The sequence below is a fragment of the Erythrolamprus reginae genome, chromosome 3 (assembly GCF_031021105.1).
Source record: "Erythrolamprus reginae isolate rEryReg1 chromosome 3, rEryReg1.hap1, whole genome shotgun sequence".
NCBI classification, from domain to species: domain Eukaryota; kingdom Metazoa; phylum Chordata; class Lepidosauria; order Squamata; family Dipsadidae; genus Erythrolamprus; species Erythrolamprus reginae.
Window position 1 is genome coordinate 3,168,536 of NC_091952.1, and position 136,500 is coordinate 3,305,035.

Genomic DNA, 136,500 nt, shown 5'->3' on the forward strand with positions numbered 1-136,500 from the left:
CTCTCCGAGGGGGTCAATAATTCCCCCCCCAGGGTGATGGACGGACAGATGGGATTGTCCTTGGGAGGCAGAACCCACAGCCACTCCGTCTTATCCGGGTTGAGCTTGAGTCTGTTGACACCCATCCAGGCCCCAACAGCCTCCAGGCACCGGCACATCACTTCCACCGCTTCGTTGACTGGGCATGGGGTGGAGATGTAAAGCTGGGTATCATCCGCATATTGATGATACCTCACCCCATGTCCTTGGATGATCTCGCCCAGCGGTTTCATGTAGATGTTGAATAGCAGGGGGGAGAGGACCGACCCCTGAGGTACCCCACAAGGGAGAAACCTAGGAGTCGACCTCTGGCCCCCCACTAACACCGACTGCGACCGGCCAGAGAGGTAGGAAGAGAACCACTGAAGGACAGTGCCTCCCACTCCCAACCCCTCCAGCCGGTGCAGAAGGATACCATGGTCGATGGTATCGAAAGCCGCTGAGAGGTCAAGGAGCACCAGGACAGAGGATAAACCCCTGTCCCGGGCCCGCCAGAGATCATCCATCAACGCGACCAAAGCGGTTTCCGTGCTGTAACCGGCCCTGAAACCCGACTGCTGGGGACCTAGATAATCGGCTTCTTCCAAGGACCGCTGGAGCTGGAGTGCCACCACCTTCTCAACAACCTTCCCCATAAAGGGAAGGTTGGAGACTGGACGATAGTTGTTAAGTACGGCTGGGTCCAGGGAGGGCTTCTTGAGGAGGGGGCGCACAAGCGCTTCTTTATAGAGTGATGGAAAAACTCCCCTCCCCAAGGAAGCGTTGGTAATCTCCTGGGCCCAGCTCCGTGTCACCTCCCTGCTGGCCGAAACCAACCAGGAGGGACACGGATCCAGTAAACAGGTGGCGGAACTCACAGCTCCAATGGCCTTGTCCACTTCATCAGGTGTCACCAGATCAAACTCTTCCCAGACAGGTGGACAAGTACGTGCCCCAGTCACCTCGACTGACTCGTTGTCAGTCGACTCTGTTTTACAATTGGAGTCGAGGTCGGCCCGGATCTGAGCGACTTTATCAGCGAAAAACGTGTTAAACTCCTCGGCACTACTCTGCAAGGGCTCCCCAACTCCCCCCTGGTTAAGAAGGGAGCGGGTCACCCTAAACAGAGCGGCCGGGCGGGATTCCGCTGATGCAATCAAGGCGGCATGGTACGCGCATCTTGCCGCCTTGAGCGCCACTTTGTAAGTCTTAATAAAAGCTCTTACAAGTGTTCGATCGGATTCAGACCTACTCTTCCTCCATCGCTTCTCTAGACGTCTCTTTTGGCGTTTCAACTCCCGGAGCTCCTCGTTGAACCATGGGGCTCTACGGGGTCTAGCGCCATGGAGAGGTCGCAAAGGCGCAATCCGGTCAAGAGCCCCCGCTGCAGCCCTGTTCCAGGCCTCCGCGAGAGACTCCGCCGAACTGTGGACGAGTGCCTCTGGAATAACCCCAAGCGCCGTCTGAAAGCCCTCTGGGTCCATCAGGCGCCTGGGGCGGAACATCTTCATTGGTTCCGCCTCCCTGCGGGGGAGGATTGGAGCCAGGAAGTCAAGCCGTAGTAGGAAATGGTCTGACCATGACAAAGGCAACACTTCTAAGCCCCTTAGTCTCAGACCATTACTCAATTGCTCGGAAAGGAATACCATGTCAGGTGCGTGCCCTCCCTCGTGAGTCGGACCCTGAACTACTTGAGTCAGGTCCACGGCTGTCATGGTGGCCATGAACTCCTGTGCCAACCCAGAGGTTTCGCCGAGTGACGGCAGATTGAAGTCCCCCAAGACAATAAGTCTGGGGAACTCTACCGCCAACCCGGCTACCTCCTCGAGTAGCACAGGCAGGGCTTTTGACACGCAGCTGGGAGGCAGGTACGTGAGGAATAAGCCCACCTGAACTCCTAAGTCCAACTTCATCAAGAGAGACTCGCAACCCGCTATTTCCGGAGCAATGAGTCTACGCAGGCAAAGGCTCTCCCTGGCTACAATAGCCACTCCTCCCCCCCTCCCCTGGGGTCGCGGTTGATGCCATATCTGAAACCCGGCTGGGCAAATTTCAGAGAGAGGAACACCTCCCTCCGGGCCCAGCCAGGTTTCAGTAATACATGCCAGGTCGGCCTCCTCATCCAGGATCAAATCCCGGATGAGGAGAGCTTTATTAACCACCGACCTGGCATTCAACAGCAGCAACCTGAGCCCAGGGCCAGAGTTACACTCATCACCAGTACCCAAGGTTGGGCTCACAGAGCCAGAACAGGGGACCGTTATTAAGCAACGGTCCCTCGTTCCCCTGGAACGGCTAACTCTGTGGCCCCCGCCATATCTGCCTCTCCCCAGCAACACTGGAATATTCCGACCCTCTGCCACCCCAGAGATCGGTGCCCCTCCCTCTCCCGTCTCCCGGGCGTCAGGTGGGCCAAATCTATCATTCACACTACTATCAATCAACTCATCCATACTATAACCCCCCCCACCCCCACCCACCCAGTCATACCAGTCATTCCATTCATACCCATAAGTATACGTACCCCAGTCACTCATTATATAAAACCCCAATTATGTTAAAAACAATTAAATTGATAGCAATATAAAAATAGCAATTAAAAACAATATTAATATTAAAACACTATTAAAAAACTGAATAAAAATAACAATAAAAATACAGAGAATACAAACATAGGTAATAATGAATAGTTCAATTCGCTTAGGAAATCCGGTCAGCAGCAACTAATAAAGTGCTAAAGTTCTCAAAGTGCCAAGTTTCCCAAAGTGTCAAGTTTTTCAAGTGCCAAGTTTTTCAAAGTGCCAAGTTCCTCAAAAGTGCCAATTTTCTCAAAGTGCCAAGTTCTCAGGGGCAGAGGTTATTCAAAAATCAGGGATCATTCATCATCTCTCTCTCTCCCCCCCTTCCAGGATAGGGAGGGGGGCGTCCATGTCTGTAAAACTCTCCCACCACCAGACCTTGATCTACCAGTCCTCCTCCCTTGGTCTCCTTTCAATCTCCTCTCTCCTATTGCAATGGTCGGTCCTCCGTCCGCCAGGTCTTCTCCAGCGCCGAGCGCACCCACCTCACAGCTGCTCGGCGTCTCGGTCTGCCTGGCTGTCAAGTTCGCTCGCTCCACAGCGGCCGCCATCTTCCGAGCCCCAGCTGATCGAGGCTCCCAGTTCTCAACTCTCCCACAGCAAAACCAAGGAGGGGACGCCACACAGGAACCGGACACCGAGACAAGGAACTTCCAACTCACTAAACATGCACACAGGCATTCAAACCAATTCAAAATCACCTATATTATTGTTGTTATCACCGTAGTCCAGCGGAGCAGCGGCATCCCTCCTTCATTCCCACTGCTCCGCCGGAACCGGAAAAGGAAAAGAAAAAACCGCCAGCAGCCCCCTCCGGTCCTCAGCTGAGCAGGAGTCCTTGGGAGACGCCCAGGTCGCAGCGGCTCTCACCCGCCCCCACGCTGAGCGTTTTTAGATGGTCCTCGGCGTTTCTGGCGTCTTGGGAGGTTTTAAATAGCCGCCAGCAGCCCCCTCCGGTCCTCAGCTGGGCAGGAGTCCTTGGGAGACGCCCAGGTCGCAGCGGCTCTCACCCGCCCCCACGCTGAGCGTTTTTAGATGGTCCTCGGCGTTTCTGGCGTCTTGGGAGGTTTTAAATAGCCGCCAGCAGCCCCCTCCGGTCCTCAGCTGGGCAGGAGTCCTTGGGAGACGCCCAGGTCGCAGCGGCTCTCACCCGCCCCCACGCTGAGCGTTTTTAGATGGTCCTCGGCGTTTCTGGCGTCTTGGGAGGTTTTAAATAGCCGCCAGCAGCCCCCTCCGGTCCTCAGCTGGGCAGGAGTCCTTGGGAGACGCCCAGGTCGCAGCGGCTCTCACCCGCCCCCACGCTGAGCGTTTTTAGATGGTCCTTTGGGTGCGTGGGAAATGACTCGCATTTACCTTTGGGTGCGTGGGAAATGACTCGCATTTACGACGCTTGCTTTGCGACCTTAATTTGGGAAGCCAGATTCCTTAACGCCCATGTTACTAATTTAACAACTGGAGTGAATCGCTTAACAAAAGTGCCCAGAAGAGTTGTAAAATGGGGCGAGACTCCCCTAGCAAATTTTTCTCACCAGGCAATATAAACTTGGGGCTCAATTGTGGTCATAAATTGAGGACTAACTGAAATGTCTGAGGAGCATATTTTACAAATTGTGGCTGTTCTCGCAAAGTATAGCACAGTGTTTCCCAACCGTGGCAACTTGAAGATATTTGGACTTCAACTCCCAGAATTCCCCAGCCAGAATTCTGGGAATTGAAGTCCAGATATTTTCAAGTTGCCATGGTTGGGAAACACTGGTATAACAGTTGCGACTGTATTCGGAACACAGAAGAGGCCATTTTACTATTTACGTAAATTTACGACCCCAACATTCTAGCCACTGTACCACCGCAGTTCATAAAGTTCATAAAATTAATTTTAACAACCGGGTTACTTGAGCTGCAGTTGTGGAATAATTAGAGTGTAGTACTGCAGGTTACTTTTGCTGACTGCCAGCTGCCTGCAATTTGGCAGTTCAAATCTCACTAGGCTCAAGGTTGACTCAGCCTTCTGTTGTTCCTAGGTTGGTAAAATGAGGACCCAGATTGTTGGGGGCAAGAGACTGACTCTGAAAACAGCTTAGAGAGGGCTGTAAAAGCACTGTGAAGTGGGATAGAAGTCTTAAGTACGAGGGTTATGTGGAAAGTAAGGTTGCGGAGCACGTAGCTCTCATGGGGAATGTTTGCAGGAGAAGTTGGTGTCATTATCGTGTAGCGGGAAGCCAGCGGAAGAGAACAAGCAGTGCCAGGGGTCAGTAGATCATCGACAGGCGTTGTGGGGAAGGTTAGAGATGAGTGTCCCCATTCCGTTTCCCTCCAAGGGCGAAGTGCACGCTGTCATACGCTACCTGAATGCTAAGGTTGTATGACTGTTTTTAATAGGGGTCTTTTAAAACTTTTTTTAACATTGGATTTGTATTGATTGATTGATGTTTTATTTGTTGTGAGCCGCTCCGAGTCCTCGGAGAGGGGCAGCATACAAATCTAAATAATAATAATAATAATAATAATAATAATAATAATAATAATAATAATAATAATGGCAGGAACGCTTCTACGATGGGGGCCCAAGATGCTTCCCGAAGTGCACAAAATCCACAGAGTCAATGCCACCCGAGAAACTTCAATCAAGGCAGTGGTGCAGTCCAAAAAAATTCAAAACTCAGCAATCGGCAAGAAAAATCTTGGGCCCCCATCGCAGCAGCGTTCCTGCCCTTCGCATTCAGGTAGCGCATTACAACGTGCACTTCACCCTTGGAGGGAAACGGAATGAGGGCGCTCATCTCTAACCTTCCGCACAAGGTCAGTCCATGATCTACTGACCTCTGGCACTGCTCCTTCTCTTCTGCTGGCTTCCCGCTACACGGTAGTAATAACCCACCCCGAGTCCTTGGAGAGGGGCGGCATACAAATCTAAATAATGAATAAATAACAGCTTCCCCCGTGAACATTCCCTGCGAGAGCTATGACGTGCCTTATAACCTTACTTTCCGGATAAACCTTGTACTCTTGCTATTAGCAACATTATTATTATTATTATTATTATTATTATTATTATTATTATTATTGTATTATTATTATTAATTGGATTTGTAACTTTAGTAACAACTATAGTAAGAAAGCTCATAAAATGTGCCAAGACTCTTTAACGCTGAGTGTGTATGATTGTGTAGCAGATAAATTTTTTTATAACAATGTATTTTAAATTAGTTTTTTAAATTTTTTAACATTAGATTTGTATTTATATTGTATTGCTGTTATGTTGTGAGCCGCCCCGAGTCTTCGGAGAGGGGCAGCATACAAATCTAATAAATTATTATTATTATTACTACTACTACTACTACTACTACTACTATTACTTATTAAATTTGTTTATTTATTTATTTATTTATTAAATTTGTATGCCGCCCCTCCTTAGACTCGGAGCGGCTCACAACAGTAATAGAAAAAACAATGTACAATACAAATCTAATAATTAAAACTAAAAACCCATAATTTAAAAAAACATGCACACAACATACCATACATAAACAATATAGGCCTGGGGAAGTTATATCAGTTCCCCTATGCCTGACGGCAGAGGTGGGTTTTAAGGAGTTTACGAAAAGCAAGGAGGGTGAGGGCAGTTCTAATCTCAGGGGGGAGCTGGTTCCAGAGGGTCGGGGCCGCCACAGAGAAGGCTCTTCCCCCAGGACCCGCCAAACGACATTGTTTAGTTGATGGGACCCAGAGAAGGCCAACTCTGTGGGACTTAATCGGTCGCTGGGATTCATGCTGGGATTATTATTATTATTATTATTATTATTATTATTATTATTAGTAACAACCAAATTGCTCAGCAATGGAAATGTTTGGGCTCATGGTGATGAGTCAAGGACCGCCTGCATGAGACTGGTGACCCCTGTGTAGATTGTACATCATTATTTTTCTCCCCCTTTGCTCCTGCCAGGATCTCGACTGAGGGTTTGTGGGTTTTTTTGCAAAGACTTGGTGGATGCAACTGGACCAGTGAGATGCCCGCGGGCAGCCATTCTCCTCGGTGCGGCCCTCCTCGGATGCCAGGCCTGCCATGACAGCGTTCTTTACCAGTGTTCCCAATTGGATTCAAGATGCCAAGCAGGAAGAGGAGGAGGAGGAGGTGGGCTGGAAACTAGTGGCCAGACCCAAAGCCCAAAGAGAGAGCGAGTGCCCAGGGAGGTGCCAGTATGAGCTGACCGAAGCAGCCTTCCCTGGTGTGGAGAAGCTGAGAGCCAGCCCGGAAGTGAGGCCCTACTGCTGCCCTCAGCTCCACTGTGGCAAGGCCTTCGCCTCCAAGTACAAGCTCTACAGGTAAGGCTTTTATTTATTGATTAGATTAGATTAGATTAGTATGCCGCCCCTCTCTGTAGACTCGGGGCAGCTCACAACAGCAATAGAACAATTCATAACAATGGGTGCAGTACTGCAAGCGACTTCTGCTGCTCACCGGCTGCCTGCAGTTTGGTAGATCAAATCTCACCAGGCTCAAGGTTGACTCAGCCTTCCATCCTTCCGAGGTGGGTCAGATGAAGACCCAGATTGTTGGGGGCAAGAGGCTGACTCTCTGTAAACCGCTTAGAGAGGGCTGTCAAAACACCATGAAACGGTATATAAGTCTAAATGCTAATGCTAAATACTATTGACTTTTCGCAATTGGTGTGTTTCGCAGCAGGGTGGCAGCTAATTCCTGAAGCTCATCTTGGCCTGGTTTTATAGTCACTTGGTTGAGTTCGGCAGCTATATGAATGAATGAATGAATGAATGAATGAATGAACTATGTGTATGGTTAGGAGCAGAACAAACAGTTGCAATCTTTGTTGCTTTTTGTGGGCTCCTTAGTGCTCTCTGAGCTTGGTTGCTTTCTTGAACACACGTCATTACCTAATTGGATAACAAGATCAGCTCTAGATGTGAGAGATCAAACCCTCCTCCCTTCTGGAACTGATGAGGTTAACCTACTTGGGTCATGAACCATCTGCAAGAAAAGCACCAACATCAAAAAGGATGAAGGAGTTCATAAGCTTTCTTTCTTTCTTTCTTTCTTTTTTTTTCTTTCTTTTTTCTTTCTTTTTTCTTTCTTTTCTTTCTATCTCTCTCTCTCCCTTCTTTTCATTTCTTTCTCTCTCTCTTTATCTCCCTTCCTTCCTTCTCTTTCTTTCTTTCTTTTCTTTTTCTCTCTCTCTCCCTTCCTTCTCTTTCTCTCTCTCTCTCTCTCTTTATCTCCCTTTCTTTCTTTCTTTCTTTCTTTCTTTCTTTTGTAAAACAATATATGTCTAAGTGCTATTGCTATTCCTTCCTTCCTTCCTTCCTTCCTTTTCCTTCTTTTCTTTCTCCCCCCCCCTCTCTCTCCTTCTTTTCAAACCCCACTCCCTTCTAGCATTGATGATGCTCTCTAGCCGGGTCATGAAGTGTCTGCAATTTAATTTAATTTAATTTATTCAACCATAATACAGTAGTACAATAATAAAAAGTCGGACATCAACAGTAGATTAAAAACCCCTTATAACCCTAATGAAGCCATTATAAAAACCCCCAAAATCAATCTAACAAACATACATAGCATGCAAACATAATTTGGGCATCTCTCATGTTAGAGTTCACAGCCCCCAGGCCTGTTGACAAAGCCAGCCCTTAATAGCTTTTTGAAAAGCCAGTAGAGGGGAGGAGTGCCAGCATCCGGGGGGCGGGGGGAGTTGGTTCCATAGAGCTGGGGTCCCGCCAACCTACATTGCTTAATCAAGGGGACCTGGAGGAGGCCGATCCTGTTGCGATCTAATAGGCCTCTGGGAAGCATGTGGTCCCGTAAAAAAAAAGGCAGCCAAGCTCATACACCCTGAAGGACCCCTTCCTCCTTCCTCTTTCCCTCCCCCCCTCCTCCTCCCCCTCTTCTTCATTTAGAATAGAATAGAACTGGGAAGGACCTTGGAGCTCTCTCCTGGAGGTCTTCCAGCCCAGCTCAGGCAGGAGACCCTTGTCCCTGTATCAGCCAGGATTCCTCAGACCCTCCTCTTCCTCCTCCTCTTCCTCTTTCCTTTTCCTCCTCCTTCCCCCCTCCCCCCTTTTTATTCTGCTCCACTCCACAGAGTTACAAACGTTCTCTTTGTTTCTCTCCCCCCCCCCCCCCCGCTTGAAAAGGCACCTAGCCACCCACTCGGCCCAGAAGCCCCACCAATGCATGTACTGTGAGAAGATGTTCCACCGGAAGGACCACCTGCGCAACCACCTCCAGACCCACGACCCCAACAAGGAGGCCCTCCACTGCCCCGAGTGCGGCAAGAACTACAACACCAAGCTGGGCTACCGCCGCCACCTGGCCATGCACGCGGCCGCCAGCGGGGACCTGAGCTGCAAGGTCTGCTTGCAGGCCTTCGAGAGCACCCAGGCCCTGCTGGAGCACCTGAAGGCCCACTCCCGCCGGCCCTCGGGCGGGGGCGCCAAGGAGAAGAAGCACCCCTGCGACCACTGCGACCGGCGCTTCTACACCCGCAAGGACGTCCGGCGCCACTTGGTGGTCCACACGGGGCGGAAGGACTTCCTCTGCCAGTACTGCGCCCAGCGCTTCGGCCGCAAGGACCACTTGACCCGCCACGTGAAGAAGAGCCACTCGCAGGAGCTGCTGAAGATCAAGGCGGAGCCAGCGGACATGCTGGGCCTGCTCAGCTGCGGCTCGGCTGTCTCCGTGAAGGAGGAGCTCAGCCCCGTCCTCTGCATGGCCTCCCGGGAGGTGATGGGCGGCAAGGGCTTCCCGGGCATGCTGCCCATGGGCATGTACGGGGCCCACGTCCCGGCCGTGCCCGGCTCAGGGATGCCCCCTTCCTTGGTCCCCCACCCTCTCCCCATGGGGATGAGCTACCCGCTGGAGCCCTCCTCCCCTCCGCAGCCTCCCCCGAAGTACCAGCTCGGATCTACCTCATACTTCCCGGACAAAATCCCCAAAGTCGAGATGGACAGCTGTCTGGCCGAGCTGCCCGGGGGCCTCTCCCTCATGGCCGGCGAAGCTTCCTCCTGCGCTTCCCCTCCTCAGCCCACCAGCCTGGAGGAGACCCTCCTCTCCAAGAGCCCGGCTCTGCTCTCGGAAGCCCTCTGTGCTGCTAACATGGACTTCTCCCACCTCCTGGGCTTCCTGCCCTTGAACCTGCCCTCCTGCAACCCCCCCGTCTCCTCGGGGGGCCTAGTGATGGGTTATTCCCAGGGAGAAGCCCAGTCCCTGCTGGCTACTCTGCCGCCCCAGGAGCCTTCCTCCGGAGCCGGGGCCTCGCTCGGCTTCGGGGCGCTGCACCCGTTGCCCTCGGTCTTCTCCCCGGGCTTGGGGGCCACCACTTTGCCACGTTTCCACCAAGCATTCCAGTGAGGAGAGAGACGGAAAGCAGAGCTTCTTCTCGGGGCTTTTGGAGGTGGATGCGAGGGACCTTCGACGCGCTTCGTTGTCTTTCCAGTTTTTAAAAAAAGAGCTCGAGGGAGGATTGGAACTGCGTGCGTCCCAGTCCTGGACAGGGAAAGTAGGTTGCAGTGAATAGAATTTCAGGTATTCTCTCTCTCTCTCTCTCTCTGTTTCTATTTTATTTTTATTTTTTCCCTTTCTACGTTGTTTGGTCACCGGGAACCTCGCGGGAGTTTTCTCAGCCTCCCTCCACCGACCGCTGAAGTCGAGGCCAGGTCCAGATCCAACGCGCCTCCTGCAGTTTTTGTCTCTTCCCTCGGTCCCTGCGGCAGGAAATTCCCTTTCCCCTCCCCTCTCCCCCATTCACGACTTCTTCCGGCGCCAGCGATTCTCCTGCCTGTACAAACCCGAGACTCTTCCTCCTCCGGAGCCGTTTCCCAACCAACGAATTCCTGCAGGATCACGTTTTCCTTCCCACCGACCCCCACTATGACGAATCAGGTGGTGTCCCAGACGCCGTTCGGGCTCTCGGGCACAGCGAAGGCACTGTTTACACTGCGAAATCGGCTCGCTCCGGTTTCACCTCACTACTACTACTACTATTACTACTAGGAGTAACTTCTTCTTCCATATCTTCCCCTGTGGGGAAATCCAACTGACTGGGAAGAGTTTCCGCTTCTGCCAATTTAGTTTAGCGCCCTGGAGGGTTTTGGGGGTTTGTTTCTCTCTCTCTCTCTCTCTCCCAGATCTCTCAGCAGGTCCGAAGGGTCCTCCTGTCCGAACAAGGGCAGGCTCACTGTGATTTTCTCGCCCGTGGGGGTGGCTTTGAGAGGTTTCCCCAAGAGATGTGAGGGTCGAGCAATAGTAGCCACCCCTCCGTGGTCTCCTCCTTAAAGACTTACTGATCAGGAGCAAGGCCCATCGTCCTGTCCCCGCCCTTTCTGGATAGACAGTGAGTGTGCAAATCACCTTTTCACCAGCAGCGCCCATTCCCCCTGAGCCCCACCCACAACACGAGCGCGCCAACCTTGCAGGGAGGAATTGTGGGGAGGACCCAGCAGAGGTGAGGAGGCAGGGGAGAGGCCCATAACCTTTTTTGGGGGGTGGCTGAGCGGGGAGTGTAACAAACAGCCCCTTATTTTCCTGCCCTGCAAGGTCGGTTTGCCTCCACAGCCCCGATGCTCCCTTCTGTCTCCCCGCAAGGCGCCTCACAGAGCCTCCTCAGTGTGAACTCTACACACTAGTCCGGGGATGGCAATGGTGGCTCTTCTATGACAGTGTGTGTTTCCCAACCTTGGCAACTTGAAAATATTTGGACTTCAACTCCCAGAATTCCCCAGCCAGCGAATGCTGGCTGGGGACTTCTGGGAGTTGAAGTCCATATATCAAGTTGCCAAGGTTGGTAAACACTGTTCTATGACATGCAGACTTCAACTCCCAGAATTCCTGCACTAGCAGGATGGGCTCTGGAATTCTGGGAGTTGAAGTCCACCAGTCATAGAAGAGCCCACTTGGCCTCTCCCTGCACTAGCCAAACGAAAGCCGTGGCCCACAACCTTTGCTTCCGTCAAGGCTGCAGAGAGGCCCGCTTGGCTGACCAGGGTTGCCAGTGACGGGAGAGTTGGACACGTGGTTGAAACAGGCCGAGATCAAAATCGCCTAGTGCTCTCCCCATATTGCAGAGTTCCCTGAACTTTCTGGCTTTGTGGGCCCGGCGGGGAGGGGAGGAATAGAGAGGATTGGTTCCACACCCGAGTAGCTGGCATGTGTGCACCGCAGGTCCATTTGCACGGGTAGCAGTCAGGCGTGCCCGCTGCTTGCAAAAAATGAAGCCTGCACACAAACACGCGTCCGCCCACTGCTTACAGGAGCAGGTGTATTCACATGCGCTCAACCCGCTGGTTCTCAATGGCTCACGGGCCTGATAGCGGGGACCTGTGCCGTAGCGTTTGCCTTCCGTCTGTTCCTCCCCGGTTCCTTTTGTAGACTGCTTGGCACTTCCTGTTGGTCTTAATTCCAAGACGGGTCGTGTTTGAAAGGCCGAGGTTCTGCGGTCCGGCCTCTCTCGTCTTCCCAAGGGCTGCAGAACGGCCCTCGGAAGGGGCGGCGGGATTTGCCCCATGTTTTAGGTAGGAAAGTGAGTCTGCTCCGAATGTAACCTGTCGTTGAGTTTAACCCTGGGCAGTGGTGGGCTCCTGTGGCACAGCTAATCGCGCACCGCTTTGCAGCTCGGGATCAAGCACAATTTTGCTTCTTGTACCTGTGCAGGTAGCAAAATCTCCCATGGGGAAGTGAAAAACCTTGCCGAGTACGATTTTGCTACCTGCACAGGTATAAGAAGCGAAACTGCGCTCGATCCCCCCACTCGGAAGCTGCGCACAATTAGCCGTACCGGCAGGAGACCATCACTGACCCTGACGGCAATAACAGTGACTTCCAAAGGTGTGCGGGGTCCCCGTTCTCACCCTTAACTCTTCCCTGGCCAGCTTGCGGGGGGGGGGGGGGGGGGGCTCTTGTGCAAGTTGCAAGTTAGCTATCTCTGTCTTACTACTCTGTAGTCCAGTGTTTCCCAACCTTGGCAACTTGAAGATACCTGGACTTCAACTCCCAAAATTCCAGATATCTTCAAGTGGTCAAGGTTGGGAAACACTGCTGTAGTCTCCTGCGTGAACTGTCTTAGATTTATTACCGTGAATACCTCATGATACCCGGTCTCTGCTCTTCACCTCCTCCCGCCTCTCCTCAGGGCTGCCTGAGGCCTCATTCGGGGCGGCTCCACCTCCGTGCATTTCGGGGTATCCCCACAGCCCCCCTCCTTTTTACCTCACGCAGGCAGCGGAGAGCAACAGGGTCTCCCCTGGCCTCTCCCACCTGCCTTAGACACGTTAAGGTGATCTCTGCAATAATGCCCCCCTCCCTCCCCGATTGCATTTGCTGCTCTTTCTCACGCCTTTCTCTGTGTATAGCAGACGCTTAAAAAAACAAAACCCGTTGGTTTCTTCCTTGTAATTCCAGATTGCTTTGAAAGCCTAGCTCCCCCCGCCCCCCCCCGGCTTCGGGTCTTCACTGCTTGCTAGGGGAGACCCCCCCTCCTGCCCTGGGCGTAGTAGGCCTTCTACGTTAAGGCTTAGGCCGCCTGCCTTTCTCGGAGAGCGTGTTCTTCCATGATGCCGTTTTAATGTTTTGTATAAGACTTACCTCAGCAATTGCATGTGGCACGGAGTTCCACAGGCCCTGCTTCCCGGTCTTCGTTGTAAGACGTTGCCTTGCCTGAGTTTTTTCAGCGTGTGCCTTGCACTGGGAGGGTGCCTGGGCGTCTCCTGATGGTTTTCAGTATTTTTAAATACCTCGGTTGCATTTCCTGTTACTCTCTTTTTTTTCAGATAATAGTTGCACATTTTCCTCTTATGCAAACCTCATATCCCTACCTCAAAACTTCACGAGGAGAAAAATAAATATATAAAGCATATTCCACATTTCAGTTTCTTCAGGATGGCATTGGACTTTGACGTAAAGCTCCATTTGAGTTATCTTCTTTGCTGGCTTAAGTTCGCAACTTCGGTCCCTCTCCTGTCTCTTCTCTGGCCTTCGGCTCGATCGTTTTTAGCAAGCGTTCACGTGCTTTCCCGATGCTAAACCCTCCTCTGCTAGGATTGCTTGTCCCTTCGTTTCACTACCCAACCAAAGACAGAATATATTAAACACAAAAACACAACTCTTTGAAAGAGTTTATTTCTGCCCTCGATTTTCAACACCGGTCCTTCAGCCACAGCAGCAGTGGTTTGGGTTTTATTCAGCGTGATTTTCTGCCAGCCAAATATCTGTTTCTGTTGCTTACTCAGCTTGTATAACAGTAAAAATGATACTGTGGGGAAAAATAATATCATATAAGAAAAGGTGGGGAAGATCTAAGCGTCAATCATCTTTCTCACAGAAGAGCTGTGAGATCAAATATTTACACGTACTACTGATCTACTCTCTCCGATTCCAGGCAGTAGTTTTCCAAAGATAGAGTGGCCCACAGATATTTTTGGGGTGGTTTTTTTGGTTTTTGTGTGGCATGAAAAAGGAAGCTTGTTTAGTCTTTTGATGAGGTAAAGGGCCCAAAAGGGTCTTTATCTATGTAGCTACAGGTGTAGCCTTTTAAAAAATAGATGGTATAAAAATTGTGCCTCGCCAATCCAAGGAATGTGTTGTGGCTTGTATTTTGCTTAGAACAGAACCTCTGCGAGGAATGAACTTCTGTTATCGTAAATAAAGTGGGTTTTCCCCCCCCAATCACAGTGTTTTGGGAGGGGGGGAAATGGGAATGAGGGAAAAATAGAATATTATTTCTCCATTGTTGGGGGGGAAAGACCGTTGCTGACCTACCAAGGCGGCTCTCAACTTTGAACCAAAGTGCTCCCGGTTTGGGGGAGAAAAGGAGGGAGGATTTTACAAAATTTTCACCCTGGAGTAAAATTAACCAGACTTTTAAAATCAATGTCCTAGTTTCATTTCACTGCTGGCTAATGAGCACTTAAAAGGAGAATTGCCAGGGTTAGTTCTGCCCTAGAAGGGAGGGAAACTCTGATTTTCGGAGAATTCATTTGTACGTTTGGGTCGCAGCAAAAAATAACAAAAAAACCGGAGTGCTCTTGCCATTTGGGAATGTTTCTTTTTGGCGACAGGATTTATGTGCTAATCTACAGACGCTCTAAACCATAAAGTCTGCGGATTGGGGCGGCATACAAATCAAATAAATAAAATAAAAATAAATAAAGTGGGAAAAATTCTGTTTAAAATGTGTGTGAGTTGGCAACCAACTGGCCTTTGTGCTTTCCAAATAGCCAAATAACAAAATTCCAAATAACCAAAAAATAATTATTATTCAGCTATATCCTTGGCATTTGCTCCTACTGTTCGTTTGGGAAAGCATCTCTCATTCCTATAAAAAATATTTTAATTACCGGCCCATCTTTTATTACCCTTGTGCTATTATGGCTGTTTTCTTCTCCTCTTCGGGAAGACGAAGATAATAACCAATTTCATATTTCCCAAGCTTTTTCGGATTTACAACAGATAAACTCACCACTTATGTCCTGGAAAGTTGGGATCCGGTCTCTGGGCTGGCAGATGCCAACTGCACAAAAGCTGATAACAAAAAGGCCATCTTAAGGCATGGACAGAAGGACGGCAGTGGTCAACCATGGCAACCTTTACAACCTGTGGACTTCAACTCCCAGAGTTCCTGAGCATTTTCAAAGAGAAGTGGTGACTGGGTAGAGTAGCCCACAAAAAAACCCCCTATTTTGTGTTGTTGTTTCTTTCTCTGGCATGATGGGCAGTGGCAAGGAAGCTTGTTCAAAAGTGTCTTCCGGTAGCTGCAGGTGTGGCCTTTCCAAGTATAGAGAGTGTGAAGTTGTGACTTGCCAATCCAAGGAAGTGTTGGAACTGTCTTCTGCAAGGGAAGAACTGGCCGGCTCAGGAATTCTGGGAGTTGAAATCTACAGGTCGTAAAGTTGTCCTAGCTCCGTGGTGGTGCACCTATGGCGCTATGTTAGCTCCAGTGCACACACAGCTGATTTTTGGCTTTGGAAAAGGCCCTTTCGCCCTCTGGATGCTTCAGGGAACCCACCTGAGTGCAAAAAACAGCACAACGGGCAAAACTGAAAGTCCGTTTTTCCGAATGTTCCCGTTTGGCCATTTTTTTCACCGTCCCAGGCTGTTTGGTTGTCCTTTTCCTACTTGGTAATCTCATCTCATTGGCTGTCTGCCTTTTTAAACATTTTTTATTAAGGAGAGTTGCTACTGTGGTGGCCCAGTGGTCAGCATGCAGCGTTGCAGGTTAACTCTGCCCCCTGCCAGCAGTTCGATTCTCACCAGGCTCAAGCCGACTCAGCCTTCCGTCCTTCCGAGGAGGGTCAAATGAGGACCCAGATGGTTGGGGGTGATAGGCTGACTCTGTAAACTGATTAGTGAGGGCCGTAAACGCACCAGGAAGCGGTGAGAAGTATAAGGGCAAGTGCTCTTTTGCACTCTAGGTTTAGCTCGTGTTCTCTGGTGTGATTTTTTTTGCCCCCAAAATTTTGTTTTTGTTGGCTTTTGCTGTACTTCCTTTTGTGAAACTAAATCACAAGACCTTAGCAGTAAGCAGAAGTGACCGAGTTGGCTGTTTGGTGACTTCTGTTAAGGTTTCTTTCCAGTGTATATATATACTGTATATATATAAAATTCTAACCGATTGTTTGTAATATTTTTTTCGGCTGGCTAAAATTTTGCAAACTTGGTTGTTAATTTTCCCCCTTCTTAAGAGAGGAAACTATTCAGGATTGTAGAGAAAACCCTTCCTGGGGGCTTCTCTCCCCCCCCTCGTATTTCACCCTTCTGTAATTCAGAATAAATATGCCTTGGATTCAGGGGGTTCCTTCCTTCACCGCCAGTGGGATTAATTTGAATCCCCCTTCCCCAAATAAGAAAGAGGCCCTGTGTAGCCCTAATGCTTTTCAACTGATGTATGGGAATCGGTAACTTAAATGGAAAATACCCCCACCAAGGGGAAAGTGTTTTAAGAGAACTCTGTAATAAGAGACCAACTTTCTCTCGTTATTTGTTCTCAGCGAGACTTTCATTTGACACACGCAGAAACACACACTCACCGGTCATTCTGCTTTGTTTGAAGACTTTCTGCATTTTGATAGTGTGGGGAATGTGAATTTATTTCTGATGTCCCCCTTATGGCAGATAAGAATCGTGAACAAATTATCAAGTTTTCTTCCTCTGTGATAGGCTCACAGCTGGTTTATGCACCGATTCCAAACCGTTGACACATCCCGTGAACGAATCCAGCTTTCCCCGCCATTATTTATGTTATTTCCTATTTTGGAACCTCAGCCCAAGTTACCAAGTCAAAAAAAAATGTGTCGGAATGGGGCAATTCAGTGCAGCCAATTCACCATGGGATAAATAACTCATTGCGGGACAATTCAACCGTTTTTAAGTATAATGTGAAAAAATACACTGCTCAAAAAAAAATAAAGGGAACCCTCCAAGAACACATCCTAGATCTGAATGAAATATTCCCGTTGAATCCTTTATTCTGTACAAAGCTGAGTGTGCACAACAGCAGGTGAAATTGATGGTCAATCGGCGTTGCTTCCTAAGTGGGCAATTTGATTTCACAGAAGTTGGATTCATTTGGAGCTCCATTGTGTTGGTTTTTTTTTTTTTTGAGCAACTTCGAGATTTAATTTTTGTTGTTCGCGTTTCGCTTCGTCCCTCCTTCGCATCCTCCCTGTCATGATTCTATTCCGCTGTGTAACTCACGGCCCACGGTACATTGGCTGCCCCCAAGTTGCCCTCGATCCAAATCTCCCAGCTTTGCAGTCATCCCCCCAAAATAAGGTGTATATTCTTCTCCCCTTTTAAAAACGATGAAATTTCTGCCTCGATTTTTGGTTCTCAGATTCCTTCATGTAAATTTTCTGAGAGTTGTGGTTTGGGTTAAAAGGTGGGGTGTTCAATGAGAATTATTTTTATTATTAATTTTTTGGCAAGTAGAAGCAGAGGTTGTTTGCAGCAGGTGAACTGTGTGTTTGTGTGTTTCTCGCACGAGTATTACAAAACAGAGAAGACCATGATGGTAATGGGGGGGGGGGAGTGATCTCCTCACCCATCACCCACCCTGCAAATAAGTCTCCGAATCTCAAAAGTTAATGAACCTTCCCTCTGTCAATCTATCTTGAGGATGGAATAGTTGGTATTCTTGATGTGATGATGATCCCGTATCATAGGCCCTATCTGTTCTCGCCTTGGAAATTCAGTCCTTTGGGTCATTCTTGGCAATATTTGGCCACTTGGAGATGGGTGGACTCCAAGTAGCCCAGGTTGAGAAACAGTGGCTTACACAGCTAGCTTTATTGTATAGAGGAATTTTGTGTGTCCGTCCCTCCGCCCTCCATCCTTCCTGCCTGACATGGAACTCCTCACCCAACCGAGCACTTTTTTCCTCTTAAAACACAGCAAAATGACCTCTTTTTATTGGAGTATTGTAGGACTTTTCTTTTTCTCAAGTCCCGGTTTTAGGGAGAAAAAAAAATTAAAAAGATTTTGAAGTGCCATTAGGAAACATAAGAGCTCATCACTGTTCAGTTTGGGTTTTTTTTCCTTTTGTCTTACAGAATTAAGTTTTAAAATGAAAGAGGGTGTCTTTGTTTTTTTGTTTTTTAAATGAAATTACTTATTAAAACGTTTGAAGTATGGACGCCTTGTGTGTGTTTTTCTCTCTAGGGTCAAGTAATTAGTCTTCCGTTTGGCCAGATCAATTATTAGAAAGCAAGCCCACACACGCTCGAAACATTGATGGAAACAAAAGTATGATTATTTACACAAAGTCCAGCAAGAAATAAGTAAATTCTAAAGCATTTTAGGCTGACAGCGTTCCCGTCTAAGGAGCATAGATTACACTCCAGGATGCAAGCCAGCTAGCAGCATAAATTTTTCCCTTTACCCACTGTTCAGGGCTTAACCAGCTTCTGTAAAAACGGGAATTAAAATCCATGGAATCCGAAGCCATCCCTCTAGGCACCGTCTTCATGATGAACATTGCTTGTCACTCCTCTTTTCCCATCAACTGGTGCTATATATACTCACAAGGTGTGGCTAAATGTCCCATAGAGACATTCAACGCCTAGACCCCTGGTCTGTAGAGATATTCATGCCTGGCTCTCATTCTTCTGACTCGTATCTAAGAGAGGGTCCTCAAAGTCCCCATTGTCCTCTAACTCAGACACTACCCTAACTTGGGGTTCTACAGTCTCTGGTGGTTCCCCGGTCTCCAATTTCCCTTCAGACCCAGATGGCAAGAACACCGGCCTGCGATGCCAGTACTGTCCTGGTCCTCAAAATCCATGGGCGGCTGAGCCAGACGTGGACCGCTTACAGCAATTACTATTTATTTACTTATTTGGTTGGGTTTCTAGGCTGGCTTTCTCCGCAGACACAAGGCAGCTTAGAAAAATGGGAATAAAATACATAGTACAAAACAGACTAGCTGCCTTAAGTTGCATCCACTGTTGCAGCAACTGGAACGGGCGGTTGCAAGATTCTACCTGCAGGCAAGAAAAACCCAAACGCAGGGGTATAGAATAGATCAGTGATGGCAAACCTTTTTTTTCCTCGGGTGTCGAAAGAGCCGATAGCCACATTTGGCTATCGTGCATGCACGAGTGCCCATACCCATAATTCAATGCCTTGGGAGGGCGAAAACAGCTTCCTCCCCCCAGGAGGCCCTCTGGACGGCAGGAACAGAACCAGAAGGTTTCCCAACTTCTGGTGGGCCCATTAGGCTCGTATTTCGCACTCCCCAGGCTCCAAAGGCTTCCCTGGAGCCATGGGAGGGTAAAAACGCCTTCCCCCATCCCCATGGAGGCTCTCTGGAAGTCAAAAACGCCCCTCCCAGAGCCTCTGTGAGGCAAAAATCAGCTGGCCAGCACACACATGCATGTTGGAGCTAAGCTAGGGCAACGGCTTGTGTGCCAGCAGATACGGCTCCGCGTGCCACCTGTGACACCTATGCCATAGGTTCGCCATCACTGGAATAGATGGTGCCTGGTTCAATAATTGTAACACAGAAAATCTTGGGAGTTCTGGTGGACAATCTTTTAAATGTGAGCTAGCTGTGTAGGGCAGCTGGCAAAAACACCAGTGCAATCCTAGGTTGCATTGAGGATGTTTATACCTTTTTATAAGGCCTTAGTAAGGCCACGTGTGGATATTGAATCCAGTTTTGTTCCCACGATGTAAAAAAAAAAGATGTTGGGACTCTGGGAAAAAGTGCAGAGAAGAGCCACAAAGAGGATTAGGGGACTGGAGGCTAAAACACATGAAGAACGGTTGCAGGAACTGGGCCTGGCTAGTTTAATGAAGAGAAGGACCAGGGGAGACATGATAGCAGCCTTCCAATATTCTCAGGGGTTACCCCACAGAAGAGGGAGTCAAGCAATTCTTCAAAGCACCGGAGAGTAGTACAAGAAGCAATGGGTGGGAACTAAACAAGGAGAGAAGCAACTTAGAACTAAGGAGGAATTTCCTGACAGTCAGAACAACTGATCAGTGGAACAGCTTGCCACCAGAAGTTGCGAATGCTCCAGCACTGGAAGTTTGTAAGAAGAGACTGGACAGCATTTGTCTGAAGTGGTATAGTATGCTTTTTTTTTTTTTGCCAGAGCAGGGGTTGGACTAGAAGGCCTTTAAAGGTCCCTTCCAGCTATATTCTCAGTTACATGAATTGGGTATGTCTAGTTTAGAAGTGTAGAGTGTGAGTAGAGTGTTAGGAGCGTGAATGGCTTTTGCACAGAAAGGAAGGACTTAGTTCTTACACACATAGTAAAGATAGTCCTTGGCTTACAAGCACAATTGGGGCCAGAATTTTCATTGCTTCCCTGATTCCCCCAACTTTTCCCCAGTTGTCCAGCAAACCCCATGGTCGTTAAGCGAATCACACGGTTGCTAATTGAATCCACCTTCCCTCGTTGGTTTCGCTTATTGGAAGCCAACTGAGAGCCTCACAAAAGGCGATTGTACGATTCTGTTGTCAATACATGCCAATTGCTGAGTGCCCGTGATGCCATAATGATGGTCGTAAAAGCGAGGACCAGTCGTAAGCCCCCTGCCTCCTTTGTAACTTCAGGCGCTGAACAAACAGTTGCAGGTTGAGAACCGACCGTTGTAGTTTGCACAATGGGAAGTGGGTTTTAAAATTACATTAAATTAAATTAATGTAATTTAACAAATTAAATTACATTAAATTCTTACATTATTTAAATAACATAAAAAAGCTTTGCTTGGCTGAATAGAATTTTTGGTCTTCGTGTCGGTCACACACACACACCCCCAAATGCAACACCTATCAGAAATCGGTGGCACACTAATAAAAACTTGATTTTTCAATACAACCACTTATGCAGGTCAAAATAACAGGAAGCATCAAAGCTGGTGTGAATCAATTGAAACAAACACCAGGCTTTTGCACAAACAGAACCAGGAACGGAATTGCTGCTTCAGTTGCGTCAGACACACGCACACTTTCCTCTTGGAAGTTGTACAGATGAGAGTTGCTAACAGGCTACACAATCACACCAGGTGTAAGGTGGTGGTTCTCTTTGCAAGGGGAATAACAGGCTTTGCAGCCCTTTTACTTGGAACCAAAGGATTTACCCACTGTGGAAGAAAGTCAAAAATGCAGGTAAGTCCTTGAGTTATGACCACCGTTGAGCCTATATGTTGCATAATGAGAGATTCATTAAGTGAGTTTTGCCTCATTTTATGACTTGCCTGGCCACATTTGTTAAGGCAAGAGATCTTCAAACGTGGCAAACTTTGAAGACTTGTGGACTTCAACTCCCAGAGTTCCTCAGCTAACAAAGCTGGGTGAGGCATTCTGGGAGTTGACGTTCACAAGTCTTAAAGTTGCCAAGGTTGGAAACCTCCGAATTAGACCACCTGGTAGTTATCCCTAGGGAAAGCATCATCTCCAAGGTTGTGAAAATATTTACTGGCCCCTCAGATCCTGGACACAATCTGTTTCAACTCCGACCCTCAAAATGTCACTACAGAGCCCTGCACACCAAGACAACTAGACACAAGAACAGTTTTTTCCCTAATGCCATCACTCTGCTAAGGAAATAATTCCCTCAACACTGTCAAACTATTTACTAAGTCTGCACAAGTCATAAAATGAGGCAAAACTCACTTAGTTTTTCCTCATTATTCCTATCACTCATCCCCCACTGTATGACTGTAACTTGTTGCTTGTATCCTTACGATTTTTATTAATACCGATTTTTTTCCTGACTGCTTAGTTGACCCCTATGACAATCATTAAGTGTTGTGCCACATGACTCTTGACAAATGTATATTTTATGTACACTGAGCGCATCTGCACCAAAGACAAATTCCTTCTGTGTCCAATCACACTTGGTCAATAAAGAATTCTGTTCTATTCTTTATTCCTTATTCCCTATTCTATTCCATTCCACACTACTCCAAAATGGAAACAACATTTATCCATTAATTCAGTGTTTCCCACCCTTGGCAACTTGAAAATATTTGGACTTCAACTCCCAGCATTCCCCAGCCGGTATCCGCTGGCTGGGGAATTCTGGGAGTTGAAGTCCAAATATCTTCAAGTTGCCAAGGTTGGGAAACACTGTATTAATTTACCAAAAATTAGCATTCCCTGATTAAGCAAAACCTCCAATTTTACAAAAACCGGACTGTGCTCCCATACATCATTTTTGCATTCCTTAATAAGACTTAACTTCCCAACGGCAAACTGAACTGTGTTTCGAAAGACGGATCGTGGAAGGAGGGTTTAAAAAGTATCTACAAAGGTGCATCGGACAATGGGAGGATTTATTTACATTTGGGCTCATACAGTACAGTAAAAATACAGCGTGGCTGGAGCAGGTCCAGTGGGGCTGGGGAAAATGACCCACTCAGATTAAACCAAAGTTTTCACACACCCCACATACATACATTAAAAAAATCCCTCGGCCCAACCTCGGCTCTGGTGACTTCGGTGTGGTCAACGAGGGGATGGACACCACCAAGAAAGCCCGTTTGGATTTCCTTGCTTGGTCCTGGTGGAGAAATTAGTGACAGACCCTTCATCCATGGAGGCAAAAGTTGGGAGAGGGGCAGAGGAAGGGAAGGGAGGTGAAAAGAGGTCACAATTGGTGAGAAGTTTAATTTTTTTAAACTTCTTTTTACTCATATTGGCTTAAAAAAAAATCCTCGGATGAAGATACAGCGTGTGAACTGCTCTGGGTCTCGAGGATTTGGGGGGGGGGAATCTTACTGCAACTTGCTTCCCCCCCCCCCAGCAATGTTAAAAAACAAAAAAATAGTGTTAAACCCACATTCTTGTCCACACAGGTGAAAAAAACAGTCCAAAGAGTGTCTTTAGTTGGGGGGGGGGGGTTTCCCCAGCAATTCCCAGCGATTTGGGGTGGTTTTTTTAAAAAATTTATTTTGCAAACAAAAACTCCAGCACAAGCAAAAAAAATTCAGTTTCTCAGATTGATTTTTTTTCCCCTGTCACCATTCAAGCGTCGGGTATAAGATCGGTGAGTGGGTGGTTGAATTCATCCCCAGGTTGCTACCTTCCGAATAACGTTGCTTTGCACAACAACCGATTTTTAAAAAGAGACAGGACTGAAATCTCGGGGGGGGGGGGGGGTGTTTAAGGACAGGGTTGGACCGGGAAAGACCGTGGCTCTTGCCAGGGGGGGGCTGGAGAAAAGGATGCAAAAGAGGCTTTAGGGGCAGGGGAGTGGAGCATGGTTTCAAGAATACCTGGAGAATCGAGGGCAGCGATGAAGGGCTGCGCCAAGTCCTTCCCTCGCTCCCACCGCGGGTTTGCTCTCCAGCCACGGATTCCTTGGCACATGAACGCGGCAATGTCGCTCGTCTGGTTTTATTTTGGCTCAGGGTCTCCCATTTTGTCATCCAGACATTTGGGGGTCTCAACAAAACCCAAATCTCCCCAGAGCTGTGTCCTCTGATGGGCTGACGTGTCCACCATCCCTTATCGCTCCTCCCGTTTCCAAATTTGCCGTTTCCACCGAATTTTTTTCGGCAGGCAAACACACAAACGCAGGCGAGAAGATTTGTACAGTTTGAAAGCCTCTTCTGGACAATTGCACTTGACCTCGCTCGGAAATCGCACATCTGCAGCTCCGGAGAGAGAGAAAAACACCAGCAAACAAAGTTTTTCGGCATCCTCCTGTTGGAGCGAAAGGCGACGGGGGAGAATCCGTCGTCCTGAATCCCAGAACGACCGTCGTGATTGTTGAGTGACAGCCGAAAAGTAGACAAGAGGGATATTCATTGTAAGAGATAGACTGGCGGGGTTTTGTTGTTGTTTTAAAAAAATCCCTTCGATCTGGAATAGCGTCGAATTAAAAGGTAAAAGAATCTATACACCCTTTCCCTCCAGGAGATTCCCCGATTCCGTGGATATTGTGCTAAAAATTACATTCCAAGTGTTGAACTTTTTGTTTTTTTTTTCCGTTTTAATTTCCTGCGTCCTGCTCCCGAAGGTTGGTTTTTTTATTTTTTATTTTTTTTCATTTTTTGGCCCTTGGGAGAAACAGGAAAGAAAAGTGTCCCAGATTCCTTCCTAGGAGGAAACACCAAATCCCGGCGGTGGATCTGTGCCATCGGATACGCTGGCAGCCTTTAGTCTATTTTGACCGCGGCGTAAATTTTACGGACAAACATGTAGGCTGCATAGAAGCCGATGGTCCCTGTCAGGAGCCAGAAGGAAAGCACCATTAACGTGGTGTAGCCGAAGTACAGCAAGGAGGGGATGAATTCCACAATGTCCAGCTGGAAGAGAAGGAAAAATAGAGCTTAAACGAGCCCTAACAATCTTAGTAGATGCTTGGAACAAACTTCCACAAGACGTAGTAGGTAAATCCACAGGAAATGAATTGAAACATGCCTGGGATAAACATAGATCCATCCTAAGATAAAATACAGGAAATAGTATAAGGGCAGACTAGATGGACCAGGAGGTCTTTTTCTGCTATGTCTTCTATGTTTCTATGAGGTACAATGCTTAAGGATTGCCATAGGGGTCAAATAAGTAAAAAAAAGAAAGAAACATAGAAGACTGATGGCAGAAAAAGACCTCCTGGTCCATCTAGTTTGCCCTTATACTATTTCCTGTATTTTATCTTAGGATGGATCTATGTTTATCCCAGGCATGTTTAAATTCAGTTACTGTGGATTTATCTACCATGTTTGCTGGACGTTTGTTCCAAGCATCTACGACTCTTTCAGTCAAATTATATTTTATCACGTTGCTTCTGATCTTTCCCCCAACTAACCTCAGATTGTGCCCTCTTGTCCTTGGATTCACTTTCCTATTAAAAACATTTCCCTCCGGAACCTTATTTAACCCTGTTTCAATCATGTCCCCCCTTTTCCTTCAGACGATACAGACTGAGTTCATGAAGTCTTTCCTGATACGTTTTATGCTTAAGACCTCCCACCTCATGATTCTTGACAAATGGATCTTTTCTTTTATGTACATTGAGAGCATCTGCACCAAAGACAAATTCCTTGTGTCACCAATCATACTTGGCCAATAAAGAATTCTATTCTATTCTATTCCATGCTAATGCTATGCTATTCTGTTTTCTTCTATTCTGTCCTGTCACATAAAATAACATGAGATAATGGTAACCTAACAGAAGAATGTAATGCCGCAGAACCAAAGATACCTTATTCACGAAGTAGAAGATTGCGTAGATGAGCACATAGAAGGCAGACCCTCCGGACACCAGGAAGGTTCTCCACCACCACCGGTAATCCTGCCAAAATAACCAAAACCACCTTGGATTACAGGTAGTTCTCGAGTTACAACCATTTACGTAAGTGACCGAATTTACGAAGGTTATTGAAAAAGGACTTGCAAACTGTCCTCGTGGTTACGACCACTGCAGCGAGCCCATGGATCACATGACCCCAATTCAGGCACGTGGCAACTGGTATGTCTTTATCGAGGGTTGCAGCGTCCCAGATTCATGCCATCACCGTCTGGGACCCACCTAAGATGGCTTCCGACAACCAAAGTCAATAGATAAAGTGGCACAGTGGTTAGAGTGCAGTACTGCAAGCTAATTCTGCTGCCTGCCAGCTGCCTGCAATTTGGCAGTTCAAATCTCACCAGGCTCAAGGTTGACTCAGCCTTCCGTCCTTCGGAGGTGGGTCAAATGAGGACCCAGAATGTTGGGGGCAAGAGGCTGATTCTGTAAACTGCTTGGAGAGGGCTGTAAAAGGACCAGGAAGCAGTATAGAAGTCTAAATATTATTGCCCTTCCTTCCCTCCCCTCCCTTCCTTCCCTCCTTCCCGGGTCAAATGAGGACTCAGATTGTTGAGGGCAAAAGGCTGGTTCTGTAAATCGCTTAGCAAGGGCCAGAAAAGCACTACGAAGTGGTATATAAGTCTAAGGGCTATTGCTATTGTTATTCCTTCCTTCCTTTGCAGTATTGCAGGCTAACTCTGCCTACTGCCAACAGTTCGATCCTGACCGGCTTAATGCTTGACTCAGCCTTCTGTTGTTCTGAGGTGGATAAAAGAAGGACCCAGATTGTTGGTTGACTTTGCAAACCGCTTAGTGAGGGCTCTAAAGCACTTCCTTCCTTCCTTCTTTCCTTCCTTCCTTCCTCCCTCCCTCATAAAATGATGACCCAGATTGTTGGGGGCTATATGCTTACATTTTGCAAACCGTTTAGAGAGGGCTGTAAAGCAATACATGTTCACGTGCTATTGCTATTCCGTCCCTCCCTCCCTCCCTCCAAGTAGAAATCACTCAAGAAAAGAATGAGAGGGAGGAAGTAGTAGTGTTTCGGAGAAGGTTAAAAGGGGGAGAGGTGAGAGGAGGAAGGAAGGTTGGAGAGAGGGAAAGGAAGAGAGATGGGAGAGATGGAGAGCCATCAGGGAAGGGAGAAAATGAGATTTAAATGCAGACCATTGATCCATTAATAAGAAAAAGGTGTAAATATGGATAAAGAAATGGGGAATATGGATTACGATATTGTTTGTAAGGTATATATGCATTGATATTTGTTTGGATATGTGTAAAATAAAAATAAAAAACATTTTTCTACCCCCCCCCCCCAAAAAAAACCCACAAGCCATGACATGGTGTGTATGACATGGTATGACTTCATTCATGTGGTATTAAATTGGTTTTTTATACTATTTGATTACTGTAAGCAGCCCAGAGTTCTTTGGGAGTGGGCGGCATACAAATTTAATTAATAAATGATAATAAATGAATAAATACATTAAATCAGCATACATTAAAATGAAACTTTACACAGACATACCCCCCTCTGCAAAATACAGAACCATCACTGCATCTCAGAGGTCCGGGATTCTGGGTCTGGCTCGACCCGGGTTCCCCAGTCCTGCCCCCCCCCCCCCCCCATTTTGCCCCTTCTCCCCCTTACCTCGGCGCAGAGCTGGAAGTATACCATGACGATGCTGATCTGGGAACATGAGACTACCAGGATGATAAATACCAGGAATAAGAAGCCAAAGAGGTAGTAGAATTGATTCTCCCAGATGGCCTGGATTCGAAGAAAGACACACAAGACCTTCAAAGTCTTGTTTATCACCTTGAAAGCCCTACGTGGCATGGAACTGGGCTACCTGAGGAACCATCTCTCTCTCTCTCTCTCTCTCTCTCTCACACACACACACACACACAACTCCAATAGGACTGGCTTGCCCCACTCTGGGAAGAGGAGGAGCCTGCTGAGGTCCCAGCTGGCCAAGGTCTTTTCTGCTCTGGCCCCTGCCCTGTGGAACAGGATAGGAGAGTTGGGAGGGACCTTGGAGGTCTTCTAATTCAACCCCCTGCTTAGGCAGGAAGCCCAATCCTATTTCTGACAAGTGGCTCTCCTGTCTCTTCTTAAAAGCTTCCAGTGTTGATGTACCGATACTTCTGGTGGCAAGCTGTTCCCCTGCTTAATCATTCTAACTGTCACAATATTTCTCCTTATTTCTAGGGTGGATCTCTCCTTGCTTAGTTTCTGTTCTGTTTAGACGAGACACCAACAGGAATTAAAATAGACACCCAACAGGCAGTACAGTATTGAGATATATTGCTTAAAAACATCAAGGTATAAAATGGTTAATAGTCAAAGAAATATTTTAGTCCATTCTGACAGTGTCCCCAGACTAAGGACTCTCAGATAAGAACAGTCTCGGGCCAGAATCCAAAAGCCCATTAGAAAAATCTCCTTGAAGTGATTCTGCCAATCAACCAAACTCATACATTCCCGTAGCCTCTCCAAAGAAGCAGACGGCATGATTTAAAAGCTGTCTTGAGGCAAAAGTTTATTTATTTATTTATTTTATTTATTACTTAGATTTGTATGCCGCCCCTCTCCGAAGACGGAGTTTAAAGTGCTCTTTAAACTCCGGAGCTCACACTCGGCCATTGTTGGAACATTGTCCGTCACACTGATTTCTCATGAGACTCTCCTTTATATAGTGACAAGCCATGGCCAAGTGTTTCATAGGGCTATTCACACCCAAGCCTCTTCCTTCTCAAATAATCCTGTCTGGACATAATTCTGCGCACTCTTGTGTCTATAAATGGTTCGTCCTCATCCCCTCGATAACACCTCTGGGGGTATCTCAGTCTCTGGTTGGCTTTCCCTCTCTAATTTCTCATCCTCTTCACTCTCAGGCTCAGGGGCCAAGAACACTGGTCTAGGGCAGTGATTTTCAACCTTTCTTGAGCTGCAGCACATTTTTTACATTTACGAAACCCTGGGGCACATTGAACGGGGGGGGGGGGGCTGCTAAAAAAAGTGCACAAAAAATTCTCTCTCTTCCTCCCTTTCGCTCTATTTCTCTCTCTCTCCCTCTTTCTCTCCCTTCATCTTTCTTTCTCTCCATCTCTCTTTCTTTCTCTTCCTTCCTTCCTTTTTTGCTCTTTCTCCCTCCCTACCTCTGTCTTTCTCTCTCTCTCCTTTCCTCCCTCTCTCTTTCTCTCTCTTGCTCTCTCTTTCTTTCTTTTTCTTGTTCTCTTTCTCTCTCGCTCGCTCTTTCTCTTTCTTTCTTTCTTTCTTTCTCTCTCTCTTTCTTTCTTTCTCTCTGAGCTTCGCGGCACACCTGACCAGGTCTCACGGCACACTGGTTGAAAAACACTGGTCTAGGGTAGCAATACGCATCCGTCTCTCGATCTTTGAAATCCGTGATCAGCTGAGCAGGATGGGGACCAGACACAACAGGCAGGAAGGCCAATGTCATTTCAGGCAAATGTCTGTCCTGTCTCTTCTTAAAAGCCCCCAGTGTTGGGAGCATCCACAACATTTGGTGGCAAACTGTTCCACTGATTAATTGTTCTCACTGTCAGGAAATTTCTCCTTTATTTCTAGGATGGCTCTCCCCTGGTTTAGTTTCCACCCATTGCTTCTTGTTCTACCCTCAGTCCCCTAATCCTCTTGGTTGCTCTTCTCTGCACTTTTTCTAGAGTCTCAACATCCTTTTTGCATCATGGTGACCCAAACTGAATGCAGGATTCCAAGTGTGGCCTTTTAAACTGGGATTAACACTTCATCTTGATTCTCTCCCTCTGTTAATGCAGCCTAGAATTGTGTTGGCTTTTTTGGCAGCTGCTGCACACAACTGGCTCATATTTAAGTGATTGAGAAACACCACAAGTCTAGTTCGGATGTATCCATGTATATGACAACAGCAAAGAGTTTGAGAACTCTTGAGTTTGAGAGCCACCCCGAGTCTGTGGAGAGGGGCGGCATACAAATCTAATAAATAATAAAATAATAATCTTCTTTGTGGCAGCTCCTCATATTGGAGCGATCAGGTCACCCCTAGTCTTTAGACTAGACCAGGGGTCTCCAACCTTGGCAACTTTAAGACTTGTGCATTTCTAACTCTCCCAGCTATGCTGGCTGGAGATTTCTGGGAGCTGAAGTCCACAAGTCTTAAAGTTTCCAAGTGTGAAGACCTTCAATTAATGTTTTGTATTTAATGGTGCAAAGCAGCTGAGGGAACTGGAAGGGAGTAGATTGGAGGCCCTCCGGACTTACGCTGAAAATGAAGAAAAGTTCAATGAACATAGCTCCGAAAGGCAGAATTCCAGCCATAAGGATCCTGTGAGAAAAGGAGGAGAAAGAGTCATTATGGAAGCAGGGGATCTTGTTCAAACAGATCCCTCAACGGGGTAAACCGTTATTTTATTTATCCTATAATTTTTTTTAAATGCAGGCCGCTTTCTTGAACTCAGCACCCAGCTGGGTAGAATCAAGACATAAAAGCAATCCTTTCCACTCTGCTGAATTCTTTGCTATTGTTATAATTCTTAAGATTTTTATTCTGCTTTTTCACGTATAAGTCAAGGCGGCAACCATATCTTATATGCCTCCTCTTCTTGTTTTCCCCACAACCCTGTGAGGTGGGCTGGGCTGAGAGAGAGAGATTGAATCAAAGTCACTCAGACAGCTTTCAAGACGACAGCAGGACTAGAACTCCCTATCTCCTGGTAACTGGCCCAATCATCCAGCCGGCTTTTATTGCTAAAGTAGAACTAGAACTCACTGCCTCCTGGTGATTGGCACAAAGTCACCCAACCATTTTTCATGCCTAAGCTGGAAACATAGAAACATAGAAGTCTGACGGCAGAAAAAGACCTCCTGGTCCATCTAGTCTGCCCTTATACTATTTCCTGTATTTTATCTTAGGATGGATCTATGTTTATCCCAGGCAGGTTTAAATTCAGTTACTGTGGATTTATCTACCACGTCTGCTGGAAGTTTGTTCCAAGGATCTACTACTCTTTCAGTCAAATAATATTTTCTCACGTTGCTTTTGATCTTTCCCCCAACTAACTTCAGATTGTGTCCCCTTGTTCTTGTGTTCACTTTCCTATTAAAAACACTTCCCTCCTGGACCTTATTTAACCCTTTGACATATTTAAATGTTTTGATCACGTCCCCCCTTTTCCTTCTGTCCTCCAGACTATACAGGTTGAGTTCATTAAGTCTTTCCTGATACGTTTTACGCTTAAGACCTTCCACCATTCTTGTAGCCCGTCTTTGGACCTGTTCAATTTTGTCAATATCTTTTTTAGGTGAGGTCTCCAGAACTGAACACAGTCTTCCAAATGTGGTGTCATCAGCGCTCTATATAGCGGGATCATAATCTCCCTCTTCCTGCTTGTTATACCTCTAGCTATGCAGCCAAGCATCCTACTTGTTTTCCCTAACGGAACTAGAACCCTGGTGATTGGCTCAAAGTCACCTGGCGCACACAGCTTCCTGGCTCTTAGGCCGTCCTCTGCACCCCTATCCCAAGTTGGCTCTGTCATGACAGCAATTCTAGTCCCTGTCCCGAAAACTGCAAGGAAGCCAGCCCGGAAGACTCACCCAACGAAGCGGTTCATGTACCACCGCTGTTCCGGGATCTGCCTTGGGATCTGATTGGTCCGGACGGGATTGTCGTAGGGCTGCTTGCGAAAGCCGAAGTAGTAGCCCAGGTAGACCAACGGCAGGGAGATGCCGAACCACATGCAGAGCAGCGCCAGCATGGTGGGAAACGGGACCTGGGAAACGAGACGCCGAGCCTCAAGACAGCAGCCACGCAAGGTGAGCGCCGTGGCCTAGAAGGGGAGGAGCTCTTGCCTCACAATCAGGAGGTGGCGAGTTCGGTCCTAGGTAGAGTTTCTACAACACTCCGTGGCTTGCATTGGCTGCTGATCGGTTTCCGGTCACAATTCAAAGTGTTGGTAATGACCTTTAAAGCCCTACATGGCATTGGGCCAGAATACATCCGGAACCGCCTTCTACCGCACAAATCCCAGCGGCCGATAAGGTCCCACAGAGTTGGCCTTCTCCGGGTCCCGTCGACCAAACAATGTTGTTTGGCGGGCCCCAGGGGAAGAGCCTTCTCTGTGGCAGCCCCGGCCCTCTGGAATCAACCCCCCCCAGAGATTAGAACGGCCCCCACCCTCCTTGTCTTTTGCAAATTACTCAAGACCCACCTTTAGCGCAAGGCATGGGGGAGTTAGGATATTCCTTCCCCCTAGGCCATTACAAGTTATGCATGGTATGTTTGTGTGTATGTTTGGTTTCACTATAAGGGTTTTTAGTTGTTTTATTAATTGGATTGTTACATGTTGTTTTTAAATCATTGTTGTTAGCCGCCCCGAGTCTGCGGAGAGGGGCGGCATACAAATCCAATAAATAATAATAATAATAATAATAATAATAATAATAATAATAATAATAATAATAAGAGGCAGATGTGGGTCTGCCTGCTTGGGCGGGGGGGTTGTTAACCTGTTAAAAATCTGTTAAAGTCTCCCCAGCAAGCTACAGGGAGCAAACCCCTCCCTCATTGTACCTCCCCCTCCCAACACTGCTAGTGTTGTGAGTGGCCCATGTCCGACTCAACTGCTCATGGATTTTGAGGAGACGGAGGAGTACTGGCATCACAGGCCAGTGGTCTTGTCACTCGAGTCTGAGAGTGAGAGTGAAGGGGTTGGAGACTGGGGAACCACCCGAGACTGTAGAACTTCCAATTATGGTATTGTCTGACCCAGAGGATTATGGGGAATCAGAAGAGGAGGACCCCGTGTTAGACACAAGGGTAAGGAGGATGAGATCGAGAAATGAGTATCTCACAAGAAGAGGTTCTTGGCGTTAATACAGCTATGGGACATTTGGCCACACCTTGTGAGTATATAAGGACAGGCTGATGAGAGAAGAGGTGTGGCAAACAATATCCCTAGTCATAGACGATGGTGCCTTGAAGCTGAGAGATTTTTCTGTTTCCATAGACTTTTATTCCTGCCTGTTTCATGAGCAGCGGAGTTCCTTGGGACTGTAAGTTTGTTAAACTCTAAGAAACATGTCAGGAGCAGAGATTTATAGAAACATAAAAGATTGACGGCAGAAAAAGACCTCATGGTCCATCTAGTCTGCCCTTATACTATTTCCTGTATTTTATCCTAGGATGTATATTATTATTATTATTATTATTATTATTATTATTATTATTATTATTATTATTATTATTATTATTATTATTATGTCAGTACAACACAGATCACTATGCTGGATTTCGTATTTCATCACCAGTCAGGCGCTTCCCAAGCACCTAGGACTGCGTGATGTAGCAGCAAATTATGTTTGCGGATCCCAGTAAAGCGGCCTTTTGCAATTGACAGATGGAGATTTTGTCAATTCCAATGGTTTTCAAATGTCCGCTGAGATCCTTTGGCCCTGCGCCCAGCGTGCCAAGTACCACTGGGACCACTTTATTATTATTATTATTATTATTATTATTATTATTATTATTATTATTATTATTATCATCATCATCACCAATACAACACAGCAAATGAGATCACTATGCTGGATTTTGTATTTCATCATCAGTCGAGCGCTTCCCAAACACCTAAGACTGTGTGATGTACCGACAAATTATGTGTGCCGATCTCAGTAAAGCGGCCTTTTGCAATTAACAGATGGAGATTTTGTCAATTCCAATGGTTTTCAAATGTCCGCTGAGATCCTTTGGCACTGCACCCACCATGACAAGGACCACTGGGATCACTTTCACTGGCTTATGCCAGAGTCGTTGCAGCTCAATTTTTGCCCTCCCAGGCATTAAATTATAGGTGTGGGCATTTGCACAGGTGCGATAATTCTCATGCACGCTCTTTCAGCACCCGAGGGAAAAAAGGTTCACCATCACTGCCCAAGACTGTCCCTTATATAGTGACGAGGCGTGACCAAATGTTCCCTAGAGCTACTAACGCCAAGACCTCATTCTTTTCAGATATTCTTGTCTGGACATAGTTCTCCTCACTCTGGCATCTAACATGGGCTTGTGCAAATGACCCGATGGCCGCAAAGAAATACGATCCATCCTGTCAGAACTGATGAAGCTTCTTGGATGAGAAGCGAAATGTTCTCAAGGAAAAACAAAGTCCAGTTGCCTTTTGATGAAGCCCTCTTGAGATTTCTCTGTCAGACCCAAACCCTTCAGAGGAGTAAACCCCACAGGGGGTAGCTGCGAGAGACCTACCGCTCCCGAGGAGTGTTTGCCCCAGATGAAACAATTCAGGACAAAGCAGATCCCAAAGACGACCCCAGGATACAGCATGGCCGTCTGCAAGGGAAAAGAATAAACTAGGTTAGGTGGGCTCCATCTGCCGACACCCTCTGGGGCTACCCCCGTTTCTGAACCAGGCAGCTATAAAGGGCTCCGGTTCTTCTTCCTCCAAATACAGGGAGTCCTCGGCTTGCAACCTCAACTGAACCCCAGATTTCTGTTGTTAAGCAAGACGTTTGTTACAATCTTTCTTGCCACAGAGTTTTTAAGCAAATCACCACAGTTGTTAAATGGGTCACAAAGAGTGTTAAGGGAATCTGGAGAAGACCCCACAAGGCCTCCTCCATCTCCATCACCACATCATTCTCTTCCAGCACTGATGGTGGTTTCCTAGTTGGGTCATGAAACATCTGCAAGAAAACAACGCAGCTCAGAGAGCACACTTGAAGCCCTAAAATACTCTTTTCTACTGGAATAGAGTAGAGTGGAGTGGAATAGAATATAATAATATAGAACAGAATATAGAATAGAATATATAGAATAGGAAATAATTAGAATAGAAGAATTTGAATAGAACAGATTAGAATAGAATAGAAATTAAATAGAACATATAGAATATAGAATAGAATACAGTGATACCTCGTCTTACAAACGCCTCATCATACAAACTTTTCGAGATACAAACCCGGGGTTTAAGACTTTTTTGCCTCTTCTTACAAACTATTTTCACCTTACAAACCCACCGCCGCCGCTGGGATGCCCCGCCTACAGACTTCCATTGCCAGCAAAGCACCCGTTTTTGCGCTGCTGGGATTCCCTTGAGGCTCCCTTCCATGGGAAACCCCACCTCCGGACTTCCGTGTTTTGTGATGCTGCAGGAAAATCCCAGCAGGGGAATCCAGCAGTGCAAAAACGGGTGCTTCACTGGCAACGGAAGAGCGGAGGTGGGGTTTCCCAGCAAGGGGAGCCTCAGCGAAATCATAGCATCACAAAAACACAGAGGTCCGGAGGTGGGGTTTCGAGGACTTTGGTGTTTTTGTGATGCTACGATTTCACTGAGGCTCCCTTCGCTGGGAAACACCACCTCCGGACTTCCATTGCCAATGAAGCACTCGTTTTTGCGATGCTGGGATTCCTCTGCTGGGATTCCCCTGCAGCATCACAAAAACACAGAAGTCTGGAAGTGGGGTTTCCCATGGAGGGGAGCCTCAGGGGAATCCCAGCAGTGCAAAAACGGGCGCGTCGGCTGGCAAAAGGGGTGAATTTTGGGCTTGCACACATTAATCGCTTTTCCATTGATTCCTATGGGAAACATTGTTTCGTCTTACACACTTTTCACCTTAAGAACCTCGTCCCGGAACCAATTAAGTTTGTAAGACAAGGTATCACTGTATATAGACAGAATAAACAGAATAAATAGACTATAGAATGGAGTAGGAAATAATTAGAATAGAATGCAGAATAAAAGAGACGAATAGAATAGATTAGAACAGAATAGAAATAGAATACCAGAGAATATTGAATATAGAATAGAATATATAGAATATAGAATAGAATATAGAATGCAGAAGAATAGAAGAATATAGAATAGAATGTATAGAATATTGAAGAATAGAATAGAATATAGAATAGAATGTATAGAATATAGAAAAATAAAATAGAAGAATAGAGAAAATAATATATCAAATAGAATATAGAATAGAATAAGGAATAGAATAGAATAGAATTCTTTATTGGCCAAGTGTGATTGGACACCCAAGGAATTTGTCCTTGGTGCAGACGCTCTCCGTGTGTATAAAAAATACATTCATTACGGATGAAGTGGTCAAATCATATTAGGAAATTATTCCTGTTTCAGTTGAAATAACCTTAACCTGCCATCACTTGCCACCAGCTTTCCCCCAAAGCGATTTCCTCTCCCTGTCCAAACCCAGTTAGAGCCACCACCTTGTTGTCCCACCCCCTGTCCACCCAGAGGCAGCAGCTCCACTTACACAGAAAGCGCCTTTCTTCCACCGATGGCCTTTGAGTGTGCGGTACAGGCGGCCGGCCGAGAAGCCCCCAAAGACCCTGGTGCACCGGGCGGGGGGGGAAAAAGATAGCAGGTTTACCTCCCGCCCCTTTCCAGAAATCCCACCCCCACCACCATCCCAAAAGAAAGAGGTGCCAGGCAACGACCCACTCACCCCATGAACATGAAGAGGAAACAGGCGGTGGTCATCAGAGAACCCCGGCTGGAGGGAGACAGCATGCCCAGCATGGCCACAACTGCAAAGCAAAAGGGACGGCGGTCCTTGGGGTTGCCTGAAGCCACTGGCAGGCCAGAATCTGTTCCAGTGATTTTGATCCTGCCCACAAACTATAGCAATAGCACTTATATACCGCTTCATGGTCCTTTTACAGCCCTTTCTAAGGGTTTTACAGAATCAGCCTCTTGCCCCCAAAAACCTGGGTCCTCATTTGAGAGAGGGAGGGAGGGAGGGAGGGAGGGAGGAAGAGCAGTAGCATTTAGACTTATATACCGCTTCATAGCGCTTTTACAGCCCTCTCTAAGTAGTTTACAGAATCAGCCTCTGGCCCCCCAACAATCTGGGCCCTCCTTTTACACAGGAAGGAAGGAAGAGAGGGAGAGAGGGAGGAAGTTAGGAAGGAAGTAAGGTAGGAAGTAAGGAAGGAAGAAAGAAGGTGGGAAGGAGGGAGGGAGGGAGGGAGGAAGGAAGAAGGTGGGAAGGAGGGAGGGAGGAAGAAAAGAAAGAAAGAAAGCATTTAGCCTTTAGACTTATATACCGCTTCACAGTACTTTTACAGCCCTCTCTAAGTGGTTTACACAAACAGTATATTTGCCCCCAACAATCAAGGAGGAGGAGGAGGAGGAAAAGGAAGAGGAGGAGGGGGAGTCGGGCAGGGCATTTTGTGCCACCGGGAGAGAGGCTGTGAATGAAGCCCTGACCTGCCCAGGGGTTCTGAATCCCCGTCTTGGCTTCCCACATGGGCAAACGCAGGCGCCCGCCAGGCCGTACTCACAAATGACGATCAGGATCATGCAAAAGAGCTGGATGCCGGAGCCCAGGAGGGAGCTGAGGATCATGGGATACTGCGGCGGCCGGAAGACGTCCCCGTGGACCAGTTTCCACCCTGACTCCTCCATGGTGTCCTCCTGCGGGGGTGGGGGAAAAGTGCCACACAATGAGACAGCAGCCCGCCACAAATCTTCCCCTTTTGACACATACACATACACACCCACACACAAATACACACACACTTGTGGCAGTTAAGCCTGTCTGCCACCTTTCTTGCAAGAAACAGGGATGTTTTGTAGACACTCCCGAAAACTGGATTCGAAACTCGGGTGGTGGATGGACTAGATGACCTTACTGAGTACCTTCCGACTCTGTTCATCTGTAGAAACCTAAGGCATGCAGTCCTTGACTTACAACCACTTGTATAGTGACCACGGAAAGTCCAACAGACACCCCCCCCACCCCTGAAGTACTCAGTGACAGTTCAAAGTTAGAAACAGTACTGAAAAAAGAGGGTCTTACGACCATTTTTCACACTTGTGGTAACTGACTAGTATTTACAACCGTCAGTGCCATAAATCTATCTATCTATCTCCATCCATCATCTATTACCTCTCTATTTCTGTCTGTCTGTCTGTCTGTCTATCTAATCTATCTAATCTATCTAAATGTATAGGCCCCCTTCTCCTGACAGACTCAGGGCAGCTTACAAGACTAAAACCACTTCCTTTCTCTTTCCCACTTTCTCTATTCTTTTCTCTTTTTTCTTTCTCTCTCTTTCTTACTGTTTTTCTCTTTTATCGTTCTCTTTCTCTTCTCTTCCTCCCTCCCTCCCGTATTCCATAATGTAGTCATTAACCTAAGGAACTCGCTGCTACAAGATAGAAACTCTTTCTATCTTTAGCTGGCTGGAAAAACCAAAGCCAGGAAGCAGGAAAATCCTTCTACCGCTGCCTCCGGGAGATGGTCTTGAATTCGAGAGACGCCAGTTCTCCGGAGTTCCACTCCACCCCCAGCACCCTGCAAAGCACTTTCAGAACCCCAGGAAGGACCCCCATTCTTGCCGGAGCACCAACGTACAATGTCGTCTTCCTTGTTGTAGTTGGCGATGTCTTTTCGGAGAGTCCGGATGATGATCATGCTGAGAATGCCTGAGAAAAAAGAGAAACCGAGGTCAGAGGCCGGACTGGTCCACATCCGTATCGGGTCTCGGGTAGGCTCAGAGGCATGCGCGCGGCAGGAAAAGACCATGGCTGCCCACCTGCCTGCCATAGACTGCACAAGTAGGGGTGGGCGAAAATGGAGCTCCATCCCAGAACACCCAATTTATTTATTCGATTTTTATTTATTCGATTTTTATTTATTTTTATTTATTTTTATTTATTCGATTTTTATTTATTTTTATTTATTTGATTTTTATTTATTTTTATTTATTCGATTTTTATTTATTTTTATTTATTCGATTTTTATTTATTTTTATTTATTCGATTTTTATTTATTCGATTTTTATTTATTTTTATTTATTCGATTTTTATTTATTCGATTTTTATTTATTTTTATTTATTCGATTTTTATTTATTTTTATTTATTCGATTTTTATGCTGCCCTTCTCCTTAGACTCAGTCAATTCAGCTTACAACATATTAGCAATAGCCCTTTTGAACAGAGCCAGCCTATTGCCCCCACAATCCGGGTCCTCATTTTACCCACCTCGGAAGGATGGAAGGCTGAGTGATGAGATTTGAACCACTGACCTACAGATCTACAGTCAGCTTCAGTGGCCTGCAGTACAGGACTCTACCTGCTGTGCCACCCCAGCTCAATTTGCATAAGCCACAACCCCAGTGTGGTAGTAAAAATTTTGGTATCCCTTCACTGTGCACAAGTCAAAAAGAGGGCTGTGGAAATACTGACTGACCCCTCGCATCCTGGACACAAACTGTTTCAACTCCTACCTTCAAAACGTCACTACAGAGCCCTGCACACCAAGACAACTAGACACAAGGACAGTTTTTCCCTGAATGCCATCACTCTGCTAAACAAATAATCCCCTCAAGACTGTCAGACATTTTACTAAATCTGCACTACTATTACTACTAGGTTTTTCTCACCATTCCGATCACCCTTTTCCTCCCACTTATGACTGTAACTTGTTGCTTGTATCCTCAAGATTTTTATTAATATTGTTTCCTCAATGCTTATTTGACCCCTATGACAATCATTGTGTTGTACCTCAACTCAGTTATTGTTCTTTGCTCTAAATTGTTAATTGGTTTAATTGTAAATTGTATCAGTTCATACCTTGTCATATCTTGTCAATTCGCCTGGGGAGTTTTAGAGGTTTAAATAAATTTAACAAACAAATAAACAAAGAGAAGTGTCAAAATACAAAAATATGTTCTTATTTTTAAAAAAAGGCTAGGGGGATTCAGAAATTTGGCCGGCGTCTTCCAGCCGCATTGCCCATATGCAAGGAGTTTTATTACCCTTTTAATCCACCCTTTATTGGTATTATGATTTATCACCTGGTAAGCCAAAATGTTTGTAGTGGATTTGGCTGACCAGGAGGAAGGGAGCTTGTATCTTGTAGCAGTGAGTTCCTTAGGTTAATGACTACCACCATGATGACACAGGAATACCTAACGAGTCCTTCCTGAGGACCTGGGAGAGACAAATGTGGACATTTGATGGCGTTAAAAGGTCTCGTCTGTCAGCAGTTCTGAGTAAAGCTGCCTTCTGAAATTGACTGATGTCGAATTCATCAATGCCCTTAGTTTATGATTTAAATAATATGATTCCCTCGGCTGTTCTGCAAGTTTATGGCGTGCTTCTTTTACCAGAGACAAATTATGTGAGTGTGGTTATAGTTTTACGACTTGGGTTTTTAGAACAGTTTTATAATTGGGCTTTAGAATGGTTTGTTGTGTTGTTTTTATATGCTGTGAGTCTTCGGAGAAGGGCGCATGTAAGTCCAATTAATAAATAAATAATAAACAAATCCCCTTGGCCAAATAAAAGTCACCCAGTTCAAATCAAAGTGCTTCTCCTCACCTGAAAGGAAGAAAACCACCACCACGGAGTTCACAATGGAAAACCAATGGATCTGCACATCACTCATGGTGAGGTAGGTATCCCACCGGGAAGCCCACTTGATGTCACTCTCCTGCGGAAGGAAGAAGGAGGGGAAGGAAGGAAGGAAGAGATGGATGGGAAGCGGCTCGGCTAATGGCTGGGCTAGCAGCCTTTCCCGATTCAGGGACGTCTGCCTTAACAATTGCCCTCAAAGCTCTTTGGCAGCATCCAGCCAGCCCTTAAACTGCATGGGATTCAGGCAAGTTTGTTTTCTTATTTGTCCACATTTCTGAATCAGAACGGACCTGGAAGGGACACTCGAGGTCATCTAGTCCAACCCCATGTTCAAGCAGCAGAACCTAGACCAGTGATGGTGAACCTTTTTTTCCTTGGGTGCTGAAAGAGCGGGCATGCGTGAGTGCCCACACCCATAATTTAATGCCTGGGGAGGGCAAAAACAGCTTCCCTTACTCCCCAGAGGCCTTCTGAAGGCCGGAAACGGCCTGTTTCCCAACTTCTGGTGGGCCAAGTAGGCTCGTGTTTTGCCAGACAATGTTAATAACAATAACGACAACAACAACAGAGTTGGAAGGGATCTTGAAGGTCTTCTAGTCCAACCCCCTGCTTAGGCAGAAAACCCTACACTACTTCAGACAGAAGGTTATCCAACATCTTAAAAACTTCCAGTGTTGGAGCATTCACAACTTCTGGAAGCAAGTTGTTCCACTGATTAATTGTTCTCACTGTCAGGGAATTTCTCCTTAGTTCTAAATTACTTCTCTCCTTGTTTAGCTTCCACCCATTGTTTCTTGACCTGTCCTCAGGTGCTTTGGAGAATAGCTCAACCCCCTCTTCTTTGGGGCCACCCCTGAGATACTGGAAGGCTGCTATCGTGTCTCCCTTAGTCCTTCTTTTCATTAAACTAGACGGGCCCAGTTCCTGCAACCGTTCTTCCTATGTTTTAGCCTCCATGCCTTTAATCCTCATAGTTGCTCTTGTCTGCACTTTTTCCAATATTCCAACATTTTTTTTGTCATGTGATGACCAAAACTGGATGCAGTATTCTGCGTGTGGCCTTACTAAGGTTTTACAAAACGGTACTAATACCTATACTGAACCTGTCACCTCCCTCACAGAGGGACTCTGGATGGTGTAAACAAAATATAGGTAACGGTTGACCTTTTAAACATGAATTTTAATCACCCGTGCCTCATTTTAAATGGTATACTATATACTGTTTTTATGTTCTAGAATTCATCCAGAGCTGCTCTGAGAAGGACACGAGCCATTTTAAAATTTGATCAATAAATAGATCTAACCACGTCTCCCTTTGAACAATGGAGTGACCCAGGGCAAAATTAAGAGTAGGATGCCTTAGCCTGGGAAGGGGGGGGGGGGCATTTTTAGAGACCAGCTTAAGAGAAAACATTTCAAGCAGACAACCAGTGTGGGGTTGGCTGGGAAATCAGGAGATTCTAATCCCACTTTGGGCACTTTGGGCCAGTACTGAAAATATTTGAATTTCTCCTCCCACCTTAGGCCTTTGGGCCAATCAGCAGGAGACATAAGAACCTAAGAAGAGCCCTGCTGAATGGAGCCAAGGCCCATTGAGTTTAGCATTCTGTGTCACCCAGTGGCCCACCAATTGTCCACGGGGATCTTGAGCAGAAAGAGAAGGCAAAATCCTCCCTTTCCCTTGACCCCCAAAAAATGGGACCCCAGGTGGCACTTGGACATCCATTTCAATCACCACCTATGATACACTTAACCTCCATGACTCTGTCGAATCCTGCCTTGAAGCTCTCCAGGCTGACAACTGTCCCAACCTCTTCTGGAAGGGAATTCCATCAACCAAGGACCCTCTGGGTGAAGAAATACTTCCCTTTGTTTGTCCTCACTTTCTTACCTGTGGGCTTTAGGAAGGGACTAGTATTGTGTGATAGAGAAGATAATTTTTCTCTATCCATCTTTTCTATCTCATGCATGATGTTATACACCGAGTTCTAGTCCTGCCTTAGGCACGAAAGCAAACTGGGTAACTTTGGGCCGATCACCAGGAAACGGTGAGTACTAGTCCTGTTGAAGGCATGAAAGTTGGCTGGGTGACTTTGGGCCAACCACACTCTCTTTTCAGCCCAACCCACCTGGCAGGGTTGTTGTTGTGAGGAAAACAGGAGGAAGGAGGAGTATTAGCCCTGTTTGCTGCCTGGAGTTAATTCTAGAGTAATAAAGGCAGGATGAAAATCTCCTCCCGGCTCTCCACCCACCCTCAGCTCCAGTACTCACCTCCCAGTGCACAGAATAGGTGAAAAAAAGCTCATTGGGCTTATTGGGGTCAATTTCTTGAGCGGAGGCGCTGGCAGCTTCGGGCAAGACACAAACGCCCTTCTCGTCCACCTTCATATCTGCGGACCAAAAGAAGAGGGTTCAGGACCGTTAATCTCTCTTTTGCCAAACAATGCTATGCCGGTGACCCAAGACTCCCTCAAAGCATCTCGGCCAGCAGGCAACGCTGCCTCATCACTGGGCCTTTATTCATTCATTCATTCATTCATTCATTCATTCATTCATTCATTCATTCATTCATTCATTCATTCATTCATTGGATTTGTATGCCACCCCTCTCCGTAGACTCGGGGCGGCTAACAACAGTGGTAAAAACAACATGCAACAATCCAATACTAAAACAGCTAAAAACCCTTATTTTAAAACCAATCATACATACAAACATACCATACATAAATTGTAAAAGCCTAGGGGGAAAGAATATCTCAGTTCCCCCAAGCCTGACGGCAGAGGTGGGTTTTAAGAAGCTTACGAAAGGCAAGAAGGGTGGGGGCTATTCTAATCTCTGGGGGGAATTGGTTACAGAGGGCCGGGGCCGCCACAGAGAAGGCTCTTCCCCTGGGTCCCGTCAAATGACATTGTTTAGTTGACGGGACCCGGAGAAGGCCGACTCTGTGGGACCTAACTGGTCGCTGGGATTCATGCGGCAGAAGGCGGTCCCGGAGATAATCTGGCCCCTTGCATGGTTGCTTTACTTACGCGACCGCCTTCTGCCGCATAAATCCCAGCGGCCGGTTAGATACCCCAGAGTCGGCCTTCTCCAGGCCCCGGCGCTCTAGAACCGGCTCCCCCCAGAGATTCGTACTGCCCCCACCCTCCTCGCCTTCCGCAAGAGTCTTAAGACTCAGCTACGTCGCCAGGCTTGGGGCAATTAGACATGGCCCCTCTGACCAATAAATGTGATGTATGGTGTGATTGGATTGTCTGACTAAGTGTTATACAGTGTTCCCTCGATTTTTGCGGGTTCGAACTTCGCGAAAAGTCTATACCATGGTTTTTCAAAAATATTAATTAAAAAATACTTTGCGGGTTTTCCCCCTATACCACGGTTTTTCCCACCCGATGACGTTATAGGTCATCGCCAAACTTTTGTCTGCTTTTAATAATTTTTCTTTTTAATGAACTTTAATAAATAAATATGGTGAGTAATAATCTAAATGGTTGCTAAGGGAATAAGAAATTGCAGTTTAGGGGTTTAAAGTGTTACGGGAAGGTTTGTGATACTGTTCATAGCCAAAAATAGTGTATTTACTTCCGCATCTCTACTTTGCGGAAATTCAACTTTCGCAGGCGGTCTCGGAACGCATCCCCCGCGAAAAGCGAGGGAATACTGTATAGGGTTTTTAGTTGTACCTTTTTAATATATTAGATTTGTTCTATATGCTTTGTTTTTTATACTTATTCTGTGAGCCACTCCGAGTTTTCGGAGAAGGGCGGCATACAAATCTAATAAATTGAATTGAATTGCATTGATTAGAGATTTTAACAATAGTGAAAGATCATACTGTACAAAGTGAAACGACTTCTGTCTATTGTTCAGATAGTCCTCAATTTACAACCAATTGTTTAGTGATCATTCGAGGTTATGACGGCACTGAAAAAAATGACATGGCCGTTTTTCACACTTATGACTAGTGTTGGGCGAACCGAACCTGCACAATTCAGGTCCGTACTGAATATTGTGGTGTTCAGCATGACAGACCCGAACCCAATTTTTAAAAAACTTCGTGCTCCGGTTCAGCGTTCGTGCCGAATACCGCGAAAGCCACTGCCTGGCTGTCATCTGCTGAGAAGAGGAGGAGCTGGGCGCCAGTGGCGGCGGAGGAAGGCGAACACCGGGGAACTGTCGGCCGGTCAGGAGGATGGGAGGGAGGCACAAAAGGAGCTGGGGAATCCCTCCACAAAGAGATTCCGGGGGCGGAGCTTTGACGTCACGTATACCGACAGGTTGCTAAGGACGCCAAGGTGATTACTTCCTGGATTCCATGCAATCCAGGAAGTGATCACCTTGGCGTCCTTAGCAACCTGCCGGTATACGTGACATCAAAGCTCCGCCCCTGGAATCTCTTCATGGGATTCCCCAGCTCCTTCAAAGGGAGGTCTTTTGACTTAAAAATTAAAAAAAATCTTTTTACAAAAAAGGACGCTGCAGCGGCGCTGAAGCAAAGGGCGGTCTTTTCACGGAAAAATAAAAATGTTTATTTTTACATGAAAGGACCTCCCTTTGCTTGCAGCACCACTGCGGTGTCCTTTTTCGTAAAAATAAAAATAAATAAAAATAAAAAATCCGTAAAAATAAAAAATGATGGGATTCCATGGGCGGAGCTTTGGCGCCACGGACCGTTCGGGTTCAGCCGAACTTTGCGTGAAGTTTGTCCGAACTTGCCGAACCCGAACACCGTTGGGTTTGCCCATCACTACTTATGACCGTTATGAGTGTGACGCTCGGCAACTGACTCATACTTATGACCATTGAAGCAACCTGGGGTCAGGTGATCCCTGGATACGACCTTCCAACTAACGAAGTCAGTGGCGACGCCATATTCATTTAACAACCCTGTTGGAGCTAATTTTAACAACATTTAACAACCCTGTTGGAGTGACCTATTGCGTGAATGATAAATTGGATGTTTTAAGTTTTTAGGATCTTTTAAAGTCTTTTAATCGTAATTAATTGGATCAAATTGTTTTACTGTGTATTCTATGTTTGTTGTGAGCCACCCCGAGTTCACGGAGAGGGGCAGCATACAAATCCAATTAATAAATAATAAATAAATAAACTTGCCTGGGCCCATTTTTGAGCCTTCAGGGTCGCCACAGTGTAAAGAAGGGATAGGGAGGGGGAGGACATGGCTAGATGGGGGTGTTTAGCCAAGGCAAAATAGTTTCCTGCGGGAACCAAGGACATGCCAGCAGGTGGCTCGAAAGAGGAAGACCCCCGTAGCCAGGCAACCAGCAAGCACCTTGACTGGACAATTGTTATTTGGGGAAAGAGGGAATTTTCACTTCTCCAATCAAATAGAAACTGCGGGAAATTTCAGAGTCAGTTTTCACCAGCTTGTGCCAATGTGATACCTCCAATAAAACTGTTCTTTGAGCAACTTGTCTCAAAGTGCTGTTTTCTATGGAATTCTGGGATGTTTGATGAATGACTGTAATGGTACAGTAGAGTCTCGATTAACCATCCTTCGGTCATCCGACATTCTGGATTATCCGACACTGCTTGGAGGCATGGCTGTAGGCACTTCTGTGCCCCCACACACGCCCCCAAACATGGCAGCTGGGATGGGGAAGGTGACGTGCAGAGCCCCAAACATTGTAATGAAAAGGAAGAAGGTTGTTGTATCAGTGGAGTAGAAACTTGCAATAAAACTTCAATACGTTTGCAATTCATAGTGATTTCAAGGCTTTTCTTAGACTCTCCGGATTATCCAAAATTTTCGGCTATCCAACTAATCAAGACTCTACTGTATATTTAAGGGTTTTTTAATAGTATTATTAATTGTTGTATTTTAATCATGGGGAATCCAGACCGTGATACCATGGTCTTTCGTGACGGAAGGAGGCCAATGCATTTTAATCATTTTATATTGTTTTTATTCTTGTTGTAAGCCACCCTGAGTCCTACGGGATTGGGCAGCTGCGTGTCAAAAGCCCTGCCTGTGCTACTCGAGGAGGTAGCCGGGTTGGCGGTGGAGTTCCCCGGACTCATTGTCCTGGGGGACTTCAACCTGTCGTCACTCGGCGAAACCTCTGGGCTGGCACAGGAGTTCATGGCCACCATGACAGCCATGGACCTGACTCAAGTAGTACAGGGTCCGACTCACGAGGGAGGGCACGCACCTGACATGGTATTCCTTTCCAAGCAATTGAGTAATGGTCCGAGACTAAGGGGTTTACAAGCGTTGCCTTTGTCATGGTCAGACCATTTTCTACTATGGCTTGACTTCCTGGCTCCAATCCTTCCCCGCAGGGAGGCGGAACCAATGAAGATGTTCCGCCCCAGACGCCTGATGGACCCAGAGGGCTTTCAGACGGCGCTTGGGGTTATTCCAGAGGCACTCGTCCACAGTTCGGCGGAGTCCCTTGCTGAGGCCTGGAACAGGGCTGCGGCTGGGGCTCTTGACCGGATTGCGCCTTTGCGACCTCTCCGCGGCGCTAGACCCCGTAGAGCCCCATGGTTCAATGAGGAGCTCCGGGAGTTGAAACGCCAAAAGAGACGTCTAGAGAAGCGATGGAGGAAGAGTAGGTCCGAATCCGATCGAACACTTGTAAGAGCTTTTATTAAGACTTACAAAGTGGCGCTCAAGGCGGCAAGATGCGCGTACCATGCCGCCTTGATTGCATCAGCGGAATCCCGCCCGGCCGCTCTGTTTAGGGTGACCCGCTCCCTTCTTAACCAGGGGGGAGCTGGGGAGCCCTTGCAGAGTAGTGCCGAGGATTTTAACACGTTTTTCGCTGATAAAGTCGCTCAGATCCGGGCTGATCTCGACTCCAATTGTAATACAGTCGACTGACGAGTCAGTCAAGGTGACTGGGACACGTACTTGTCCACCTGTCTGGGAAGAGTTTGATCTGGTGACACCTGATGAAGTGGACAAGGCCATTGGAGCTGTGAGTTCCGTCACCTTTTTATTGGATCCGTGTCCCTCCTGGTTGGTCTCGGCCAGCAGGGAGGTGACACGGAGCTGGGGCCAGGAGATTACCAACGCTTCCTTGGGGAGGGGAGTCTTTCCAACGCTCTATAAAGAAGCGCTTGTGCGCCCCCTCCTCGGAGTCCTCGGAGAGGGGCGGCATACAAATCTAAATAATAAATAAATAAATAAAATAAAGTAAGTAAGTAAGTGTTGTGGTTAGCTCTGGCCCAGCTCCTGCCCCAAGGACTGTGAATGTGGGGGAGACATCCACATGCTGCAGGCCTGTTTTGCCCCCGGTGGAATCTGCTGATGAAGGCTCCTCTGACCAAGAAGACATGAGTGACAGGGAGGAGGAGAGTGTGGCAGACAGCTCAGAAGGAGATCAATTATCTAGCTCCTCCTTGGATTCAGAACAAGAGTTAATGATACAGCCACGCATGCGGAGAGCGATGCATAGGCAGCAACAACTGAGAGATTATTATCATAGAAAATGAGGCCACCTGTGGTTGGGTGGGGCTGTGGTCATTAGTGAGGCTGCTATAAAGAGCAGCCTGTGGGTTTGGCCATTGTGGAGGATTATCTGATTGTTGTGTTTCGTGACTGCTTTACTGACTTTGACCTTTTGTGTGCTGATTTTTCCCCACTTTGAAACTAAACCAGAGCAAAGTGTGTTTCACTTTGTGAAAAAAGGACTGTGAATTGCCTCACAGCTGCAAGCTAAATATTACAGAACTGATAAGGGACTTGTACAAATTACCAGTTTGTTTGGAGACGAGTGTTCTTTGCTATACCAAAAGAGGGCTTAGTTTAAGTGAATTTTCGTTATAAAGAACATTGTTTTGAATTTTCAAACGTGTGTGTGTCTGAAATTTGTACCTGTGAATTTTTGGGAGGATTCTACCAGAGAGCCCGACAGAACACTAAGCATGCAAGTAAATAAATAAATAAATAGACACATAAATAAGCAAACTCTAACACCTGGCAGGAAAGGACAGGAGGCAAAATGAACTTGATACCTGCCTGGCTTAGCCACTGAAATTTTGGCCTCACCTGTGTTTGTAAGCTGAGGACCATCTCCCCCCCTGGGAAGCTCAGACCCAAGTGAGAACAGCCGCGGCCCTCTTACCTGCCAGTGCGATGCTCTGCGGGATGACCTCGAAGCGAACCACCCGGTAGGTGGGCTCCTGGTTCTCTTCCACCTCCTCTCGGTGGTAGTAGAGGATGAAGGAGAGGTGGTTGTGCAGGAAGAACTGGGACAGACAACACGAGAGATACGTATTAGAGCCCAGAACATCTCACGGCGGGACAATTTAACAATTCAATGTCACTATTTAAAATAAAGAATGTGCAGAATTAGATATGATCCCTTGGGGGGGGGGGGAATTATTGACCCCCTAAGAGAGGATCCGCAACTTGAATGTCCTCCTCGATCCACAGCTCACATTAGAGAAACATCTTTCAGCTGTGGCGAGGGGGGCATTTGCCCAGGTTCGCCTGGTGCACCAGTTGCGGCCCTATCTGGATTGGGACTCACTGCTCACAGTCACTCATGCCCTCATCACCTCGAGATTCGACTACTGCAATGCTCTCTACATGGGGCTACCTTTGAAAAGTGTTTGGAAACTTCAGATCGTGCAGAATGCAGCTGCGAGAGCAATCATGGGCTTCCCTAATGTTACACCAACACTCCGCAGTCTGCATTGGTTGCCGATCAATTTCCGTTCACAATTCAAAGTGTTGGTCTTGACCTATAAAGCCCTTCATGACATCGGACCAGAATATCTCCGGGACCGCCTTCTGCTGCATGAATCCCAGCGACCGATTAGGTCCCACAGAGTTGGCCTTCTCCGGGTCCCGTCAACTAAACAATGTCGTTTGGCGGGTCCCAGGGGAAGAACCTTCTCTGTGGCGGCCCCGACCCTCTGGAACCAGCTCCCCTTGAGATTAGAACTGCCCCCACCCTCCTTGCCTTTCGCAAACTCCTTAAAACCCACCTCTGCCGTCAGGCATGGGGGAACTGAAATATCTTCCCCAGGCCTATACTGTTTATGTATGGTATGTTGTGTGCATGTTTTTTAAATTATGGGTTTTTAGCTTTCTTATTATTGAATTTGTATTATATATTGTTTTCTGTTACTGTTGTGAGCCGCCCCGAGTCTGCGGAGAGGGGCGGCATACAAATTTAATAAATAAATAAATGATGACAAGATGCTTGAACAATTAAGCGGAAACAGAATTTTACAAAATATGGGACAAAGTGTATAAATGGTGGAATCTTTAAAAAGTTTCAAAATTATATATGAATAAATTTATAATCATTTGAATTTATTAAATTGAATATATATATATGGTAGAATATGAAGAAATTAAAAGGATAAGGTTTTTAGATTGAATAGGTGATTTTAATTAATAATATTGTTATAACAGATATAAAATAATAGATTAAAAATAGTATAATTATAGAGTATTTTTGTAATTTTAGTAATTTTAAATGCTTTTTAAAAATTTGTTCAATTAATTGATCTTAACTAGTTTAATTATATTATCAAAATGATATTTTATAGATATGAGAACTCACTTGAGTTATATGAATTAAGATACAAAAATGGAAATATAGTGGTAAATTTAATAAGAACGTAGAATATTATAAATTGTATTTCTGTACTGATCTGATTATAGTTAGATCTTTTTTTTGTACAAGTTAGACTTCTATGACGAGCGGAGCAATGGTAGCTCCTTTAAATGTTAAATGTTGTTCGTCTTGTTTGTTTAAAGAAAAACAATAAAATATTTTCAAAAATAATTAAAATAAAGAATGTAATTCGATTTTGGTCGCCACAAGGCAAAAAGTATGCTGAGACTCTAGAGGAGAGTTCAGAGAAGAGCCACAAAGATGATGAGGCTAAAATATATGAAGAATGGTCGCAGGAACTGGGCCTGGCTAGTTGAATGAAAAGAAGGACCAGGGGAGACAGGATAGCAGCCTTCCAGTATCTCAGGGGCTGCCCCAAAGAAGAGGGAGTCAAGCTATTCTCCAAAGCACCTGAGGGTGGAACAAGAGGCAACGGGTGGACAAACCACTTAGAACTAAGGAGAAATTTCCTGACAGGTAAAACAATTAATCAGTGGAACAAAAGTTGCCTCCAGAAGTTGTGAATTATTATTATTATTATTATTATTATTATTATTATTATTATTATTATTATTATTATTATTATTATTTAGATTTGTATGCCACCCCTCTCCGTAGACTCGGGGCGGCTCACAACACAATAAAAATAGTTCATGACAAATCTAATAATTTACAATTTAAAATATTTTTAAAAACCCATTATTAAACAGACATACATACAAGCATATCATACATAAATTGTATAGGCCCAGGGCAGATATCTCAGTTCCCCCATGCCTGACGACAAAGGTGGGCTTTGAGGAGTTTATGAAAGGCAAGGAGGGTAGGGGCAGTTCTAATCTCTGGGGGGAGCTGGTTCCAGAGGGTCGGGGCCGCCACAGAGAAGGCTCTTCCCCTGGGTCCCGCCAACCCACATTGTTTAGTTGACGGGACCCGGAGAAGGCCAACTCTGTGGGACCTAATCGGTCGCTGGGATTCGTGCGGCAGAAGGCGGTCCCGGAGATATTCTGGTCCGATGCCATGAAGGGCTTTATAGGTCATAACCAACACTTTGAATTGTGACCGGAAACTGATCGGCAACCAATGCAGACTGCGGAGCGTTGGTGTGACATGGGCGTATTTGGGAAAGCCCATGATAGCTCTCGCAGCTGCATTCTGCACGATCTGAAGTTTCTGAACACTTTTCAAAGGTAGCCCCATGTAGAGAACGTTACAGTAGTCGAGCCTCGAGGTGATGAGGGCATGAGTGACTCCAACACTGGAAGTTTTTAAAGAAGATGTTGGATAACCATCTGTCTGAAGTGGTGTAGGATTTCCTGCCTAAGCAGGGGTTGGACTAGAAGACCTCCAAGGTCCCTTTTTTCGAAAAGCCAGAAAAGTGGAGGCAGTGTGGATCTCGGGGGGGGGGGGGAGTTGATTCCAGAGGGCCGGAGCCCCAACAGAGCGAAAGATCCCCACCAGGCATCCATAAATGCCTCCCACCCCCCCCACCATGATCCCTGGTACCCTTACCCTGTTCTTCTCCATGAACCCAAGTCGGTAGCCATGTTCGAACTGAAGATCTCGTTCCTTGTTCTTCTCTTCCTCTTCCCGGTTCGAGTAGAATTCCAACCTGGTGGCCACCGGCAAGTTGTCGGCAATGCTGCAGGGAGAAATCCTGGGGGGTCAGACCCCACTGCCCCCCCTTCTCTCCGAAGGACCACCCCCGGTTCCCACTGGAGGCAGAGCAGACCCCCGGCTTCCTTTGAGGCCAATAGGACTCACAGGTGAACGTAGTATTCCTCCTGGATCCGCTCCACCACCAGCTGGCTTTTCTCCTTCGTCAACACAACGGGCTTGTTTGGGACATCGCACAAGACCTCACACTTCTTTTCCACGTTCATGGAAACCTGGAAAGGTGTGTTGACAATGCGGTCCCCTCTCAGGACCTCACCTGTGAGCAGGGCAGGGCGGGGGTTGAGGGGAGGAAGAAGAAAACTACTCAGCACTTTGAAGCAGGATATAAGTCTAAGTGCTATTGCTCTATGTCTGCCTGTCTATCTGTCTATCTAATCTTATTCTATCTATCTATCTATCTATCTATCTATCTATCTATCTATCTATCTATCTATCTATCTATCTATCTATCTATCTATCTATCTATCTCATCCATCTATCTATCTATTAATCTAATTTAATTCTATCTATCTATCTATCAATGTAATCTAATTCTATCTACCTACCTACCTACCTATTAATCTAATCTAATTCCAATTGTTTTCAATTGGTCTCCGGACACAATTCAAGATGTTGTACTGTTTTCTATTGTTGTTCACAGCCCACAATCCATAGGGAGTTGGGCGGCTCATAAATTGAATCTATCTATCTATCTATCTATCTATCTATCTATCTATCTATCTATCTATCTATCTATCTATCTATCTATCTATCATCTATCCATCCATCCATCCATCCAATCATCTATGGTCACCTATTCTATATCTGGTGGCGCATTGGTTAGAAATCAATATTCAAGGCTGACTCTGCTCCCCAGTCTGGAGTTTGACCCTGAACAGCTCAAACTAGACTCAGCCTTCCATCCTTCTGAGGTCAGTAAAATGAGGACTTGTTGGGGACAAGAGGCTGACTGTGGCTGAGGACAAGAAGGTGAGAGTAAAGCACTTAGTAAAGCACTGAGAAGTGATATACAAATCTAAGTGCTATTGCAATCTACGTTTCTCTCTCTTTCCATGTTTCTCACATCTATCTATCTATTTATTTATTTATCTATCTATCAATCATCTATCTATCATCTCTCTCTCTCATCTATCTATCTATCTATCTATCTATCTATCTATCTATCTATCTATCTATCTATCTATCTATCTATCTATCTATCTACCTACCTACATACCCACCCACCCACCCCACTTGGGGAAGGCTAATAAAGCCCTGTGAAGTGGCATATAAGTGCTATTGCTAAGAGATGCTGGAGATCAGATACACTGAGGTGTCAATCTCCAGGAGTGCCAAACCAGAGGTGCTGGGACACGAACGATAGAGAAGGTGGGATGCTCTGCTAGGGGGAGGAAGGACCGGGACGTTACCTAAATTTTCAGCTTTATATTTGATGCTCTCCGGGCGGCAGAAAGGCAAGGAGTAATACTCGTACGGTAACTGTGTCCGCGAACTGGTGAGCTTCACAGCCTGGAAAGAAAGAGAGAAAGAGACGCCGCCTGAACCAAATCCCTGCACGTGAGTAGATCCCAGTGGATTCGTGACAAAGGCCACGTCATGCCCTGATCCTCCTCCTTTCACCCCCAGAATAAAGTCTGTTCATTGACCAAAACATTACAGGACAATTGGCTGTGAAGACTGCTATGGTCAGATATGTTCACTGATAAGCACAATTTCAGAGGCTGCTAATCGCCCCAAATTCTGGGCATTTGTGGTTTCAGAGAAGTCAATTTCCTGCAGTATTTGATCTCAGATATTCAAAAATGCTCAAATACTGAAAGGGATAGGAAATATTCTCCATTTATAGTGTGTACAAATATCCATAATTACAAGAAAATCACCTTGATTGACAGGGAATTACAGTCTAGCACAGAAGTGTCAAACTTGAGGCCCGCAGGCCAGATTCAGCCCGAGGGAGGGAGGAAAGAAGGGAGGCAGGGAGGCATGAAGATGAAGAGAGGAGGAAGGAAGGAAGAAAAGAAAGAAAGAAGGAAAAATGGAAGGAAAGAATGAAGGATGAAGAGGGAAGGAAAAAGAAGGGAGGGACGGAAGGAAGGAAGGAGAGAAGGAGAATAAAGAGGGAAGAAAAAAGAAGGGAGAGAGAGAAGGAATAACAGATGGGAAGGAGGGAGGGAGGGAAGGAAGGAGATGGGAGGAGGGAGGAAGTAAAGAAAGGAGGGATGGAGGGAAGGAGAATGATTGCCTTTCGTAAATTGCTCAAGACCCACCTATATCGCCAGGCAATGGGGGAATTGAGACATCTCCCCCTGGCTTATATAGTTTATGTATGGTATGCTTGTGTTGTATGATTTTTAAATGATGGGTTTTAGATAATTTTTAATATTAGATTTGTTACATTGTATACTGTTATTATTATTGTTGTGAGCCGCCCCGAATCTTCAGAGAGGGGCGGCATACAAATGTAATTTATTTATTTATTTATTTATTTATTATTATTATATTTATTGGATTTGTATACCTCCCCTCTCCATATTATTATTAAGAGGGAAAGGAAAAGAAGGAAGGGAGGGAAGGAAGGACAGATGGAAGGAAGGAAGCAGGGAGCGAGGGAAGGAGATGGGAGGAGGGAGAAAGTGAAGAAAGGAGGGATGGAGGGAAGGAGAATGAACAGGGAAGGAAAAAGGAAGGACAGATGGAAGGAAGGAAGGAAGGAGATGGGAGGAGGGAGGGAGAAAAGAAAGGAGGAAAGGAAGGAAGGAAGGATGAAGAAGGAAGGAAAAGGAAGGGAAGCCCCCGAGACAAGGGACATTGAGCTGGCCACTCACCCTGTCTACACATACACACACTGGTCAAACACAACCCTGATGCGGCCTGCAATGAAATCGAGTGTGACACCCCTGCCCTAGCATATCTGAAGAAAACTCAGTTAAAACCGTTCACGTATTTTACCACATTATCTCTGTGTGAGGTAACTTTACAGACCCGAAGTCCTCCCAAGGTCTGTTATTGGGTGATTTTTGTATCTCTTACAACAATCCAGGAATTCTTTTCATTTTAGATTCCTTTCCCAACCAGCCTTTTACAACAGCAGTGAGTCAGGGCAGAAATAGTTTCAGGTGAAAAAGCTGTAAATTCCCCGGGGGCTCAGCAAAGGTGAAACTAAGCAGGTGGAAATCTCTCCAGGTGAAAGGATCTTTTCCCATAGCAATTAAAAGGATTTGACCGGGCTTAACAGGTGAGACAGCTGGTCATGAGTCAGAGAAATAAAACCAATGGCACCTGGTTGCATAATCAGAGACACAGAATCAAAATCAATGGGAAGTATTAGAACCGCTTTGTAAAACTTTAGGAAGGCTACACCTGGAATAGGGCGTCCAGTTGTGGCCGCCACATTACAAAAACAAGATGTTGAGACTTTGGAGAAAGTACAGAGAAGAGCAACTAAGCATGAACCGAGGCTACGGAGAGGGGCGGCATAGAAATCTAATAAATAAATAAATGAACGAAGACCCAGAGACTAAAACGTAGCTGCAAGAATTGGGTTTGGTTAGTCTGGAGAAAAGAAGGGCCAGGAGTGACATGAGAATGACATGTCCATCCTGGACACCAACTGTTTCAACTCCTACCCACTGTTGTGGTTGGCTCTGGCCCAGCTCCTGCCCCAGGGAATGTGGAGGTGGAGGCAGGGGAAACGGCAACATGTCCTGGGCCTGTTTTGTTGCCGGCAGAGTCAGGGAGTGCAGTTTCCTCGGACGAAGAAGAAGGTGGGGGAGACTTGGAAGAGGGGGGCTTGGCACACAGCCCAGGAAGCCAATCTCCATTATTTTCGGTCGATTCGGATGACAAAGTGTTAGACCCACGCAGGCGCAGACTTATGCATAGAAGAGACCAATTGAGGACATATTACAGGAGATAAGAGAGGCCACCTGTGTTTGGGTGGGGCTCCAGCAATTAGAGCTGCTGATATAAATAGCAGCGTGCTGGCTTGGGCCGTTGTGGAAGATTATCTGATCGCAGTTCTACAGGATCGTGCCTCGCTGTGTCTGAACTTTGTGGATTTTTCATACCTTTGACACCAAAGCAGAGTAAAGTGTGTGTGTGTTTCACTTCGTGGGAAGAAGGAGGGCTGTGACGTTTCTTCACAGCTACTAGCTAAGTACTTAAGGACTGATTAAGGGACTTGTACAGCCGACAAGGTTGTTCTGGGGAAGAGTGCTCTTTGCAATACAAAAAAGGGTGCTTGGTTTCTTTTGAATTTTGTGATAAAGGACATTGTTTTGAATTTTCAAACGTGTGTGTGTGTACCAGTGAATTTTCGGGAGGCTTCTACCAGAGAGCCCGGCAGAACACCCACAAAACATCACTACAGAGAACCGCACACCAAGACAACTAGACCCAAGGACAAACAGCAAACGCCATCACTCTGCTAAACAAATCATTTCCTCAACACTGTCGAACTATTCACTAAGTCTGCACTACTATTACTACTAGTTTTTTCTCATCACTCCCATCATCCATCTCCTCTCACTTATGACTGTATGACTGTAACTTGTTGCTTGTATCCTTCAGATTTTTATTAATATTGATTGTTTCCTCATTGCTTATTCGTACCCTGTGACAATTATTGTGTTGTACCTCAGGAATCTTTTCTTTTATATACACTGACAGCTTATGCATCAAAGACAAATTCCTTGTGTGTCCAATCACACCTGGCCAATAAAAATCCTATTCTTTTCTAATCTATATTCTATTCCTTTCCATTCCATTCTATATTCCATTGTATTCTATAGCAGGATTCCAATATTTGAGGCATTACCACAAAGAAGAGCAGGGAAACCTATTTTCCAAAGCACCCAAAGGCAGAAGAAACAAGGGGTGGAAGCTTGTCAAGGAGAGAAGAAACCTGGAATTGAGGAGAACCTTCCCAACAGTGAAAACAACCCTTGGAACTGTCTGCCACTTGAAGTTGTGGGTGCTCCATCAATGGAGGTTTTTAAGAAGAGACTGGAGCGTCAGTTGTCTGAAACTGTATAGGTTCTTCTGCTTGAGTAGGGGGTTGGACTATAAAACCTCCAAGGTCCCTTCCAGCTCTGTTCTGATTAAAACTAGTAGGAATGTAACACCTCTACATGCCACAGAACAGCCCATCTATCAGTTACTCCCAGTATGTTCTAGTTTCTAGCCACACTTGCACGGGCATTTTAAGAACTGCAGCCCTCTGCAGAGAGGAAATTAATCCTTCCTCCCTCCCTCCCTCCCTGACATTTCCCTGTAACTTGCAATCTAGTTAAGGTGCTGTCATAGATGGCGTCATACCAAACGGCTAAGCCATGGAGAAATATTGGTAGCTGAGGAAGCAAGTTGTAGCTACAGTTATGCTCACTTTTACTTGACTCTACCAGGCAGTGCGATCCTTTTTTAACATGATTTTTCCCTGCCTTTTAAATATTTTAATACAGTCTGGGGTTTCCCCCCTGATTTATTCTGTTTTTTTCACAAATTCCCTGATATTTCCCGAACTGCTGATTTCCCTGATAATTCCGTGATTTCCCTATTTGCAGGTTTGCTGAACACCCTTCCTTCCTTCCTTCCTTCCTTCCTTCCTTCCTTCCTTCCTTCCTTCCTTCCTTCCTTCCTTCCTTCCTTCCTTCCTTCTCGGGTTGATGACAAAACTAGCATGATCAGACGTGGCCAGGATTCTACAGTTGGGTCCAGTTCTAGAGGACATGAAACTCTTACCTTGATTTCCACGGGGGCATTCCGGTGAAAGTTGATGGGAGCCACGCCTGGCACGTAGAAGCAGCTCACCCCATGCCACAAGAGGAGGAACGGGCACGTAAACCTCTGCCAAGACAAAAACGAGATGCCTGTCACCAGGGTGTCACCTCTGTTCGGAATAGGAGATACTCAAGAAAGATTGTCCAGTTTGTTTCTTTGCTTGCTTGTTTATTTATTTATTAATTGTTATCCATTATTCTTTACTATTCATTCATTCATTCATTTAATTCAGCGTTCCTGCCCTTCGCATTCAGGTAGCGTATTATAGCGGGCACTTCGCCCTTGGAAGGAAACGAAATGAGGACGCTCCTCTCTAACCTTCCCCACAACGCCAGTCGAAGATCACAGACATTAACACCCTTGAAAATGTCTAGAGATACTTCACCAGAAGAGCCCTTCACTCCTCTACTCAAAACAGAATACCCGACGAGACTAGACTGACAATCCTGGGCCTAGAAAGCCTGGAATTAAGATGCCTTAAACATGATCTAAGTATTGCTCACAAGATCATATGCTGCAACGTCCTGCCTGTCAGCGACTACTTCAGCTTCAACCACAACAACACAAGAGCACACAACAGATATAAACTTAATAGTAACCGCTCCAAACTTGACTATAAAAAATATGACTTCAGTAACCGAGTTGTCAAAGCGTGGAATTCATTACCGGACTCCATAATGTCATCCCCAAACCCCCAACACTTTACCCTTAGATTATCTATGGTTCACCTATCCAGATTCCTAAGAGGTCAATAAGGGGCGAGTACAAGTGCACTAGAGTGCCTTCCGTCCCCTGTCCTATTGCTTTCCTATATCTCCTATACCTTTCTTCTATTCCTATATCTCTTCTTCTGTTCTTTCATTGATATGTTTTATTCTTATATCTTCTCTTCTACTCTTTCTTAAATATATTTTACTATGAGTACCTCCTCTATAACCTTCATTATGTATTTTACTATGTGTATACCCACTAAAACCCTCATTGTGTATTGGACAAAATCAATCAATAAATCAATAAATCTACTGACCCCTGGCACCGCTCGTTCTCTTCCGCTGGCTTCCGGCTATACAAAAGTAACACCAACTTCCCCGGAGAACATTCCCCGCGAGAGCTACGGGCCTTGTAACCTTACTTTCTGGATAACCCTTGTAAATTCTTCCATTCTCTACCCTCCAGTCAGTGGTGAAGAAGCTTCTTGGATAAGAAGCAAAACATCTTCAAAGAAAAAAAAAACAGAAAGTCCAGTTGCTTCCCGAAAAAACACCTTTGGGACAACTGTGATCTGGATGACTGAAAATCCTTACAGACCAGTGGTGAAATTCTACCAGTTCAGACTGATTTGCCCGAACTGGTATAAAAAAATTGCTACCAATTCGGGCGAACTGGTATATCCGGTGATCAGCTGTGTTGCGTGATCTACATTGGCTAGAAAACAGGATTGATTGATTGATTGATTTGATTTGTATGTTGCCCCTCTCCGTAGACTCGGGGCGGCTAACAACAGTAATAAAAACAGCATATAAACAATCCAATATTAAAACAGTTAAAAATCCTTATTATAAAACCAAACATACATACAGACATACCATGCATAAATTGTAAAGGCCTAGGGGGAAAGAATATCTCAGTTCCCCCATGCCTGGAGGCAGAGGTGGGTTTTAAGAAGCTTACAAAAGGCAAGGAGGGTGGGGGCAATTCTAATCTCTGGGGGGAGTTGGTTCCAGAGGGCCGGGGCCGCCACAGAGAAGGCTCTTCCCCTGGATCCCGCCAAGCGACCTTGTTCAGTTGACAGGACCTGGAGAAGACCCACACTGTGGGACCTAACTGGTCGCTGGGATTCGTGCGGCAGAAGGCGGTCCTTGAGATATTTCCTACTTTCTAGCTAATCTAAATCACGTGGCACAGCTGATTTCCCACCCACCCCTTGCTGTTCTAATTCACTTTGTAGACTCCGATCTCTTCAAAATGCTCCTTTTTCAATGCAGCAGAGTAGTGCCTGAGGTCCGACGCGAACTAGTAGCGAACACAGTAGTGCCTGCATGCGTGACGCGAACCGGTAGTGGACGTCAGAGGACTTCACCCTCCTGGTACAGACTATATGGCTGGATATGATGCCACTCGGGAGCAGATGGCACATGGGAAATAAAACACAGTACCAACAGGCGAGACCTTCAAATTTCTAGGTTCTATTGAATATTGACCTAAAATGGTCCCCTAACGTCAAAAATGTCATCAAAAACATCGTGTAAAATAATGCACTTGGGGAAAAGGAATCCTCAATCTGAGTATTGTATTGGCAGTTCTGTGTTAGCAAAAACTTCAGAAGAAAAGGATTTAGGGGTAGTGATTTCTGACAGTCTCAAAATGGGTGAACAGTGCATTCAGGCGGTAGAGAAAGCAAATAGAATGCTTGGCTGCATAGCTAGAGGTATAACAAGCAGGAAGAGGGAGATTGTGATCCCGCTATATAGAGTGCTGGTGAGACCCCATTTGGAATACTGTGTTCAGTTCTGGAGACCTCACCTACAAAAAGATATTGACAAAATTGAATGGGTCCAAAGACGGGCTACAAGAATGGTGGAAGGTCTTAAGTATAAAACGTATCAGGAAAGACTTAATGAACTCAATCTGTATAGTCTGGAGGACAGAAGGAAAAGGGGGACATGATCGAAACATTGAAATATGTTAAAGGGTTAAATAAGGTCCAGGAGGGAAGTGTTTTTAATAGGAAAGTGAACACAAGAACAAGGGGACACAATGTGAGGTTAGTTGGGGGAAAGATCGGAAGCAACATGAGAAAATATTATTTTACTGAAAGAGTAGTAGGTCCTTGGAACAAACTTCCAGCAGACGTGGTTGGTAAATCCACAGTAACTGAATTTAAACATGCCTGGGATAAACATATATCCATCCTAAGATAAAATACAGAAAATAGTATAAGGGCAGACTAGATGGACCATGAGGTCTTTTTCTGCCATCAGACTTCTATGTTTCTATGTTTCTACATAAAAATGCACAACAAAGGATCTTCTTTTTGCACCAACTCAGGAAGCTCCAACTACCCAAGGACCTGCTGATCCGGTTCTACAGAGGAATCACTGAGTCTGTCATCTGCACCTCTATCACTGTCTGGTTCAGTTCAGCATCCCAAAAAGACCGACACAGACTTCAGAGGAGAATCAGAACTGCAGAAAAAACAATGGCTGACAACCTGCCTTTCATTGAGGACCTGGATACTGCACGGGTCAAAAAGAGGGTGGGGAAAATATTTATGGACCCCAACCATCCTGCAGATAAACTACACTGCTCAAAAAAAATTAAAGGGAACACTCAAATAACACATCTTAGATTTGAATGAATGAAATATTCTCATTGAATACTTTGTTCTGTACAAGGTTGAAGGTGCACAATAACATGTGAAATTGTCAATCAGTGTTGCTTCCAAAATGGACAATTTGATTTCACAGAAGTTTGAATTACTTGGAGTTATATTGTGTTGTTTAAGTATTCCCTTTATTCTTTTGAGCAGTATATTTCAACTCCGACCCTCAAAACATCACTACAGAGCACTGCACACCAAGACAACTAGACACAAGAACAGTTTTTTCCTGAATGCTAAACAAAAAATTCCCTCAACACTGTCAAACTATTTACTAAGTCTGCTATTACTATTCGTTTTTTCTCATCATTCCTATCATCCTTTTCCTCCCACTTATGATTGTATGACTGTAACTTGTTGCTTGTGTCCTTAAGATTTTTATTGATATTGTTTCTTCATTGCTTATTTGACCCCTATTATTATTATTATTATTATTATTATTATTATTATTATTATTATTTATTGGATTTGTATGCCGCTCCTCTCCGTGGACTCGGGGCGGATAACAACAGTAATAAAAACAATATGTAGCAATGCAATAATAAAACAACTAAAAACCCATATTATAAAAACCAGACATACTTACTGACATACCATGCATAAACTGTAGAGGCCCAGGGGGAAAGAATATCTCAGTTCCCCCATGCCTGACGGCAGAGGTGGGTTTTAAGGAGCTTACGAAAGGCGAGGAGGGTGGGGGTAATTCTGATCTCTGGAGGGAGTTGGTTCCAGAGGGCCGGGGCCGCCACAGAGAAGGCTCTTCCCATGGGTCCCGCCAAACGACATTGTTTAGTTGACGGGACCTGGAGATGGTCCACTCTGTGGGACCTAATCGGTCGCTGGGATTCGTGACAATCCCAGCGACCTATGACAATCATTGTGTTGTACCTCATGATTCTTGACAAATGTATATTTTATTTTATGTACACACTGAGAGCATCTGCACCAAAAACAAATTCCTTGTGCGTCCTATCACACTTGGCCAATAAAGAACTCTTATTTTATTCTAAAAAGTTTCTGAAACATCTGACAGAGGGTGTCCCGTGCAGAGTGGCAGGCATTGACAGATGACATGGCAAGGTGACAAGGGCATGAGTCACAGTTCCTGATCCAGGAAGGACTGCAATGGGTGCAAACCACTTGTGGTAGATAATGACATCCTTCCCTTCCGGGCACTCCTTAGCCAGGAGACCAGACAGATTCCCCCAGATTTACATTCTGACCAGAACAATCTCTGGAAAAAGAACATTTTTGCCTTACAGGGATTTACCACATTTTTAGAGTATTAAGACGCACAGGATTATTAGTTTTGGGGGAGGAAAATAGGGGGGCAAATCTGCCTACCAGGTATTCATCTGGCTAGCATTCTTAGTCTGGTCTGTTTCAGCACATTATTTTATCCCCTGTTGAGGGCTTTAAAGAAACCTTATTTGGAGAGAGTAGCAATGAGGGAGTAGCAATGAAAACAAGCCTGCAAACACTTATTTGGAGGGAGTAGGAATGAAAAAAATCCTGCACACCACGGAAAATTGTTAGCACCTCGTCAGAACTGAAAAAAACTTTTTTTGGAAGGAGTAGGAATTTTATTTATTTCTTTTATATAATTATACACTGCTCAAAATATAAAGGGAACACTTAAACAATGGAATATAGCTCCAAGTAAATCAAAGTTCTGTGAAATCAAACTGTCCACTTAGGAAGCAACACTGATGGACAATCAATTTCACCTGCTGTTGTGCACAGTCAACTTTGTACAGAACAAAGTATTCAATGAGAATATTTCATTCATTCAGATCTAGGGTGTGTTCTTTGAGTGTTGACTTTATTTCTTTGAGCAGTATAGTATTTCTATGGCCCAAATCCCTAGAGCAGTGTTTCCCAACCTTGGCAACTTGAAGATATTTGGACTTCAACTCCCAGAATTCCCCAGCCAGCGTTTGCTTGTTCTTGTGTTCACTTTCCTATTAGAAACACTTCCTTCCTGAACCGTATTTAACCCTTTAACATATTTAAATGTTTCGATCATGTCCCCCTTTCCCTTCTGTCCTCCAGACTATACAGATTGAAGTCATGAAGTCTTTCCTGATAAGTTTTATGCTTAAGACTTTCCACCATTCTTGTAGCCCGTCTTTGGACCCCTTCAATTTTGTCAATATCTTTTTGTAGGTGAGGTCTCCAGAACTGAACACAGTATTCCAAATGTGGTCTCACCAGCACTCTATACAGCGGGATCACAATCTCCCTCTTCCTGCTTGTTATACTTCTAGCTATGCAGCCAAGCATTCTACTTGCTTTCCCTACCGCCTGACTGCACTGTTCACCCATTTGGAGACTGTCAGAAATCACGACCCCTCAATCCTTCTCTTCTGCTCTGTTTCCTCACCTTCAATCGCCTTCATTAGAAAGAACAAGGTTTTTTCTATCATATACGGTGATGGTTTCTTTTCAAACAAGGCTTCAATTTCGCCTGGTCTACTTGACAAAGAATGAGCTTGATTTGATTTTACAAAAACTTCCACATCTTTAATCTGTACTTCTTCAGTCCTGTTCCTGTAAAATGTTTCATTCCATGTGGGAAGCCCCAGACGGCATTGAGCAATCTGTGGCAGGAAGCGGCTTTCCCATGCCACCAAAATGGTCAAAGATCAACTTACCACTTTCCCTATCCTGTCTCCACCACATCCTCTGTGACTTGGGGAAGAGGAAAAATAGGACACTTTCTTCCCTTGCCAACTGCTAAAAGGCAGCTCATTCAAGTTGCAGGGTTCTATGACACTATTCAAACTGCATTTGGATATTTTTGGGACTTATGACCTGAGGGTTATCACAAACCTTTCATATAAAACCATTGGGGTTTAAGTTCAGGTAAACTTTCTGAAAGGCGGATTGTTTTAACAGGACTCTACGAAATGTTCCTTCCACATTCCATCCCTCACAGATATTAAAGTCAGAAAATAACACCTTAATATAGACATAATAAACCTGTAAAAGTAACGCATAGGGGAAGGGCAACAAAGATTATCAGGGGACTGGAGGCTAAAACATCTGAAGAACAGTTGCAGGAACTGGGCAGGGCTAGTTTAATGAAAATAAGGACCAGGGGAGACATGATAGCAGCCTTCCAATATCTCAGGGGTTGCCACAAAGAAGTGGGTGGTCCAACTATTCTCCAAAGCACCTGAGGGTAGGACAAGAAGCAATGGGTGGGAACTAAACAAGAAGAGAAGCAACCTAGGAGAAATTTCCTGACAGTTAGAACAATTAACTAGTGGAACAGCTTTCCTCCAGAAGTTGTGAATGCTAAGAACATAAGAAGAGCTATACTGAATTGGGCCAAAACCCATCGAATCCAGCATTCTGTGTAACAGTGGCCCACCAATTGTACATGGAGATCTTGAGCAGAAAGAGAGGGAAAAACCCTCCCTTTCCCTTGACCCCCAACAAATGGAACCCAAGAGAATCCTGCCTGCCTCAACCAACATAGAGGCAGCCCTTGGACATCTATTTCAACGCTCCAACGCTGGAAGATTTTAATATGATGTTGGATAACCATTTGTCTAAAGTGGTGTAGGATTTCCTGCCTAAGCAGGGGGTTGGACTAGAACAGTGTTTTTCAACCACTGTGCCGTGGCACGCTAGTGTGCCGCGAGACATGGTCAGGTGTGCCGCGAAAAAGGAAGCTCAGGTTCCAGTCTTGCAACTTTTTGCTGAGTGAGAGAGTGAGAGAGAGAAAGAAAGAGAGAGAGAGAGAGAGAAAGAGATAGAGAAAGAGTGAGAGAGAGAAAGCAAGAGAGAGAAAGAAAAGAGAGAAAGAGAGAGAAAGCAAGTGTCAGAGAGAAAGAAAGCAAGAGAGAGAGAGAGATAAATGAGCAAAAAGGGAGGAAAAAAGAGAAATGAGAAAATGATTGAGACAGAGAATGAGAGGAAAGAGAGAGAAACAAAAGAGAGAGAGAAGTGACTCTTCATTTAAAGCATATGATAAAAAGCACCCAAAGAATAAGACAGGAAAAACCCCCAGCCCTCACCTGTTTTTGGACACACACACACACAAACGTGGGGAGGAGACAGGGATGGGAAAAGAGAGGAAAGTGTCTTAGGGTGTCATTTTGTGTCATTTTGGTTGGTGGTGTGCCCCAGGATTTTAAAATGTAAAAAATGTGCCGCGGCTCAAAAAAGGTTGAAAATCACTGGACTAGAAGACCTCCAAGGTCCTTTCCAACACAGTTATTATACTGTATTATATAAACTAATATAATAATCAGCTACTTTCACTTATCGCCCTTAAAAGCTAAAAGGTATGGCAATTTAAAAGAGAATGAAAGATAATGCTGAAAGTATTAAAAGGAACTTTCAAACAGGTAATGTAAATAAGGTAGCAGAAACAATCGAATGTATATGCTGATAGGTAACCATATCAAATACAACAATAGGTACCTATCAGGTTACCTATTGTTGTATTTATTCCTATTGTTAGCCGCTCAGAGTCCGTTTGGAGTGAGCAGCATATAAATACAATAAATAAATAAATAATAACATCATCACAGGTAACTGAAACTTCAGGGGTCTCCAACCTTGACAACTTTTAACACTTGTGGACTTCAACTCCCAGAGTTCCACAAGCCTTAAAGTAACCAAGGTTGAAGACCACTCACCTAGAGTCAACTATGACTTGAGGGAACATCAATCAATCAATCAATCAAAATCCACAAAAAGTACTTGTGCTAAATAAAAAAGAGAGATAAACCATCTGGACCCTCCCTGATGGTGATGGTGGTGGAACCCAGTTTGACAGTCTGTATATACTGCTCAAAAAAAAAGGGAATACTCAAATAACATATCCTTGATCTGAACAAATGAAATATTCTCATTAAATACTTTGTTCTGTACAAAGTTAAATGTGCTGAGAACAAAATGAAATTGATTGTCAATCCGTGTTGCTTCCTAGGTGGACAGTTTGATTTCACAAAGTTTGATTTACTTGGAGTTATATTGTGTTGCTTAAGTGCTCCCTTTATTTTTTTAGAGCAGTGTATTTACTAAGTCTGCACTAATATTACTACTAGTTTTTTCTTTTTATTCTTATCATCCATTTCCTCCCACTTATGACTGTATGACTGTAATTTGTTGCTTGTGTCCTTACGATTTTTATTAATATTGTTTCCTCATTGCTTATTTGACCTCTATGACAATCATTAAGTATTGTACTTCACGATTCTTCACAAATTTGTCCTTTTCTTTTATGTACACAGAGAGCATCTGCACCAAAGACAAATTCCTTGTGTGTCCAATCCCACTTGACCAATAAAGAATTCTATTCTATTCTCTTAAAAGACACCCAAGCATGGGGACTCCCCAGTCCCCACCCCCTCAAAAAATTAAGTAAAGGAGCACTTTTTAAACTCAGCTGCATCCCTCTTTTCAGCGCAGCTGTAACTTCCAAGGACCACTAAGCGAACTGTTGTAAGTCAAGGACCGCCTGTCCGTCTCAGAAGGGATCCTGTCAAGATCCTGTCCTCTCCTCCATGTCTTTATAGACCACCCCAAGAGCCCCCTCAAGAGACATTTGGCCCCCCTGTCATTGGGGGGGGGGCATAAGGGCCGTGCATAAGTGCACCAGAGTGCCTTCCATCCTGTCCTAATCTATCTATCTGTCTATCTATCTTTCTTTCTATCTTTCTCTCTCTCTCTTTCTTTTGATTATTTATTTATTTACTTATTAGATTGTATGCTGCCCTTCTCCGAGGACTCCAGGCGGTTAACAGCATATAATATAACAATACAGTACAACGGCAAATGTAATTAATTTAAAATTACAATCTAAAAATCCAATATTTAAAAACTATCATACCAGTTCAATCATATAGTATGTCATTTCGTTGGCCAGGGGGCTGAAACCTAATTTTACTAGTATCATGTATATAAATATTATATCTTTGTGTACCACCAATACGTACGTGACAAAACAAGTAAATAAATAAATAAATGTATATATTATCCCCCTCATGAGACCCCCACCCTCACTTGAGGCGACTCTCTTAGTTTCGCAAGGGAAGGAATTTTGGGGGAGGTCTCGGGGAGAGATGCCCCTCCCCTGAGACGGGGTTCAAAGCTCTTCCTCGCCCCCCCTCCGAAGGGCACGGTCGCCCCCGACGACGTCCCCCCCGAGACCCCCGTCTCTCCCCCACAGGCCCTCAGCGCCGGCGCCCCACTCACCAAAGCCCCCGGGGCCGCCATCTTGGATCCACGTGTCGGCGCCGACGTCACCGGAAGTAGTTTCCATTGGCTGAGGCGGCCGGTCGCTATGGAGACGGCGGCCGTGGCTGAGTTGAAAGGCCCAGACCGACCTGGCCCGGCCCCTCACACTTCATTTCTCGTCCTCATCACCGCCCGGGAAAATCCGGACTAGCTGTTGCAGCCGTCGCCGAAGGGAAGAGGAGAGTTGGGGAAAATGAGGGCGTTGGGCCTTTTCCGCCTTTTGGCCTTGTTTCCATCTTGGCTGCAGGTGGAGTTGAGGCTCTTTCCGCCATCTTTGATGCGGGCGAGTCCCGTGTTGGAGGCGGTGCCATGGCCAAGATGGCAAGGCGCCCCCTCTATGTGCATGGATGTGGAGAGCGGGCGCCATCTTTTTTAAGGGCAGTGCTAGAATGCTCAGAAGGTTTTTAAAGGTTTTTCAAAGGAGACAATTGATTTGTGCGGCTGTCAAGAGTCAACTTTGGTTTAAAAGGCACGACCATCAGAATGAGGCTTTAAGGGTCGCCTTCTTCAGTAGAGATGTAATTTTCTATACCCATATTAGGCTTTAAGTGACTACTACAGTCATTAAGCAAACACTGGGTCATTAAGTGAGCCAATTCTGCAAGTTGAAGTCCTACAAATATTAAAATTGTCAAGGTTGGAAATCCCCTGATTTAATCTGTTGTACAAACTTGGCCACTGTGGTTTATCAATTGTTTTACTGAGTTTTGCCCCATTCTACGACCTTTTTAGAATAGAATAGAATAGAATAGAATAGAATTCTTTATTGGCCAAGTGTGGTTGGACACAAGGAATTTGTCTTTGGGGCAGATGCTCTCAGTGTACATAAAAGGAAGTATACATTTATCAATAATCATGTGGTACAACACTTAATGATTGTCATAGGGGTGAAATAAGTAATGAGGAAACAATATTAATAAAAATGTAAGGACACAAGCAACAAATTACAGTCATCCAGTGATAAGTGGAAGGAAATGGGTGATAAGAATGATGAGAAAAAACTAGTAGTAATAGTAGTACACACTTAGTAAATAATTTGACAGGGTTGAGGGAATTATTTGTTTAGCAGAGTAATGGCGTTTGTGGAAAAACTGTTCTTGTGTCTAGTTGTCTTGGTATGCAGTGCTCTGTAGCGACGTTTTGAGGGTAGGAATTGAAACAGTTTATGTCCAGGGTGTGAGGGGTCCGTAAATATTTTCTTTTTGACTCATGCAGTATACAGGTTCTCAATGTGTTGTGGTTAGTTCTGGCCCAGCTCCTGCCCCAAGGACTGTGGATGTGGGGGAGACATCCACATGCTGCAGGCCTGTTTTGCCCCCACCCTGGTGGAATCTGCTGATGAAAGCTCCTCTGACCAAGAAGACATGAGTGACAGGGAGGAGGAGAGTGTGGCAGACAGCTCAGAAGGAGATCAATTCTCTAGCTCCTCCTTGGATTCAGAACAAGAGTTAATGATACAGCCACGCATGCGGAGAGCGATGCATAGGCAACAACAACTGAGAGATTATTATCAAAGAAAATGAGGACACCTGTAGTTGGGTGGGGCTGGGGTCATTAGTGAGGCTGCTATAAATAGCAGCCTGTGGGTTTGGCCATTGTGGAGGATTATCTGATCCTTGTGTTTCGTGACTACTGACTTTGACCTTTTGTGTGCTGCTTTTTCCCCGCTTTGAAACTAAACCAGAGCAAAGTGTGTTTCACTTTGTGAAAGAAGAAGGACTGTGAATTGCCTCACAGCTGCAAGCTAAGTATCACAGAACTGATAAGGGAGTTGTACAAATTACCAGTTTGTTTGGAGACGAGTGCTCTTTGCTATACCAAAAGAGGGCTTAGTTTAAGTGACTTTTCATTATAAAGAACATTGTTTTGAATTTTCAAATGTGTGTGTGTCTGAAATTTGTACCTGTGAATTTTTGGGAGAAGTCTACCACAGAGCCCGACAGAACACAATGGAAGGCAGGTTGGCAGCAATTGTTTTTTCTGCAGTTCTGCAGCCACAGTTGTTAAGTGAACCATGTGGTCGTTAAGTGAACCCGGCTTCCCTTATGGGTTTTGTTTGTGAGAAAACAGAGACGGTTACAAATGGTGTATGACCACTTGTATATGAACGAGAGGCACTGCAACCCTCATAAATACATGCCAGTTGCTGAGTATTCCAATTTCGATGGTGCAATGGCCATAAATCACTTTTTAAAGTGTTGTTGTAACTTTGAATGGTCACTAAACAAATGGTTTTTACATTGAGGAAATCCATACACTGGTTGGAGCAGACCTGGTACACTACCCCCAAATCAATCTAGATCATTTGTTAAAGTAATGTGTGAACATTACATTAATATAATGGGTTACCCTAAATTTCAAGATTTAAGGTTTAACTTTCGATACACCAAGATTTTCACCGAGGCAAAATGGGCTGAGCTTCTCTTCTCTTAAAAGAACTAAAAATAAGGGAGATATTTAGACAAGAAAAAAGGTTGTCATGGAAAAATAAGGAGTTATTAAAGAAAAAAGAAGTCTGAAAATTACTGTGAGTCAAAAAATCAATCTGTCACCATTATCAATTCATCCATCTAATATACAAAATCAACCTGTATAAACAAAGCAGGAAACTCTTAATAAAATAATTATATTAATTATATATATCAGATCCTAAACAATTAACATTCAGCTTGATTATTGCAATGCGCTCTACATGGGGCTACCCTTGAACAGAGTTCGGAGACTGCGGATAGTCCAGAATGCAGCCACGTAAGTTGTCATGGGTGTAACTAAGTACACCCATATATCACCAATGCTCCACGTGCTCCACTGGCTGCCTATTAGTCTCTGGTCACAATTCAAGGTGCTGGTTATCACCTATAAAGCCTTACATGGCTTAGAACCAGACTATTTATGGGATCATCTCCTGCTGCATACCTCCAGAGACCAATAAGATCTCACAGGGTTGACCTTCCCGCTAACTAAGCAATGCAGGTTGGCGGGACCTTCTCTGTGGTTGCCCTGGCTCTATGGAACCAACTCCCCCCCCCCCCCCCAATGTTCGTACTGCTCCCACTCTACTGGCCTTCCAGTATATTACCATCTTGTCAGGGCTGAAGTGTGATTGATTTGGTATGTATGTTAGTTCTGATTGCATAGTTTTATTGGGTTTTATAATGCGATTTTATTTATTTTTTTAGTATGTAATATTTGACTTTTTTACCATGGGATTCAGTGGGATAGAAGTTAATTAAATTAAATTAAATTAAAATTAATGCTTATCACAATTAGGATAGTAATTATAATAAATGGAAAAACAAGAAGAAAACATTTTCATAGCATTCCATCACCCCTCATCCATTTCCTTTTAATTTCTCAACTATCTCCTTTTTTTATAAATATTGTCTCCATCCCCATTTCCATAACTTCTTCCCTACACTACTTCAGACAAATGGTTATCCAACACTTTCTCAAAAACTTACAGTGTTGGAGCATTCACAACTTCTGGTGGCAAGTTGTTCTACTGATTAACTGTTCTGTCAGGGATAGGATAGGATAGATGGAATGGAATAGACTAGAATGGAGTAGAGTAGCATAGCGTAGCATAGAGCAAAGCAGAGTAGAACAAAATGGAACAGAACAGAACAATTTATTGGCCAATTGTGATGGGACACACTAAGAATTTGTCTCTGATGCAAAACCTCTCAGTGTAGCTATAAAGATACACAATCAAACAGAAATTAGAAAAATTGGAGAATTTAAACAGAGGTCCGGTAAGAAAGGGGAACATGAGAAGAGATACCAGAGTAAGAACAATGTATACAAATGATGTATATTATGTAAATATTATGTAAATATTAGCTACATAATAGAGAACAAGAACATTTAGAATTGTACTACAGGTCCGTCTCACAACATCCAATGTTTTTAAATGTTTTTTTGTGTTTTGTTTTGTGTGTTTATAAATAAAAAAAGTGTACATGCAAACAACAAGTGATAAATCATGATCGGCCATGAGAGCCATCGTGGGGCTTCCTAGATTCACCCACGTTTCTACAACACTCCGTGACCTGCACTGGCTGCCGATCGGTTTCCGGTCACAATTCAAATGACCTCTAAAACCTTTAAAGCCCTTCATGACATTGGACCAGAATACCTCCGGAACCACCTTCTACCGCACGAATCCCAGCAGCCAATAAGGTCCCACAGAGTTGGCCTTCTCCGGGTCCCGTCGACCAAACAATGTCGTTTGGCGGGCCCCAGGGGAAGAGCCTTCTCTGTGGCGGCCACGGCCCTCTGGAATCAACTCCTCCCGGAGATTAGAACAGCCGCCACCCTCCTTGTCTTTCGCAAGTTACTCAAGACCCAGCTATATCGCCAGGCATGGGGGAACTAAGACATCTCCCCCAGGCTTTCTTATATTTTATGTTTGGTATGTATGTGTTGTATGGTTTTTAACAGTTGGGGTTTTTTATATAATTTTTATTATTAGATTTGTTCCATTGTATACTGTTTTTATTACTGTTGTGAGCCGCCCCGAGTCTTTGGAGAAGGGCGGCATGCAAATCTAATAAATTATTATTATTAAATTATTATTATGATCACAATCATAAAATTCAATCATTATAAATCATAAGACGCAATAACAGTGATCATTGTTGTATCTTCGTCCTTCGGGATTGGGCAGCAAAGAAGTCGAATTAAATAAATAAATGAATGAATGAATAAATAAATAAATAAATAAATAATGCAAAACAATGACAATTCCACCAATGCTTTCCTGTTTTTTAGAATTTCAATTTTTATTGAAAATAGTTATCTTTTCATTCTATTAATTTGAATAATTATTATTTGTAGCTTACAATGATTTAAAATGTGCCATTGTCTCATAATCCTCCCTAATTTGGAATCTCCGCAGTGAAACCAGATCTTCCTTAAATGTAGGCTTGATTGAAGGAATCTCCTTCCCTGTTTAATAATCCGGAAATGAGAAACTAGCATTAAGAATCAGTTGGCGAAGCTTTTCGAAGGCCACTCACGAATCAAAATATATATACAGGAAGTCCTCGACATACAACTATTCCTTCAAAGCAGGGGGCTTCAACTTTGACCACTTTAAGACTTGTGGACTTCAACTCCCAGAATTCCCCAGCCAGCAAAGCAAACCGTTGCAGCATTCCTTGTGGTCACAGGATCAAAATTCAGAGGTTTGACAACAGGTTTGTACTTACGACGGTTTCAGTATCCCGGGATCTCGTGATTCCCCCTTTTGTGACCTCCCGACAATCTGTCAGTGGGGAAGCCCAGTTCACTAACTGAACCGAGTCACTTAACCACCGTACCAAGAAAGGTCATAAAGTGGGACAAAGCTCCCTTAACAACTGTCTTGCTGAGCAACAGAAATTTTGGGCTGAATTGTGGTTGTAAGTCACATCTCAATTTAATTATCCAAGGTGCTCTTTATCTCTTTATCTCTTTATCTCTCTCTCCTCTCTCTCTCTCACACACACAGTATCTCTTTTTCTTTCTCTCTCACACTCTTTTCTTTCTCTCTTTCATGCACTCTTTTCTCTCTTTCTCTTTCTCTTTTTCACACACATTTTCTCTTCTCTTTTCTCCCTTTTCTTTCTCACTCCCACTCTCTTTCACATACTCTCTTTTTTCTCTCTTTCTCACACACTTTATCCTTCTCTCACACTCTTTCTTTTTTCTCTCTCTCACACATTCTCTCTCTCTTTCACACACTTTCTTTTCTCTTTCACACGCACTCTCTTCTCTCTTTTCTCTTTCTTTTCTCTTTCTTTCACACAAAGACATTCTCTTTTCTCTCTCTCTCTCTTTCACACATTTTCCCTCTTTCTTTTCTTTCTCTCACACACACTCTCTTTCTCGCTCTTTCACACACACATTCTCTTTCTCTCTTTTTTTTCTCTGTCACGCACACACACACTCTTTTCTTTCTCTGTCTTTTTCTTTCTTTCTTTCTTTCTTTCTTTCTTTCTTTCTTTCTTTCTTTCTTTCTCTCTCACACACATTTTCTCTCCCCCCCTCCGTCTCCCTCCCTTGTATATACACACAAAATGTCTCCTACGGACCCACACTTTCTGTACAGACACATCCCACCAGGGACTTCCACCAGGAACGTTGTGGCTTCACAACAGCCATCAAGAAAAAAAAGTCTCCCATCCTTGAAGCAGTTTCTGCTGAGGGCAGCCTGATGGGTTTGTAGCAAAACAGCAAAGTGCTTTTCAATTCAATCCCTTAATCCAAGCGGGTTTGCAAACCAGACATCTGGTTGGCACCTGGGGAAAATAGATCTCTTCCCTCCAAACCACGGATCCTCCAAGCCAAAACCTTCCACCTCTGGAGCCACACCGGTGCGGCCACGCAACCCTTCTAAGGCTGTTGCTGGTACTGCTTTTCCGTGCCGGTGAAAAAGTCCTCCAGGATGCTCTGCATGTACTCGAACGTGGGCCGATCCTCCGGTTTCTGCTTCCAACACCTCATCATGATCTCGTAGAGCTCTTGCGGGCAGTCCTGGGGACGTGGCATGCGGTAGCCACGCTCCAAGGCACGCATCACTTCCAGATTCGTCCTCCCTGCGTTACAAAGAAACAAACATTTGTCAGACCAATTCTAGAAAGCAGCTCACCTGTCTGGAACCCACATTGCATATGTGACATCAATACAATCGAGAGAGTCCAGAAATATTTCACAAGAAGAATCCTTCACTCCTCCGCTCGCAACAACACACCTTACTCCACCAGACTTGAAATACTGAAATTAGACCATTTACAACTACGCCGCCTCCGAACTCACCTAACCATAGTTCACAAAATCATATGCCAAAATGCCCTACCTGTTAATGACTACTTCACCTTCAACCGCGAGCATGTAATAGATTCATACTTAACGTGAACCGCTCCAAACTAGATTGCAGAAAATATGACTTCAGCAACTGAGTGATCAGAATAGAATAGAATAGAATTCTTTATTGACCAAGTGTGATTGGACACACAAAGAATTTGTCTTGGTGTATATGCTCTCAGTATACATAAAAGAAGAAAGATACATTTATTTTATTTATTTTGTCCAATACACAATGAGGGTTTTAGTGGGTATACAGTATACCTATATACACATAGTAAAATACATGATGAAGGTTATAGAGGAGATACTCATAGTAAAATATATCTATGAAAGAATAGAAAAGAAGATATAGTAATAGAACATATCAATGAAAGAATAGAAGAGATATAGGAATAGAAGAAAGGTATAGGAGTTATAGGAGAGCAATAGGACAGGGGATGGAAGGCACTCTAGTGCACTTGTACTCGCCCCTTACTGACCTCTTAGGAATCTGGAGAGGTCAACCGTAGATAATCTAAGGGTAAAGTGTTGGGGGTTGGGGGATGACACTATGGAGTCCGGTAATGAGTTCCACGCTTCGAGAACTCGGTTACTGAAGTCATATTTTTTACAGTCAAGTTTGGAGAGGTTAATATTAAGTTTAAATCTGTTGTGTGCTCTTGTGTTGTTGTGGTTGAAGCTGACGTAGTCGCTGACAGGCAGGACGTTGCAGCATATGATCTTGTGGGCAATACTTAGACCATGTGTCAAGACTCATGTGGTACAACACTTAATGATGATCATAAGGGTCAAATAAGCAATGAAGAAACAATATTAATACAAATCTTAGGATGCAAGCAACAAGTTACGGTCATACAATCCTAAGTGAGAGGAAAAGGATGATAGGAATGATGAGAAAAAACTAGTAGAAATAGAAGTCAGTGCCTGGAATGCACGACCTGACTGTGGTTTCTTCCCCCAACCCCAAAATCTTCAACCTTAGACAGTCTTCAGTTGACCTCTCCCCTTTTCTAAGAGGTCTGTAAGGGGCGTGCATAAGCACACCATTGTGCCTACCATCCCTGTCCTACTCTCCTATTGTCTTCTTTTATCATTACTTTCTATGTTATGTTTATATAAACTACTATCCTGTACTTGATTGACAAATAGAATGAATGAATGAATGAATGAATGAATGAATGAATGAATGAATGAATGAATGAATAAAATATCCTAACGTAAAACCCAACTCGGAAGCCAATAGAGAAGAGAAAGGGGGCTATGTTTAGGTCGTGTTTAAGGCGACGTAGTTCTAAACTTTCTAAACCTAGGATTGTAAGTCTAGTTGTATAGGGGATTCTGTTGCAAGTGGAGGAGTGGAGGGCCCTTTTAGTAAAGTATCTCTCGACGCTTTCTAATGTATGTATGTCCGAAATGCGGTGTGGGTTTGGGGACCCCTGCCTTAGAAATCTCATTTCTGAAATGAGGATGAGAAGCAGCAGCATTAAGGAACAGAGTATTAAAGCCGTTGTTATTTGCGTGTCAACCATTGCCTTGCAAATCCCGGAAGTGTTGGCCCACAGCGTTAGCATGTTGATTTAGAAATTGTGTGTTTTGTAATAATGTGTTTCCTTTTGTTGACGCCTTGCAGGGTCATCCATTTGGAAGTGCAAAAGACCCTCCCACAAATCCCCTTTTCCGTCCTTCAAACCTTAAAATTTGATAACAATTTGGAGAGGAGGAGCTTTCCGTCGCAAACGCCAAGGATCGCGAAATCTGCATTGCCTAGGCCAGGGGTGGGCAAAGTTGGCTCTTCAATGACATGTGGACTTCAACTCCCAGAATTCCTGAGCTAGCATGATTGGCTCAGGAATTCTGGGATTTGAAGTCCACAAGTCATAGAAGAGCCAACTTTACTAATTTTTATTAATATTAATAATTTTATTAGCATTAATATTATTAATATTTATTCATTTTTATTAGTATTGATTGTTTCTTCATTGCTTATTTGACCCTTATGACAATAATTAAGCATTGTACCACATGATTCTTGACAAATCTATCTTTTTCTTTTAGGTACACTGAGAGCATCTGCACCAAAGACAAATTCCTTGTGTGTCCAGTCACGGCCAAAAAAGAATTCTGTTCCTTATTCTATTCTATTTTATTCTATTCTATTCTATTCTATATGCTATTCTATATGCTATTCTATTCTATTTATTTATTTATTTATTTATTTATTTTATTTATTCATTTGTCCAATACACAAATACATAGGAAGAAAAATAGACATGTGGTAATATATATATAAGGGTAATAGTGAACTTAGAGGAGAGGATATATGAAAGGAAGAGAATATATATGATAGGTGAAAGAAAGGAAAGACAATTGGATAGGGGATGAAAGGCACACCAGTGCACTTATGTACACCCCTTACTGGCCTCTTAGGAACCTGGAGAGGTCAATCGTGGAGAGTCTAAGGGAGAAATGTTGGGGGTTAGGGGTTGACACAATTGAGTCCGGTAATGAGTTCCACGCTTCGATAACTCGCTTGTTGAAATCATATTTTTTACAGTCAAGTTTGGAGCGGTTCATATTAAGTTTGAATCTGTTGCGTGCTCAAGTAGTCATTGACCGGTATTCTATTCTATTCTATTCTATTTACCTACCCCTGGCCTAGGCAAACTTAGCAAAATGGGGAAATGTGTGTATTGCAGCCTCCACACCTCAAAGGCCACCCTTTGTACATTGTGTCGCAAGGTGTGTTTTGCCACCCGCTTCCTCTCTGAAAGACAAAACCCGTGTTGTTGAATCAAGGAGGGTGGGGATTTTTTGGGAGTCTTCTTGCTAAAAACCAGACTGAGCCTTTGCAAAAGAAAACCCCAGTAAGCCATTGCTTATTGTTATGTTAAAGAGTCCCCTGGGTGTTGAGGTCAAGCTTTTGGGCTACCCACCTGGATACGGAGTCTGCCCATAGGTGATGATTTCCATCAGCAAGATCCCGAAGGACCACACGTCGGACTTTATGGTGAAGGAGCCGTAATTGATCGCTTCGGGGGCGGTCCATTTGATGGGGAACTTGGCGCCTGCAAAAAAGTCCAAACCAAGGTAGTTAGATTTAGCCTGAAAATTTTCAGGTAGTAGCAGATCAGGATTAACAGAGTCGGAAGGGGCCTTGCAGGTCATCTAGTCCAACCCCCTGCCCAAGCAGGAGACTCTTAGACGTTAGTGTGTGTCTGTGTGACTCAGAAAACATTTATCTCGCTTATGGAATGTTAATTGGATTTGATCAGCCGGGACTCTTATCTCTTCTGCGCTTTCACTGGGAAAGCAGTCAAGATGAACTATAATACTTGTAAAATACTGCTTCTCATATTAAAAAGTTTGATTTAAAATAGCATCGAGTGGGATTCTTCCTTGGTTTTCTGTTCTGTTGGGCTCTGTGGTTGAATCCTCCCAAAAATTCACAGGTACAAATTTCAGACACACACGCGTTTGAAAATTCAAAACAATGTTCTTTATAATGAAAATTCACTTAAACTAAGCCCTCTTTTGGTATAGCAAAGAGCACTCGTTTCCAAACAAACTGGTAATTTATACAAGTCCCTTATCAGTTCTGAGATACTTAGCTTGCAGCTGTGAGGCAATTCACAGTCCTTTTTTCACAAAGTGAAACACACTTTGCTCCGGTTTAGTTTCAAAGCGGGGAAAAATCAGCACACAAAGATCAAAGTCAGCAAAGCAGGCACGAAACACAACGATCAGATAATCCTCCACGATGGCCAAACCCACAGGCTGCTCTTTATAGCAGCCTCACTAATGACCACAGCCCCACCCAACCACAGGTGGCCTCATTTTCTTTGATAATAATCTCTCAGTTGTTGCTGCCTATGCATCGCTCTCCACATGCGTGGCTGTATCATTAACTCTTGTTCCGAATCCAAGGAGGAGCTAGATAATTGATCTCCTTCTGAGCTGTCTGCCCCACTCTCCTCCTCCCTGTCACTCATGTCTTCTTGGTCAGAGGAGCCTTCATCATCAGATTCCACCGGGGGGGGGGCAAAACAGGCCTGCAGCATGTGGATGTCTCCCCCACATCCACAGTCCTTGGGGCAGGAGCTGGGCCAGAGCTAACCACAACAGTTTTCCATCTGCGTAGGCCCAGAACAGAACACTAAGCGTTTGTGCTGGTGAGAGGTGAAGGAGCGCGGAAGCTGGTGAGTGTGTGGCCGACTTAAAAATTAAAGATTACCTCCGGAACCGCCTGCTACTGCACGAATCCCAGCGACTGATAAGGTCCCACAGAGTTGGCCTTCTCCGGGTCCCGTCGACTAAACAATGTCGTTTGGCGGGCCCAAGGAGAAGAGCCTTCTCTGTGGCGGTCCTGGCCCTCTGGAACCAACTGCCCCCGGAGATTAGAACTGCCCCCACCCTCCCTGTCTTTCGTAAACTACTCAAGACTCACTTATACCGCCAGGCATGGGGGAGTTGAGATATTCCTTCCCTCTGGGCCATTACAATTTACGCATGGTATGTTTGTTTGTGTGTATGTTTGGTTTTATAATAAGGGTTTTTAGTTGTTTTAGTATTGGATTGTTACATGCTGTTTTTATCACTGTTGTTAGCCGCCCCGAGTCTCCGGAGAGGGGCGGCATACAAATCCAATAAATAATAATAATAATAATAATAATAATAATAATAATAATAATAAAAGAAGAAGAAAATTAAATTTGAAAAGGGAACTGCTGGACACTCAGTCCCATCTCCCACGGACCCCAAGACCATCTCCCGGGCTCTCAGATTGGTAAGCTCAGCGTTAAAAGTCTAATTAATCTACATTCCCCAGAAAAGTGATGGAGGTCCATGAGAGTTGTGTTGCCTTTGTACCTTCCCGTGCGGTGTATTCGTTGTCATCTATCACGCGGGCCAGGCCGAAGTCCGCAATCTTGCACACCAGGAGGGCTGAGACCAAAATGTTGGCAGCTCTGAGGTCCCGATGGATGTAGTTCCTCTGTTCAATGAACGCCATGCCTTCGGACACCTGCACGCAGGAGGGACAGCTCCATTAAAGGGGGGAAATATAAAAACCATATTCTATACAGCGGGATCATAATCCCCCTCTTCTTGCTTGTTATACCTCTAGCTATGCAGCCAAGCATCCTACTTGCTGATGATTCATTTAGGGACTGAAGTTGCAATGGCACTGAAAAAAAGCCACTTGTGGCTGTTGCATTCTCTCCATGGGGGTCACGTGATCGAAATTCCGATGCCTGGCCACTGACTCATAGTTGATCAGCATGGCAGTTGATCAGCAGCCAATCAAAACGTGCCTGCTACATTTGTTACCAGTCTGCATGCAAAGCAACTACCTGTCTTTTCACCAGCCAATCAAAATGTGCCTCCTATGATTTACACCAGGGAATTCTATGTTTTGGGCCACTTTTTACCTGTCACAGGTGCAATATCTATATAATATAGGTATATCATAAGGACTGTGTTCGAATGGAACGCTGTGTCATAATTTCAAAGTAATCGGTGAAGTATTTTTTGAGATAAGCCCTGCCTAACAAAGATACATTTACATTTATATTAATATAGATTTATTATTTATTTATTTATTTATTAAATTTGTATGCCGCCCACTCCCGAAGGACTCTGGGCAGCTTACAATAACTAAAAACAATATAAAAACAATTTTAAACCCCATTCAATAAAATTATGGATATCTATGCTTAACATCCTTTATTTTTCTTGCATATATATGATTGCATCATTTTCTTCTTCTTTGTGGAATTGCATAAATATGATTTTTGTCTGTAGGAGTCTCTGCCATCATTTTCTGGTGGAAAATTCCTTTGGCATGTCTATATAAATACTGCATTGAGCCTTGATTATTGGTGTTGGGCGTCCTGCGTTGAACGGCATAGGCTCTCCGGCCTGAGCGGGGGAGGAGGAATTGGACTAGATGACCTCCAAGGTCCCATCTCATTCCGACCACACCTAGAGTACTGCATTCAATTTTGGTTACCCCACTACAAAAAGGACATTAAAACTCTAGAGAAAGTACAGAAAAGAGCAACTAAAATGATCTGATACACCAACACTCCGCAGTCTGCATTGGTTGCCGATCAATTTCCGGTCACAATTCAAAGTGTTGGTTATGACCTATAAAGCCCTTCATGGCACCGGACCACATTATCTCCGGGACCGCCTTCTGCCACACGAATCCCAGCAACCGATTAGGTCCCACAGAGTTGGCCTTCTCCGGGTCCCAACGACTAAACAATGTCGTCTGGCGGGACCCAGGAGAAGAGCCTTCTCTGTGGTGGCCCCGGCCCTCTGGAACCAGCTCCCCCCAGATATCAGAGTTGCCCCCACCCTCCTTGCCTTTCGCAAGCTCCTTAAAACCCACCTCTGTCGTCAGGCATGGGCGAATTGAAATTTTTTCCCCCTTCCCCCTAGGCTTATAGAATTTATACATGGTATGCTTGTTTGTATGTATGATTGGTCTCTTAAATTGGGGTTTTTTAAGATTGCTTTTTAATATTGGATTTGTTACATTGTTTTCTTCATTGTTGTTAGCCGCCCCGAGACTTCGGAGAGGGGCGGTATACAAATCTAATAGATAGATAGATAAATAGATAGATAGATAGATAGATAGATAGATAGGTAAATAAATAAATAAATAAACAAACAAACAAACAAACAAACAAATAAATAAACGGACTGAAACCAAGACATACGAAGAGAGGTTGCTGGAACTGAGCATGAATAGTTTATTCTATTCTATTCTATTCTATGTCTATTCTATTCTACAAAAAGGAGGGGCAGGATACAGATATTTGAGGGGTTGCCACAGAGAGGAAGGGGGGTCACACTATTTTCCAGGGCACCAGAGAGCCAGACCAGGAGCCATGGATGGAAACTGACCAAGGAGAGATTCAACCTGGAAATAAGGAGGAAGTTTCTGACTGCGAGAGCGATTAACCAGTGGAACAGCCTGCCAGCGGAGGTTGTGAACACCCCATCACTCAACACATTCAAAAGAAAACTGGACTGCCATCTGGTTGGGGTGGTGTAGGGTTTCCTTCTTGAGCAGGGGGCTGGACTTGATGACCTGCAAGGTCCCTTTCAACTCTAATAATAAATGAAAAATAACCACAAAACTCACCTGTGCCGAGAAGTCAATCAGCTTGGGGAAGGGCTGCTTCTTGCCTTCCTCACTTTTTAAGAAATCCAGCAAGCTGCCTGTGGAGACAGAGGAGACCCTATTTAGATGAAGGGGACCTTTCTCGGACCCCTCCCCAAAAACCTTCTGGTTTCAAGGAGACTAGGCTTTCTTAGGCTGTCAGTTAAGGCTCCCCAGAAGTGGGTGTCCAGCTTGGAAATAGTGGAAGCATCTATGAAGACCTTGACGCTGTTTCTGAGTGGTCTAACACATGGCAACTCCAAATCTCAACTAGCAAATGCTCTGTCCTACATATTGGGAAGAAGAATCTGAACTTCAAATACGAACTGAATAATCAAATTATCACAGATAATCCCCACTCGGTTAAAGACCTTGGTATACTAATAACAAAAGATTTAAGTGCCAAAGCCCACTGCAACAACATAGCCAAGAAGGCTTCAAGAGTTGTAAACCTAATCCTAGGTAGCTTCTGCTCTGGCAATCTCACACTACTTACCAGAGATTACAAAACTTTCGCCAGACCCATCCTCGAATACAGCTCATCTGCTTGGAACCCATATCGCATCTCAGATATTAACACCCTTGAAAATGTCCAGAGATACTTCACCAGAAGAGCCCTTCACTCCTCCACTCAAAATAGAATATCCTATGAGACTAGACTTTCAATCCTGGGCCTAGAAAGTTTAGAACTAAGACGCCTTAAACAAGATCTAAGTATTGCCCACAAGATCATATGCTGCAACATCCTGCCTGTCGGCGACTCCTTCAGCTTCAACCACAACAACACAAGAGCACACAACAGATTTAAACTTAATATTAACCGCTCCAAACTTGACTGTAAAAAATATGACTTCAGTAACCGAGTTGTCGAAGCGTGGAACTCATTACCGGACTCCATAGTGTCATCCCCAAACCCCCAACACTTTACCCTTAGATTATCTACGGTTGACCTCTCCAGATTCCTAAGAGGTCAGTAACGGGTGAGTACAAGTGCACTAGAGTGCCTTCCGTCCCCTGTCCTGTTGCTCTCCTATATCTTCTATTCCTTTCTTCTATTCCTATATCTCTTCTTCTATTCTTTCATTGATATGTTTTATTCCTATATCTTCTCTTCTATTCTTTCTTAGATATATTTTACTATGAGTATCTCCTCTATAACCTTCATCATGTATTTTACTGTGTGTGTGTGTGTGTGTGTGTGTGTGTGTGTGTGTGTATATATATATATATATATATATATATATATATATATATATATATATATGTAGATTGTTCTGAGTTCGGGTTTTGCCCCGTGTAATATTTTGAGTGTCTATGTGACGTTTCGGTGAAATCACATTCACCATCATCAGGCTGAAGTTGTAAGCTTCGTGCTGCTGTAAATATAGTTTGTTTGCAACTGCCATTTGTTCCTTATATATAGTGGTGGGGGTGGAGCTTTGGTTTGAATGTAGCAAATAGATTGGGTGGCTATGTTTTAATGATTTGATTGGTTGGTGGAATCACATTTAGTTGAAGGATTGACATGGTGATGATTATGATAATGTTTTTTTGTTTAAGGCTGGTTTCCAAATCTCTGGTAGGCGGGACGTGTCATCTCATTTGTTCATGCTAAGGGGGTGTTTTTCTATCTCTATGGCTTCCATGATAATTCTTTTGTATACATTTTCTGTTTTGGAAATTAAAGTAAACACTGGTCCTCACCTTTCTCCATGAATTCGGTGATGATGAAAATCGGCTCTTCCTTGGTTACCACGGCATGGAGCCTGACCAGCTTGTCATGCTGCAGGGTCTTCATGATGTTGGCTTCTTCAAGGAAGGCCGACACCGTCATGCTGCCTGGCTTCATGGTCTTCACAGCCACTTTGGTGTGAGAGTTATAGGTGGCTGTGGAAGCGGGAAAGACATGCTTGTTTAGAATATGGGTGGGGAACAATGGCCCCTTGATGACTGGTGGACTTCAACTCTCAGAATTCCTGAGGCAGCCATACTGACTATGGCCCCTTTATGGCTTGTGGACTTCAACTCCCAGAATTCCTCCAAAGCTGGCTGAGGAATTCTTGGAATTGAAGTCCACAAGTCTTAAAGTTGCCAAGGTTGGAGATCCCTGAACTAGGTAACAACAAAACCCATTCCCTTCTAGCACTGATGATGTTTCCTTGTTGGGTCATGAAACGTCTGCAAGAAAACAGAGAGCACCAAAGACCCCACAGTCCTCCTCTTCCCCCCTTCTTCTCTCCCTCCTTCTCTCCCTCCCCCCTCCAACCCACCCCTTCTTTTCCTTGTTGGGTCATGAAATATCTTCAAGAAAATCACCAAGCTCGGAGACACCAAGGATCGTCCTGGGTCTTCCATTTGAGATGGGCAATTGTGTAAATTGAATTGAATTGATTGACTGAGTGAGTGAGTGGATGGAATGAATGAATGAATGAATGAATGAATGAGTGGATGAAATGAATGAATGAATGAGTAAGTGAATGAGTAAGTGAGTGAGTGTATGGAATGAATGAGTGAGTGATTGGATGGATGGATGGAATGAATGAATGAGCGAGTGAATGAGCCCCAGGCTTCTATATTTTATGTTTGGTATGTATGTATTGTATGGTTTTAATTGTTGGGGTTTTATATACTTTTCTTATATATCTAATATTAGATTTGTTTACTGTTATATTGTTTTCATTATTGTTGTTAGCTGCCCCGAGTCTTCAGAGAGGGGCGGCATACAAATCTAATAAATTGAATTGAATTGAATTGAATGAGTGGATGGAATGAATGAATGAATGACTGAATGACTGAATGAGTGAGTGAGTGAGTGAGTGGATGGATGGATGGATGAGCAAGTGAATGAGTGAATGAATGAAAAAGAAAGCTCTCCCCTGGGAATTCTGGTGGGGGTTTTAAGGGTGTAGCCTTCTGCAATCCAAAGGACATATTCCACAATCAAGACTGCCCGGCTGAGAAGGTGGGCCATATCCAGGCACCGGCCTTCCATGACCTCTTACCCATCCAGACTTCTCCAAACTGCCCGGCCCCCAACTTCTTCTCCAGTTCCAGGGAGCCCCTGGGGATTTCCCAGGCATCCTTCTCCCAGGGCTTTTCGGGCTTCGGCAGCACACAGGGGTGGGTCAACTTCTGACACAAGCCATCGGCTTTCCCTGAAAGAGAACCCAGGGCAGGTTGTAGGAGAGGGGAACGATGTTTTTCTAGTGTTTCTTAACCTTGGTAGCTTTTAAGACGGGTGGGTGGGGGACTCCAACTCCCAGAATTCCCCAGCCGGCCAATCTTAAAGTCCACCCATCTTTAAAGTTTATTAACATGCTGGCTGGGGGATTATGAGAGTGGAAGTTCATTGAGAGAGAGAGAGATAGAAGAGAGAAAGAGAGAAAGTGAGCCAGAAAGAAAGAGAGAAAGAGAAAGAGAGAGGAACAGAGGAAGAAAAAGACATAGAGAGAAAAAGTGGGAGAGAAAGAAAAGAGAGAGAGAGAAAGAGGGGAAGAGAAAAGAGAAAAACAGAGAAAGTGCAACAGAGAGGAACAGAAACAGCAAGAGACACAAAGAGATAAAATGTGGGAGAGAAAGAAAAGAGAGAGAGAGGGAATGAGAAAAGAGAAAAACCGAGAAAGTGAGATAGAGAGAAAGAGAGAGGAAGAGAGAAAGCAAAAGACATAGAGAGAAAAAGTGGGAGAGAAAGAAAAGAGAGAAAAAGTCGGGGAGAAAAAGAGAGAGAAAGAGGGAAAGAGAAAAGAGAAAAACAGAGAAAGTGAGACAGAGAGGAACAAAGAAAGAGCAGGATACACACAGAGAGAAAAAGTGGGAGAGAAAGAGAGAGAGGAAGAAGGAAGGAGAAAAGAGAAAAACAGAAAGTGAGATAGAGAGAGGAATAGAGAAAACAAGAGACACACAGAGAGAAAAAGTGGGAGAAAGAAAAGAGAGAGAGAGGGAGGGAGAGAAAGAAAGAAAGAGAAGAGAGGAAAGAGAGCAAGAGAAGAAGAGAGGGAGATTTGCCTTGTCATCTTTACACCTAGGGAGGGTCCTTTCTCAAATGTTGGCCATAACCCTTTTCTGCTGTGGACTCAATGGACTCTTATTTATTTATTATTTATTTATTTAATATATTTCTATGCCACCCTCCTTGAGGCGACTCAGGGCGGCATACAACATTAATATAGCAATATACAGTGATACGAACTTAATTGGTTCCGGGACGAGGTTTGTAAGGTGAAAAGTTCGTAAGACGAAACAATGTTTCCCATAGGAATCAATGGAAAAGCGATTAATGCGTGCAAGCCCAAAATTCACCCCTTTTGCTGAAGTGCCCGTTTTTGCGCTGCTGGGATTCTCCTGAGGCTCCCCTCCATGGGAAACCCCACCTCCGGACTTCTGTGTTTTTGCAATGGTGCGATTTCGCTGAAGCTCCCCTCGCTGGGAATCCCCACCTCTGGACTTCCGTTGCCAGCGAAGTGCCCGTTTTTGCAATGCTTGGATTCCCCTGCTGGGATTCTCCTGCAGCATCTCAAAAACAGGGAAGTCCGGAGGTCAGGTTTCCCATGGAGGTGAGCCTTTGCCTGGCAACGGAAGTCCGGAGGAGGGGCATCCCAGCGGTGGCGGCGTGTTCATAAGGTGAAAATTGTTCGGAAGAAGAGGCGAAAAAATCTTAAACCCCGGGTTCCGTATCTCGAAAATTTGTATGATGAGGGGTTCGTAAGACAAGGTATCACTGTATAAGAAATCTAATACAATGGTACCTCGTGATACGAACCCCTCGTCATACGAACGTTTCAAGATACAAACCCAGGGTTTGGAATTTTGTTGCCTCTTCTTACGAACTTTTTTCGCCTTACGAACCTGCTGCCGCCGCTGGGATGCCCCATCTCCAGACTTCCGTTGCAAGTGAAGTACCGTTTTTGCGATCCTGGGATTCCCGAGGCTCCCCTCCATGGGAAATCCCACCTCCTGACTTCTGCCTCCAGGAGGGGAATCCCAGGATTGCAAAAACGGGCGCTCCACTGGCAACAGAAATCCGGAGGTGGGGGTTTCCTAGTGAGGGAAGCCTCAGCGAAATCGCACCATCGCAAAAACATGGAAGTCCTCGAAACCCCACCTCCGGACTTCTGTGTTTTTGCAATGGTGCGATTTCGCTGAGGCTTCCGTCGCTGGGAAACCCCATCTCCAGACTTCCGTTGCCAGCGGAGTGCCCGTTTTTGCGATCCTGGGATTCAGAGGTGGGGTTTTCCATGGAGGGAAGCTTCAGGGGAATCCCACCAGCGCAAAAACGGGCGCTTTGGCTTGAAAAATGGTTAAATTTTGGGCTTGCACGCATTAATCGCTTTTCCATTGATTCCAATGGGAAACATTGTTTCGTCTTACAACTTCTCACCTTATGAACCTCCTCCCGGAACCGTAAGACAATTTATCACTGTACCTCTAAAATATGAAAATTTACTAAAAAAAAACATTTAAAAGACCCCATGAATATCTCAGTGGTCTCCAAACTTGGCCCCTTTAAGACTTGTGGACCAACTCCCAGAATGCCCCAGCCAGCAGGTCTCCAAACGTGGCTGCTTAAAGACTTGTGGACTTCAATACCCACAATTCCTCAGCCAGCCTGCTAATAAAACGTTTTATTTATTTATTTATTTATTTATTTATTTGTTTGTTTGTTTGTTTGTTTATTAATTATTTGGATTTGTATGCCGCCCCTCTCCGAAGATTCGGGGCGGCTCACAGCAAGTAGTACAAATCATAAATAATCCAATCAGTTAAAAATATTTAAAGCTTTAAAAAAACCCATATACTAACTAACAGACACACACACAAGCATACCATGTATAAATTAAACATGCCCAGGGGGAGATGTTTCAATTCCCCCATGCCTGACGGCAAAGGTGGGTTTTGAGGAGTTTACGGAAGGCAGGAAGAGTAGGGGCAGTTCTAATCTCCGGGGGGAGTTGGTTCCAGAGAGCCGGTGCCGCCACAGAGAAGGCTCTTCCCCTGGGGCCCGCCAACCGACATTGTTTAGTTGACGGGACCCGGAGAAGGCCCACTCTGTGGGACCTAATCGGTCGCTGGGATTCGTGCGGCAGGAGGCGGTCTCGGAGATATTCTGGCCCAATGCCATGAAGGGCTTTAAAGGTCATAACCAACACTTTGAATTGTGACCGGAAATTGATCGGCAGCCAATGCAGACTGCGGAGTGATGGTGAAACATGGGCATACCTAGGTAAGTCCATGACTGCTCTCGCAGCTGCGTTCTGCACGATCTGAAGTTTCCGAACACTTTTCAAAGGTAGCCCCATGTAGAGAGCATTACAGTAGTCGAACCTCGAGGTGATGAGGGCATGAGTGACTGTGAGCAATGAGTCCCGGTCCAGATAGGGCCGGGTTTTAAGATTGGGGGGGGACACTTTCAGATGTGTTGGCGAGGGATCGGTCTTCCTCCTGCCTCCCAAGGCCATTCCCGCCCACCCTCTCGGAAAGTGGGCGTTTCACCCTTTTCCAAGCCCGGTTCGTCATCTGTCAAAATGGGGCTGATACCCTGGAGCCAGCAGGCGTGTTTCTGAGCCCCCCATTTGTTGTGGTTCAGCCTGAGGCAGATCAAAGACCAGCTGCGTCTCTGCTGGCTCCATGCCCGGAGGAGGCTGACAGCGAAGAGGAGGGGGCTGGGCAGTCGGACGGGGGAGATTACAGTCAGGAATGTGACGAGGAAGAACAGCAGGGGAGCCCCGGGGAGGGGCTCTCCCCAGCCAGTAGCTTGGAGTCTTTGGAGTCATTAGGTGACGAAGCACAAGCTGTCATTAACATGCGACAGAGACGTTTAAATCAAAGGAAGGATCGATTGAAGAATTATTATCAGCATTGAATAAGGAACACCAGGGCTTGGGTGTGGTCCTCATTAGCAGGGAAGGGTTTATAAGGCAGGCAAGCTCTTGAAGCCATGTGGAGTGTTATCAGTTTGGAGTTGCTGTAACCTGCATTGTTTTCTCGGCGTCTCTGTTCCTGGCTCGTGGCCCAGCAGTCTTGAAGAATCGTGGGAGGTGTATGTCTGTTATCTACAGCCTCGGCTTGGCAGCAAGAATCCTATATTGATGCATGGACAATTGCCTTCGTGTCTATATTTGGAGTTCCAGTGTTTTCCTGCTTTGTAAGGACATTTTCTGTTAGCTTCGTTTCTCATGAACATTATAAAACTGTATTTGAATTTGTGTGTCTGGCTTATCTTTTTGCGTTGGTCATAGCTTCCAGAGTGACCCAGACAGAACACCATTGTAGCTGCCATATAATGTTAGGATAGGATTTGATATCTGGACTTCTGACATAAATGCCTCATACACTCTGACTTCTTTAGCCAGAATAGGACTGAACGTAACAACCACATAAGATAAGTCTGCATTTCTGGTGAACTCTGCTTGAGGAAGTGACTGGCCATAAAGCAGTTCATGGCAGCCCCCCTTGAATAACAAGAATGGGCCTTCTCCGGGTCCCGTCAACTAACCAATGTCGGTTGGCGGGCCCCAGGGGAAGAGCCTTCTCTGTGGCGGCCCCGACTCTCTGGATCCAACTCCCCCCAGAGATTAGAACTGCCCCTACTCTCCTTGCCTTTCGTAAGCTCCTTAAAACCCACCTTTGTCGTCAGGCATGGGGCAACTGAGACATCTCCCCCAGGCATATACAATTTATGCATGGTATGTTTGTATGTATGTTTGCTTAGTAAATGGGTTTTTAAAAATATTTTAAACTATAATTTAGATTTGTCATGAATTGTTTTATTTTGTTGTGAGCCGCCCCGAGTCTGCGGAGAGGGGCGGCATACAAATCTAATAAATAAATAAATAAATAAACCGTGTGATAAAAGGATGCATATTTACATTTCCTGGGGTTAACAGGACGAAGGCAGCAATAAAAGACCTTGCTTTGTGGTAAACAGGAGATAACCATATTCACAACAAAGGGGCCCAGGAAATTGGCCATAAGAGACATTTGTTCAGTAGAAGCTAGTTACGTGCCATATGTAGATAGGAAGGACTCGGAAATTGTGTCATATCTTAGAGTCATGTTATTGGATGTTTGTATACCACTTGACACATACATATAACCTTACCCAATTTGCATATTCCCCCCAATAAAAGGAAGCGCACGGCCCAAAACTGTGTCATTTCACCCAGAGAGAAATGTGTCCAAGTTTTCTTTCTAGGATTCGAATTCGTGAGTGACCTCACGCGTCTGGGTTGCCCTAAGTCCTTCTGAAGACCCTGCTCCCCACAGGGACTTTGAGGCATCAGCACCCCATGTAGAAACTGTTTTGTCAGAAACTGCCGGATTTGCAGGCTCACTTTTATAATGGCTGACCAGTTCCTGCAGAGTTTTGAAGTGGCTCCGGGTGGAGATGTAGAAGCCCCCGTTGTCCAGGGTTCGAATCTTGTAGTGTTTCACCACATCCATTTTGCTCTGGGAATCAAAGTCTCGGACGGAGAGGGAGTAGCTTCCTGCACCGGGACAGAGACACAAAGCGGAATGAGAAGTGGGGGACAATTATTTTTAAAAAAATATTTCATTCTTTTATTATTTATTTATTTGTTAGTCTAAGTTTAAATTTAAGTTTAAGTTTATTGGATTTATATGCCGCCCCTCTCCGAGGACTCGGGGCGGTCTAAATAAGCACAGTCTTTGATTTTGAAATGGCATAGGACTTCAAATGGCATCTGGACTTCAACTCCCAGAATTCTGGGAGTTGAAGTCCAAATATCTTCAAGTTCCCAAGGTTGGGAAACACTGCTCTAGACTAGCCAAACCCAAAGTCCTGCAAAACTGTAGGGGTATTTTTTTGTCTCCAGGCCTTTAATTCACCTTACCTTGGCTTGTTTCACTGTCTCGGATCATGAATGAGCCGATAAAATTTCCCGGAGCCAATAAGTGACGTTCTGCATCTTTCCGGCTTATGCCTGTTAAGAACCATCTAAGGTAGACAAGGAAGAGACAATTTTGCATTAAATTCTTTCTCTTTTTAATTTTTTTAAAAAAAATTCTCCACAATTTTCATATATATTTCAATACATATACTTTAGAATAGATCAATTTGACACACAATTATACCTTTTTATCCAACCATTCTTAAATCAATCTCAATATTTTGCACCTATTTTATATTTCTGTTCATCAGTCTGTTATTCTTCGTTTCTTTACACTCCCCTCCCTCTTTCTCCATCCCTTCCCTCTACTTACTACTTACTTACTACTTCTCTCCCCCTTCCTACTTCCCTCCACTCCTTCTCTTCTCCCTTCACCTTTCTACTTCCTCTTAAGAGGAAGGGACAATTTTGCATAAAATTCTTTCTCTTTTTTTAATTATTTTTTTATTTTTTCTCCACAATGTTTATACAGTATATATTTCAATGTATATATCATAGACTAGATCAATAATATAAACAATTATACATTTTTATCAATTATTCTTAAATCGATATCAATATATTGCACCTATTTTATGTTTCTTTACATTCCCTCTTTTTCCATCTCTTCCTTCTACCTTCTTACTTACTACTTACATACTTACTTACTACTTCTCTCCCCCTTCCTACTTCCCCCCCACTCCTTCCCTTCTCCTTTCACCTTTCTACTTCCTCTTAATAGGAAGAGACAATTTGGCATATAATTCTTTCTCAAAATCTGCCTCGCCAAGTTTTCCTCCTGGTAGGGAAAAAAATATATCATAGGATAAACTTTTAAGAGCATGCTCCATAGATCATGGGTTGCCATCTTTAAGCCTGGTGGACTTCAACTCCCAGAATTCCCCAGCCAACAAAGCTGGCTGGGGAATTGTGGGAGTTGAAGTCCTCCGGGCTTAAAGCGGCCAAAGTTGGAGACACCTCCCTCCCCCCCTGGTAGAGACAGTCTTTGACGTATAATTACAACTGAGCCCAATGTTTCCGTTGCTAAGTGAAACAGTTGCTGCACACACGTGCGGTGCAAAAAAATCTGGATTCTTTTTTTAAAATAAAAATGCCAAATGCATGCGCAGAAGAAAAAAAATTGAAAGAATTTTTTTTTAAAAAAAGATGGCAGTGCCTAAAGACCGACACTGACCGATCCAGTTTGGAGATGTCATTGTGACATCACCAGTCGGTAGATATGGAATGATTGCTTCTGTGGTTGCTGAGAACCATGGTTCCCATCATTGAGAAGGCCATTTTAGAAGGCCAGCATCTCATCCACCTTTGGATTATTCCAAAGCTCCTCCTGCAAAATCCAGTATCTTTTTTATTTATTGTTTGTTTATTTATTTTATTTGTCATACAAATATAGTATTGTATTATAGCACGTTTAACATAATATAAGATAGTATAAGGTGTTGTGGTTAGCTCTGGCCCAGCTCCTGCCCCAAGGACTGTGGATGTGGGGGAGACATCCACATGCTGCAGGCCTGTTTTACTCCCGGTGGAATCTGCTGATGAAGGCTCCTCTGCCCAAGAAGCCACGAGTGACAGGGAGAAGGAGAGTGGGGCAGACAGCTCAGAAGGAGATCAATTATCTCTCTCCTCCTTGGATTCAGAACAAGAGTTAATGATACAGCCACGCATGCGGAGAGCAATGCATAGGCAGCAACAACTGAGAGATTATTATCAAAGAAAATGAGGCCACCTGTGGTTGGGTGGGGCTGTGGTCATTAGTGAGGCTGCTATAAATAGCAGCCTGTGGGTTTGGCCATTGTGGAGGATTATCTGATCCTTGTGTTTCGTGACTGCTTTACTGACTTTGACCTTTTGTGTGTTGATTTTTCCCTGCTTTGAAACTAAACCAGGGCAAAGTGTGTTTCACTTTGTGAAAGAAGAAGGACTGTGAATTGCCTCACAACTGCAAGATAAGTATCTCAGAACTGATAAGGGACTTGTATAAATTACCAGTTTGTTTGGAGAAAAGTGCTCTTTGCTATACCAAAAGAGGGCTTAGTTTAAGTGAATTTTCATTATAAAGAACATTGTTTAGAATTTTCAAACGTGTGTGTGTCTGAAATTTGTACCTGTGAATTTTTGGGAGGATTCTACCAGAGAGCCCGACAGAACATAAAGTAGAGATAGAAAAGGACCAAAGCAAATGAACATTTAAGCTCATGGGCCTCTAAGGTCCACAGCGGAAATCGGGGGAGATCTAAGATCAAGTGTTCTACCAAGAAGATCCCTCCCTTCAACAGGCCGAGAAAACTTACTCTTCCATCTCCAGAGAGTTGATCCTGGCTACATAATTGCTGGGAATGACCCCCACTTGGCCCGTTGAAAGGGCCTTGGCTCTCCACCACTCTCCCGACCTGAAGAGAAAGGAGAAGGCAGAATTAGGTAGCGTTCCCAAGTTCCCTAAAATGTAGCTGACAGTTAGCACTCTCAGGGGAAGCTCTGGGAAATTCCAGAAGTGAGGGAAGGACTCTAGAAAGTCCCCAAAAACCCACACCATGAAGAAGGCATTGCCAAATCAAGGGCTGCATTGTTGCAAAGGAACAGTCTATGGATGAAACCACAGAATCAATAGGAGTGAAGTCTATCTGTCCATCCATCCATTAATCCATCCATCCATCAATTCATCCATCCATCTATCTATCTGTCCATTCTATCATCTATCCATCCATCAATTCAACCATACATCCACCAGTTCATCCACCAATTCATCAATTTAACCATACATCCATCCATCAAGTCAATAATCATAATAATTGTTCTTGTGTTCACTTTCCTATTAAAAACACTTCCCTCCTGAACCTTATTTAACCCTTTCATACATTTAAATGTTTTGATCATGCCCGCCCTTTCCCTTCTATACAGATTGTGTTCATGAAGCCTTTCCTGATACGTTTTATGCTTAAGACCTTCCACCATTTTTGTAGCCCGTCTTTGGACCTGTTCAATTTTATCAATATCTTTTTGTAGGTGAGGTCTCCAGAACTGGACACAGTATTCCAAATGTGGTTTTACCAGCACTCTATATAGCAGGATCACAATCTCCCTCTTCCTGCTTGTTCTACCTCTAGCTATGCAGCCAAGCATTCTACTTGCTTTCCCACAGAAATCACGACCCCTTAATCCTTCTCTTCTGAAGTTTTTGCTAACACAGAACTGCCAATGCAATACTCAGATTTCCTTTTCCCCAAGTGCATTATTTTACATTTCTAAACATTAAACTGCAGTTTCCATTGCTTTGACCATTTATCCAGTAAAGCTAAATCATTTACCATATTATAGACCCCTCCAGGAATATCAACCCTATTGCACGCTTTAGAGTCATCGGCAAATAGGCAAACCTTCCCTACCAACCCTTCCCCTATGTCACTCACAAACATATTAAAAAGAATAGGACCCAGAACAGATCCTTGTGGCACACCGCTTGTCACCTGACTCTGCTCAGAATACTCGCCATTAACAACAACCCTCTGATGTCTACGCTTCAGCCAGCTGCAAATCCATGAACTACTCAGGGATTAAGTCCAATCTTCACTAACTTATCTATCAGCTCTTTATGTGGAATCTTTGGATTCTCCCAGGGGCTACCGATGGAGCATCATTTCTCCAAAAGCTCTCTGATCCTCCTGAAGACCCACAAGCTTACTTCTCCAGGATCTTGAGATGATCGCCTTTTCGGAAACTGAGATCCTCCCTGTGAATAGCATCGTAGTCGTACAAGGCCACCGCAACAAAATCCTCTGGTTCTATGGGGCGGAGAGAACAAGAAAGGTTTTAGGGTGAAACAGAACATACAAACACACACATAGACACAGCACACAGAGAATGCACTCACATACACAAGCATGTCAGTGCTACCTACCTCAATGGTTCGGTTTGTCAATATATATAGCTAGACACAAGGACAGGTTTTCCCCGAATGCCATCACTCTGCTAAACAAATAATTCCCTCAACATTGTCAAACTATTTACTGAGTCTGCACTACTATTACTACTATTTTTTTCTCACCCTTTCTATCCCCCATTTCCTCCCACTTATGATTGTATGACTGTAACCTGTTGCTTGTATCCTTAGGATTTTTATTAATATTAATTGTTTCCTCATTGTTTATTTGACCCCTATGACAATCATTACGTGTTGCACCTCATGATTCTCAACAAATGTCTCTTTTCTTTTATGTACACTGAGAGCATCTGCACCAAAGGCAAATTCCTTGTGGATCCAATCACACTTCATAGCTTTAGCACTGTTCCAGTATTCTGTGGATTTTTTCCTAATTTATGTATAATATTATTCTATTTAAACGCATAATAATTCAATTTTTGTACTATTTGCCATTTCTCCTTTTTTTTAAGATTTAAAATGGCCACTGTCATAAGAAGGCCCATTCAAAATGGCCACTCCCATATGGACACAGCAAAGTAAGGTATGGTGGCCTAGAAAGGTCCTCCAAAATGGCCACCCTCTTTTACCATTTCCAAAATGGCCTCCTCAGCTCTATGGTGCCCTGCAAAATGGCCACCGCGATTTACCACTTCCAAAATGGCCACCTCAGCTCTATGGTGCCCTGCAAAATGGCTACTGCCCTTTACCAGTGTTTGTTGGAAATTTTAAAAAAAACTTTTGCAAAAAAAAAAAAATGCCATAGACCAGTGATGGCGAACTTTTTTTGGTTTGCGCACCCACACCCATTCCCTTTGCCCCCATGCATGCACACCCCTCCGCACTGCCCCCTGCACATGTGCACACACGCAAACACACACACAGATGCATGTACACAGGACTTATTGAAGCCTGGGATGCTGAAAAAACGGGCAAACTGGAAGTTTGGAAAAATGGACTTTGTACAGAGGCAATACAACACTTAATGCAATACAACGCAATTAAAGCACCCACGATTATGTGCCTCCAGATAGAACTTCAATTACTTCCCCCTGGCCTCCATTTTGACTCTTTTGACCACATTTAGTCAAAATGTACTTTCTACTTTCTGCTCTAATGGGAGATACATACCATCAAGTAGCTGGGTCTTACACATGTTGCCTCCCATGGAATTCTGGAATGCAAAAAATATATAAAAAAAATAATAATTATTTCTTACGCCACTGGCATTTTCCCCAAAACCACTTGCCCTTTTTAATAGACAAAAATAAGATGGAGTTTGTCTTAAAACCCACAGAGATTGATCATTGGGGGGGGGGGGGTACTGTATATCCAGCTAGAAGGCGCTGCCATAGCCAAACAGCCCTCAGGAAAGCCAAATTCTTAATCCATGAAACATAGAAGATTGACGGCAGGAAAAGACCTCCTGGTCCATCTAGTCTGCCCTTATACTATTTCCTGTATTTTATCTTAATATGGATCTATGTTTATCCCAGGCATGTTTAAATTCAGACTTCTATGTTTCTATGTTTCTATGACCATGACCACTAAGCCACGCATACCTAGTCACATGACCACCAAGCCATACCCACCAAGCCATGGAAAATTTTTAGATTTCACCACCGGCCCCCCACTTTCAACAAAATGGCAGGACACAATAATGGATCCGACACCAGTTTTGTTTCTACCTGGAAACCATTTCTGGACTTTTTGCTTGAGAACAGGGGGGGGAAAAATCAGCCAGTACAATTGAGTCCAAATTTTTTTAAAAGTTTTTAAATGAGTTTTGTCCCACTTCAGAACCGAAGAAGCTTCTTGGATGAAAAGCGAAACATCTTCAAAGAAAACAACTAGAAAGTCCAGTTGCCCCTTGGCAAAAAAAAGCATCTTTGAAACGAACCGTTATGTGACTTTGCTTCCTGTGCTGCAATAAGACATACGCAGATACACAACCACACCAGACTTACAGTTTGCTTGTTGGTGGGATTGGGGGCATAACGAACATCCTGAGTCGAGTTCGAAATCTCTCTCTGCTTCCCCCTTCCTGGGAGAACGTTCAGCTTGGATTCTGTGCAGCCCATTCTGGGAAGAGAGAAGGAAAGATAATAATAATAATAATAATAATAATAATAATAATAATAATAATAATAATAATGGGCAGGGGGTTGAACTCGATGGCCTTCATGGTCCCTTTCAACTCTAACAATAAATAAATAAATAAATAAATAAATGAATAATAATAATAATAATAATAATAATAATTTATTAGATTTGTATGCCTCCCCTCTCCGAAGACTCGGGCCGGCTCCCAACAATAATAAAAACAATGTTACAGTGGAACAAATCTAATATTAAAAGAGAAAAAACATATAAAAACCCCATCATTTAAAATCAAACAACACATACATACCAAACATAAAATATAAAAGCCTGGGGGAGGTTTCTCAGTTCCCCCATGCCTGGCGATATAGGTGGGTCTTGAGTAATTTACAAAAGACAAGGAGGGTGGGGGCTGTTCTAATCTCTGGGGGGAGTTGATTCCAGAGGGCCAGGGCCGCCACAGAGAAGGCTCTTCCCCTTTGGGCCCGCCAAATGACATTGTTTGGTCGACGGGACCTGGAGAAGGCCAACTCTGTGGGACCTTATCGGTCGCTGGGATTCGTGCGGTAGCAAGTGGTTCCGGAGGTACTCTGGTCCAATGCCATGTAGGGCTTTAAAGGTCATTACCAACACTTTGAATTGTGACCGAAAACTGATCGGCAGCCAGTGCAGGCCACGGAGTGTTGTAGAAACATGGGCGAATCCGGGAAGCCCCACGATGGCTCTCGCGGCTGCGTTCTGCACGATCTGAAGTTTCCGAACACTCTTCAAAGGTAGCCCCATGTAGAGAGCGTTGTGGTAATCGAATCTCGAGGTGATGAGGGCATGAGCGACTGTGAGCAATGACTGTGAGCAATGGGATCTGCTATCAGTTGCACGGGCATCTGGTGGGCCACAACAAATTGCTCCCAGTTTGGACCAGTTCCATAGAACAGATAGCGGGAATTTCCCCACCCTCGCCAAACCGGGAGCAATCAATGGTTGGCCATGCCCCTGAACTGGCTCTAACGGCAACAACGCCATTTTGGCTTTCGCTTTTGCACACGCATGGGAAGCCAGCTGTGGCTTCTGTGCCTGCGCAGAAACTCAGTTTTCAGTATGGCGCATGTGCGCGCGCCCACGTGGATCGGGAGGAAGAAAACTGGCGGTGAGGAAAGTTAGAACCCACCTCTACAACAAGGCCCAGCCAACCAGAAAAGGCCAGGCGTAGCGGGAGGAGCTAGGCTCCGGCAAATGCGCCACTTTAACAAGAGCTGCATAACTGTTGGTTCCTACGATGGTTCCAGGAATTGGATTCTCCAGCTGCTATTCTAATCTAAGCCAATCTTTCTCAACCGTGGCAGCTTCGAAGAGGCGTGGACTTCAACTCCCAGAATTCCCCAGTCAGCATGGGGAATTCTGGGAGTTGATCCACACCTCTTCCAGCTGCTAAGTTTCAGAAACACTGGTCTAAAGTACTAATGGTAAAGTTCTTCTTCCTCCTCTTCCTTCCTCCTCCTTCACTTTGCTGCTCCTCTTCCTCCCTTTCTCTGTATACCTTCTCTTCATTTTTCTTTTCCTTCTTGGTCCTCTCCTCCCTCTCTTCTTCCTTTCTTCCTTCTCTCCCATTCCCTCCTTCTGTCCCTTACTTCTTCCTTGATTCTTCCATTCCTGTTCATTTTGTTCTCTCCTTCCTTCTCTCCTTCCTTCTCTCCTTCCTTCTCTCCTTCCTTCCCTCCCGCCATCCCTCCCACCCTCTTTCTTTCTTTCTTTCTTTCTTTCTTTCTTTCTTTCTTTCTTTCTTTCTTTCTTTCTTTCTCTTTCTTTCTTTCTTTCTTTCCTTCCTTCCTATTTTCCTTCCTTCCTTTCTTCTTTCCTTCTTGGTCCTCTCCTCCCTCCATTCTTCCTTTCTTCCTTCTCTCCTACTCTCTCCCTCTGTCCCTTACTTCTTCCTTGATTTCTCCATTCCTGTTCATTTTGTTCTCCCCTTCCTTCTCTCCTTCCTTCCCTCCCGCCATCCCTCCCACCCTCTTCCTTCCTTCCTTTCTTTCTTTCCTTCCTTCCTCCTCCATTCCTTCCTTTCTTCTTTCCTTCTTGGTCCTCTCCTCCCTCCATTCTTCCTTTCTTCCTTCTCTCCTGCTCTCTCCCTCTGTCCCTTACTTCTTCCTTGATTTCTCCATTCCTGTTCATTTTGTTCTTTCCTTCCTTCCCTCCTTCTTTCCCTCCTGCTTTCTTTCCCCCCCTTCCTTCCTTCCCTCTCTCTTTCCTTCCCTTCCCTTCCTTCCTTCCTTCTTTCTTTCTTTCTTTCTTATTCTTTCCCTTCCTTCCTTCTTCCTTCCTTCCTTTCTTTTCCTTCCTTCCTTTTTTTCTCCATTCTTCCATCTCTCATCTCTAACTCTCTTCCACCCTCCCTGCCTCCCCTCTTTCTCCTTCTCTTTCTCTTTCTCTCCCTCCCCCTTCTCTCTGTTTTTCTCTCTTTTTATCCAGCAACGTCAGCTGGCCTTCTTTCTCGTGCGTCCGTCAAAACCCTGACGCCTGGCTTGCCAACTCCGCAAGAGGAAGCTGAAGTTGGGTGCCCATCAGACTGTGCAAACATCTCTCTCTCTGCTGGGAAGCCCTTGTTTGCATGTCCAGTCAACAAAGGCGCCAGGCAAAAACCACGACCAGCAACGGTTCCTCTCCTGCTTTGCATCCTAATGAGCAATTTTTTTTTCTTATGCCCTTGCAAAGAAACTACTGCTAGGTGAGAAAACCGTACAATATAAAAAAAGCTGATTCAAAATATTTTATAGAGGGAATGCGTGAAATAGGGGAAGGTCCGGTAGGGAAGGTTTGCCTATTTGCCGATGACTCTAAAGTGTGCAATATGGTTGATATTCCTGGAGGGGTCTGTAATATGGTAAATGATTTAGCTTTACTAGATAAATGGTCAAAGCAATGGAAACTGCAGTTTAATGTTTCCAAATGTAAAATAATGCACTTGGGGAAAAGGAATCCTCAATCTGAGTATTGCATTGGCAGTTCTGTGTTAGCAAAAACTTCAGAAGAGAAGGATTTAGGGGTCGTGATTTCTGACAGTCTCAAAATGGGTGAGCAGTGTGGTCGGGCAGTAGGAAAAGCAAATAGGATGCTTATATAGAGCGCTGGTGAGACCCCATTTGGAATACTGTGTTCAGTTCTGCAGACCTCACCTACAAAAAGATATTGACAAAATTGAACGGGTCCAAAGACGGGCTACAAGAATGGTGGAAGGTCTTAAGCGTAAAACGTATCAGGAAAGACTTCATGAACTCCATCTGTATAGTCTGGAGGATAGAAGGAAAAGGGGGGACATGATCGAAACATTTAAATATGTTAAAGGGTTAAATAAGGTTCAGGAGGGAAGTGTTTTTAATAGGAAAGTGAACACAAGAACAAGGGGACACAATCTGAAGTTAGTTGGGGGAAAGATCAAAAGCAACATGAGAAAATATTATTTCACTGAAAGAGTAGTAGATCCTTGGAACAAACTTCCAGCAGACGTGGTTGGGAAATCCACAGTAACTGAATTTAAACATGCCTGGGATAAACATGGATCCATCCTAAGATAAAATAGTGTCAATAGTGTCAACCCCCAACCCCCAACATTTCTCCCTCAGACTCTCCTCGATTGACCTCTCCAGGTTCCTAAGAGGCCAGTAAGGGGCGTACATAAGTGCACTGATGTGCCTTTCGTCCCCTGTCCAATTGTCTTTCCTTTCCATTTTATCATATATATTCTTCCCTTCCCACCTACTTCTCTTCCTCTTCACTTCCTATCTTTTATATACCACTTAATGTCTATTCCCTTTCATATGTATTGTATATTGGACAAAGAATAAATAAAAAAAAAATACAGGAAATAGTATAAGGGCAGACTAGATGGACCATGAGGTCTTTTTCTGCCGTCAGTCTTCTATGTTTCTATGAAAAAAATTGAAAAAAGCCAGATATATTAAATTTTCCACATAACAACCTCGGCAAGAATAATATTTGCACAATATTGGAAAAATGAAAATGTACCGACAGAGGGAGATATAATAGAAAAAATAATACCGTGCGTGGAGATGGATAAATTAACATTTGAATTAAAAAATAAGGAAAATTCGGAATGTTATGAATGTTGGGGCAAGTTCTACTGGTGGCTGGAGAAAAGGAAAAAGTTAATAAATGTATCCTTAGTAATAATATTATTAACTGCAATGATTTCTTGGTGTGAAATGTGTTAAGGATTAGACATAGAAGTAAGATCAGTGTACATGACTTGTTTATAATAATATGCCAACAATAATTACGTAATAGGTTGTGAGTTGCATGAAGTAATGATTTAGCAAAGATGAATTTCCTCCTGCCCTAAGGAGAGGCTGGACTAGTTGACCTCTTAGAGCCCTTTCAATTGGAGGATTCTGGACATTTCCATCTTTACTCACAACAACCCTTTGAGGTAGGTCATGCTCCAAGAGAGAACTCTTTACAGTCGAATGGAAATTCAAACCTAACCCTTCCTTCTCTACCTCCTCTGGCTTATTGGACTACAATCCCCATCATGCCAAACCACCACCTCTCATGATTGTGGAATATGTTTGGTTTTATAATAAGGGTTTTTTAGCTGTTTTAGTACAGTATTGGATTGTTACATGCTGTTTTTATTACTGTTGTTAGCTGCCCCGAGTCTGCGGAGAGGGGCGGCATACAAATCCAATAAATAAAAAATAAATAAATAAATAAATCTATTTTGTAGCTTCACACAAGACAGCCTTCTTCCCACTCAAAACAAACTCCGTTGGCTTGGTCCACGCTTACCTGCCAACACTCACAAGCAACGGCTTGGCCCCGAACCCAAGTTTAGCATTATCGTGTGGACGCAGCTGTGGTCTCCTTACAAGTTTGCCGGCAAATAGTGGGAATTAGGAAGTGGCTCACAATTTGTGCGTTCCTGCAACTTCACTTGGGGGGGAATCCCAACCGTGCCGTGTCACCATCGCAGCCCCATCGTGGGAGGGGACACAGTTAGGAAAGGCCACTTCCTTCCGTCCTGATAGGAACCTTTCTGAAATTCATGCAGAAGCGCCTTTTAAATATATATATATATATATATATTGCGGCATTGTGCAGAAATTAAGCAGAGTGACCCTGAAACAAATATTTGCAGAAGCTTGGAGGGTGTCTGTTAAATCTTAACCAATCAGCGAATTTCTTCAATTATTCAAACGAACACAACAGTGTCTGTGTGTGGGATGGAAACCCCCCAACCCAGGATGAAAACTGACCTCAACAGAGCTGGGAAGAGGAAGAGGAGGAAGGCTGTGAAGCAGGTGACTGCCAGCAATCTGGATTTTCTCTGCCTCGACCTCCCACCCCAATAACAGCAAAAAGCATCTCCCCCAACTCCGAGGTTCAACAGCGCTCAATTTTCTTTTATTATTTTTGCAAATAAGTTTATTTACTGCTATTATTTTTGCCAATAACAATTTATTGACTGCTATTATTTTTCGCAAATACTGTAATACTTTATGGACTGTTGTTATTTTTGCAAATAACAGTTTATTTACAGCTATTAATTTTTGCAAATAACACTTTACTGTTATTATTTTTGCAAATAACAGTTTATTTACTGTCAATATGTTTTGCAAATAACAGTTTATTTACTGCTATTATTTTGGAAATAACAATTTATTTACTGCTATTATTTTTTGCAAATACAGTAACAGTTTATTTACTGCCAATATGTTTTGCAAATAACAGTTTATTTACTGCTATTATTTCTGCAAATAACAGTTTGTTTACTGTTATTATTTTTTACTAGTAGCAGTTTATTTACTGCTATTATTTTTGCAAATAATTTATTTACTGCTATCATTTTTTGCAAATAAGAGTTTATTGACTGTTGCTATTTTTGCAAATAACTCAAGGCCGAAAACATGTCAAGCAGGTCTTCCTCCTCCTCTCTCCCAGTGACAACAGCCCTGCAAGGTGGGTGGGGCTAAGACAAAGAGTGATTGGTTCAAAGTCATCCAGCTGGTTGCAGTGTTCCCTCTAATTTTTTTGGGGGGTGGGCGGAAAAGTATAGTGTCTGAGCGGGTAAGTAAGTAAGTAAACAAACAAACAAACAAACAAATAAAAAACCCACCCTGTTTTGCCTCAGAGAATTTCAAAATAAAATACTGTACTGTGTATCTATAACAGTGAGCTCATAATAGGGCAACTCTATCAATATCAAAATGCCACTTAAATAGTTGAGCTAGTTTCAAACTAGATTTTGATTTTCTTTCTCTCTTCCTTACTCCCATTCTTTTTCCTTCTCTTTTCCTTCCTCTCTTTTTTCTATCTGTTTCTCTCTCTTCCTCTCTTCCTCTCTCTCTCCTTCCCTCTCACTCTTTCCCTCTCGGCTTCTGGGCAGGTTTGGAAAACTCTGAGTTGATGATGATTTTTAAGTGAGCGATTGCTCACTGCTCAGCTTAGAGGGAACTATGGCTGGTCATCATGGCTAAGGCAGGATACAGCCTCCTGGTGATTGACCAAAGTCACCTAACCTTTTGTGCCTAAGGCAGTAGTAGAACTCCCCGTCTCCTACCAGTTGGCCCAAGGTCACCCAGCCAGCTTTCATGGCTAAAGTGGGACTCGAACTCTTAACCGCCTAGGAATTGGCCTCCACGTGAGCTGAAAACCAGCTGGCTGGCACACACATGCACCCTGGAGCTGAACTAAGGCAACAGCTTACGTGCCAGTAGACACTTTGTGTGGTCTTGACTGCATCTGTCTGTTAATGCTGGCGCCAAGGGCTGCATCATGACAAGTCCCACGGTACCGCTAAGTTTCACACCTTTAAACCGCCCATTTCCCTCCAATAGGGTTTAAATGGGTTTTTTTTAAAATAAAAAGTTTTTTTATTACATATATACACATTTACACAAGATAAATGTTTTACATCATATATTGATACAAAGCCAAATCAACACATAACAGACAAACAGACACACAAAAAAAGAATTCTTAAAATGTAGTTACTTATTTAAGTACATTGTTAGCAATATCTATTCCTTTAGATTATATAGTACAGTATTTGTACTTATATTCCCTTTAGGAGGTAAGTTATGGATGATTTTTGATTTTAAATTATTTTCTGGTGAAGCGTGTTGTAACCTCAGTATTTACCATTTTCTCTTGTAGGTTGTCACTATTCTTTAAATCACTTATTTTTTTCTGAACTGTCATCTCCTTTTCGAGCCTGGCTGAGGAGCAGAGATTCTTGCAAATTAATAAATAAATTAAATTAAATTATAAAATAAAAATATTTTATAAAGATTATAAAATTGAAACTATTTACAGACTCTTTGAATCCTGGATATAAATTTATTTATTTATTTATTTATTAAATTTATGTATGTATGTATGTATGTATGTATGTATGTATGTATGTATTTATTTATTTATTTATTAGATTTGTATGCCGCCCCTCTCCAAAGACTCGGGGCAGCTAACAACAATAAAAAAGACAATGTAACAAATCTAATATTAAAAAATCTAAAAAAAATCTAAAAAAAAAAATTTGTATGCCACCCCTCTCCGTAGACTCGGGGCGGCTCACAACAGTAATAGAAAAAACAATGTGGATTAACTTAAAAAATAAGAGAATACTTGTATTAGAAGGCCATGACTTACAAACAGGCTGGCATGCGCATTTATGGAAAGATAAATTGCAAAAACAAACTATATTTGACAGGCACTTGATCCGTAAATCACTACTAAAAACCTGGTACGAAATTAAAAATAAACACTACGACAAAATTCCAAGATGGCTTTCCACTATGGAAGCCATCATCTACCCAAATTTGATCGACATAGCCAAAACCATCCAGTACAGAGACGTATTACACCCAAACGGGGAACTCAAATCTAGACAAGAACTGGAAAGATTAAATCATAAAATGGATTGGTGGACATACGCCCAAATAGAATCCAGATTTAAAAAAGACAATCAAACACCCGGTATTCAAAAATCTATGAACCCATTAGATAAGATTCTGATAGGAAATGAAAACAAACAAATAAGCAGAATACAGTATACCAAATACTTTTAGAACAGGAAAGAATAAAAGATACGACCAAAACACCAATGATAGCGTGGGGAAAAAATCTGCAACACGCCATCCATATTGCCGACTGGGAAAGAACATGGACCACAATATCCAAAATAACCCTTTCGGCAGCATATAAGGAAAACTATTACAAATTATTCTACAGATGGTACCTCCCACCGGCGAGATTAGCAAAGATCCACCCAACATTATCAGACTCGTGTTGGAAGTGTAAAAAGGAAAGAGGTACGTTTTTCCATATGTGGTGGTCCTGCCCCATGATACAAAAAATTTGGACAATAACCCATACTTGGCTGACAGAGATTACGAAAGAGGAAATAGAACTCACACCGGAAGCTATGCTTTTAGGAGTTTGGAGAAAACATTATTCAAAACAAACAATGCTCCTCACAACACATATAAACACCGCCACGAGAATTGCAATAGCACAACTCTGGAAAAGTGATCAGATACCAACGGAAGATTTAATTATAGATAAGATATATGCATGTGTAGAGATGGACGAATTCACGAACTCAATTAAGGGAAATAAATTAATAGAATCAAAAAGAACATGGTAAAAATGGCATGAATGGGTTCAAAAGAGAACATAAAAGCAACATAATATGAAACAACAGTACAATTGAAATGACCTACAGTTACCGTGTATAATTAATGAACGTAATAGATTTTAGAATTTAAAAATATGAAATACAATGTATATAATGAAATGAAACCGGTCAAAACTTACTGTCAGAATGTTAACTGAGAATATGTATAATCTGTAATTCAAAATAATATGTGATGGGAATGATATGAGAAAAATTAATAAAGAGATTTTTTTTAAAAAAAGAAAAAACAATGTACAATACAAATCTAATAATTAAAATTTAAAACCCATAATTTAAAAAACATGCACACAACATACCATACATACATAAAAAATATAGGCCTGGGGAAGTTATCTCAGTTCCCCCATGCCTGACGGCAGAGGTGGGTTTTAAGGAGTTTACAAAAGGCCAGGAGGGTGGGGGCAGTTCTAATCTCAGGGGGGTGCTGGTTCCAGAGGGTCGGGGCCGCCACAGAGAAGGCTCTTCCCCTGGGACCCGCCAAACGACATTGTTTAGTCAATGGGACCCGGAGAAGGCCAACTCTGTGGGACCTAAATTGTTTGAACTCCTACGCTCAAAACGTCGCTACAGAGCACTGCACACCAAGACAAGGAAGGAAGGAAGGAAGGAGGAAGGAAGGAAGGAAGGAAGGAAGGAATAGCAAAAGGAAGGGAGCGGGGAGGAATAGCAGTAGCCTTTAGACTTATATACTGCTACATAGTGCTTTTACAGCCCTCTCTAAGTGTTTTACAGAATCAGCATGTTGCCCCCAACAATCTGGGTCCTCATTTTACCCACCAAGAAAGGAAGGAAAGAAGGAAGCATTTAGACTTATATACCGCTTCCTAGTGCTTTTACAGCCCTCTCTAAGCAGTTTACAGAATCAGCAATTTTCCCCCTAACAATCTGGGTCCTCATTTGACCCACATCGGAAGGCTGGGAGGCTGAGTCCACCTTGAGCCGGTGGGGAGATTTGAACTGCTGAACCAACACTCTAATCACTGTTTTAATAAACTAAAACAAATTGAAGCAAAATAAAATAAAATAAATTACAAAATGAAACAAGCTAAAATAATGAAATGAAATAAATAATTAATAATGAATAATAATTTATTAGATTTGTATGCCGTCCCACTCCGAAGACTCGGGGCGGCTCACAACAATAATAAACAGTCTACAAATCCAATATTTTTAAAAAAAACAATTTAAAAACCCTTATAGTAAAATAATCACACAATCCATTCAAACCATACACAAACCAAGATAGTTGGGGGATATGTCTGTTTCCCCATGCCTGGCTACAAAAATGAGTTTTCAATAACTTTCGAAAGGCAAGGAGGGTGGGGGCAGTTCTAATTTCCAGGGGCAGTTGATTCCAGAGGGCTGGGGTCACCACAGAGAAGGCTCTTCTCCTGGGTCCGAAACTAAATGAAAGTAAACTAAAGTAAACTAAACTCCCCCGTGCAGAAAGACAGCAGCAGCTCAGCTTGCCCAACGAGTGACGCCACCCACCGCCTGCGGAAGTCCGCAAGAGGAACCGAGGCTCAGCTGAGATAGGAGACGTTTTCTCCCATCGGTCTGGAAACCCTGCAGTGGCTTTCTTCCCATCCGAGGCTGCAAAAAGCCTGCGACAGCTGGAAACCTCGTGAGCCTTGCAGACGGCCACGGTGGACAATCCCTCCTCCTAAAGTCACAGCTAAGCAGCCCTTGAAGCTACAGGCAGTCCTCGACTTACAACCACCCGAAGTTACAACGACATTGAAAAAAATGAAATATGACCACTCCTCACATTTACATCCATCCCAGCATCTCCATAGTGACATGATTAAAGTTCAGATGCTTAGCCCTGCACACCAAGACAAGTAGGCACAAGGGCCGTTTTTCCCCGAGCGCCATCACTCTGCTAAACAAATAATTCCCTCAACACTGTTAAACTGTTTACTAAGACTGTACTACTATTGCTAGCAGTTTTTTCTCATCATTCCTATCACCCATCTCCTCCCACTTATGACTGTAACTTGTTGCTTGAATCCTTATTATTTTTATTAATATTGATTGATTCGTGATTGCTTATTTGACCCCTATGACAATCATTAAGTGTTGCACCACATGATTCTTGACGAATGTATATTTTTCTTTTATTAGGTACACTGAGAGCATCTGCACCAAAGACAAATTCTTTGTGTGTCCAATCACACTTGGCCAATAAAGAATTCTATTCTATTCTATTCTATTCTATTCCTTATTCTATTCCATTCCATTATTCTATTTCTATTCTATTCTATTCTGTTCTATACCTGTATCTTTTCTTTTATGTGCACTGAGAGCATCTGCACCAAAGACAAATTCTTTGTGTGTCCAATCACACTTGGCCAATAAAGAATTCTATTCTATTCTATTCTATTCTATTCCTTATTCTATTCCATTCCATTATTCTATTTCTATTCTATTCTATTCTGTTCTATACCTGTATCTTTTCTTTTATGTGCACTGAGAGCATCTGCACTAAAGACAAATTCCTTGTGTGTCCAATCACACTTGGCCAATCAAGAATTCTATCTATGTTCTCCAAATATTTCCTTAAGTTCTCCACCTATTGTCCACCATTGAGCTCTGGGAACAGACATCGTTAGAATTGTGAAAAAGATACCTAGTTATACATATACTAACAGCTGCCAGAATAGTATATGCCCAACAATGGAAAATAGACAAACTACTGGAAGAAAATATAATAATTAAAAAGATACTAGACTGTGCGGAGATGGACAGGCTATCTAAAAGATTAGAGGGAAAAGTAGAATCAGATTACTATAAAATATGGGCAAAATTTTAAGATTGGCTAAAGAAAAGAGCAACAAAGAAATAAATAAAAATCTACGCAAAGCAACACGTTGAATAAAAGAATTGAAAAATTAATACTATGTGAAAGAAGCAAAATTCTCTGATCAAACACCTAAAAAGTGAGGAAACTTTCATTTTCCAAATGTTGTATGTGTATGTCTTTATGTATGTTTTTTTTCTTTTTTTTGGTATGTTATATTTGAAAAAAACAAATAAATAAAATAAAATAAAAAGAATTGTGACTTTGCTATGTAGGAGAAACTAGCAGAAGGAATCTATCAACACCAACCAGAAGATGCGTTGAAAAGCCCTTAATTGCACCCCACTTGGACAGATGCCCCCATAGCATCTGAGACCAAGCCAATGCCAGAAGAATTAAAAAGGAAACCTAAAGACCAAAACACCTCCACACCAGATATCAACACCCGGAGATTAACACCAAGATTAATTTCAGACAAATCACCAAGTTGTAAACAACACGCCCGATTAAGGAATTACCAACTCGGACAAACAATCAACAAGGAACCAGCAAGGAACCAGCAACAACAAGGAACCAGCAAGAAGAAGACTATCCTAACAACAACAACAACAACAACAACAGGGTGCAAACCTGAGAGCAGACCCCATTCCTTGTAGCCCTGGTGATATTCCCTAGTTGGGTCCTGAAATGTTTGCAAAAAACAACTGAGTTCACAGAGCACCGAGGACTTCCACAGTTCGTCTCCTTCTCCTCCTCCTCCTCCTCTTCCTCCCTTCCTCCTCCCAGCCCTCCTCCTTCTCTTCCACACCCCAAATCACACAACCTTCTAGCCCCAATGATGTCACCTAGGTGAGTCATGAAACGTCTGCAAGAAAACCACCAACCTCAGGGAGCACCAGGGACCCAACAGTCCTCCTCCTCCTCTTCTGCCTTCCTCCTCCTCCCTCCCTCCCTCTCCTCTTTTTCCCTCTTATCTCTTCCCTTTTTTCCTTTCTCCCTTCCTTCCTTTCCTTTCTTCCTCTCTCTCTATCTTCTCTCCTCACTTCCTTTCCTTCCTTCCTTCCTTCCCTCCCTCTCCTCTTTTCCCCTCTTATCTCTTCCCTTTTTTCCTTTCTCCCTTCCTTCCTTTCCTTTCTTCCTCTCTCTCTTTCTTCTCTCCTCACTTCCTTTCCTTCCTTCCTTCCTTCCTTCCCTCCCTCTTTCTCCTCCTTCTCTTCTATCTTCTTTTCTTCCCTTCTTTTCCTTCCCTCCCTCCTTCTTTCTCCTCCTTCTCCCTTCTTTTCCTCCCTCCCTCCTTCCTTCCCTCCCTCTCATCTTTCTCCTTCTTCTCTCCTCCCTTCTTTTTCTTCCTTCCCTCCCTCCCTCTCCTTTCTCCTCCTCTCCCTTCTTTTCCTCCCTCCCTCCTTCCTTCCCTCCCTCCTTCTCCTTTCTCCTCCTTCTCCCTTCTTTTCCTCCCTCCTTCCTTCCCTCCCTCTCATCTTTCTCCTTCTTCTCTCCTCCCTTCCCTCCCTCCCTCTCTCCCTCCCTCTCCTCTTTCTCCTCTCCTCCCTTCTAGCAATGATGATGTTCCCTAGCTGGTTCATGGAACATCAGCAACAAAACAACTAACTAACAACTAACAACCGACGATGGCCAATATTTCTCCTCCTCTAATCTCACCTTCACCACAAAAGACAGCTGGTGTGTGTGTGTGATTTTGGGCCAGTCACCAGGAGACGGAGAATTCTAGTCCCATCTTAGACAGAACTGGGTGCCAGCCGAATTCTGCAAGAATTCCCCCTGGAAACAAAGGTTGTTGTGGGACGCGGCAATCGAAAAGACCCCTGGGAAAGACAGGGTGGGAAGCCCCTGGCTGAGCTGACACATTCCCCAACGCAGAAGAGGAAGAGGGCAGCTTTCGCCTTCCTTTCGGGCCTTCTCTGCACCGGGTTTCAATGAAGTGTCAAACACCCAGCTGCAGCTGACCATCCCCAAAACCGCAGAGTGTTCGAGAAGCCAGATCGGATCTCATGGTCAGAAACCGGTAACAACAGTGCAAGTAAAATTCACTGAGCAGAGTTTGACTAGCAGGCAGGAAGTTCTGCGCCGGGCTGATTAAAGAAGGGGGCAGTTTGGGGATCCCTGAGACAAGCAATCACCATTGTGACGGTCATAAAGTGGGTCAATACATGACAGTACTCAGAAAGACTGAGTGAAAACAGACTTAATAGCAGTAGCTGTGAGAGGGAGCCTTAAACAACCAGTTTAAGTAGGAGCCAACAAATTAAACAGGTTCAGGGAATAGAAGGGGAATTTACCAAATTTGCAGATTACTATTACTATTAATAGGAAGGAAGAAAAGAAGAAGAAGAAGAAGAGGAAGAAGAAGAAGAAGAAAATAAGAGAAGAAGAAGAAGAAGAGGAAGAAGAAGAAGAAGAAAATAAGAGAAGAAGAAGAAGAAGAAGAGGAAGAAGAAGAAGAAGAAGAGGAGGAAGAAGAAGAAGAAAATAAGAGAAGAAGAAGAAGAAGAGGAAGAAGAAGAAGAAGAAGAAGAAAATAAGAGAAGAAGAAGAAGAGGAAGAAGAAGAAGAAAATAAGAGAAGAAGAAGAAGAAGAAGAAGAAGAAGAAGAAGAAGAAGAAGAAGAAGAAGAAGAAGAAGAAGAAGAGGAAGAGATAGCAGCCTTCCAATATCTCAGGGGTTGCCCCAAAGAAGAGGGAGTCAAGCTATTCTCCAAAGAACCTGAGAGTAGAACAAGAATCAATGGGTGGAAACTAAACAAGGAGAGAAGCAACTTAGAACGAAGGAGGAATTTCCTGACAGTCAGAACAATTAATCCGTGGAACAGAAGTTGCCTCCAGAAGTTGTGAAGGCTCCAACACTGGACGTTTTAAAGAAGATGTTGGATTAGCTTTTGTCTGCAGTAGTGTAGGGTCTCCTGCCTAGGCAGGGGGTTGGACTAGAAGATCTCCAAGGTTCCTTCCAAGTCTATTGTTGTTCTGGTTATTGTGGTTGTTGTTGTTGTTGTGATGATGATGATGATGATGATGATGATGATGATGGAAGAATTTTCTGACAGTGAGAACAATCAACCAATAGAGACATGGTCTCCAGTGATGGAGCACCCACAACTTCAAGAGGCAGGCAGTTCCACTGATTAATTCTTCTAACTGTCAGGAAGTTTTTCCTTAGTTCCAGGTTGCTTCTCTCCTTGATTAGTTTTCAGCCATTACTTCTTATCATATCTTTTGGTGCTTTGGAGAATGTTTGTTTGCTTGTTTATTTAATTAATTAAGTGGATTTATATGCCACCCCTCTCCAAGGACTATAAGTATTTATTTATTTATTTATTCATTTGTCCAATACACGAATACATAGGATGAAAATAGACATGTGATAATATAAAAGAGGGTGAAAGTGAACTTAGAGGAGAGGATATATGAAAGGAAGAGAATATATATGATAGGTGAAAGAAAGGAAAGACAATTGGACAGGGGACGAAAGGCACACCAGTGCACTTATTTATGCCCCTTACTGGCCTCTTAGGAACCTGGAGAGGTCAATCGTGGAGAGTCTAAGGGAGAAATGTTGGGGGTTAGGGGTTGACACAATTGAGTCCGGTAATGAGTTCCACGCTTCGATAACTCGATTGTTGAAATCATATTTTTTACAGTCAAGTTTGGAGCAGTTCGTATTGAGTTTGAATCTGTTGGGTGCTCTTGTGTTACTGCGGCCGGTTGAAGCTGAAGTAGTCATTGACCGGTAGGACGTTGCAGCATATGATCTTGTGGGCAATACTCAAATCGTGTTTTAGGCGCCGTAGTTCTAGGCTTTCTAGGCCCAGGATTGTTAGTCTATTTTCGTAGGATATTCTGTTTCGAGTGGAGGAGTGAAGGGCTCTTCTGGTGAAATATCTTTGGACATTTTCAAGGGCGTTGATGTCCGAGATGTGATATGGGTTCCAGACAGATGAGCAGTAGTCTAGGATGGGTCTGGCAAAAGTTTTGTAGGCTCTTGTGAGTAGAGTGAGGTTGCCGGAGCAGAAGCTGCGTAGGATCAGGTTAACAACTCTAGAGGCTTTTTTGGCGATATTGTTGCAGTGGGCTTCAGCACTTAGGTCATTGGATATTAGTATTCCAAGGTAGTAGACCCCTTCCACTTTGTGGCAGCCCCTCAAACATTGCAACACTGCTATCCTGCTATCCTTTCCGTTCATCTTTCATCTGCTTATCGCCCGTGGCCCGACCACCTCCCTGTCCAGCTTCCTTGTGACCGATTCCCATTTCTTTAGAAATGGCTTTTATTCCTGATTTCCATCTCTTTCCGTCTGTTCGCGTTTCCATTCTCTGCAGCTTCAGGTTCTCTTTTCTGGTCTTTGTTTTGGTAAACTTCCTTTTTCTGCAGCAAACCTTCTCTTGCGGCTTGTAATATTTATTTTTAGCAAAGGTTTCGTGGTTGCCGTTGTGAAAAATCGGTTTTTAGAGCAGGGGTCTCCAAGCTTGGCAACTTTAAGCCTGGCGGACTTCAACTCCCAGAATTCCTCAGCCGGCTGGGGCATTCTGGGAGTTGAAGCCTGCCAGGCTTAGAGTTGCTATGGTTAGAGAGCCCTGCTTTAGAGCAGCAGTTCTTAACCTTTTTTGAATGAATCACCCCCTTAAGCCAATGAGGAAGTTGTCATCGCCTCCTCCCCCCAACAAACCTATCAATCACAACATAGAAAATAATTCTTCAATTTATGCAAACCTTGTTAGAATAGAATAGAATAGAATAGAATAGAATAGAATTTTATTGGCCAAGTGTGATTGGACACACAAGGAATTTGTCTTGTTTGGTTCTCTTTAAAATTGTCATGATGCAAATACATTTATTTCCAGTCTTTCCCTCCATATCTCAACTGTGTAAAAAATTTGGGTGCCACCTGTTACTTTATTCCCAAACTGGATGATACATATATTTCATTATTATCTTATTTATTCAAAGACACTTCAATGTAAATGTAAAACCGAGAAACCAAAATGTAATTTCGAACTGGAGTGCACGCTAAAAAAGTACAATTCAAAAAGACACACAAAATGTTTTTATAAAAGACAACCACAATTTTGATAACAAAGCTGAAACTCAAACTGGAACGCGAAATCCAATGCAAGCAAATACAGCGATAAAAGCTCAGACAATTATTAACAGAAAAAATGTACGTACACAGAAAGCAAAAAAAGGAGAACATCAATGGCTGCTTTGTGGATGTAGATAAACTTAGTTTCAAGACCCTCTTTCCCCCAAAGTAAGACATCCCCTGATAATATATTATATTAAGTTTTTTTAAAAAAATATTTTATATTGTAAATTATTAGATTTGTTACAAACTGTTTTTATCTAATAAATAAATAAATAAAATAAAAAAATAAATAAGCCCAATTGGGCTTTTGAGTGCATGGCAATAAGTCCAAGCGCTTATTTTAGGGTTCAAAAAAAATATAAGACAGAGTCTTATTTTTTGGAAAACATGGAAGGAAGGGAGGGAGGAAGGAAGGAAGAAAGAAAGAAAGGAAGGAAGGAGATAGATAGATAGATAGATAGATAGATAGATAGATAGATATAGATAGCTTATTTCAGGGTTCAAAAAATATAATACAGGGTCTTATTTTTGGGAAAACATGGAAGGAAGGGAGGGAGGAAGGAAGGAAGAAAGGAAGGAAGGAAGGAAGGAAGGAGAGAATGATAGATAGATAGATAGATAGATAGATAGATAGATAGATAGATATAGACAGCTTATTTCAGGGTCCAAAAAAATATAACACAGGGTCTTATTTTTGGGGAAACGTGGAAGGAAGGGAGGGAGGGAGAAAAGATGGATATGTGGATGGAGATAGATAGATGGATGGATAATAGATAGATAGAAGAAGGAGGGATGGATGGATGGATGGATAATAGATAGACAGACAGACAGACAGACAGACAGACAGACAGACAGACAGACAGACGGATGATAGAGACTATAGACAGACAGACAGACAGATATCCTGTTTCCCCAAAAATAAGACCTACCTTGATAATAAGCCCAATTGGGCTTCTGAGTGCATGGCAATAAGGCCAAGAGCTTATTTCAGGGTTCAAAAAAATAAATAAGACAGGTCTTATTTTTGGGGAAACATGGTAGCTATGTTGACATTACAGCAACTGGGTGACAGCGCTGATCACCAGAAGACAATGAATTCTAGTCCCACCTAAGGCATAAAAGTATGTAACTTTGGACCAATCATTAAGAGACTGGGAATTATAGTCCTGTTTTACACATAAAAGCCATCTGGGTGACTTTGGGTCAGTTCAACCTTCCTCACAGGGTTGTTTTTGTGGGAAAAATAGGAAGGAGCCTTCTTTATACTGTACTGCTTTGATTAGTACAAAATAAAAGTGATCTAACAACAACAACAACAACAACACATTTGTAAAGAAGTAAAGAAGGGGGATAAAACCTTCTTCAGATATATTAGTGATAAGAAGAAGAAAAACTGCGGCATCACGAAACTTAGTACCGGGAATAATACATGCATTAATGGGAATAAGGAGATCGCTGACCATTTCAATAGCTACTTCTGTTCAGTTTTCTCAAAAGACACCGTACAAAATAATACTATAGAGGGATATAACATTGCTTCCAGCTGTACGGATTCAGCTCCAGTGATCTTAGAAGCCGATGTCTTAGAAGAACTTGAACGATTAAAGATAAATAAGGCAATGGGTCCAGATGGCATCCACCCCAGAGTTCTTAAAGAACTCAGATCTGTCATTACTACCCCCCTGACTGATTTGTTTAACCAATCCTTGTTAACAGGAGAAGTTCCTGAGGATTGGAGAATGGCCAGTGTTGTGCCTATTCACAAGAAGGGCAGTAGAGAAGAAGCTGGTAACTACAGGCCAGTTAGCTTGACATCAGTTGTAGTTAAAATGATGGAGACTCTACTCAAAAAGAGGATAAATCAGCACCTAAAAAACAATAACTTATTGGACCCAAATCAGCATGGCTTTACTGAAGGCAAATCATGTCAGACTAATCTCATTGATTTCTTTGACTATGTCACAAAGGTGTTGGATGAAGGTGGTGCCGTGGATATTGCCTACCTGGACTTCAGCAAAGCCTTTGATATGGTTCCACATAAAGAGCTGATAGATAAATTAGTGAAGACTGGACTTAATCCCTGGATAGTTCAATGGATTTGCAGCTGGCTGAAGCATAGACATCAGAGAGTTATTGTTAACGGCGAGTATTCTGAGCAGAGTCAGGTTACAAGCGGTGTGCCACAAGGGTCTGTTCTGGGTCCTATTCTTTTTAATATGTTTGTGAGTGACGTAGGGGAAGGTTTGGTAGGGAAAGTTTGCCTATTTGCCGATGACTCTAAAGTGTGCAATAGGGTTGATATTCCTGGAGGGGTCTGTAATATGGTAAGTGATTTAGCTTTACTAGATAAATGGTCAAAGCAATGGAAACTGCAGTTTAATGTTTCCAAATGTAAAATAATGCACTTGGGGAAAAGGAATCCTCAATCTGAGTATTGTATTGGCAGTTCTGTGTTAGCAAATACTTCAAAAGAAAAGGATTTAGGGGTAATGATTTCTGACAGTCTCAAAATGGGTGAACAGTGCAGTCAGGCGGTAGGGAAAGCAAGTAGGATGCTTGGCTGCATAGCTAGAGGTATAACAAGCAGGAAGAGGGAGATTATGATCCCGCTATATAGAATGCTGGTGAGACCACATTTGGAATACTGTGTTCAGTTCTGGAGACCTCACCTACAAAAAGATATTGACAAAATTGAACGGGTCCAAAGACGGGCTACAAGAATGGTGGAAGGTCTTAAGCATAAAACGTATCAGGAAAGACTTCATGAACTCAATCTATATAGTCTGGAGGACAGAAGGAAAAGGGGGGACATGATCGAAACATTTAAATATATTAAAGGGTTAAATAAGGTTCAGGAGGGAAGTGTTTTTAATAGGAAAGTGAACACAAGAACAAGGGGGCACAATCTGAAGTTAGTTGGGGGAAAGATCAAAAGCAACATGAGAAAATATTATTTTACTGAAAGAGTAGTAGATCCTTGGAACAAACTTCCAGCAGACGTGGTAGATAAATCCACAGTAACTGAATTTAAACATGCCTGGGATAAACATATATCCATCCTAAGATAAAATACAGAAAATAGTATAAGGGCAGACTAGATGGACCATGAGGCCTTTTCTGCCATCAGACTTCTATGTTTCTATGTTGATGAGTGCTCTATGTTTTCAATCACTTTGGCAAATGTCTATAATGTTCACTTAAGCTTTATGTTGAACATCTAACTTAGGATCTAGTTATTCAGGACAGTTAATTCCCAACTGTGACATATATCCTATACTTGTCGATGAAAGAGCAAACTCAATACTATATGATACAGGATCGATTTTATAGAATAGAATAGAATAGAATAGAATGGAATGGAACAAGAAATTTGTCTTGGTTAGGGTTATCAATGGTTAAATAATAGATAAGTAAATATTATGATTAGTATGTTGAATATTGCTATTTTAATATTATAGAATCAATATGTGAAATATTACTATTTTAACATTATAGAATCAATATGTTGAATATTGCTATTTTAATATTATTAGAATAAATATGTGGAATATTGCTATTTTAATATTACAGAATCAATATGTGGAATATTACTATTTTAATATTATAGAATTAATATGTGGAATATTACTATTTTAATATTACTGTATAGAATTAATATGTGGAATGTTACTACCGGTATTTTAATATTGTAGAATCTAATGAATAATGCAACTTTTCATTATTGTTCAGGGGAGATATTTGTACCTGGATAACACACTGTTCAACTGAAGATGGAATTATTGTATTAATTTTTTTTAAAAAAAACAAATAAAGGAAAGAGTAAATGACCCGGCGTAATACAAAAGAACTGTCTTCAAGCTGCAACATTTATTTGTATCAACTAACTAAAAGAAAAGATCACGGAAATCAAATGAATCTATCAGCATTGTTTTAGTTTAACAGCAGATTAACAGAGTTGGAAGGGACCTCGTAGGTCATCTAGTCCAACCCTGACAAATGACCATGCAGTCTCTTCTTGAAAGTGTCCAGTGATGGAGCTCCGGACAATTTCTGGACACGCATTTGGTCAGACTTGATTATTTGCGTAATCTGAACGTTTGGTCCCTTTGGTGACAATGTCAATCTTTACAGATGATCCTCAAATGACAACGGTTCATTTAGTGACCGTTCTAATTAGAACGGCATTTCAAAAAGTGACTTGGGACCATGTTTCACACTTATGACTGTTGCAGCGTTCCCCCGTGCTCACACAATCAAAATTAGGCCACTTGGCCACAAACACCTATTTATCATTTCCCTTCTTCCCTCCCTCCTTTCTTCTCTTCTTTCCCTCTCTCCTTTCCTTCCCTCCTTACTTTCTCCTTCTTTCCTCTTTCATTCTTCTCTTTTTTCTTTCCCTCTCTCCCTTTCTTCCTTTCTTCCCTCCTTTCTTTTCCTCCATTTCTTTCTTTCTTCCCTCCCTCCCTCCTTCTTTTTTCTTTCCCTCCCTTCCTCCTTTCCTCATCCCTCCTTTCTTCTCCTTCTTCCCTCCCTCTTACTTTCTCTTTTTTCTTTCTCTCCTTTCTTTCCCTCCCCCCTTCTCGCCTTATTTTTCTTTCCCTCCCTCTTCTTTCCTCTCTCCTTCCTCCTTCCCTCCTTCTCTTCTTTCCTTCCCTCCTTCCTTTCCCCTTCTTCCGTCTTTCCTTCCTTCTCTTATTTTTCTCTCCTTCCTTCTCACCTTTCCCTCTCTCCTTTCCCTCCTTTCTTTTCCTCCATTTCCTTCTTCTTCCCTCCTTCTTCCCTCCTTCTTCCCTCCCTCCTTCTCTCCTTTCTTTCCATCCTCCCTTTCCTTCTCTCCTCCTTCCCTTCCCTCCGCTCACCTGCCGGCTCTGCTGGGCTCTTCCTCCTCTGAGCTGCCTCGACGGCGCGTTCCAACTCCGAGCCTCCCGCGCTCAGTGCAGCAGCCTCTCCGAGCCTCCCCGACGGCCAGCCAGGCGCGACTGCAAAGGCAACGCCGGGAACCGCCGCGGAAACCAGCCCCCCACCCCCACCCCTCCGACGGCCGCGCCTCCTGCCAGGAAGGAAGCGGCGCCCGCGGCCGGCCGGCCGGCTCTACGCTCAGCTGGGGTGTGTGTGTGTGTGTGTGCCTCCTTTTCTGGTTGGGGGGGGGGGGGCAGGAGAAGGGAGACAAAATGCACATAGGGGAAAAGTGCAGAGAAGAGCAACTAAGGCGATGATGAGAATGATGGTGATAGAAACATAGAAGATTGACGGCAGAAAAAGACCTCCTGGTCCATCTAGTCTGCCCTTATACTATTTTCTGTATTTTATCTTAGGATGGATATATGTTTATCCCAGGCATGTTTAAATTCAGTCACTGTGGATTGACCAACCACCTCTGCTGGAAGTTTGTTCCAAGCATCTACTACTCTTTCAGTAAAATAATATTTTCTCATGTTGCTTTTGATCTTTCCCCCAACTAACTTCAGATTGTGTCCCCTTGTTCTTGTGTTCACTTTCCTATTAAAAACACTTCTCTCCTGGACCTTATTTAACCCTTTAATATATTTAAATGTTTCGATCATGTCCCCCCTTTTCCTTCTGTCCTCCAGACTATACAGATTGAGTTCATGAAGTCTTTCCTGATACGTTTTATGCTTAAGACCTTCCACCATTCTTGTAGCCCGTCTTTGGACCCGTTCAATTTTGTCAATATCTTTTTGTAGGTGAGGTCTCCAGAACTGAACACAGTATTCCAAATGTGGTCTCACCAGCGCTCTATACAGCGGAATCACAATCTCCCTCCTCCTGCTTGTTATACCTCTAGCTATGCAGCCAAGCATCCTACTTGCTTTCCCTACTGCCTGACTGCACTGTTCACCCATTTTGAGACTGTCAGAAATCACTACCCCTAAATCCTTTTCTTCTGAAGTATTTGCTAACACAGAACTGCTGATACAATACTCATATTGAGGATTCCTTTTCCCCAAGGGCATTATTTTACATTTGGAAACATTAAACTGCAGTTTCCATTGCTTTGACCATTTATCTAGTAAAGCTAAATCATTTACCATATTACAGACGCCTCCAGGAATATCAACCCTATTGCACACTTTAGAGTCATCGGCAAATAGGCAAACCTGCCCTACCAAACCTTCCCCTATGTCACTCACAAACATATTAAAAAGAATAGGACCCAGAACAGACCCTTGTGGCACACCGCTTGTAACCTGTCTCTGCTCAGAATACTCGCCATTAACAATAACTCTCTGATGTCTACGCTTCAGCCAGCTGCAAATCCATTGAACTATCCAGGGATTAAGTCCAATCTTCACTAATTTATCTATCAGCTCTTTATGTGGAACCGTATCAAAGGCTTTGCTGAAGTCCAGGTAGGCAATATCCACGGCACCACCTTCATCCAACACCTTTGTGACATAGTCAAAGAAATCAATGAGATTAGTCTGACATGATTTGCCTTCAGTAAAGCCATGCTGATTTGGGTCCAATAAGTTATTGTTTTTTAGGTGCTGATTTATCCTCTTTTTGAGTAGAGTCTCCATCATTTTAACTACCACTGATGTCAAGCTAACTGGCCTGTAGTTACCAGCTTCTTCTCTACTGCCCTTCTTGTGGATAGGCACAACACTGGCCATTCTCCAATCCTCAGGAACTTCTCCTGTTAACAAGGATTGGTTAAACAAATCAGTCAGGGGGGTAGTAATGACAGATCTGAGTTCTTTAAGAACTCTGGGGTGGATGCCATCTGGACCCATTGCCTTATTTATCTTTAATCGTTCAAGTTCTTCTAAGACATTGGCTTCTAAGATCACTGGAGCTGAATCCGTACAGCTGGAAACAATGCTATATCCTTCTATAGTATTATTTTGTAAGGTGTCTTTTGAGAAAACTGAACAGAAGTAGCTATTGAAATGGTCAGCGATCTCCTTATTCCCATTAATGCATGTATTATTCCCGGTACTAAGCTTAGTGATGCCGCAGTTTTTCTTCTTCTTATCACTAATCTATCTGAAGAATGTTTTATCCCCCTTCTCTACAGATTTGGCAATTTCTTCCTCTTTTGAGGCTTTAGCAGCATATATTATCTGTTTCGCCTCCTTCTGTCTCATTTTATACACCTCCCTATCAGCTATACTTCCAGACTCTTTATACCTCCTATAGGCAGCCTTTTTTTCATTGACTATAGCCCTTACATCATTGCTAAACCATAGCGGTTTCTTCTTCCTTTTACCTTTAGTTATTTGTCTTACAGTCCAGTGGCTTTTAAGATGGCCTTTTTTAATACAGTCCACTGGGTTCTCGCTCATGCCATTTTATCCCTCCCCTTTAATTCATTATCTAAATATTCCCCCATTGCATTAAAATTTGTTTTTCTGAAATCCAATACTTTGGTTGCATTATAAGATTGCTCACAATGAGTTTTTACATCAAACCACAAACATAGATGGTCACTGCAACCTAAATTTTCTCCCACCTTGACCTCTGAAACCCAATTCCCATTCGTAAAAACTAAATCTAGAATATTCTCCCCTCTAGTTGGTGTCTTAACCAGCTGTGCCAGAGCTGCTCCTGTAAAGGCCTCTACTATATTCTTACTTTTGCATGTAAGGGCACTGGGGATATTCCAGTCAACATCAGGCATGTTGAAATCACCCATAACCACAATATCTCCCTTTAGTGCCATTTGGGTAATTTCATCCACCATCTTGTTGTCATATTCCTCAGATTGCCCTGGAGGCCTATAGATCACCCCAATTCTAATGACAGAACCTTCTTTATTTTGCATGCAAATCCAGAGAGTCTCCAGATCTTGACATGTATTTTGAATTAGTGTTGTTTTTAGACTTTCTTTAACATAAATGGCTACTCCACCTCCCCTTCTCTCTATTCTATCCTTCCTATACAGTGTATATCCTGGTATGGATATTTCCCATTCACTAGAATCCTTAAACCATGTCTCAGTTATGGCAACCAGATCCAAATTATCTCTAGATATTATGGCCATTAATTCACAGAGCTTGTTGCTCAAGCTTCCAGCATTCGTGCACATTACCCGAACAACATTATTTTCATTATTAGTTTGCCCCTTATCATCAACAACTACATCTATTTTATTTGCAGCTCCCTTTTCATAAGCTTCCAAAAACTGATTTATCCTCATTGGTCGGGGACAGAAATCACCCACATCAGTTACATCTCTGTCCCCTTTACCTAGTTTAAATGCCTGTCCAAAAAAGTTCTGAATTCCTCACCGAGCACCTGGGTACCTCTGTATGATGGATGCAAACCATCCCTCTTAAACAACTCCATATTAGACCATTTACTGATATCATGACTTACATAGCCAAAACCTTCAGCTTTACACCACTGCCTTAACCACACATTAAACTCTCTGATACACGTTGTTTTATCCTCTTGGCCACAAACCGGTAACACCTCTGAGAAAGTCACTGAATCAGTTATTTTACCCAGCTCCACACTTAGACATTGAAAATCTCTTTTTACTACATTAACATTTCTCTGGGACAAATCATTTGTGCCAAGATGCACCACTACATCAACGTTATTACCTTTACTCACAGCCTTGACAATGTTTGTAATCCGCCTCCTGTCCCTGCTGGCAGTGGCCCCTGGGAGACACCTCATCTCCTTCACCACATCCTTACTCTGTCCCAAATCAACACCTCTAACAGTCGAATCACCCACAAGAAAATGTGTCCTCTTTTTATTTCTACTAACTGCACTTGATGGTTTGGTGACACTATGTACCTCACTTAGAACAACTTCCCCTTTGAACATCCCCTCATTCTCTGCCTGAGGGACCTTGCTAATATCTCCAACACCCTTACTATTTAAATCCGCAAGAACATTATGATGATGATGATGATAACAAAACAAAACAACAATAGAATAGAATAAAATAGAATAGAATAGAGTAGAATAGAATAGAATAGAATAGAACAGAATAGAATAGAATAGATACATACCTTTGGCTCAAACCACAGGTTGAGAACTACTGCTCTACCTAATATTATATATTATATTATATTATTATTAATATATGAATCAGAATAGAGTTATATTATTTGTTGTGGTTAGCTCTGGCCCAGCTCCTGCCCCAAGGAATGTGCAGGTGGATGTGGGGGAAACATCCACATGCCGTAGGCCTGTTTTGCTCCCGATGGAATCTGCCGACCAAGCCTCCTCTGACCAAGGAAGCGTGAGTGACAGGGAAGAGGGGAGTTTGGCAGACAGCCCAGGAGGAGATCAATCATCTGTATCATCCCTGGATTCTGAACAAGAATTAATGACACATCCACACATGCGCAGAGTGATGCATAGGAGACAACAACTGAAGGATTATTACAAGAGAAAATGAGGCCACCTGTGGTTGGGTGGGGCTGCTGTAATTAGTGCTACAGATAAAAGGGCAGCCTGGTGTTTTAGCCTCATGGCAGTTTATCTGAACTCAATCTGTATAGTCTGAAGGACAGAAGGAAAAGGGGGGACATGATCGAAATATTTAAATATGTTAAAGGGTTCAATAAGGTTCAGGAGGGAAGTGTTTTTAACAGGAAAGTGAACACAAGAACAAGGGGATACAATCTGAGGTTAGTTGGGGGAAAGATCAGAAGCAATGTGAGAAAATATTATTTGACTGAAAGAGTAGTAGATGCTTGGAACAAACTTCCAGCAGATGTGGCTGGTAAATCCACAGGAACTGAATTGAAACATGCCTGGGATGAACATAGATCCATCCTAACATAAAATACAGGAAATAGTACAAGGGCAGACTAGATGGACCATGAGGTCTTTTTCAGCTGTCAATCTTCTATGTTTCTAAGTCAAAATGTGCAGCCATAGGAATTGGCCTGCAGCCAACCACAACAAATAATAGAATAGAATAAAACTTTTATTGGTCAAATGTGATTGGACACACAAAGAATTTGTCATTGGAGCACATGCTCTCAGTGTACATAAAAGAAAAGAGAGGTTTGTCAAGAATCATAAGGTACAACCCTTAATAATTGTCATAGAGTACAAACAAGCAACCAAATCATATTAGGAACCAGTCAATATAAAATGTAAGGATACAAGCAAGAAAGTTACAATCATGCAGTCATTTGTGGGAGGAGTGGATGACTCAGTGGTCCACGACAAACTACTCCTAAAACTCAAACCCTATGGCATCTCAGGACTCCTCCACAACTGGATTACTGCATTCCTGTCAAACAGGCAACAAGTTGTCAAAATTGGAAGCGCCATTTCCACTCGTCCCGGTTAAAAGTGGTGTTCCCCAGGGCAGCGTACTAGGTCCTACTCTTTTCATTCTCTACATCAATGACCTCTGCGATCATGATGGGAACAAGGAGAAGACTACTAGTAGTGCAGACTTAGTAAATAGTTTGACAGTGTTAATGGAATTATTCGTTTAGCAGAGTGATGGCATTCGGGAAAAATTATTCTCCAAAGTACCTAAGGGTAGAACAAAAAGCAACAAATGGAAACTAATCAAGGAGAGAAGCAACCTGGAACTCAGGAGAAACTTCCTAACAGTGAGGACAATTAATCAGTGGAACTACTTGCCACCAGAGTTTATGAGTGCTTCATCACTGGAGGTTTTTAAGAAGAGATTGAATAGCCACCTGTCTAAAATGGTACACAATCTCCTGCTTAAGCAGGATTCCAGATGTCTGGACTTACGAAGGCTTCATAAAGCGATACTAATACTTCACGTGACTTTGATTCTTTTTTATTTTCTTTAAAAATAAACTTACAATACTTCTTCAAGTAATTCTACATTGTTGCATAGTTCTATTTTCATTTAAACCCATTCATATTGCACTTGATCTTATTTCTTTTGCCCATATTTCTTACACATTATACATATTATAATTCTTATTTTTTATGTTTCTTTTTTTTCTATGTTCCATCCATTGATACCATTTTTCCCAAGTCTCATAATAAATCTTTTTGGCTCCGTAATTCTATTGTAAGTCTATCCATTTCAGTGCATTCATATATTTTATTCATTATTGTACTTTCTCCAGGGATTTCTGGGGTTTTCCAAAATTGTGCAAATGCTGTCCTAGCTGCAGTGGTGATGTGTAGTGTTAAGTATTTAGTACTTTTTATCTATCTATCTATCTATCTATCTATCTATCTATCTATCTATCTATCTATCTATTATCTATCTATCTATTATCTATCTATCTATCATCTATCTATCTATCTATCTATCTATCTATCTATCTATCTATCTATCTATCTATCTATCTATCTATCTATCTATCTATTGTTAGAGTTGAAAGGGACCATGAAGGCCATCGAGTTCAACCCCTTGCCCAAGCAGGAACCCTATAGTACACCAGTCAAGTGGCAGTTCAATCTTCTCTTAAAAATGTCCAGAGTGTTGGAGTTCACAACGTCTGCTGGTAGGTTGTTCCATTGGTTGATCACTCTGACCGTCAGGAAGTTCCTCCTTATCTCCATGTTGAATCTCTCCTTGGTCAGCTTCCAGCCGTTGTTCCTCGTCTGGCCCTCTGGTGCCCTGAAGAATAAAGTGATCCCCTCCTCTCTGTGACATCCCCTTGTATACTTGTAGACTGCTATAATGTCCGCTCTGGCCCTCCTTTTCTCTAGGCTATCCATGCCCAGTTTCCTCGGTCTCTCTTCGTAAGTCTTGGTTTCCAGTCCCTTAATCATTTTGGTTGCTTTTTTTTGCACCTTCTCCAGAGTTTCAATGTCTCTTTTGAAGTGTGGTGACCAGAACTGAACACAGTACTCCAGGTGTGGTCGGACCAGGGCATAGTAGAGTGGTAATTGTGCAGATACTGTCCTAGCTGCAGTGGTGATGTGTAGTGTTAAGTATTTAATACTTTGGTTATATTCTTTTTTAAAAAAATTCCCAGGAGAAAGAGCTCTGGTGTAAATTCTATTGATAATGTACTTTGGTTATTTCCTTCTTTCAGGACACAAGGTGCATTTTTTTCCAAAGTCTCAACATCATTTTTTTGTCGTGTGATGACCAAAACAGGATGCAGCATTGTAGGTAGGGCTTACTAAGGCTTTATAAAGCGATACTAATACTTCACTTGATTTTGATTCTATGCCTCTATTTATGCAACCGAGGATTAAATTTCTGGGAGTGGTAATCCACAAGGCTTAAAATTGCCCAGTTTGGACATCCCTGTTCTAAAACATGACCTTTAAAGCCCTACATGGCATTGGACCAAAGTACCTCCGGAACTGCCTGCTATCGCACGAATCCCAGCGACCGATAAGGTCCCACAGAGTTGGCCTTCTCCAGGTCCCGTCGACTAAACAATGTCGTTTGGTGGGCCCCAGGGGAAGAGCCTTCTCTGTGGCGGCCCCAGCCCTCTGGAACCAACTCCCCCCGGAGATTAGAACTGCCCCCACCCTTCCTGTCTTTCGTAAACTACTTAAGACTCACTTATACCACCAGGCATGGGGGAGTTGAGACACTTTTCCCCCAGGCTTTTTTCTATACTTTGTTTTATGTTTGGTATGAATGTTGCTGTTTGGTTTTTAAGTAATGATAGGGTTTAATATGTTTTTAATATTAGATTTGTTCCACTGTTATATTGTTTTTATTGCTGTTGTGAGCTGCCCCGAGTCTTCGGAGAGAGGTGGCATACAAATCTAATAAATAAAATAAATAAATAAATAAATAAATGGTTATACGATCCCAGAAGTTAAATTACTAGATTGCTACGGCAGTGAGTTTGCCACACCGTGTGGGTGTAACCGTTGCCTTATGAAAACAAGCGACGGTTTTGAAACACCCTGTCTTATGTGAACTGGTAAATTGCACCAGCTGGCTGTAATAAACAAATTGAACATTTAAATAAGTTTGCACGCACGAATTTGAATATTAGATACATAGAATATACAAACCCAGAGAGAAAAGTGTGTAGGATAACAGCAGTAATATGGGGTATCTTCGAATTTTGCTCTTTTTAATTCCTTTTTTCCTCTGAAATATATATTTTCCCAGCTGACATTAAGAAAGTTTGGGAGACTAGAAATCAATCCAAGGAATGGGGAAATAGGAATGAGGACCTGGATTGTGGGGGCAATAGGCTGGCTCTGTGAAAAAGTGCTATGTTGTAAGTCGCCCTGAGTCTAAGGAGAAGGGCGGCATTAAAAAACCCCCGAATAAATAAATAAATAAATAAATAAATAAATAAATAAATAAATAAATAAATAAATAATAAATAAATAAATAAATAAATAAATAAATAAATAAATAAATAAATGGTAGACCTACACTGAGGCCTAGATCACCTTTGCATACAAATCCAATTAAATAAATAAATAAAGATGTCTGCGCTTCAGTTCCCAGAATTCCCAACCAGTATGGGTGGACCTCAACTCCCAGGATCCCCCAGCCAACAAAGTGGATGGATGGATGGATGGATGGATGGATGGATGGATGGGGAGCAGGAGGAGGAGATGAATGGATGGATGGATGGATGGAAGAAGAGAAGGAAGAGGAGAAGGAAGGAAGATAAAATCAGGGAAAGAAAATTGGAAGGGAATGGAGGAGGGGGAGGGGAGAATAAGAGGAAGAGCAGGAGGAGGGAGAGGAGAGGAGGGGAAGAAGAAGAAGAAGAAGAAGAAGAAGAAGAAGAAGAAGAAGAAGAAGAAGAAGAAAGGAGGTAGCATGAAGGGAATTTATCTATTTATTTAATTTATTTATTTATTAGATTTGTACGCCGCCCCTCTCCGAAGACTCGGGGCAGCCCACAACAATAAAAACAGTACAAATCCAATAGTTAAAAGAATTTAAAACCCTGAATATAAAAGCAATCATACATCTCAGACAAACCATACATAAAATGGAACGGTCCAGGGGAATCAATTTCCCCATGCCTGATGACAGAGATGTGTTTTATTTTATTTATTTATTTATTCATTTGTCCAATACATAAATACATAGGAAGAAAATAGACATGTGATAATATAAAAAGGGTGAAAGTGAACTTAGAGGAGAGGATATATGAAAGGAATAGAATATATAAGATAGGTGAAAGAAAGGAAAGACAATTGGACAGGGGACGAAAGGCACACCAGTGCACTTATTTATGCCCCTTACTGGCCTCTTAGGAACCTGGAGAGGTCAATCGTGGAGAGTCTAAGGGAGAAATGTTGGGGGTTAGGGGTTGACACTATTGAGTCCGGTAATGAGTTCCACGCTTCGATAACTCGATTGTTGAAATCATATTTTTTACAGTCAAGTTTGGAGTGGTTCGTATTAAGTTTGAATCTGTTGCGTGCTCTTGTGTTATTGCGGTTGAAGCTGAAGTAGTCATTGACTGGTACGACGTTGCAGCATATGATCTTGTGGGCAATACTCAAATCGTGTTTTAGGCGCCGTAGTTCTAGGCTTTCTAGGCCCAGGATTGCTAGTCTATTTTCGTAGGATATTCTGTTTCGAGTGGAGGAGTGAAGGGCTCTTCTGGTGAAGTATCTTTGGACATTTTAAAGGGTGTTGATGTCCGAGATGTGGTATGGGTTCCAGACAGATGAGCAGTAGTCTAGGATGGGTCTGGCAAAAGTTTTGTAGGCTCTTGTGAGTAGAGTGAGATTGCCGGAGCAGAAGCTACGTAGGATCAGGTTAACAACTCTAGAAGCTTTTTTGGCGATATTGTTGCAGTGGGCTTTAGCACTTAGGTCATTCGATATTAGTAGTCCAAGGTCTTAAGGAGTTTGTGAAAGGCAAGGAGGGTGGGGACAATCCTAATCTCCGGGGGGAGTTGATTCCAGAGGGTCGGGGCCGCCACAGAGAAGGCTCTTCTGCTGGGTCCCACCAGACGACATTGTTTAGTCGACGGGACCCGGAGAAGGTCAACTCTGTGGGACCTAACCGGTCGCTGGGATTCGTGCGGCAGAAGGCGGTCTCGGAGAAATGAGGAATACTGTACTCAAATAACACATCCTAGATCTGAATGCTGCATGAATGGCAGGTCCTGAACCTCTTTGATGGACCAGGCCACTAAGAGGGTGAGAAAAAAAAAAAGGCAGAATTGGGACACATCCTGAGAAAAAGAGTTGCAAATTTTGACTTGATGTGTCACACTTTAATTTCCAAACAGAAGTTTGGCTGAGAACCAAGAAGTTCGTTTGGGGCTAATAAACGCAAGACAAGGTGGAATTTTCCCAGCCTGTCAATTTGCATCTTTTACTTCACTCCACCCATCTCCACTTGTTCAGTGCATTTTTTGGCAGGAAACTTGAGTTGGGCAACTTCATCTTTAAACAAGAAGTAGAGGGAGGGTTTTCCCTGATTCTGCAATTGTGCGGAACCATCAAAAACTGAAGACTAAGGACAAGTAAAAAAGAAAATAGCAGTGTGCCAATGTCTCAGGGGATGCCCCAAAGAAGAGGGTGTCAAGCACCTGAGGGCAGGACAAGAAGCAATGGATGGAAACTAAACAAGGAGAGAAGCAACTTAGAACTAAGGAGAAATTTCCTGACAGTGAGAACAATTAATCAGTGGAACAGCTTGCCTCCAGAAGTTGTGAATGCTCCGACAGTGGAAGTTTTAAAGATGTTGGATAACCATCTGTCTGAAGTAGTGCAGGGTTTCCTGCCTAAGCAGGGGGTTGGACTAGAAGACCTCCAAGATCCCTTCCAACTTTCTTCTTCTTGTTGTTATTTATTTTATTTATTTATTCATTTGTCCAATACATAAATAGATAGGAAGAAAAATAGACATGTAGTAATATATATATAAGGGTAAAGTGAACTTGGAGGAGAGGATATATGAAAGAAAGAAAATATATATGATAAGTGAGAGAAAGGAAAGACAATTGGACAGGGGACGAAAGGCACACCAGTGCACTTATGTACGCCCCTTACTGGCCTCTTAGGAACCTGGAGAGGTCAATCGTGGAGAGTCTAAGGGAGAAATGTTGGGGTTTAGGGGTTGACACAACTGAGTCCGGTAATGAGTTCCACGCTTCGATAACTTGATTGTTGAAATCATATTTTTTACAGTCAAGTTTGGAGCGGTTCGTATTAAGTTTGAATCTGTTGTGTGCTCTTGTGTTATTGCGGTTGAAGCTGAAGTAGTCATTGACCGGTAGGACGTTGTTGTTGTTGTTGTTGTTGTTATTATTATTATTATTATTATTAACATTGTCTGGCAAACGAAGCAGTCCCTGCCTTTTAGAAGTAACAAGCAGGAAGAGGGAGATTATGATCCTGCTATATAGAATGCTGGTGAGACCACATTTGGAATACTGTGTTCAGTTCTGGAGACCTCACCTACAAAAAGATATTGACAAAATTGAACAGGTAAAAAGAACGGCTACAAGAATGGTGGAAGGTCTTAAGCATAAAACGTATCAGGAAAGGCTTCATGAACTCCATCTGTATAGTCTGGAGGACAGAAAGGAAAGGGGGGACATGATCGAAACATTTAAATATATTAAAGGGTTAAATAAGTTCCAGGACGGAAGTGTTTTTAATAGGAAAATAAACACAAGAACAAGAGGACACAATTTGAAGTTAGTTGGGGGAAAGATCAGAAGCAACATGAGAAAATATTATTTTACTGAAAGAGTAGTAGATCCTTGGAACAAACTTCCAGCAGACGTGGTAGATAAATCCACAGTCACTGAATTTAAACATGCCTGGGATAAACATAGATCCATCCTAAGATAAAATACAGGAAATAGTATAAGGGCAGACTAGATGGACCAGGAGGTCTTTTTCTGCCGTCAGTCTTCTTTGTTTCTAAGTATTTGCTGTTAACCAGAAGGTTACAAGAAGGTTATAAGGATGTTCCTTCCAACTCTTCTGTATTTCTGTAAAAAGGAAAAGCTTCTGCTGTCACTTTCTACAAGGGTTGTGAAATTCAGGAACTCTAGCCAGTTTGGCCATACATGGCCTTCTCAGAAGAAGACGTAACGGTAGAAATTTGTCACATTGGATCTGCAATAATTCTCAGGCATTGATTAAATCCAAGTCATGGAAACCATCGTCTGGTTAGACCATAGTCTTGTTAGACCAATTCTAGAATACAGCTCACCTGTCTGGAACTTGCATTGCATATCAGACATTAATACAATTCAATTCAATTCAATTCAATTTATTAGATTTGTATGCCGCCCCTCTCCAAAGACTCGAGAGAGTCCAGAAGTTTTTCACAAAAAGAGTTCTTCACTCCCCCACTCGTAACAAAATACACCTTATTCCACCAGACTTGAAATACTGGGATTAGATGATTCACAACTACGTCGCCTCCGATCTGATCTAAATGTAATTGATAAAATCATATACCAAAATGTCCTTCCTGTTAATGACTACTTCACCTTCAACCCTGCAATGGACCAATTGTTTCCTGGACTTTTTTCTTGTTTTTAATATATTGGAAGAAGCTTTTTTTTGGGTTATTTTTAAACTTTTGTTGCAAGCCTTTGTTCATTGTGAGCCTTAGCTTTCCTCACTTCAGGAGGGAAATGTTTTTAACAGGAAAGTGAACACAAGAACAAGGGGGCACAATCTGAGGTGAGTTGGGGGAAAGATCAGAAGCAACGTGAGAAAATATGATTTGACTGAAAGAGGAGTAGATGCTTGAAACAAACTTCCAGCAGACGTAGTTGGTCAATCCACAGTCATAGTTCCCTCTAAGCTGAGCAGTGAGCAATAGCTCACTTAAAAATCATCATCAACTCAGAGTTTTCCAAACCTGCCCAGAAGCCGAGAGGGAAGGAGAGAGAGAGGAAGAGAGGAAGAGAGAGAAACAGATAGAAAAAAGAGGGGAAGGAAAAGAGAAAGAAAAAGAATGGGAGTAAGGAAGAGAGGAAGAAAATCAAAATCTAGTTTGAAACTAGCTCAACTATTTAAGTGGCATTTTGATATTGATAGAGTTGCCCTATTATGAGCTCACTGTTATAGACACACAGTACAGTATTTTATTTTGAAATTCTCTGAAGCAAAACAGGGTGGGTTTTTTGTTTGTTTGTTTATTATTTCTGTGCCGCCCAGTCCCGAAGGGACTGCCGCTCAGACACTATACTTTTCCGCCCACCCCCCCAAAAAAATTAGAGGGAACACTGTCCACAGTCACTGAATTTAAACATGCCTGGGATAAACGTAGATCCATCCTAAGATAAAATACAGGAAATAGTATAAGGGCAGACTAGATGGACCAGGAGTTCTTTTGCTGCCGTCAATCTTTTATGTTTCTATGTTTCTTGTTTACAGACTCGGGCTATTTGCTGGTATTCTGCCTTAGTTATTTCCCCTGTTTTTCCACTTTTAATATTTGTCCTTTTTGTCTTTCAATTTGTCAGAAAGTTCTTTGAAGAGTTCTTTTTAAGAAGAGAAGGCCTCCCAGGGGGCTGGACTAAGAAGATCTCTGAGGTCTCTCCCAGCTTCCTTATTCTATTCTTAAAAAAACTAGAGCTCATAACACTGAATTGCCAATTATCTGTCTGGCCCAAGGCTGCATTATTTGATGGCTTAACTGCAAGATTAGCTTTTGACCATTGTTTCTAAACTTTGACCCTTCTGGGAATTGAAGTCCACACCTCTTAAAGTTGTCAAACATGGCAAATAGTCCCCTGGCTCAAATTCCATCTCTGCATCTATTTTGGCTAATAAATAATTTATTACGAATCCCAGTGACCGATTAGGTCCCACAGGGTTGGCCTTCTCCGGGTCCCGTCAACTAAACAATGCCGTTTGGCGGGAACCAGGGGAAGAGTCTTCTCTGTGGCAGCCCCGACCCTCTGGAACCAGCTCCCCCCAGAGATTAGAACTGCCCCCACCCTCCTCGCCTTTCATAAACTCCTTAAAACCCACCTTTGTCATCAGGCATGGGGGAATTGAAACATCTCCCGCGGCCTATACAGTTTATGTATGGTATGCTTGTGTGTATGTTTGCTTTTAATAATGGGTTTTTTAGTGTTTCTTTTAAATTATTAGATTTGTTATATATTGTTTATTATTGCTGTGAGCCGCCCCGAGTCACCAGAGAGGGGCGGCATACAAATAAATAATAAATAAATAAATAAATTTGGTGGGCATTGGAGGGGGAGGGGGAATTGTTCCTAGACTGTTTTGTCCTCGGATGCAAAAAGCTAATTTTGCAAAATGCCGTAGCTGTTTGCAAAGCTCACCTCCGTGTCTCCAGATGGCAATTCATGCTTGACCCCCCCACCCACCCCTGTGGCTTTTGCGGCTGGGTGTCCATGGGACAGCCCCCCACCCACTTCTATCTTCCCTCTCATTTGGCAACCAGCCCTGCTTCTTCCCCCGAATTGCAGAAAAGTTACTTCCTTCTGCCGAGATGCAAATTGCTCCAGGATTGGTGGCTTTGATGCAAAACAGGATGTTGGTGCTAAGCTCAGAATTTGAGAAGGAAAGAGGAAAAAGGGGGATGGGCAACATCCAATCTTGAATACAGCTCATCTGTCTGGAACCCAGACTGCATTTTGGACATTCTCTAGAAAATGTCCAGAGATACTTTACTAGAAGAGCCCTCCCCTCCTATACGACTTTAGTAATAGAGTTCTTGAAGCGTGGAACTCATTACCGGACTCCGTAGTATCATCCCCTAACCCCCAACATTTTACCCTTAGACTGTCCACGGTTGACCTCTGCAGATTCCTAAGAGGTCAGTAAGGGGCGTACATAAGCGCACTAGAGTGCCTTCCGACCCCTGTCCTATTGTCTCTTCTATATCCCATATATCTTCTCTTCTATCCCTATATCTTTCTTCTATTCTCTCATTGATTATTTTATCCTATACTCTCTCTTCTATTCTTTCTCTAATTCTATTTCCTCGAAGGTGTCTTCTATTACCTTCATTGTGTATTATTGTGTATTGGACAAAAAAAAAATAGAATACCCTACGCAACTGGACTTACAATCCTAGGTTTGGAAAGCTTAGAACTACATCACCTTAAACATGATCTAAGCACAGCCCATAAAATCATCTGCTACAATGTCCTTCCTGTCAACGGCTACGTCAGCTTCAACCACAACAACACACGAGCACCCGACAGATACAAACTCAAAGTAAACTGCTCCAAACTCGACTGCAGGAAATACGAAGTAGTTGATACATGGAACTCACTACCTGACACCGTTTCCATCCGTTGCTTCTTGTCCTATCCTGGAAGTTGCTATCATTTCTCTCCTAGTCCTTCTTTTCATTAAACAAAACATACCCAATTCCTATAACTGTTCTTCATACGTTTTGTCCTGCTAATATTCTTATTTTCTCTCCTTTGGACTTTTTGAAAAAATCCCCAGCCTGTAAAGAAGAAACAGAGAAACATAGAAGGTTGATGGCAGAAAAAGACCTCCTGGTCTGCCCTTATACAATTTCCTGTATTTTATCTTAGGATGGATATATGTTTATCTCAGGCATGTTTAAATTCAGTTACTGTGGATTTACCAACCAGGTCTTTTTCCAAGCATCTACTACTCTCTGCATTTTTTTTTGTAATGTGGTGACCTTCTTTGTGGCATCTTCTCAAAAATTGGAAGGCTGCTATCATGTCACCCCCTAGTCCTTCTTTTCATTAAACTAGCCATACCCAGGACCTGCAACTGTTCTTTGTATATTATATTAGAACTGCAGAAAAAACAATGGCTGCCCACCTGCCTTCCATGGAGGACCTGTAGACTGCACGAGTCAAAAAGAGGGAGGGGAAAATATTGACTGACCCCTCGCATCTTGGACACAAACTGTTTCAACTCCTACCCTCAAAATGATGCTACAGAGCACTGCACACCAAGACAACTAGACACAAGAACAGTTTTTCCCCGAACGCCATCACTCAGCTAAACAAATAATCCCCTCAACGCTGTCAAGCACCTCACTGCATTACTATTACTATTAGTTTTTCTCATCGTTCCCATCACCCATCTCCTCCCACTTATGACTGTATGAATGTAACAGACGCATATTTAACAGACTGATGACATATGCCGTACACTTTTAAACTAGCAGTGCCTCTTCTAAAATCATTATATTTATATATTCTATGCATACATATATATAACTGTCCTATTGTCTCTCCTATATCTCCTATATCTATTTATTTTTATTTATTTTTATTTATTTTGTCCAATACACAATGAGGGTTTTAGTGGGTATATATCTATATACACATAGTAAAATACATGATGAAGGTTATAGAGGAGATACTCATAGTAAAATATATCTAAGAAAGAATAGAATAGAAGAAATAGGAATAAAATATATCAATGAAAGAATAGAAGAAGAGATATAGGAATAGAAGAAAGGTATAGGAGATATAGGAGAGCAATAGGACAGGGGACTCTAGTGCACTTGTACTCGCCCCTTACTGACCTCTTAGGAATCTGGATAGGTCAACCGTGGATAATCTAAGGGTAAAGTGTTGGGGGTTTGGGGATGACACTATGGAGTCCGGTAATGAGTTCCACGCTTGGACAACTCGGTTACTGAAGTTATATTTTTTACAGTCAAGTTTGGAGCGGTTAATATTAAGTTTAAATCTGTTGTGTGCTCTTGTATTGTTGTGGTTGAAGCTGAAGTAGTTGCCGACAGGCAGGACATTGCAGCATAACGTATCTACTATTCTTCTATTCTATTCTTCTTATACTATTCTCATAATATCCTTCTATTCTCTAATTGATATATTCTATTCCTAAATTTTCACTTCTATTCTTTCTCTAATATATTTTACTTGAGTATATATGCACCAAGACAAATACCTTGTGTGTCCAATCACACTTGGCCAATAAAATTCTATTCTATTCTATTCTATTCCATATCCTTCATTGTGCATTATTGTGCATTGGACAACATAAACAAACAAACAAACAAAACAAAATAAAGCTCTTTACTCTGAGTATATGCTTCTCATCTGATACTGCCTCTTCCAAGCCTACTTTTCTCTCCTGGGTCTACCACCAATTAATTTTCAATTTTATTCCCAAATTAACCACTATAGCTCAACTTCCAAAATATTTCCCTCAACACAGTCACACTACTTATTAAGTCTGCACTACTATTGCTACTAGTTTTTTCTCCTCATTCCTATCACCCATTTCCTCCAACTTACGACTGTATGATAGTAACTTGTTGCTTGTATCCTTAAGATTTTTTAATTAATATTGATTGTTTCCTCATTGCTTATTTGGCCCCTATGACAATCATTAAGTGTTGTACCTCATGATTCTCGACAAATGTCTCTTTTTCTTTCATGTGCACTGAGAGCATCTGCACCAAAGACAAATTCCTTGTGGGTCCAATCACACTTGGCCAATAAAATTCTATTCTATTCTATATTTAATAGATTAATATATTTAATTGTTTATCCTGCCTTTTAATTCTAAGCTATATTGCTCCCTCCCTTCACTTAATATCTTCATTCATCATTCACGTCCCCCCCATTGTAACATTTCTTTTATTTTTTTATTTTTTAAAAAATAGTTTTTATTAAGTTTTAAAAACAATACGAAAACAAAAGACAATAACAAAGCACAGAAACATGTTTATATTTTACATGTCTACAACATCGAAAAAAGAAACTTTCTATACATATATGTCCATCTATCACACTATTAATCTATCACAATAATAATTTCCATTGGTGTTAATATTTGCAATTACTGTTAATTACCATTTTAAAAAAAATTCTAAGCACTTATAGAATTTTTCCCACGTGGTAAAAACACTCTCTCTTGTCGATTTTGTAGTTCAAAAGTAGGTCTAATTCTAACATTTCTAAATGCCCTGAATTCCTAATTTAAGAATTAGGAATCCAAGTGCCCATAACATGTGGTTGCAAGGCTGACACCATAATTACGAGGAGGAGGGGTCATGAGTCGCTTTTTTCGGTCGATGAAATAGTGGTAGATGCTTGGAACAAACTTCCAGCAGACTTGGTTGGTAAATCCACAGGAACTGAATTTAAACATGCCTGGGATAAACCTAGATCCATCCTAAGATAAAATACAGGAAGTAGTATAAGGGCAGACTAGATGGACCAGGAGGTCTTTTTCTGCCGTCAATCTTCTATGTTTCTGTTCTGTCAGGCTCTCTGGTAGAATCCTCCCAAAAATGCACAGGTACAAATTTCAGACACACACACATTTGAAAATTCAAAACAATGTTCTTTATAACGAAAATTCACCCCTGTGATACTTAGCTTGCAGCTGTGAGGCAATTCACAGTCCTTCTTCTTTCACAAAGTGAAACACACTTTGCTCTGGGTTAGTTTCAAAGCGGGGAGAAATCAGCACACAAAGGTCAAAGTCAGTAAAGCAGTCACGAAACACCACGATCAGATAATCCTCCACAATGACCAAACCCACAGGCTGCTCTTTATAGCAGCCTCACTAATGACCACAGCCCCACCCAACCACAGGTGGCCTCATTTTCTTTGATAATAATCTCTCAGTTGTTGTTGCCTATGCATCGCTCTCCACATGCGTGGCTGTATCATTAACTCTTGTTCTGAATCCAAGGAGAGAGATAATTGATCTCCTTCTGAGCTGTCTGCCCCACTCTCCTCCTCCCTGTCACTCATGTCTTCTTGGTCAGAGGAGCCTTCATCAGCAGATTCCACCGGGGGGGGGGGGGGGCAAAACAGGCCTGCAGCATGTGGATGTCTCCCCCACATCCACAGTACTTGGGGCAGGAGCAGGGCCAGAGCTAACCACAACATGTTTCTATGTTTCTAACCATGGCCATGAAAAAGCGATAATAAAAATTAGGGGTGGCTCTCTTCACCACCACCCTCCTTAGTGACAGAAATTCCAGCTCCAAAAAAGCAGCCGTAAGTCGAGGACGGCATCCAAAGGCTCAACATGAGTCTAGTGTTCATTGTTCTTTGGAATTTGCATTTGGTGTTTGTTTTGTGGGTTGTGATTTGGTTTTTAAATTTCGCGTGCCACTCCAGAGTCTGCCGAAAGCATGATTTGGGTGAAGCAAGCCAGCTTTTGCATATGGGTCTGGCTGGTAGCTTATGGGTACCATAGTCCACCGAAGGTTTATATAATAAACACTTGGCACGCCTTTGAAATTGGCCAAAGTCTATGGATATTTGTGTGATACATATATAGAAACATAGAAACATAGAAGTCTGACGGCAGAAAAAGACCTCCTGGTCCATCTAGTCTGCCCTTATACTATTTCCTGTATTTTATCTTAGGATGGATATATGTTTATTCCAGGCATGTTTAAATTCAGTGACTGTAGATTAACCAACCATGTCTGCTGGAAGTTTGTTCCAAAGATCTACTACTCTTTCAGTAAAATAATATTTTCTCATGTTGCTTCTGATCTTTCCCCCAACTAACTTCAGATTGTGCCCCCTTGTTCTTGGGTTCACTTTCCTATTAAAAACACTTCCCTCCTGGACCTTATTTAACCCTTTAACATATTTAAATGTTTCGATCATGTCCCACCTTTTCCTTCTGTCCTCCAGGTCCTGTCAACTAAACAATGTCACTTGGCGGGGCCCAGGGGAAGAGCCTTCTCTGTTGG

At 43.4% G+C, this 136,500-nt stretch overlaps 3 protein-coding genes across 5 annotated transcripts in view; 1 reads left to right on the top strand and 2 right to left on the bottom strand.

Moving 5' to 3' along the window:
- PLAGL2 (PLAG1 like zinc finger 2) overlaps positions 1-10,147 on the top strand; it is a 15,468-nt gene extending 5,321 nt beyond the window's left edge. Inside the window, exons 2-3 of the mRNA XM_070744395.1 lie at positions 6,544-6,923; positions 8,748-10,147. Coding sequence (XP_070600496.1) covers positions 6,664-6,923; positions 8,748-9,963 — 1,476 coding nt within the window. The 5' untranslated portion in view covers positions 6,544-6,663 and the 3' untranslated portion in view covers positions 9,964-10,147. The remainder of the gene's footprint in view (positions 1-6,543; positions 6,924-8,747) is intronic.
- A 12,220-nt stretch (positions 10,148-22,367) lies between these two features.
- TM9SF4 (transmembrane 9 superfamily member 4) lies at positions 22,368-66,513 on the bottom strand. 2 transcript variants are annotated; one of them, XM_070744400.1, is made up of 18 exons: positions 66,392-66,513; positions 56,761-56,865; positions 52,431-52,530; positions 51,109-51,277; positions 50,857-50,986; positions 47,839-47,962; positions 42,016-42,134; positions 39,709-39,820; positions 37,738-37,808; positions 36,662-36,794; positions 35,824-35,905; positions 35,632-35,707; positions 33,611-33,694; positions 30,946-31,121; positions 29,611-29,674; positions 26,998-27,117; positions 25,263-25,352; positions 22,368-24,363 (listed from the first exon to the last, which is right to left on the bottom strand). In XM_070744400.1, exons 1-18 carry the CDS (start codon positions 66,410-66,412, stop codon positions 24,214-24,216), a joined length of 1,926 nt encoding a protein of 641 aa, XP_070600501.1. In that variant the 5' UTR covers positions 66,413-66,513; the 3' UTR covers positions 22,368-24,213. The 2 variants fall into 2 exon arrangements, with proteins under 2 accessions (XP_070600501.1, XP_070600500.1); XM_070744399.1 differs by lacking the exon at positions 66,392-66,513 and adding an exon at positions 66,027-66,065.
- Positions 66,514-71,195: 4,682 nt separating this feature from the next.
- On the bottom strand, positions 71,196-116,954 carry HCK (HCK proto-oncogene, Src family tyrosine kinase). 2 transcript variants are annotated; one of them, XM_070744401.1, is made up of 13 exons: positions 116,837-116,954; positions 95,243-95,357; positions 94,407-94,449; positions 93,039-93,138; positions 91,651-91,749; positions 89,300-89,403; positions 88,781-88,933; positions 83,453-83,605; positions 82,155-82,337; positions 80,433-80,509; positions 78,149-78,302; positions 76,216-76,347; positions 71,196-73,011 (listed from the first exon to the last, which is right to left on the bottom strand). In XM_070744401.1, exons 2-13 carry the CDS (start codon positions 95,354-95,356, stop codon positions 72,809-72,811), a joined length of 1,515 nt encoding a protein of 504 aa, XP_070600502.1. In that variant the 5' UTR covers position 95,357; positions 116,837-116,954; the 3' UTR covers positions 71,196-72,808. The 2 variants fall into 2 exon arrangements, with proteins under 2 accessions (XP_070600502.1, XP_070600503.1); XM_070744402.1 differs by lacking the exon at positions 116,837-116,954 and adding an exon at positions 107,513-107,631.
- Positions 116,955-136,500: the final 19,546 nt, after the last annotated feature.

Coding starts and splice junctions, on each gene's coding strand:
- HCK (XM_070744402.1), bottom strand. Junction 91,750..93,038: donor CATCTCAAGATCCTGGAGAA/GTAAGCTTGTGG, acceptor CTTTCTCTTCAG/GTCGGGAGAGTGGTGGAGAG. Junction 82,338..83,452: donor GTTTGGAGAAGTCTGGATGG/GTAAGAGGTCAT, acceptor CCGCTTCCACAG/CCACCTATAACTCTCACACC.
- TM9SF4 (XM_070744399.1), bottom strand. CDS start 66,050: ATGACATACTATATGATTGAACTG. Junction 51,278..52,430: donor ATATAAAGCTGAAAATTTAG/GTAACGTCCCGG, acceptor CCCTGCTCACAG/GTGAGGTCCTGAGAGGGGAC. Junction 24,364..25,262: donor TCTTCTACTTCGTGAATAAG/GTATCTTTGGTT, acceptor CTTCTCTTCCAG/CTGGACATTGTGGAATTCAT.